This window comes from Salvia hispanica, chromosome 1 (assembly GCF_023119035.1).
Source record: "Salvia hispanica cultivar TCC Black 2014 chromosome 1, UniMelb_Shisp_WGS_1.0, whole genome shotgun sequence".
NCBI lineage: Eukaryota > Viridiplantae > Streptophyta > Magnoliopsida > Lamiales > Lamiaceae > Salvia > Salvia hispanica.
The window spans coordinates 7,992,765-8,131,780 of NC_062965.1; the positions used below are offsets into that span (position 1 = coordinate 7,992,765).

The 139,016-nt window shown below is 36.0% G+C and overlaps 18 protein-coding genes and 3 long non-coding RNA genes across 33 annotated transcripts; 12 read left to right on the forward strand and 9 right to left on the reverse strand.

Moving 5' to 3' along the window:
• The first annotated feature begins 827 nt into the window (after positions 1–827).
• Positions 828–2,718, forward strand: LOC125202295 (60S ribosomal protein L13a-4-like). The gene is made up of 4 exons (XM_048100673.1): positions 828–1,174; positions 1,860–1,976; positions 2,050–2,137; positions 2,402–2,718. The coding sequence occupies exons 1-4, from the start codon at positions 903–905 to the stop codon at positions 2,543–2,545; spliced, it is 621 nt and encodes a 206-aa protein (XP_047956630.1). The 5' UTR covers positions 828–902; the 3' UTR covers positions 2,546–2,718.
• Positions 2,719–8,437: 5,719 nt separating this feature from the next.
• On the reverse strand, positions 8,438–10,100 carry LOC125186375 (probable pectinesterase 29). The gene is made up of 5 exons (XM_048082737.1): positions 9,892–10,100; positions 9,654–9,813; positions 9,289–9,501; positions 8,962–9,206; positions 8,438–8,878 (listed from the first exon to the last, which is right to left on the reverse strand). Exons 1-5 carry the CDS (start codon positions 10,098–10,100, stop codon positions 8,704–8,706), a joined length of 1,002 nt encoding a protein of 333 aa, XP_047938694.1. The 3' UTR covers positions 8,438–8,703.
• A 1,351-nt stretch (positions 10,101–11,451) lies between these two features.
• Positions 11,452–13,141, reverse strand: LOC125217690. The gene is made up of 2 exons (XR_007175789.1): positions 11,921–13,141; positions 11,452–11,714 (listed from the first exon to the last, which is right to left on the reverse strand). It is a non-coding gene; the product is annotated as an uncharacterized LOC125217690 (long non-coding RNA).
• Positions 13,142–18,505: 5,364 nt separating this feature from the next.
• On the forward strand, positions 18,506–20,361 carry LOC125186388 (probable pectinesterase 29). The gene is made up of 5 exons (XM_048082743.1): positions 18,506–18,729; positions 18,820–18,979; positions 19,060–19,272; positions 19,836–20,080; positions 20,172–20,361. Exons 1-5 carry the CDS (start codon positions 18,506–18,508, stop codon positions 20,359–20,361), a joined length of 1,032 nt encoding a protein of 343 aa, XP_047938700.1.
• A 3,254-nt stretch (positions 20,362–23,615) lies between these two features.
• Positions 23,616–25,933, forward strand: LOC125202858 (ER lumen protein-retaining receptor-like). Its single transcript, XM_048101334.1, has 5 exons — positions 23,616–23,835; positions 24,600–24,874; positions 24,944–25,059; positions 25,263–25,336; positions 25,583–25,933. The coding sequence occupies exons 1-5, from the start codon at positions 23,745–23,747 to the stop codon at positions 25,597–25,599; spliced, it is 573 nt and encodes a 190-aa protein (XP_047957291.1). The 5' UTR covers positions 23,616–23,744; the 3' UTR covers positions 25,600–25,933.
• A 3,067-nt stretch (positions 25,934–29,000) lies between these two features.
• Positions 29,001–32,717, reverse strand: LOC125202178 (glutathione S-transferase 2-like). 2 transcript variants are annotated; one of them, XM_048100539.1, is made up of 11 exons: positions 32,559–32,717; positions 32,386–32,482; positions 32,243–32,299; positions 32,045–32,130; positions 31,889–31,960; positions 30,851–30,904; positions 30,657–30,732; positions 30,182–30,243; positions 29,828–29,887; positions 29,380–29,492; positions 29,001–29,191 (listed from the first exon to the last, which is right to left on the reverse strand). In XM_048100539.1, exons 1-10 carry the CDS (start codon positions 32,559–32,561, stop codon positions 29,382–29,384), a joined length of 678 nt encoding a protein of 225 aa, XP_047956496.1. In that variant the 5' UTR covers positions 32,562–32,717; the 3' UTR covers positions 29,001–29,191; positions 29,380–29,381. The 2 variants fall into 2 exon arrangements, with proteins under 2 accessions (XP_047956496.1, XP_047956495.1); XM_048100538.1 differs by having other exon boundaries at positions 29,001–29,194.
• Positions 32,718–33,381: 664 nt separating this feature from the next.
• LOC125206450 lies at positions 33,382–35,729 on the reverse strand. Its single transcript, XM_048105706.1, has 5 exons — positions 35,373–35,729; positions 34,884–35,047; positions 33,870–34,569; positions 33,718–33,809; positions 33,382–33,641 (listed from the first exon to the last, which is right to left on the reverse strand). Exons 1-5 carry the CDS (start codon positions 35,667–35,669, stop codon positions 33,509–33,511), a joined length of 1,386 nt encoding a protein of 461 aa, XP_047961663.1. The 5' UTR covers positions 35,670–35,729; the 3' UTR covers positions 33,382–33,508.
• Positions 35,730–39,005: 3,276 nt separating this feature from the next.
• LOC125217972 lies at positions 39,006–40,817 on the reverse strand. Its single transcript, XR_007175852.1, has 2 exons — positions 40,564–40,817; positions 39,006–39,265 (listed from the first exon to the last, which is right to left on the reverse strand). It is a non-coding gene; the product is annotated as an uncharacterized LOC125217972 (long non-coding RNA).
• Positions 39,610–42,737, forward strand: LOC125217964. 2 transcript variants are annotated; one of them, XR_007175851.1, is made up of 3 exons: positions 39,610–40,265; positions 40,661–40,803; positions 42,528–42,737. It is a non-coding gene; the product is annotated as an uncharacterized LOC125217964 (long non-coding RNA). The 2 variants fall into 2 exon arrangements; XR_007175849.1 differs by lacking the exon at positions 40,661–40,803.
• Positions 42,738–49,153: 6,416 nt separating this feature from the next.
• Positions 49,154–54,915, forward strand: LOC125202494 (UV radiation resistance-associated gene protein-like). Its single transcript, XM_048100895.1, has 6 exons — positions 49,154–49,569; positions 50,611–50,817; positions 52,045–52,225; positions 53,890–54,038; positions 54,276–54,503; positions 54,631–54,915. The coding sequence occupies exons 1-6, from the start codon at positions 49,375–49,377 to the stop codon at positions 54,745–54,747; spliced, it is 1,077 nt and encodes a 358-aa protein (XP_047956852.1). The 5' UTR covers positions 49,154–49,374; the 3' UTR covers positions 54,748–54,915.
• Positions 54,916–58,919: 4,004 nt separating this feature from the next.
• Positions 58,920–63,611, reverse strand: LOC125201055 (alkaline ceramidase-like). Of its 7 annotated transcripts, none has more exons than XR_007172833.1 (5): positions 63,389–63,611; positions 61,102–61,190; positions 59,990–60,459; positions 59,251–59,440; positions 58,920–59,206 (listed from the first exon to the last, which is right to left on the reverse strand). XR_007172833.1 is itself a non-coding variant. In XM_048098944.1 (4 exons), exons 2-4 carry the CDS (start codon positions 61,350–61,352, stop codon positions 59,313–59,315), a joined length of 849 nt encoding a protein of 282 aa, XP_047954901.1. In that variant the 5' UTR covers positions 61,353–61,423; positions 63,348–63,610; the 3' UTR covers positions 58,920–59,312. The 7 variants fall into 7 exon arrangements, 2 of the variants coding, with proteins under 2 accessions (XP_047954901.1, XP_047954902.1); XR_007172829.1 differs by having other exon boundaries at positions 61,102–61,423; XR_007172830.1 differs by having other exon boundaries at positions 63,348–63,611.
• A 4,096-nt stretch (positions 63,612–67,707) lies between these two features.
• Positions 67,708–69,591, forward strand: LOC125203608 (glycine-rich RNA-binding protein 2, mitochondrial-like). Of its 3 annotated transcripts, none has more exons than XM_048101998.1 (5): positions 67,708–67,836; positions 68,419–68,554; positions 68,646–68,714; positions 69,050–69,156; positions 69,274–69,591. In XM_048101998.1, exons 2-5 carry the CDS (start codon positions 68,431–68,433, stop codon positions 69,445–69,447), a joined length of 474 nt encoding a protein of 157 aa, XP_047957955.1. In that variant the 5' UTR covers positions 67,708–67,836; positions 68,419–68,430; the 3' UTR covers positions 69,448–69,591. The 3 variants fall into 3 exon arrangements, with proteins under 3 accessions (XP_047957955.1, XP_047957961.1, XP_047957966.1); XM_048102004.1 differs by having other exon boundaries at positions 67,745–67,836; positions 68,406–68,554; XM_048102009.1 differs by having other exon boundaries at positions 67,757–67,836; positions 68,379–68,554.
• Positions 69,592–70,651: 1,060 nt separating this feature from the next.
• On the forward strand, positions 70,652–71,305 carry LOC125203629 (glycine-rich protein 5). Its single transcript, XM_048102022.1, has one exon. The coding sequence runs from the start codon at positions 70,675–70,677 to the stop codon at positions 71,146–71,148; it is 474 nt and encodes a 157-aa protein (XP_047957979.1). The 5' UTR covers positions 70,652–70,674; the 3' UTR covers positions 71,149–71,305.
• A 10,133-nt stretch (positions 71,306–81,438) lies between these two features.
• On the reverse strand, positions 81,439–82,494 carry LOC125186403. Its single transcript, XM_048082765.1, has 2 exons — positions 82,043–82,494; positions 81,439–81,946 (listed from the first exon to the last, which is right to left on the reverse strand). Exons 1-2 carry the CDS (start codon positions 82,492–82,494, stop codon positions 81,439–81,441), a joined length of 960 nt encoding a protein of 319 aa, XP_047938722.1.
• A 4,559-nt stretch (positions 82,495–87,053) lies between these two features.
• On the forward strand, positions 87,054–87,656 carry LOC125202132 (protein RALF-like 24). The gene has a single exon (XM_048100475.1). It carries the CDS (start codon positions 87,123–87,125, stop codon positions 87,438–87,440), a length of 318 nt encoding a protein of 105 aa, XP_047956432.1. The 5' UTR covers positions 87,054–87,122; the 3' UTR covers positions 87,441–87,656.
• A 7,609-nt stretch (positions 87,657–95,265) lies between these two features.
• LOC125186413 (stearoyl-[acyl-carrier-protein] 9-desaturase, chloroplastic-like) lies at positions 95,266–96,333 on the forward strand. The gene is made up of 2 exons (XM_048082777.1): positions 95,266–95,425; positions 95,838–96,333. The coding sequence occupies exons 1-2, from the start codon at positions 95,298–95,300 to the stop codon at positions 96,331–96,333; spliced, it is 624 nt and encodes a 207-aa protein (XP_047938734.1). The 5' UTR covers positions 95,266–95,297.
• Positions 96,334–98,860: 2,527 nt separating this feature from the next.
• LOC125209005 (protein disulfide-isomerase 5-1) lies at positions 98,861–101,847 on the reverse strand. The gene is made up of 5 exons (XM_048108578.1): positions 101,588–101,847; positions 100,998–101,056; positions 100,706–100,881; positions 99,159–99,265; positions 98,861–99,072 (listed from the first exon to the last, which is right to left on the reverse strand). The coding sequence occupies exons 1-4, from the start codon at positions 101,723–101,725 to the stop codon at positions 99,171–99,173; spliced, it is 468 nt and encodes a 155-aa protein (XP_047964535.1). The 5' UTR covers positions 101,726–101,847; the 3' UTR covers positions 98,861–99,072; positions 99,159–99,170.
• A 2,195-nt stretch (positions 101,848–104,042) lies between these two features.
• Positions 104,043–106,135, forward strand: LOC125202843 (heat stress transcription factor A-5-like). Its single transcript, XM_048101320.1, has 2 exons — positions 104,043–104,411; positions 104,746–106,135. The coding sequence occupies exons 1-2, from the start codon at positions 104,190–104,192 to the stop codon at positions 105,961–105,963; spliced, it is 1,440 nt and encodes a 479-aa protein (XP_047957277.1). The 5' UTR covers positions 104,043–104,189; the 3' UTR covers positions 105,964–106,135.
• Positions 106,136–110,350: 4,215 nt separating this feature from the next.
• Positions 110,351–110,938, reverse strand: LOC125186422 (dirigent protein 1-like). Its single transcript, XM_048082784.1, has one exon. It carries the CDS (start codon positions 110,936–110,938, stop codon positions 110,351–110,353), a length of 588 nt encoding a protein of 195 aa, XP_047938741.1.
• A 9,934-nt stretch (positions 110,939–120,872) lies between these two features.
• On the forward strand, positions 120,873–123,957 carry LOC125214982 (selenium-binding protein 1-like). Its single transcript, XM_048116250.1, has 6 exons — positions 120,873–121,212; positions 121,708–121,903; positions 122,071–122,298; positions 122,459–122,690; positions 122,755–123,135; positions 123,428–123,957. The coding sequence occupies exons 1-6, from the start codon at positions 121,074–121,076 to the stop codon at positions 123,707–123,709; spliced, it is 1,458 nt and encodes a 485-aa protein (XP_047972207.1). The 5' UTR covers positions 120,873–121,073; the 3' UTR covers positions 123,710–123,957.
• Positions 123,958–130,295: 6,338 nt separating this feature from the next.
• On the forward strand, positions 130,296–135,737 carry LOC125214594 (selenium-binding protein 1-like). 3 transcript variants are annotated; one of them, XM_048115687.1, is made up of 7 exons: positions 130,296–130,443; positions 130,719–130,914; positions 131,206–131,433; positions 131,791–132,022; positions 132,092–132,472; positions 132,648–132,889; positions 135,460–135,737. In XM_048115687.1, exons 1-7 carry the CDS (start codon positions 130,317–130,319, stop codon positions 135,506–135,508), a joined length of 1,455 nt encoding a protein of 484 aa, XP_047971644.1. In that variant the 5' UTR covers positions 130,296–130,316; the 3' UTR covers positions 135,509–135,737. The 3 variants fall into 3 exon arrangements, with proteins under 3 accessions (XP_047971644.1, XP_047971662.1, XP_047971653.1); XM_048115705.1 differs by having other exon boundaries at positions 132,648–132,897; positions 135,460–135,521; XM_048115696.1 differs by lacking the exon at positions 135,460–135,737 and having other exon boundaries at positions 132,648–133,124.
• The last annotated feature ends 3,279 nt before the right edge of the window (positions 135,738–139,016 follow it).

The following is a 139,016-nucleotide window of genomic DNA, read 5'->3' on the forward strand; positions in this document are numbered from 1 at the left end:
CGCTGTTGTCGAGTCATATCTCACTCGCAATATGGATATATCGTTTTTGTGTTGTTATTGTGTGGTCGTCCTGTCATTATTGTATTGTGTTGTGTCGGGTTCATGTCGCTATTTTGTCGTGTTAAACAGAATGGGCTCATGTCGTTAACGGGTTAGCATCGTGTAAGGGCTTAAATGTGTCAGGGCTCGTGTTCAGGTTGACCGTTTCATTTATATATCATGTTCGGGTTTACTCTTAACAATTTAAGTTGTTGTCGGCTCAATTTAATTACAATCTAATCCACCTGATTTACAAGCCATACTTCAGAATTAAGATGATGTTCCCTATATCATCTACACCTAAAATTTCGTGGATCGATATTTCTAATTGGAAGGGAGAGAACCAGTGTTCAAAACTCAAAACATTTTTTTCCAAAAGAAATTTGCTCGTTAAAAATTGCAAACTATGAAAACTAAAAAACTACTCTTTTCTTATATGAAAATTGTGGCACTTAATATTTTTGGCGATATAATACATAAGATAAGACTGTCATGTTTTAGATGTTTATTTTGTACTATAACAAAATGAACAACCATTAATACAATATCAGTTCCATTAAAAATGAAATATTTTACTTTTTAATTGTCCCATTAAAAATAAACTATTTTTTATTTTAACATCGTCTCTATTTTTTTCATCTGTTTTATAACATTACATGAAATTTAATACTGAGATCCAAAAGGTTTATGTTTATTAATGGGAGAAAATGTGATGGACTTTGGCCCAAATCGGAAGCCTAGCTGAGAAACCACAAAACCCAATTGCATATAAAATTGAACCCTAACAAAACCCTATTTTCCGTTGATTTTCGCCGCTGCACTGCACCAGCCTTCCGAGAGAGAGAGAGAGAGAGTGTGTAGAGATGGTGTCAGGTTCGGGGATCTGCGCGAAGAGAGTTGTGGTTGATGCCAGGAACCACATGCTCGGCCGCTTGGCCTCCATTCTCGCCAAGGAGCTCTTGAACGGCCAGAGAGTGGTGGTCGTCCGATGCGAAGAAATCTGCCTCTCCGGCGGCCTTGTTCGCCAGAAGATGAAGTACTTGAGGTTCCTCCGCAAGCGTATGAACACTAAACCCTCGCATGGACCCATCCATTTCCGCGCCCCTTCAAAGATCCTCTGGAGAACCATCCGTGGGTATGTATGCTTTATGCTCCTTTCTACATTCATTCTCCCTCTTTTCATGTTTAATTTCCATATCTATCCTATCATCTCAAACTGTTTTGATTGATATAGATGTTTTTGTTAGATACTAATTTGTTGTTTTTTGAACTCAAAATTAATTATACTATTCATTACAGAATGTAGATATTCATTTAGCTAGCCTGTTGATCATATCATAGTACTCCCGCCGTCCCATATTACTCTCACTTCTCATTTTAGGTCATTAATTTGGCATTGATTTTTTAGTGTAATTAAATTAGTATTTTAAAGTGGTGTTTGGTTTCCTGGATAAAATTGTAGCAAGATATAATATAGGATATAATCTTGCAAACAACGTCCTGAGTATAGTGAGAGAGCACTTAATAATAGAATGCTTAATTAACTCTAATGTATTAATTAAATATCCTAATTCTTACATAAAATAGTTTGAGACGAGCTGAAATAGAGCATGTATAGTTTTCTTAGAATTAATCTTCTAATACTATGTGATTAGCGAAGCTGCTTGCTTTGTAGCTGCATTCTGATTTAGGTACAGTTTTTGTTATACTGGCGCTGGTAGATTTGAGTCTGTGTTGATAACTCTTCTAGGAACATATAGTAGTAAAACGTTCCTCTAGGAACGTATAGTAGTAATGTGGTTCGCGGCTTGTATTTTCAGGATGATTCCCCACAAGACTAAGAGAGGAGAAGCTGCCCTGGCACGCTTGAAAGTTTATGAGGGTGTCCCACCTCCATATGACAAAATCAAGAGAATGGTCATTCCTGATGCACTCAAGTGAGCCTGCAATCAATTATTCTTCAGTTTTGTTTCTATAAAAAATTTAATGTTTTAATTTCCTTTTCTGTAGGGTGTTGAGGCTTCAAGCTGGCCACAAATATTGTCTGTTGGGTAGACTCTCATCAGAAGTTGGGTGGAATCACTATGATACCATCAGGGTAAGTTTACTCATTTCTTGAATTTTTCATATAGTTTTATATCCAATTTGCAGTTGTGGCTTAGCGTGGATTGGCCACTACTTTCATTAACTCAAATATGAGGTTTTTTTTTTGAAATCTCAACCTTAAAGGCATTATTAAATTCTTTGTCTGAAGAAGTTGATATTGTTAATAACTCATTCATTACTGTATCTTAGCAAATTCATTATGAGGGCACAGCCGGATTGTGGAAATTATAAATACGTTGTTTTTTGTTTGTTTTAGGAGCTGGAGAAGAAGAGAAAGGACAGAGCCCAGGTAACCTATGAAAAGAGGAAGCAATTGAACAAGCTGAGAGCCAAGGCTGAGAAGGTTGCTATTGAGAAACTTGGCTCACAGCTTGATGTCATTGCTCCTATTAAGTACTAAAAATTGTGATATATAGCTGTCGAGTGATAACTTTGTTGGAGACTACGGAGTTAGATTCCTTTAATTATTAAATCTGTTTTGGCTGTCATTTTTCTTTTTGTCAAACTTACAATCGTTGCTGTAATTCTCAAATTTTACAAGTTTTAATAGACTATCCAATGTTGTTGCCATAACTCATGTCTTTCATTTACTCGATTGATTTCATCTCATTTGCGTGATTGTTTGAGAGTGGCACATACAGTTTTCAGTAATCCTATGGAGTTTCTCTGCATCATGTGAAGATAGATCATCTCATGATCCATTGTGTATATTTTCAGCAAATTAGAGTTAGTTTCGAGTCATTGCATTTGCCTATATGCTACTACTAATCCACGTGATATGATGACTTGGTATGTCCCACTAATAACTACGTGACATGTGGATATAGTAGGATTCTAGATATTTAATCTATATATGGTATTTAGTTTTTAAGAATGGAATAAAGTTTTATAATTTCAAAACTTTCTAAATTGTTAAATAGATGAAAAAGACATGTATGTATGTACGATGGAACCATTCTCTCTCTCTCTCTCTCTCTTTTTTCCTTTCTGGAATATATATACAAGAATATATGTAACTTTGTATGGACTATTATATAAATATAATGAAAAATCACAAGATGATGATAACTCAAATTTTTGAATTTTCATTTTTATTTATATCTGTAAAAGTTACAAATAAAAAATGTAATGATAAACTAAATCATAAATTAATCTTGCTAGCACTTATTAAACTGTACTACGACAAAATTAAAACTTTTAAAATTAATCTTGCCAGCACTATATGCACAAAATTTTAAACATTTATAAAGTATTGTTTTTGTTTTATTTGTAGTTTTATATATATAAATAAATAAGATAAAAATATAAAATTTTAATTAATTATCTTATGGTTATTTAATATATACTCCATAAAATAAAAATAATAGTAGAATAATCCCATTAAATCTTAAATCAATTACTTTTATGAATAGATGTTGAAAATAAATGATGTTAGTATCTGTAGGTGTATTTACCGCGTGTTTAACAATTTGGGAAGTTTTCAACTTATAAAACTTTATTCCATTCTTAAAAACTAAATACTATATATAGTTTAAATATCTAGAATCTTACTATATCCACATGTCACATAGTTATTAGTGGGACATACCAAGTCATCATGCCACTTAGTATGTCATGACCACCAAATTTTTACTCCTAATCCACACCTCAAAAACACTGAAGAAAAGAGATTTCCCTCCGTTCTCAAACATACTATATGTGGTGTTCTTTTAGTCAACCAGTGGCTGCAAGGTTTAGTTAACCGGTGGTTAATCATGAAATTGGAACAGATGGTTATGGTTCCGAACCGTAACTACGAAATTAAAATGGAACCAAAATTGTGACATTTTGAATCACGGGTTGGTTCATGTTAGAAAAATTCGAAACTGAAACCATGATGGAACTGCAGGTTTCAGGTGGTTCCGAATCGGAACTGCGAAAAAATGTCGGAAAACTGAACTGGAACCGTGAAAAATTGCCAAAATACTGTCTGTTTGGAGCTGAAACCGGAACTGGCAGTTTTTGAAATGGAATTGTAATTGTGAAATGCGTTCAAGATTTGGTTCTAGTTTGAGATTTTTCGGAACCCGAACAAGCGGTTCTGAACCTTAACCGGCGGTTCGTGAACTTTGTGTACATCTTGTTGCACCACAACATAGTCCCTCTAAAATCCATCACTGGTCGACTATGATCCATCGTAGAAAGGCCACTTCACAATGATCTAAGTCGCTATAGACACCGTCCTCCTCACATTTGCATATGCCTTGAAAAGGCCATGATATACAGGTGAAGAAACTAGGGGTGGACATTCGGGTTTCGATTCGGTTTTTTGCCCAAACCAAATCAAAACCTAAAAATCGAATTTAGTTCAAAATCCGAACCGAACCTGAAAAACTGAAACTGAAAAACTGAAAACTGAATTTCAAAAACCGAACTAAACCGAAATTATATGAAAAAAATCGAAAAACCGAACAAATCGAAAAAAACAAATATATACATGTATAATATATTTTATTTTATATATATATATATATAGAGAGAGAGGTGTATTCATATGCTTTTCCTATTTTATATGCTTTTTCCTTTTTAATCTCAACCATTCATTCTTAACATCTAATGGCCGAAATTAAGGCCTGATTATACATTTTTTATTAATTAAAAATATGGAAAAGGGCTTTTAAGGGAATGACAATATTGGTGGTTATGGAAAGTCCATAATTTTCTCCTCACCAAATATTGCATCGGTTTTTTTCTTCTTCTCCCAGATTTTTTTTTTCTCTTTCATCGTTCTTTCTTCTCTTTCATCTTTCAACGTTAGTTCTTCGGTAAAAATCCGGTGGTAAAATCGTGCATTATAAATTAATTTGTTTACATTATTTGTTTAGTTATATGCATTTTAGTGTGCACAATGTATAACATTAATTTGTTCTATGGTTTTTTATACATTATTCCCTGTATATTGTACATTATTAGGCAATAATTTATAATTATTAAGTTATCTGAAGCAATTACCAGTTTTGTGAAGCAAACATTTTGTACCTAAATATCCAAAACTTTCTAAAAACACCTAGTTCAGGAGTATCCAAAATATTTAGTACCAAGAAATCCAAAACATTCTAAGATATCCAAAGCATTCGAACCCACAAATTCAATGTCCATCGTGCATTCCCTGTATAGGTGGTCAACCTTTTTCCCTCGTGCCTTCCTCTTTTCCCCATCTTCATTAGATGAGCCTCTACTGTCTGTTGTTCCCTAAGTCTCTCCCTAAATTTGTGGGCAATTGCTAGAGGCAGAACATTTCCACAACCTCATCTATAGCCAATCTTGGATGTTTGGTCGCTGCAAAAACGAATAAGTAAACAATTTACATTAATGCATAATAATAACTGACTAATATACATAGCGGACTTTATAATAATGTTAATGACCAGTACAATAATGCAGAAATTGCTCTACAAAATCTCAAAAATACGTTTACAACTTCTACAAACATTAAATTAGCTATGGAATACAGTTGTAATGCCAAAAAACATCAAAAGAATGCACCAAGACTATGAAATAATGCATGAAACTTTTTTCTAGCAGCAATAAAGAACAATAATGATGAAATCCAAACAAATAATTCAAATTATGTATTGAATAATGCTTAAAGATTTGCAACCAACATCAATAATGTTGGTATCCAACCGAATAATGCAGATAAATATCTAATTAATGCAGAAAAAAGGAAAACGGCTTATAGCAACATTCACTGAGAGATGTAATACAGTTCCAAAATGTTATATAATGCAGAATTTACTGATAAAAAATGCACAATTCCATCCGAAATGCCCAGTAATACTGGATCCATAGCTCACTAATTGGTGAGATCAACAAAATAATGCACAACATGGTTTGAGTAATGTTAAAACAATGGACCCAAATTTTTGAACGAATAAAACAGATATGCAATAGACTTGTAATGCACAAATAAAGGCTAACAATGTTCAAATATTGATAATTAATGCATCAAATGGTATAAAACAAACATCCTAGTCCTTAAACCTCACTACTTAGTAGTGGACATCTCCATCCACATGATCAATACTACTACACACATATATCAGTAATGGTGCAGACCAACATAATAATGTAGCCTTTGAAATGACTAATGTATCACAAATGTACACCAATTTAAGCAATAATATAACAGAGTTGCACTGGACATATAACGCACAAATAAAGACTAACAATGTACAACTACTACTCAATAATGCATCATACTGGTATTTAAGTAACCCACTAGTTTGTAAAACTCACAAGTTATCAGTGGACACCTCCAAACACATGACCCCTTCTACTGAACGCATAAATCAATAATGTTCACTTCCAATCAAATTATGCATAAAAGTCACTGAATAATGTAACAGAACCGGTCATCACTGAGGCAAGCATAAGACGGAGAGACAATAGACTTGTAATGCATAATATAAAGTCAAAAAATGTATAGAAAACGTTCAATAATGAACAAAAATAAGGACAACCACATAATCAATTTCATACACATGGCACAGCGGTCTCACCTTCGGACTGCGTCGGCTGGCTTTTGAAGGGACGGCCTCTCTTCGACATCGCAAATCTAACATATACAACGACAACAGAAACCACACCAAATTAGTCTGCAGACCCAACAAAATTAATACCTTAGTTTCAGAGTCGTGGATTAAAAACAAGATCACCAATTTCATGTCGATTTCATCCCCAAAGGACGAGATTAAATTCGATTTTTTAATATGGACCCTCCACTGCTTTCATCCAATGGATGATATTTAAAAGGAAATAGTATCTAAAGGGGTGAAAGTAGTTTAATACTCCCCTATATATATATAATATAATTAATAGAAGATATATACAATACATTATTATATAGAATATATTAAAAGAATATAGTATATATTTATATAATAATACATTAAATTAATAGAATATATATAAAATATTATATTTTAAACATAATTCGGTTTTTCGGTTATTCAGTTTTTTTTCTTCCGAACCGAACTGAAAAACTAAAAAAGCGAACCAAATTTTTCGGTTTAATTCGATTCGGATAGGTTTCCGGTTTTTTTTGCTCACCCCTAGAAGAAACACATGTTTCTTGTCGATATAATCAATGAAAAATTAGTTTCATTTTTCTATGTTATCTTTTTATCACAAGCCCTTCATCTTCCTTGAAGGAGAAGGCAATAAAAACACATTCCAGATTAAGTTAGATGTTTCTATTTTGTCACATGAATGTAGATAGCGGTGGTGTTCAGTGAATTAAATTGTAAAGTAAATAATTAAATAGGAGAGATAATAAACTATGAAATAGAAAGTAAATACTACACAGTGGAATAAAGTAAAAATGATACTCCCTCTATCCACGAATAACAGTCCCGTTTTTTCATTTTTGTCCGTCCACGAATAAGAGTCCATGTTCATAATTACCATAAATGGTAAAAAGACCCCACATTCCACTAACTCATTCCACACACATATCATTTAAAACTAATATATACAAGTGAGACCCCTATTTTACTAACTTTCTTCCACCCACTTTTCTTAATATTTTTTAACACCCGCGCCATTTAGAAATGAGACTTTTAATCGTGGACGAAGTGAGTAATAAATTAAGAGATAAAGAAGATAAGAAGGGAGTTATATTATTGCTGAAAAAGAGAAATGCCTCAAAATTTCAGTTGGTTGATTATTTTTTGTTTGAATCATTTAGAGAGAAATGGGAAGTCAAATAGCAATGAATAAATTTCTGAATTTGGCTTTACAATGGAGGTTTAGATAGTGTTGACGTTGCTGGTTTCCTTTCTGTTTTCATTTCTCAAGTGGAAATACAATTATGTTAGCTTTGACTATCTATCCAAACACACAAACAGTTGGGAAGTGAACAACAACATGCGCGCGGTCAAATATTTTAATGTTGGGTCTTATTTGTTAGTGAATCATGTTCAAACAGAACCCAATTTATACATGCCTCTTTACACATCTACATTGTTCTATTGTGAATTTGTAAATGAAATTAAATTTGATTTCACAAGTTTAATTGTATCGTACGCCTTTCATCCCAATTTAATTGGAGCGTTTCTACTGGGCACGAAATTAATAAATTATAGTATTAAATAAAATAAATGAAGATAAAGTAATATAGAAGATAATTTATAGTAGAAGAGATAAGAGAGAATAAATTTGGACAGAAAATAAAGTATGAATGATTAGTTGTTTTATTTTTGATATAAAAGGAAATAACTCAATTAAATTGAACGAATGAAACAATATTTAATCTTGTTCCATTTATTGAATGATTTAAAAACTTTCTAACTTAAATAAAATATGAAAATAAAAACAAAAGAAATCCCATCCTTAATTGAGAAACAACATGTGAATGCTTTCTTGGTAAGGTTATGATTTATGAAGTGCAACAACTCAACTCAACTCGAGCACGCCCAGTCGGTTAGACACTTCTTCTTCGTCCAATAGGTTAGATGATCGAGTCTTCACGGGAGTAGACGAGAGGACTATTACATCTTTTATAAAAGAAAAAAACACTCAACGACGACCCATAATTTTGAAAGCCTTCTTCACCCAACCTTGATCATCAATAAACGAAATGTCGGTCAAACGGTTCGCCTCCATCACTTGAAGCTTTGGCTCCCACTTGACTCTCCCCGACGTATTCGCACCCGGGCCTCTACAATTGTACTCAGCCATCATCAACGTCGATCTGCATTTTTCGTTCACACATAATTTTTTCAAGTTTGATTAATAGTATATGTATGAATGTGAAGGAGAAGATGTGTTACGTACTCATAGCCGGTGCGGGACCAAGCATCCCAACCTAGAGGCTCTATGATGTCTGCCATGGCAGTGTTGTAAAATAGAACCCTAGCGTAATCCCTCCACGGCCTTCCTAGGAAGAATTTACCATTTCCAACTATGTTACAGTTTTTGAAGATGAAGCCGCTTGTATCTTGAGGATGGTTTTTTCCCTGAGATGTGATGTAGCCGGTTTTTCCGTTCAGAGCTGCAGCAACCGCTGAAATGGTGCAGCTCTGAATGAAATAAATAAAGACTTTTGTTATAATCCATTAAAGAAGATGAAGACGAAGATGAAGAATATTTATAATTAATTACCTCGTAAATGGATTGAGCGCTGCCAAAGATGAAGTCTACTGCGCCTTGGATGGTGCAGCTTCTGTACAAATGGCGGCCGTAAGCGTCCCACAAGGTGTCTTGCACCCCAAAGAATCTACAGCGGTAGAAGGCTGATTTATCGCCTTGGACCAGCGCCGCGACTGCAGGCTCTACTGGATTTCGAGTTCTTTCTGGAGGATAGTTGTATGAGTTCTACACCAGACAATGTAGTTGAGTCAGTATTCCTTTTTTGGCAATAAAACATCTCATCTGTCTTAGTTTATTCTCACTCAACACAGTTTTTTTAAATTCAGTGCCCAAAAGAAATGTCTCTACTGTAGAGGGACAGAAGGGGTATTACGTACAGTGAATGTAATGCCCCGGGCAAGTATGTTGTCAGCTTGAGCAACGAAAGTAGCGGTTTCATTGATGGGGCCATGGCCATTCCACACAATGAAGGTTTTCTTCCTTCCTGCTCCTTTGAGGTAGATGAATGGTTTGTCGTACGGAATAACAACTTGCTCCCTGTGACATAAACAACCAATTGTCAGAATAAATCAAATTTTACTGAACAAACAAGCGCATAAAGATTGATTGTTTGACCTATAAACGCCTTGTTTGATGTCGATTGTAGTCCACCTCCGGTTCTTGGAAGGAACAGAATTAACGGCGGCTTGGATGCTTCTGAAACCGTGTTTTCCCGACGGATCAACCACGATGTGAGAAGGTGTTCGATGTTTTCCGGCAGCAGTGATGGATGAGAAGAGAGCAAAGATTGATAATGTGCAAATGCACCATTTATAAGATAGCATTTCTTTTGTTGGTGTTTAAGAAAGATTTTTGTGTTGAGGCTTAGCTAGGATTTCACTAGAGGAAATGTTGGAAAATTTTATGTACTATTGAGAAGAGATATTTAGTGTAGTGCATAGATATAATTGGAAGTTTATATAATGGTGGAGAAGGAATGGGAAGAGAATTTTGCTGCAATCATATATGAGGATATATGAGTTAATGCAGTTTTATACATTTACAGAAATGGCATCATTTCATTATAAATGATTATAGAGATTAATTTGCTTCTAATTCAATTCACAAAAAGCCAGAGCATATCGAATCTATATACATCTGGAATATGAAACGTATATATCCATTGTTCCAGAATTTCATAATGTCCATTTGTTAATAAATCCTAGAGGATAGAAATTCAATAATAAACATATAAATAAAGTTTAATTTTATGTATATCCATAAAGTATTCCAAAGTCATTCTGGAATTCTTGCTTTCACCATTATCTCCATTGTTGTTTTCTTTCAACTATTTCATAATTTCAAATTCAGCTCCTGCAGTCTGAAGCGATATTGGTTTTGTAAGGGAGGGAGTAGATGGTTTCAAATATTTCATAAAAATTACTCTACAAACCGAAAAGTAAAAAATTATTGGATAAGATAGACCCCAGTTTATGGCGAGACAAATGAAGTACTCCCTCTCCGCTATTAGAATTTTCGGTTTATCATTTTAGTTTATCAGCCATTAGATGTTCCAGTTCATTTTTACTATAAATAGTAGGTAGACCTCATTTTTCACTAACTCATTCCACTCACATTTTGTTATAAAACTATAAAAATAAGTCTCACATTCCATTATCTTTTTTCACTTACTTTTCTTTATATTTTTTAAAATCCGTGCCGAACTCAAATGAGACTCATAATATTGGACAGATGGAGTATTACTTTATATTTTTCAAAATTCCACCTTATAAATGAAATATTCTAGAAAATTGGTACTCCCTCTGTACATAATAGATGTCACAATTTTCTTCTTAGTTTGTCCATAAAAGATGTCACATTTCTATTTTTTGAAAAAAATTCTCTCACACTAATAAAAATATAATATTTTCTCTCTCCACTTAACACACAAAACATCTGCTAAATCTTGTGTCATTGCCGTATCATCTATTTATGTGATGGATGGAGTACAATAAAATAGTAATATAAATGTGACGCCCCGGAATTTCGTTCCTTTCTTTCGAGATAAATCGGATTTAGTAGCTAATTAATTTCCCTTGAAAAAGTCGTGTAATCATAGTTTTTTGTTGTAGATTTCGACTTTTGGAACAAAACAAGCATTCTCGTTTGGGAGAGATAAAGTTCAAGGATAAAAGTAAAAAAAACTATGCTTTTATTTGATAGTTATTTGAGGAATAAAATACATGGATGATGGAAATAGTACATGCCTACAAGTGTGATAAAATCAACATGCACCTATTCTACACTATCTATCCTACTTCTTTAATTCTCAAGTTTGGAAGCAAACTAAATTGGGGATAGAACCAAATGAGCTCAAGAGCAACATCTTCTTTCTTTCCCTCTCATTCTTATTCTCGATTTTGCTCCCCTCCACAAGCTCCAAGAATGCCTCCATGTACCTACAAAGTTTACACCAAATTGGGGTTAGAAATTTACACACAAGTAAAGAGGGAGGGAAGCACAAGCTAAATAAGAGATGGAGCAAGTAGGTGAATAGTGCAGCTAGAAGAGCTACAAGATAGAGCATGAGGTAAGCCAATTTTTGTCACCACTTAACATCAAAAGAGATTGAAGACAAAGAAGGCATAGGAGAAAGAGCTCCTACACAAGCCCAAAGTAGAAGATGAGTCAAACTCTCATCTCCCCGTCGATCAAGGCCGAGAAATCAGCCAAGAAGATCAGCCACAATCACCAAAACGGCAAGAATCTCACAATCATCAAGCTCGAAAGAGAAAGAGCTAGCAACCCCAAAATAGGAGCCTTTGCCTCCAAGTTTCAAACATAGATTCCAATAGCTTAGCACTATATAGGAGCCATCTCCCTTCACCTCCGCCACCCCACTACTCGACACCGCCAACCACACACGACACCAAGCGCGGGGCGGCGAAGAGGAGAGGAAGGAGCGGCGAGCGGCGAGGGCGAAAACCGCCACCACCGATACAAGTTCAGCAAGTGAGGTAAACAACCTCAACACCAACCATCTCCATCGCATCATGTAGAACAACGAATAGCTAGCACAAGAACTTAGAGATTTCCATAGGATCCTCACACACAAGTAGCAAATCTTAAATATCGAGTTTGGAACTCAAGAGCCTAGAGCTTATACGAAATAGAGATAACCACATTGCTGCCCTCCCTATGAATTCAGTGGCATAGTATCATAAGCAAGAACTTAGCAAGATTTCAGTTTGAGCAACATAATAACAGTAAGCTTCACCAATGCTCCACCCCGAAAAACACAAATAAGCGACGGCCAAGAACAATAACAGTCTGCCCAAGATCAAAGCTTTAGTATTTCTAAACTAAAAAGGGGCTAAGGGATTGGGGACTTAGCTTTGGAGTGAGGAGTAGTCGGCAGAGCTGCCCGGCGATGGTCGAGCGGTGACGGAAACTCCGGAGAACCGAGAGGAGCGGCAGCTCTGCTCGTTGAGCAGCCGGGACGAGGTCGGCGTCGCTGGACGCCGAAAGGGAAGAGGGCGGCGTGCGTGGCGGACTTCGGCAGCCGCGATGACGTGCCTGCCGTCGCGAGTGGGAGGTGATGGAGGCGTGAGCGACGGACGACGTTGGTCGGAGGGATGAGACGCAGAGGAAAGCCGACCGGAACAGCAACGAGCACGAGAAGGAGACGCCGCTGGGTTCTTCGAGGTGATTTTAATTTAGGGATTTTGAGACTTGGACTAAATTAGGGTAAATGTGCAAAATTGGGAGAAGAGGCGGAGCCGGCGACGCCGCGGCGACGCAGAGAGGCCTCGATTCGCCGGAGAGACGGCGATTTTGCCAAGGAAGAGAGTAGAAAACCGCTGCTGCATGTTCTAAGATGGGGACCGATTTGTGAGAATGGGAGAAGGGAGAAGTCACGGTGGAAGGGGAGTATATAATTGAATGGACTCCCAATTTAATTAATTGTTGGGCCTAATGAATTGAGAGGGAATTGGGCTAAGCCCCATAGGAATTAATTAGAGAGTATATTTTTGTGATGGGCTATTTTTAGCTTGGGCCATATGAGTTAAATGAGGTGATGAGATATTTACATTTAATTAGTGGGCCAAGAGATTTAGTAAATTGGGCCAAGGATTTAATTATGAGAAGTTGGAATTAAGGATATTGAGATGGAGCTCGGAGGTCGAGGAATAAATTTCCAAATAATTTATTTAGATTCCGGGAAAAATAAAGTAGTAGAGTGGGAGACGCAAAAGCCGACCGGCGTCGCCCCGCGACGCCATGGGCGGCTTTAAGAAAAATCCGAAGAAAAGAATTTTAGAAGAGACTTTCCAAGAATTCCTATTCTATTAAATAAGTGCCCGAATATTTATTTTAGAGAAAATAGAATTTCTCCAAAGATAGTAAAGAGAATAAATAAACTCTGCAGAGTAGTGAAGCCGAGGTAGGATTAAGAAAAATCCTATAAGCCGAGACTGAGATATAGGTGCTATCCAATAGGATGCATGCATTCTTTCTAAAGAGAAATAATTCAAGTATTAATTAGCATGCTACGCTATTTATTTCAAGGGATAAATTGCTCGAGGGCGAGTGAGGCCAAAGCGAGTAATTGAGTTGAGACATAAGCATATCAGGTGGGCTTTCTTTTAATATCCAGCACTATAATGTGGATATAAAGCAAATACTTGTGAAATTATGAAAAATCATCTTTTCTCAAAATGAAGCAGTGATTATTTTAAAGTTGTTGTCATGCCATAAAATGTTTGTTTTGAGGCCTATCTGTTGGGGTTGTAGCCCGCGGGTTTTGGCGATGCCAACCCGAGTTTAACGAATTCGGTTCCCAATAGGACCGCAAATCCTGTTCGGAATAACGTGCACGCGAGCCGTGAGCCATCAGCTGTTGGCCGGCGATGTGTCCGCTGAAGGTGGCCACCTTCACGGTACACGATTCTCAGATAAGGCGAGGATCCAAAAGAACTTAGACTGATCAGTCAGACTTTTAGCTCACAAAGAATTTAGTATGCTCGGGCCTTTTAAGAAAAACCCCCGTGCGATACTGTGGATGGATGACAACTATATACTTGTATGTTTTGTTTTCGGCATGTGTCCACTGAGTACTCCTGTACTCAGCCCTGCATGTATTTATAAATGTGCAGGTTGAACGTCAAGAGGATGGAGAAATGATCGGAGTCGATGCTACTAAATAAGCCAGTGGATCTTTTCACGATTCGCGTCTTCATACACGAAGTCGTCTAGTATGGACTTATTCCGCTGCTCTTTTGTGAAGTGAGACATCTTAGAATCTCACCGTCGAACTCTGATTTATTGATGTAATGTTTATTCTAGTTCTAAGACCATGTAATGGTACAGTTGACTTCTATTCTATGATATGATCGACTTGTCCTTCGGGCATATTCACAAGTTCTTTCCCCTTTTCTTTCCTCGTTTCTTTAATCCCTCCCATTAGTCGCGTTTTACCCGCTTTCGCTATCCTTAGCAAAGTGCGGTCGTGACAATAAACATACTATTATTATTTAATAAATAATAGAGTAAAGGCTAAAACTGGTCCTGAACATATGACCATTTTACGATTTTGGTCCTAAACTTTATCTTTTGAATTTTTTGGTCCTGCACATTTCAAATTGGATCACAATTGGTCCTCCGTTTACAATTCCGTTAATTTTATAACGATCAACGGATTTAACTCAATTTTGACCAATTTAAGCATTTTAATTATTTAATAATCAAAATTATTTTCTGTTAAAAATAAATTGAATTTGGTGACAGGAGGGTAAATCCAAGTCCAACGACGGTGTAACGCCAACGCCGCCGAGCACGCCTTCTGGAGTCCTCAAGCGGAACACTTTCGAGAAGTGGCGGCCGCCTGTTGGTATGGCGGGAAGCGTGGGCAGCCCTACCCCAAAATCCGACGCTATAAAGGTGAAACTCCATAACCAAGCACAATTTGTTCATGCCGACGAGGTATCTACTCCCAATTCGGCTAAGCAACAGAAATCAGATAACGAACAGGATTTCCTTGCTGCCAGGGTCAGGCTGAGGAGTGTCAACAACAAAGAAAAACTAAATAATTGAATCCAATAGTTTAGGAATTACTAGGATTTTGTTTTTTTATTTTTCCTTTTGATTCAGCGTTCTTTTGATTCAGCGTTTTTTGGTTCTTGTAATTTCAATTCCTTTTTGCTGAATTCCAAATTGCGATTGAAGCACCATAAAAAAATGGAAATTGTACTTTTTTTTTGTGTGTAATTGAATTGTGAAATGTGAATGTGAAAAATCACACCGGGGCTCCGCCGCCTGCCTCAACTTCGCCGACTCCGTCTCGCGCCTTCGCGTCCCCTTGTCGAAAGACGCCAAGGACCTTAGGACGGCCGCCGCAGCCACCGCTGAGGCGTTCCAGCCGAGGGAGGGTTTTGCGGGGAAGTGCGCGGCGGAGTTCTCGGGGGTGTGCGAGGTGTTGGGAGTGGCGGGGCTGGCGGAGGCGGTTCTTATGTCGCCGCCGCCGTTGTTGGGGTGGCGATTCAGCTGGGATGAGGTGGAGAGAGATGCTTAGGAGTAATAAATTAGAATAATAATTAATGATATAATTATTGAGTTAAAATTTATAATTAAGAGCTTTAATCGGTCAAAATTGAGTTAAATCCTTTGACCGTTATAAAATTAACGGAATTGTAAATGGAGGACCAATTGTGATCCGATTTGAAATGTGCAGGACCAAAAAATCCAAAAGATAAAGTTTAGGACCAAAATTGTAAAATGACCATATGTTCAGGACCAGTTTTGACCATTACTCTAAATAATAATGTATTGATAAGGTTCGTTTCATGTATTGGTTTATGGGTAAATTCATGTGCTTATTGGGGGAGATAATGCACAAAATTTGAGTTTAAGCGTGCAGGTTGCGACTGGATCAAGTAGATCATGCAAACTAACCGAGCATACGCAAATTGAGCATAAATGGAGTGAAAATGCCAAAAAACCGCCTAATTGATCAAGGAGAATTATCAAAAGGAGCAGACAGTGCAAGGAGTAGGACAGATGAGAGAGAATTCGAAGATACCCTTTATTTTAAGGGTACAAATGTCAAATCATGGAAGGCATACCCTAGGGATTTGAGCCTCAAGCCGTCCTATAAATAGGGAGCAATATGAAGAATGAAGGCAGTCCCTTTGGAGCTCTCCGAGCTCACAACTTCACCATTCTACACACAGTCACATCCTTAGACAGAGTTCTCAGCTGAAATCCACTCCAACTCCAATTCAAACTCTCTGCCTCCTAGCTCAGAGGGGGAGGGGGAGAAATCTTTAGTTCCGAATGTTCTTAGTTTGTAATCGGTGTTCCACCGGTCAGAGGAGCAAAGATACAATTTTACATTCATGTTTAGCATCATTTGGTTTCGTTTCTCAAGTATTTCCAGTGTAAGAACATCTTAGCTTAAGAATTTCGTGATTGTTTCGTTGTTGGTTTCAGATATTATCGTTTGGAGTTTAAATCTGGTTTTATTTGAAGTTATGGAAGTTTTTGTTAGAGTTCATGTTGGATCTTACGTTTTGTTGAGCTTGTTTACATGTTATTGGATGCTTTTCGCAATTGGTAGTTGTTAGGATGTCTTAGATCTAACTTTTACATTTCTTGTTTTCTTGTTGGTTTTGGATATTATCGTTTGGAGTTTGAATCTTGTTTTATTTGAAGTTATGGAAGTTTTTGTTGGAGTTCTCGTTGGATCTTATGTTGAGCTTGCTTATGTTAGGTTTGGTATACTGAAAAGCATGTTTAAGCACGAATAGAATATTGCTTGTATACGAAAACCTCTACAATCCACGCTTAACCCGATTCAGTAATATTCGAGTAGTTTTGCACGAATAGAATCAGTATTATTATTACATTGTGTTTGCTTGTGGATTTATAAGATATTTTACAAACATTTAAATGCATAATTTTGCTTAGTAGATTAGTTGTGGGCATTGTCCACTTTAAGGTAACACAATCGATTCTATGCAATGCTTTGCAAAAGAGAAAGAAGAATTTCACAACCTAGATAGGCCTTGACTACCTATCGCGAAAGGTTACAATGTCAGTCCGATTATATCCAAGCCTAGAATTATGTAAGAATGTTGTTGATAATAATCATAGGTTCGTGGAAAAGTTAATTACTCCCTCCGTCCCCTATTAAGAGTCACACTTTTCCATTTCGGTCCGTCCCCAATTAAGAGTCACACTTCATTTTTACCATAAATGGTAAGTAGGTCTCACATTCCACTAACTCAATTCACTCACATTTTATTATAAAATCAATATAAAAAAATGGGTCCCACATTCCACTAACTTTTTCAAACCAACTTTTCTTTACATTTCTTAAAACCTGTGTCCGGTCAAAATGTGACTCTTAATGGAGGACGGATGGAGTAATTTGGATAATACTCATGCGGTTACACTCACAGTTAATCCGTTATAAAATTATTATATTGAAAATAGGTTTCACATTCATTTACTTTATCTATTTTATTTTTATTTACAATATCAAATAATTTCATAAAACTCAAGTTAAATAATTCTTTAAATGGTGGTTCGAGGAAGTACTAATCTTATACAGTTGACCGAATAATTTGTGTATATGATAAAAACTAGAAACATTTGTTGGGTAACAGCAAATAAATTTTCTGCAGTTTGCCAGATTTGGCTTCTTCATATTTTGTTTCAAGAAAAAAAATTCAATGTATATAACACTGACGATTATGGTTTAATCTGTATAATATGAATGTAACATCCAGTACATTATTTCGGATATTTAATTGTGTCAAAGTACAAATTTATTGTACATGCCTTCTATATGGTCAATACTAAATAAATATTTGAATTACAACATGAGAAATCCAGCCCAGTTAATTCTTGCTTATGGTCAATTAAACCCTTTTAATTAGCAAGTACTATTAAAAAGGACATGAAACTGAAAAATTGTGCAAAGAATTGATCAAACATTAATGTTAACTTAAATAATACTAGTACTACTATAACTTCCCTAATTGAGTGTCAACTGTTACACACTCATAAATCGTAGCCAAAGCCATGACACCATTTAATTACCCCTTAAAAAATGAAAGTGAAAAGGAGAATAATAAAAAGAAGCTATAGATAAAATCAGAAACTTTTTTCCCATTTTCCATCCAAATATCTTTATCTATATATATTCACATTGGTTACACAACAACCTAGTTTTATCGAAATAAAAAAAATGTTGAGTTATAAATGGTATATTTGCACATTCGTTGCTCTATTATCAGCAACTTCATCCATCACCGCCACACTTGAAGAGAAAAGGATAGTGCCTCATATTATCTTTGTTGATCAATGTGGGAATGGGAAAAACAGTTTCAGAAGCATCCAAGCAGCCATCAACTCCGTGCCTTCAAACAACAAAAGATGGATTCAAATAAACATCAAACGAGGCGTCTATAGGTAAAGGAGAGAAAGTGAAATGAAACCACAATTAATTGTTATCTTCCACTTCCATTTTTGGCTTAATTACATAGTATTATTTTGTTACAGAGAAAAGGTTACAATTCCTTCAGACAAGCCCTACATTTACCTTAAGGGGGCAGGAAAGAGACACACAGTGATCGTGTGGAATGGACATGGCTCCATCGATACGAGCCCTACATTCGATTCTCAAGCTGATCATATAGTCGCGAAGGGCATAAAATTTGTCGTAAGATGAAGCTCGAATGAGTGTTTAATTTATATATGTTTCATAAGATTTATATTATTGTGACATTGTTTAATGTGCAGAACTCGTACAACTCCCCACCTGATGCTAACTATAATCCAATGGAGAGGGCGGTGGCAGCTCGGATTCAAGGTGATAAATCGGCCTTTTACAAATGTGGATTCTTCGGATTGCAGGACACATTGTGGGATGCTGGAGGCAGGCATTACTACAAGAGATGCACCATTGGAGGCGCCGTAGATTTCATCTTTGGTGCTGCCCAATCCCTATACGAGGTAGTACTAAAAAGAATCATACTCTCTTAGTCCCGTTAAAAATAAACGTTTCCTAAAATAAAAATAATACTATGTCTACCTTTTTTTCTATCTGACTTTACTCTCTCACTTTACTCTTTCTTTATTAACTCACAATATAAAATTGCATAAAATCCTATGCTGGAAACCAAATGTTTTATATTTAATTGGGACAAAGGGAATACTCCATCCGTCCCACATTTATAGTCACATTTAGTTATGGCAACGGTTTTAAGGAATTGGTGGAGTGTGTAATAAATGAAGTGAGTTGGTTGAAGGTGAGTCCCTTTTGACTTTTTGGTTTTTTTTTTTATTTTTTTTTGGTCTATTTTAATGTAGATAATGACATTTGGGTGTAATTTTAGTGAATAATGGGGTAAAATTTTATGTCCAAATATGGAAAATTCTAAATGTGACTCTAAATGTGGGACGGACTTTTATGGCAAAATGTGACTATAAAACTGGGCCGGAGAGAGTATAATACAAGTAGTATTTCTTTAGTAATTAGGGTGAATTAAAGTTTGTGACATTTATAATAATTGTAGGGGTGCACAATATCGGTAGATGCTGGAGCTCTAAGGGGAAGCCAAGGCTACATAACAGCTCAAGGGAGGCAGAATCCGGGAGACACGAATGGTTTCGTGTTTAAACATTGTAACATAGTTGGTAGCGGACATGCCTTCCTCGGAAGGCCGTGGAGAAACTATGCTAGGGTTTTGTTCTACGACACACAAATGTCTGACGTCGTTGTCCCTCAAGGATGGTATATTTGGAACAGCGCAGGCCACGAGTATGATCATATGTAACCCTACATATATATATTTACATTGATTTTTATTATTATTTGCTTATTGAATTTTATTTTATTGTTTAAAATTTAGGGGGCAGTTGACGCTGTCGGAATATAAGTCTCACGGACCAGGAGCCAAGAGTGAAGAGAGAGTGAAGTGGGAAAAGAAGCTGAGTGAGGAAGAGGTGAAGAAGTTATCAAGCTTTTCATTCATTGATAAAGAGGGGAGCTGGATAAACCAAGCATTATTCACCATTTTGGATGCTCAATTAACTGACTAATCTCCTTTTAGCTTGCATACAAAGTTATAGTCGAGCATTCACCATTTCTCATGGTTGATTATAGTACATTTTTGTTACCCCTTTATACTAGTGATCATAGAGTTAATTTCATAAATTATTACCAGACTATGACACTTGTATCAAAGTAGTTGCCAAGTTTTGATAAGTTTCGTACAAGTACTTTATACTATTATTTTGAATTCATTTTCTACTTGGCAACCAATATTCTAAAATATGGTTTTCCTGTTAATCCTACTCAATAAAATATTTGTCATATCATATACTATACATATATAATAGTGAGGTAGGTTAGGTCGACGACTATCTGAAATAGATAATTGACAATTATGTGAACAACTTACATTATGAATGTCAATATAAAGACATTTGTATGTCAATTAAATGTAGATATTAACACCTAGAAGAGACAATAGTTGCACCTAGATCCAACTTAGCGTGTTTCGGGTCAACTCTCCTGAGATTACGGATTAATCGAGTCCATGTTAATCGAATTGTAATTTTTTCGCGTTAAAATTTACAATAATAATTCTGTGAATTCAACATGCTATTTTGAGTTGTCAATTGGGCTAGGCCAGCTCGGCCCAGGACCGTATGGGTGGTTCAGGCTCTACCCATTAGTGAAAGGAAGTGAGCCTGAGCAGGACTCATTGGTTTACGTGGGGTTCAATTGAGCCATTTGGTAAACCTAGGCATGGGCTGGGCCTATGCCCATTTGAAGCCCCGCCCAAACTCGGGACATGCCTAGGACCAGTCCAGTAGAGGTCCACCTTGAATAATTAGACTTTTTTTAAGGTAATAAAGTAATTAACCACTAATAATAATATTTCTCCGTGTCATCTTACGAATGAGTCATGTTAATATTATCTAGTCCCAATTTTATTGGATATTGCCGGAGGGACTCAATCACTATTAAGTGATTAGTCTAATATCTACAAAAATTCCCAACTAATGAATACAATACAACATCAATCTTGATAGCATCCAAAAAAATTTCATTTACTTTTTTTACAAAATATAAAAATGATGGTTGTAAAGTTTATCTTTAAGAATATTACTCATGTCCTTATATCCAAACCTCTATATTTAGTAAATAATTATAGGATTTTTTAAATATATTAATTAGTTCATATATACTTTTAGTTTTAAAAATACAACACAAACATTTATATCTAATAAATAATTATAAAATTTTTAAAAATTATTAGTTAGTTCACATATTTCTAGGTTTGAAAATTTAACATCTACTCATATGACATCTCTACTAACAAAAGTAACAATATTGCTTTTTCTTTTAATTTTACACTTCTATATAGAATAAAGAACATGAAAAATGATGTTAGTACAAAGTCAGTAAATGAACTTAAACGGTATTTAAGTTTGAATTTAGTGGAAATGAGACATAAATATAAGTTACACTATGTTTTATTTTTGTATATACTCCTTCCGTCCACCAAATGCTGCCCACTATGACTTGGCAGGGTTTTAAGACAATGTGAAGAAAAAAGTGTTGAAAAGTTACTAAAATATCACTTTTATAATGATAGTACAATAAGTTAGTGGAAATTTAAGACAATGTGAAGAAAAAAAGTGTTGAAAAAGTTACTAAAATCTCGCTTTTATAATGATAGTATAATAAGTCAGTGGAAAATATGATTCATTTACCAAAAATGAAAAAAATAAAAATAAAGTGCATAATATTTTGTGAACTGGATGGAATGGCAAATGTAGATGACATTTTGGTGGACGGGAGAGTAATATTTTTAGTTTCTCTTGATATACAAAAGAAAAAAATTTAAACAATATCCCACTCGACCAGTGAGTCTAGCCTGGGTCGGGCTTAGCAAAATTAATTACCTATCAGGGATTATAAGAATGAGAATATTGTGAAAGGTTAAGATGATTTAATTACCATGTAGTAATGAATATACCATATACAAAACAATATTTTTCACCCTATACAGCAATAACATGCAACATGATTCATACCAATTCCTTTACACTAGTGGCGGAGGCAGGTGGGGTCGAGTGGGGTCGGCCGACCCCACCGCCTTACCCGGAAAACCGCCGGAATACTCCTGCTACCGGCCTCCGACCCCTCGGGATCCGGAATTCTGCCCTACGGTTCATCCTCAAGATGGCAAGCAGCGCAGCTTTGCAACAAAACGTCATTGTTATCCTTAACTAAACTAATATTAATATGCACTGGACTAATTTGAATGTAGTCGGAGGATGATGGGCGGGAGGGCGACGGCAGAAGATGGGGTGATAGAGAAGATGAAGTTCCTATTTTGCAATTGGGCTTAGGGTTAGGCTTTTAGTTTATTACTGTAGTAAAAAGGAAGCAAGTATACTAGTTTTGAGATATAGCGAGCTGTTTTGCACAAGATTTTCTTTTAATCATGTTATATTTTGAGTTTTATTGGGTAGTAACAATAAAATTTTACCCTAATTTTGTATGTATACTAATACTTTATCCGTTCCATAAAATTTGTCCCATTTTACCATTCTTGTCCATCTCACTTGTAATTTCATAAAAAATAGTCATTAAATACACCTCCTAATCTTCTTAATATGGGATCCTTATTCCACTGCACACGTCCATTTAATACAAAGTCAAAATAGTTTCTTAAAACTTGCATCGGGTCAAGCTGGGACAAACTTTGTGGGACGGGGGTGTTAAGATAGAGATATTTCCTTTGTAATACTCCCCCATTTCATAGTAGTTGAGTCATTTTTTTTCATTTAGGCATTCCATAGTATAGAGATATCTCTTTTTAATTAAAAGTAACACATTTTCTAACTTTTAATTTTCCCTCTCTCTTACTTTATTTTTCTCTATATTTTTGCATTCTTCTACTTTATTATCTTTTTATTTAATATTCTCTCCGTCCCACAAGAATACGCTCTCTTTTCTTTGTAGTCTGTCCGTCCCACAAGAATATGCACTTTTTAATTTTGGAAACACTTATCTCTCTAATGAGGTGGAACTCATTCTTCACTATCAATAATTTATTTGTTTTTTCTGTTTACCTCTCTCTTACTTTAAAAAACTATATTTAGGTATTACTATTATATTTATGGTCCGTTTGTCCGACCGCACGATTTTTTATTTCTGGATCCGCGATTGCAGTCTAAACATATTCTCTACGCCATTAATCAACATGTAATAATTGGGAAGATGTTTCACAAACTCCTGTTTTTTTGTTTCTTTTCTTTTGATTTAATGAAACAAATCTGTTTTGACCTTATACTCAATTGCCAGAGAGAAGAAAAAAAAAACTGAAGACTGTTGAAATAAAAGCTGCCCTGCTGTGTTGTGGGCGCAAGCAAGGAGTGAAGAGAGCGAGAAGAAGGGAGTGAAGATGAATATATTCAGGCTAGTTGGCGATATCACACATTTGGCTAGTGTTCCTGTCTTACTCCTCAAGCTTCACACTATTAAATCTTGTGCAGGTCCGCATTTTTTTTCCAATTTCTTTTTCTTTTTGTAAAACGAGATTTGGCCTAATTGAGTGCTGAGAGAGAAATGGAAACATTTTACTGTTGTTTGTTTGTGTAATTTGGTGAAATAGTTTCATATTCTGATAGTGTATTATTGCTAAATTAAATTGTCAGTCTTGATCAAAGGTCTGAGTGTTTTGATGGTCCTTCACTCTTTCTATTTCAATATAGGAGGTTTTAATTGTATATATGCAAGGAAAGTCTATTGTTGAGAGATCAATGATTTAATTGATACTCCCTCCGTCCGCAAATAGGAGTCTCGTTTTTTCCATTTTAGTCCGTCCGTGAATAGGAGTCCTGATTCACTTTTACTATAAATGGTAATAGGAGGGACCTTCAACTCACATTTCATTTAAAACTAATATATATAAGTGGGATCCTTATCCCACTAACTTTTTTCCACCCATTTTTCTTAACATTTCTTAAAACTCGTGCCGCCAAGAAATGAGACTCCTAATGGCGGACAGAGGGAGTAGTTGATAATGGCGAACTACATGCTTCATTTCAACATGACAATGTATATCACTTGTATATTGGTTGTAAATCGATCGGATATGATATATGCGTTGTATATCAGATAGAGTAGATGGCGATTTACTTGTGCAGCCTACTACGTTCAAGTTGATAACGCACATGCATCTTGGTTTGATTGTGTTCCACACATGTGAATCACTGATAATCATTTTGTATGATGTTGGTTGTTTTTGCCTATGCAGACGTTTCTTTGAAGACTCAGGAGCTCTATGCTATCGTTTTCGCTACTCGCTACTTTGATTTATTTACACAATATGTGTCTCTCGACTCTCTCCATAGTACCCTGATGATATTAATATTTTTGGTGAGCTGTTTCTCAATTTTCTGGTATATGATGCTACACAATGTTGAGTACAGATCATACGACGAAGACCATGACAGTTTTCGCCACTACTTGTTAATTGTTCCGTGTTTGTTACTAGCCCTGGACATAAATGAGAAATTTGCATTTAAAGAGGTACTGTAAACTACTATATCTCCCAACATCTTTGTATGTTTAATATTTATGCTCTATACGATTGACTAGGTTATGTTGGCTTTTTCGTTGTACCTGGAAGCTGTTGCCATCCTTCCTCAACTGGTCTTGTTGCAGAGAACAAGAAATTTGGACAACTTGACAGGGAAATATGTTTTTCTTCTAGGGTAATTGATGATTCCCCATTTGTTTCTAAAAGCTAAGTTTACAAGGTTTTGGAATCTCCAGTCTCCATTGGTTTATGAATAAACAACTTCTGCAATTGTATGGCATAGCCAAGTGATGACAAATAAATTTGCTTTCAACGTGACCATTTTCGTGTAAGTAGATTTTGTTTTAACATTTTGTGTATCTTGGTTCCTTCTTGCAGTGCTTACAGATCGTTCTACGTTTTGAACTGGATTTACCGTCACTTCACTCGGTCACACTTTGTCCACTGGATATGTATAGCCTTCTCTCTCTTTCTGTGTGTGTTTTGGTTTATAATCTTATAGTATATCATATCTCTGCTGAAGATAGAAAATTTAGCTTAACTTTACATATTCTGTATTGAGGAGAAGCTGACCAAAATTGATACTGAATTTATGTGCTTCTTTCTTTTACTACTATTTCCAAAGGTAAACTACATTTAGTTCTTCCAAAGTTTTAGTTTGCTTTGTACTGATTTATTTTCTGGTTTTATTTTCTCAGCTGGAAGAATAATGTAAAGCTTGAATTAACTGCTTGAGATCATATCTGCACAAAATATTCGAGGCCGAGATTTTCAGGCAGCACGCACAAGAGATGTACTTGGCATGTGGTTTTGTTATGCCTATCTTGATTTGGACAAGAGATGAGATCCCATTAGGCGTTTATCAGATGTGTCTGCCCTGTTGTTAAGTGACTTAAACTATAATGCTGAGGGAAATAGTTATAGACTAATAGCAGAACATATATATGCCCAACTTTCTCCCTATACAGATATAACTTACCATTTTCTTTTACCTAAACGGAAAAATGAACAAACAATGTTTTCTTATAAAATAGTTGATTTAGTTAGTATTTTACCAATATGTTTTGTTAGGCAGCGTTCAGTTCGTTAGATAGGATAATAATGAGATACAATATGAGATAAGTCAAAATTGAGTTTATCTAGAATAAAATTATTCATAGGGGTGAGGATGTGATGAATAATCATAAGATATATTGTCATGGGCTGAGCTTTTGAGGGAAAGACAACGAAATAAGAGATATGGCATGAGTTTTGATGTAAAATTGGTAAAGTAAGAGAGAAATGGAAAGAAAAAGTAATTGGACTTTTGTTAATGGAAAAACAGGGCACACCTCACATGAAAGAAAAATTTGATAGAAATTAAGTGGACTAATTTTATGAGACGTACCAAAATAAAAAAAGAAAACATTTTTTTTATGGGAATGAGTTATGTACGTATGACAAGAAAAGAGTTATGTATATATGAAGTTGAAATAATTGAATGGTTAGACTTGTCTTGATTGGTGGAAAATTTGCAGATAGATTTTTATGCGATGGTTTGGTTTCTATTCCATATAATTATTTTTTTAACGTACAAAAGGGTTCTCCAGCGAAGTTCCAACAAATTAAAAATGGTCATAAGCACAATTTTGGTTTTGTTCTAGCCAGTGCCAAGATATTAATATTTGGGGTCAAGCACTATTAATAGCTGTGGGCTACTCCCTCCGTCCCAACGTCCAAGGAAGAAGACCCATATTTTTGGACAACACGAGATTTTATACAGTTTTATTTTGGACAGCACGAGGAAAAAAATAAAGTAAAGACGGAGAAAAGTAGAGAAAAAATATTTCTAATTTTAGTAATGGGTCGTTTTGGGTAGAACAAACTAAAAAAGAAAGTGGTTCATATTCGATGGGACGGAGGGAGTATTTTTTATTATCATATCGCCGGAAGTAGCTATGATGTATGATGATTGTCATTAAAAGCAGCATCGGCAACGTCGGGCAAACAACAGTGGCGTCATCGTAACCACTACACAGAAACAAGTCATGTGTATTGCATTTTTGTCCATCAACCAAAATTAATCTCTATCTATTTATAGATAGTTTATTTGTATAAAGGGTGAGTGAGTCATATTTTTACTAATAATACTTCTAGCTATTATTTTAAAATTCATATCGCTGACTACTAATACTATTTCGGGGGATGGTATTAATAACACTATTCCTTGGCTATTAAGCGTCATAACAGCATAACATAATACTAATATATTTCTTTGTTTTCCACTTATATCCATAATGATTGACAATTCAAAATCTTTCGATAAATATTTTAGGCATCTTTAATCAAATAAACTCCACGATGAAGAATATAGTTCTTTAGAATAAAAAACATAGTTTTACATAAAATTTATCAAATATTATATGATGTATATACAAATTTAATATTATCAGTCCATTACTATTTATACAATCAAATTACGCATATTCATTTTTATTAATATATTCAAAAACAACAAAGTGAACTGTCATGAATAGACGATGGAACGCAACTCAATTGATAGAATAGAATACTTCTACTCCAATCAAGAGATCAGAGATTCAAGTTATCACGGGGAAGGTTAGATCCCCTTAAAAACAACTAGCACAAGTAATGAGTAATATTGGAAAATAAGTTAATTGTTGGGTGTGTAAAAAAAACAAAATCTTATGAATAATAAAAATTGTAAGGAGAACTTAACGACATTAAACTTTTTGCAAAAACCTGAAAAGTAAGGAAAATAACTTCGACTCAGTTTAAATCTTTGTTTATAGTTTAGTCTGTTTTACAATTTGGTGCTCCGTCGCAAAATCTGAACTTGTAATTTATAATGTACATTTATAATTATGTATGTTACGAATAGGAGTTTGTTTATTATTGAAACGCTGTAATTTAAAAATATGCTATATTATTCAATCAATATCAATATAACTATTTTTCATTTACTTATATTTTAATTTTTAACTTTTATATTTTATTTTTGAGTGAAGTGCAAATTTAGACTCCAAACTATATATGGCAGTTGCAAATATGTGATCACTGAAAAAAATTAGTCAAATTTGTTTTCCCTAAACTAAGTTATAACATCATGTGAAGCCATATTTTTTACTTTTTCCTAAACAAATTTGTTTATTTTGTTCTTCTTTTTGGCACACTTCTCTCTTTTTCACCTTTTTCCCCCCATTGAGCGAATTCGAAGGTCTTTAGCCTAGGGTGGAAGAAGAAGGCTGGAATGAACGAATAATGATATTATAATGGGTAAAGCCAAAAAAATCCTAAAATTTGATCAAATTCTGGTCTATTCCGCAATTTTAAAAAATAATCAATTATATCATAACTTTGACATAGTTTATGATTTGGGCAAAATTATGCATGCTTTTGGCAAACGAAAATTATCAGGCGAACAAAACATTCGACTATTTAAACGACGTCATTAATACATTTAGTCAATTATGTCTTTAATTTTTACATATGTACGAATTACATGGATAAATTCAGAGACGTGGCATGATAATACCTTTTGCTATGGGACAATTGAGAAAATGGTCAAAGCTATGATATAATTGGCCGTTTTTTAAAGTTGCGGGATAGACCAGAATTTAACCAAACTTTATGATTTTTTGGCCATTTAACCTATTATAATTATGAAGGATATTTAGTTAATGTTGAGAAAAATAGACGCATTTGACCAAACTTCATGATTTTTTGGCCATTTACCCTATTATAATTATGAAGTGGCCATTTACCCTATTATAATTATGAAGGATAGTATTTAGTTAATGTTGAGAAAAATAAATCATCGTCTTCAAAGTTGATGACAATTTATAGAAATTATCAAAGGCAAATAATAGGGCAATCGTATATATGCATTCAATGTTACAAAGTATTAATGTTCCTTTAAGAACTTAATTTACCAAATAAATTCTAATTGGATACACATTTCAAACTTATTAATTACGTGAAATTTCATGAGAATTCTACATTTAAATGAATTTCAATGAGATTGTATATGTTTCAAGGTTTCAAGTGAATTAAAGAGATTAAGGTTTCAAAGTTGTTGACAATTTCAAATGAGTATTTATCAATCGTTCATACTACTATTTGAAATTGTGCTCTTATTCCTTGCAAGTGATTTCTCCTATTGTACAGCGCACACAAACAGATATACAAGATACGGTTAGTAATCTAAAACAGAGCTCCTTTCACTAATGATTCCACAACCATTGAATTAGATCACAGAACTCTGCTTGGGCATGAAAGCATACATCATCAGTCGAATTTGAATCTGACTGCTGCAAGAAATAAATATAAGACATGTTAATGGGCATAAAGAGAATTCTTAAGTACGGGAAGCTGAGAATTGGTAGCGGGTTGCACAATGAAATAGTCTTACTTCGTATTTGAATAGAAGTATAAGATGCTATGTGATTTTTTAAGGAATAAGCATACATGAGGTTTCTTCTTAAAGATTTCGTACCTTCAGTCCCTCGCCTCAGGTGGTGTATCAATCTGCTTCCCAGGCATTGCATCTTGAAAAGCGGGGAGTTGTTTGTATGCCTCATTGAACTTTGATAAAAGAGGGAACTCGTTCTGCCCACATTCAAAACCAAAGTCATAATGAGAAGGTTTTAGGTTCATCAACATGACAAATGTACAGGAATAAATTTATATGGAAAATGGGAGTCTGTATTCTGAATTCTGAAGCTAAATTGTGAACAAGATCTTTACAATAACGCCTCCAACAAAACTTCGAAGCTCAAGTATTAAGCTATTTTCATAATAAATCATAATTTTTCTGGAAGTTTGTTTATTTATATATAGTACTATGAAACACTGAAAATGGATTTCTAAGTTACTGAATCAATAAATTGATAGAAGAAGAAACAATGAACTAATTACAAGATCGAGTTTCAGTGAAGACCTACCATATCAACACTGAACCTTTTGACAGCACCATCAATCTGAGGTGCCAAATACAAATCAGCCTGCAAAATTCGTATAATATATCAATGCTTTTTTTAATGTTATGAGGACAGAAGTGAGCTGAACTGGATTTAACGAAAGTTTTTATGAATGTTATCATCTAGGAACAGATCATATTTTACAATTCTTCTGAAAAAATATACAATATCATGCAAATGATATGGTGTTGTTTGATGATCCAAAATTAGTATTGTTTTATAACATCAAGTTACTACTTAAACTACTAGACTTCGTTTTCCAAGAGTGGCAACAGTGAATCTGGCTAGCAAAAAATGTCAGTAACTGAAGCAACTAACCAAGAAAACTTCATCTCCTGTTGCATATTTTCCAGCAAATTTCTCCAAAAGCTTCTCCAGAGCTGCACTCAATTAGGAAAAATAATTAGGTTTTGCTCTGCAAACCAGAAATGCTGTTAAAGCTGCCGGATGCTGCTGAGATTGTCAAATACTGCTAAATCTAGACATTTATATACTATTTCGGATACTATTATCATAAAAAGATTCAAACTCTAGCATTTGTTGTCATTAGCATAGGACATTTGGATCACGAAAATAAGAAACTGAAAACCCCTAGAATGGTATTACAATGGGATATTCACCACAGTTTTTACCAATACTTTCTTCAAAGCAAAAACATAACCTGAGTCTCTTTAATGTATACCAAGCTTGTGTGGCTTTTTTGGTATTGGAGAGAGTTTCAAGACCACTAAATTTTGTACACGAGTAGTTAAAGCCAAATTTTCTAAAATTACACATAAATGTCAAAGCTTACCAGAAAACCCATGTTTAATATGATGCTGAACCCAAGAAAGCATCTCATCAGCTCCAAGTTTATCTTTAACATACCTCTGTTTTATTAAAAATAATCAGGTGGATATCTTCTTTGTTCATATAATACAACAATCACATGTACATGTTATTGCTGATTTCCACTCTTTTAAATTGAAAGGGTTATTAAATGCTTACAATGATGGGTATATTCTGGTAAGGTTGTATGCTTGCAAAAACAATATTTGCCGCCTATAATGAGTAAGCAACAGGGATAGTTAGAACCAAGAACAGATATAGCAACAATTTCAAATAATGATTAAAGTAAAGAAGTTAGTTCATTTAACGAAAAGCACATAGGTTGGTGAATACTTAAAGCAGCAGCATACCACCAATAGGATTCGATTGCATTCCACAGATAAATACAATCTGTTCATCGCGCGCATATCACCGTATGGTAGTAAATACTCTTTCTATTTTTGGTTAATAGACGTATACAATCAATCTTTGTTGGATGATTTTCTGATATTTACTTCTACTGTATATTTGTTCTCTAGATTGAGATAAGCGCACTCAATTGGTTATGAGGAGTGATCAGCTGCTTTAGAAAAAATTGGGAACATCAGTACCATTCAGATAGCTTTAAAATAACTACTATAATTTAAATCTATAATTCTATAAGCATTTCTTTCAAGCTAAGAAGGCAACTGATTTATTGGCTATTGCATTTAGTTTGTAAATAGGTCTCAGCGAAGTTATCCTTGTCCTTGTTCCAGCAGTAACTCTCAAGCTAAGAAGGCAACTGATTTATTGCATTTAGTATATCTAACTTCAAGCAGTCGTGAATTATAACTCTCACACACACATACTTTCATAACTGTAGCTGTGTAGCAACCTTCAATCATTCAATTGGGTGGTTATATTTCATCCCAAACTGAACAGACTCTGTAGCAGCCCAGTTTTCCTATGTAGATGAGAACTTTTTTTCTCTTCCTCTTACTTTCTACCCCACCTATCCTCACAGTCTTAGCAACCAGTGTAGACGAAGTTTTTGCATTTGACATAGAAATACAAAACGAAGTCGCATATTAAGTTATCCTATGAGACAAGTCTTTGCAGGGTATTGAAATGCAAAATAATTTTTCTCAGAAACAAACAATCTTCCGATGTTGATCCTATTCAAGTACTAATGATAATTCAAAAGATAAAGGATCATATTTGGAAAACATTTATCACCTGGTAATTCAGGGCCTTCAGCTCCAGATCCCGGGGTAACAACGGACGTTGAGGATACCTCTCCTCCAGATACTGCATATCAGATAATACAAACAATTAATCGACATAGAAGGCATAGTAAGCGCTGCTAGTGTAATCTTAAACCGAGAAACTTGCCAATAAAATTGCAAGGGAGTCTGAAACAACAGTATCTCCATCGACAAGCACAGGCACCAATCCAAGCGGATTAAGCTTCAAAAACTCTAATAAGTTCAAACAAAATATATGTCATAGTATTTTGCATCCTAAAATCCATGGAAATGTGAAATTAGAGCAAACATTAACATAGCAAGTGAAAAGCAAACACTAACTAACCAGGAGACTTCTGTTCTCCTTTGAGCAAGTTAATCGCTATGTACTCGTAGTCCAGCCCTGTTAATTTGTCAAGACACCAATAATTAATCATATATTGATAAATTAGGTGAAAATTTTGAGTAACTACTGGATGAATGAATTACCCTTGAGATTGAGAGCAATTCGAACACGGCAGGAGCAAGAGCTCCGCCAATAAGAGAAAAGCTTCAGCTTGTTCGGCTCAGCAATGGCGTGGGTAGCCTGGTTAACAGTGATTGTGTACAAAACATCAAAGAATATACATAGGTTTTCTGATTAATAAAAAGAGCATCTTTACCATGGTCGCACTGAATATCGACGATGAAAAATTCTTAGCTTCACTCAATTTGAAATTGCCGAAGAAGAAGATTAGATAATGCCGACTGCCGACTGCCGATAACTACTACTACTACTCTTTTGTCGTTTTAAAATTCTATTTGATTCTATTAGAAAAATGTTGAAAAAAGTTTAAGAGATATACTTCTATTTATCAATTTATTAAAAATAAAATAAAAAAGTAAATCAATTTCAAATCATGAATGTTTATTTTTCGGCGCTAGGAATTTTAAAAAATATCACCACACTTTTAAGAAAAATAAAAGCTATAATCACAAAAATGTTTTATTTTGACTCTTAATAATCTATTAAAGACATGGTATTTTTTTTTCTCTACTATTTTAGATTTAAGATTAATAAATTCTAGTTTTCAAAAATGAAGAAATTTTAAATTATTCCATAATTAATCAATATGTCACTTAAATTTGAATAATTTTCTTTCAAATTAATTCTATACTTGTGTGTTAGGTGACTTATGGATGATCTTACATTCAAAATTACGTTTTTTTTTTGAAAGATTGAAATCTATGAAAATTGCAAACAATGAAGTACTATGTGAATTAAAAATCATGTGAAAATCATATAACATAAATATTATTATAAAATATCTTTTAAATTATATTTTTTTTCCGTTAATACTTCAGATTTTTCTGCTTATTTGCATTTCATTTTCATTCGCTCATTCGCTTCTGTCAGTGTATAGAAAAGATAAATAAGTGGGTATGAGTTTCTTTGATAATCTATTCTTTTAGAAACAAATGATAATATATTTTCAAATTGGGAGCTTCAACACAAAAACATACACTATCACACTTGAATATAACAAGGGATGATTACATTCACATTGACTATTTGGCTAGAAAATTATAAAAATAAATAAGTAGGGCACACAAATTTGACACTAATAACAAGCTACGGCGACACCTGATATTTTCCTTTTCTTGCCTTACCGATCATATTTGCTGCAGTGATCAGTTTATAGCTAGAATGTCCCATTTCACTTAGCTTACCAAATCTTTCTTCATAGAAATCCCAAATTTCTGACCTGATAAAAATGGAAGTTCCCAAAAAAATTTAGATCTCCAGCTAAATGGGACAATGTGCAAGTTGAAACAACATACCAGAAAGCTAGGAACTGAAATGGTGCATATTTTCCATAGATGTTTTCAAGATCTTGTTGAATTGTTTTAGCCGAGGAGCTCTTTGCATGGACCTGTTTAGAACAATTAAAAGATTGCATGTATAACAAAAAGAATTAAAAATATAGATATACCTGTTTCAAATGCCTCATAGTTTCTGAATCTGCTGGAATTACATGGTAGAAGCCCATGCACATTAGAACATTAGCACATGTGAATGGCCCGAAACCATCAATCTCTCTCAGCTTCTCGGCCAACTTATCATATTCAGACAAGCTCAATGTACCACCCTCACATTCTAGTTCTCTCAATTGAATTCTGCCTTCAACGACACCCTGAGCAAGCTTTATCACACGGCCTGCCCTGTAACCGAGACCACATCGCTTAGCCAAAAAGTTCTCATCCAATCTAGACAATTCTCTGGGGCTCGGAAAGTTCCCAACCGCGGAACTGCTATCATTTTCTGTCACTTCTGTACTCTTAAGAGAATCGTCAACTGAAGTCGTGGAAGGTTTACATTGCCCAAGGAAGTCGCCCCCTGTCTCCTCCGACACGAAGATTGGACTTTCCAATAGTACAGCTGTACTAATTTTCATCTCAGATTCTTCATCTCCTAATATTTTGGCATATTTTTTTGCTAATTTTTGTAGGCACTTGCGAGGCTTTCTCTTTGATTCTTTTCCACAAGGTGTTTCTGGAGCAAAAGACTTAATATTGTTTGATTGACAGCTCGAAATTATTCCATTTTCCGTATTTGATGCTCCAGGTGACTGATGCTGCAATTCTGCTTGAAGGTCGCATAGTGCTTGGGCCATGCTCAGAGTTCTCGGCCACCTGAAAAGGTAATGAAGAATACAGTTACCATTGGCTAAAACACCGACACCAACCAAAAGATAGAACTTTAAGAACCAAAACGATGATACTGAAGAGAGATGCTTATTTTTCAGTAATAGAAACACGCCAATTGCTTCGTGTGACTGAAAATATCTGAAAAGTCATCACACATGAGTTCAGCCTTCAGATTGAAGTAGTCCACTTGTCTTGTTATTGCATTTTTACTCAAAAATTCTCTCTGCTTCTACTATTTCTACTAGTAATTCATGCATATATACACATACATCATTAAAAAGAAAAGTTGGTTCACTCACTGGCAATTGCACAGGAGAATACACTTGACCATGTCCTCAAACAATGTAGGCGATCGGAACACTCTCCCGAATCCACTCCCTTTTGCTTGCTCATGCATATTATGGAACTCAATCACCCTCTTATGTTCTTCATCTGATAATCTCAGCATCCTTCTAACTTGACTCTACAACATACAAGCAAACTCGTAAAATGAAATCAAATCAAAATGTTACAGCTGAGTTAACAACAAACATGACGAAACAGAAATAACAATCAAGTTGCACAAAAGCAAAGGCTTGAATTGAATTGATCAAGTTGCTCAAAAGCAAAGGCTTGCACAATACACACAACACAAAATTGAATTTATTAAAGTTTTAATTTGACAATAACCGCTTTACTTTACACATTTAGTAAACTAAATTAATCAAATATTCATTCCTCAAATTCGAAGTTTGTAAAAGAGTAGCAATTAAATAGATAAGATGATAATAAAAGAGAAGAGGAATCACCATTAACGATTGCTGCTGGTGAAGGGTGAGGGTGTCGGTTCCGAAAACGCGGAGATGAAGCGCGTGGGGCGAGTGGGGAGGGTGGGAAACGTGAACCGTGACGGAGGTTTGGTCGTCGTCGTCGTCGTCGAGATTAAGGCGGAGTGGGCGTGTGAGGGTTTTGGAAAGAGGGTCCCAGTGGTTGGGCGCCATCATGAATAGGCCATGGCTACACACAGCTTTTTCTAGGATGAAATTCCACGCTGCGTCACCGAGCTCAAGCTCCACCAACACGCCGCCATCATCTCCCCCTTTCATTTTACGGCAATAAACGCAGAAAAAAGTTAAGATGATGCAGTATTGGAAAATTACTTCTTAAAGAGATGATGTTTTTAATAATAGTACAATAATATACAGTATACTCTGTTATATGGAAATAGACTAATTAAAAATTACACAAGTTTTAATAAGGAATAATTAATAAAATAAGATAGAAAAGGAAAAATTAGTTAAATAATCTAATGGATAGTGGAACCTAGAAATAAAATGGTAATAGTAAAAGAAAAGGAGAAAAAGTTTTTATAAAAAAAACTATTTTTATGGAATAGAAGAAATAGAAAATTCGACCTATTTCTATGAAACGGAAGGAATAAGATAGTACTAGTTGATTAGTGTGGTATGCATTTGAATTTTGGTACTATATGTTAGGTGAAAATGTGAATCGTGATCTAGGACATCTTGAACCCAAAAAAAATGGTCAAATTGAACATGCTTTTGTTGATAATTATGATATGTATCTGATATTTTGTAAATGTATTTGGTAAACGTATGTAATACGATCATGAATGATGTACATCAGATTCCAAGTTTATTTAGGGGATGTTATTTTGTTTGATATGGGTAGCTGAGAATTAAATATAGACAAAACTTAGTACTATCGAGTCATGATATATGCTGATGGTTTATGATATTCATTGTTGTCCAAATAAATCAAGAAATGGAACGATCAATTTTTTTTAATATTTTTATTGAATTAGTCAAGTGTGTTGTATGACCATAATACCCCCATTTGAGCCTCATTTATTGGGGGAACACCAATATCAGAGGGTAAAATTAGGAATGTGAGCCTCATTTCTTGACACACTACTCAATGCGAAATAAGAACCACCCAAAGACTGAGATTTGTTTTAGGGGTATTCCACCACTAAATGCCTAGTTTTACAACTCGGGCTCCTCATAAATTAGTCTTGAAACCTGAACACTCATTAAACCCAAGAATTAGCCCAATTTCTTAAGGACTTGAGTCGGCAGACACAGATGACTGCCGTGATCATGGCTTGCATGATATGTGATAGTCGTGCTTATTCGAAGCTTCGCAATGGCAGATGAGACCCAAAATTTGAAGATGGAGCTCGGAGTTCAGATAAAGCATTCAGGCCAAGATAACAACTTAAGGGGACTTTATCAAGCAGTGTGACATCATGCCATATAGAATTCTAAAGTTCTCATTAGTCAAACATACATGAAAACAAGGATGAAACTCTACGCCAAAGATTTGTAGCTCAATAATAGCCTATTGTAACGTATTTTGCCTAATTCGGTGATTGACTTCAAACAAGTTTCAACACCACTAAGTATGGCAAGTTATTTGCTGATCAGAGGCTACAGTCTGATCATAAAAGAAATAAGATGTCTAAAATTTCATGTGCTAACATTGTGGGTAATAGTATGTACAAAGTCTGATTTGGCCCATGCAATCAATTTGACTAGTAGATATATGGTTGATCGTGGAAAAGAACATTGGCAAGCAATGAAATAGACTTTGAGGTATTTGGTGGAAACTCAGAGCCATGATCTATTGTTCTCAAAATAAGAAGTTACTGAGGAAGATGAATGTGAATCGATCGGATGAACAACAATAACCAAGATGCAAGAAAAGTAAAGCACACAAGCAATTACGTGGTTTGGATGAATCCTACGTCCACGGGAAACTCAAGCTCCGATTTATTCAATGTCGATACAGATACAAGATGGAAACATTCAAGCAAGAATCACTACAATTACAACACTCCACAATCTAGCTCAAAAACGCGATTGAACTATCACAAACTAACCGAACATCCGCGGCTATTCCACCTCTGATCTCGATTGCACAGATTCAAGAACCCTAGATTACTTCTGCCTTCTTCTTGTATCTACCGAGAGTGAGAGAGAGTTTTTGAGAGAGTGTAATTTTTGTTACTCACTTTCATCAGCTCACATAAGAGCTATTTATACTTGGGCTCAGTCAACCACATATAAAACCATCCGGCCCTTTTACCCAAAGCCCAAACAGAATTATTTGAATATTTGTGGACCATAACCCAACAAATCTCCACCTTGGTCCCAACATCTTCAAAACCAGCCTTCATTGTCTCCACCCGCAACCTTTACCTCCTCTGCACCTTCACCAACTCCAAGCAATAAGCAAACTTGCTAGCTGGTAAGGCCTTTATCAACGCATCAGCAGGATTGTGCTCTGTCCCAATCTTCTTCACCTCTACTTCCCCTTTGCTCACTTCATCTCTGACAAAATGAAGTTTCACATCCATATGTTTGCTCATGTTGTGGAAGGTTTGGTGCTTTGTTAAGCATATAGCACTGCTGCTATCACAGTGAATGACAACTTTCTTCTGAGTTGCACCAAAATCACTCAGCAATCCCTTGAGCCAATAACTCTCTTTCACTGCATCTGCTAAGGCATTATATTCTGCCTATGTTGTAGACAAGGCCACCACAAATTGTAGATTGGACTTCCAACTTATGGCTGACCCAAACAATGTGAACACATACCCTGTTTGTGACTTCTTATTGTCAACATTAGCTGCAAAATCCGAGTCACAAAATCCCTCCAAAACATCTTTAGTTTGATCCTGATCTGCAGAGAACAAAATTCCATAGTCACTAGAACCCCTTAGGTACCTTAGTATCCACTTCAAAGCTTGCCAGTGTACTCTCTCAGGATCACTCATATACCTACTGGCTATGTCTGGCCTAGTACAAACCATTGTAATTCCCAGTCATACCTTGCAGTCAAAACCAACAACATTCTTATTGAATTGTGCTTGACCACAGGAGAAAAGACCTCATTATAGTCAATTCCCCCTCTCTGATTGTAGCCTTTAGCTACTAATCTAGCCTTGTATCTGACTCTATCATTATCTGATGTCTCAATCTTTCTCTTGTAGATCCACTTACACCCAATAATTTTCTGCATTACTGACTTCGTGACCAAAATGCAGGTCTTGTTCTTGATGAGTGAATCAATCTCTTCTTGCATTGCTTTGATCCATCTTTTCTTCTCTTTGCTTTTCATAGCCTTCTTTGTAAGTGCTTGGCTCTGAGGACTCCACCTCTTCAGCAACACAGAAAGCATAATGAACCAAGCTAGCATTACTATATCTAGCTGGCCTCTTGACATTTTCTCTTCTCTGTCTGTCTCTAGCCAACAAGTAATCAGATAAATCTTCACCATTATCAATGTCATCAACTGCTGGCTTCATTCTGACTTTGTCACGACCGCGCCTTGCTAAGGATAGCATCGCTCGGTATATCGTGACTAGGGGAGGGAATTAAGAAGAGGGAATAGAAAGTGGACGAAAGAATTAACAATAAGACACACAAGTACTTTTTCATAAGATAAGAGAGGTTCGCAAGACAACGAAGGATCATAAAATCAAGAATGTTTATCAAAGGTCACTCGATACTAGACATTGTTCTTACGACCCATACATTACAAAATACTACTATCATGCACAGCGGAAGGAGTTGTAACCACATGGTCATATGTATGAAGACACATGCCACGAAAATCCTACAAAAGAGATGAGACGACCACCAACTCCACTCAGCCACCATTTCATCACTTGCTCAACCTGCACATTTAGAAATACATGCAGGGCTGAGTACGGGGTACTCAGTGAACACATTGCCGAAAGATACACATATATTAGAAAAAGTTATTATCATGCCATCACAGTAACACACGGGGGTTTTTCTTAAAAGGCCCGAGCTTACTAAGTTCATTTTTATAAAGTTCGCTTGATCAAGCTAAGTTCATTCCAGCAATCCGCCATATCTGATGGTTCATTGTGTGTCGGGAAGGTGGCCACCTTCCACGATCACATTGACCGGCCAACCCTTACGATGACTCACGGTCCATTCCTTTAAATAATTAGTAAACCCTACCACTTCAATCAAAAAGAAAGGGAAGGGGGGGCCTCCTTTCTCCCACATCTAACTCTCTCTCTCTGACTAAATCTCCCCCTCTCTCTCTCCGCCGAAGTTCGGCCACGGCGTCACCGGCGAGGATGCCGGCAGCTGGGGCGTCTCCCTCCCTCTTCGTCCTCTCTCTCCCGGTCTCTCCTTCTCTCTCGGTCTCTCTCTGTTTCTCGACCGACGGAGCTCGGCTGCCTCCGGAGAGGAGCCTCCGTTGCCGGCGTCCGCCCGTCACTCGATCTCTGCCGCCTCGTCCATTTTCAAGTACGTTTCTTTATCACAAACCACTCCATACCTTAACACACACACAAACTCATCTCCTCCTTCATTCATGGTCAAAAACTAGTGTCGGGGTGCGGTCGGCTCGCCGGTGTGCGCGAGACCAGCCGCCGTTGACTTGCGGGCGTTGGGCAGTGGCGGAAGTGGCGAAGAAGAAAGCTGAGGGGCAGCAGCGGTGGCTGCCACCGTGTGACAGCAGCGGCGTCGGCGTGTACGGCTGCCAAACGGAGCAGCTGTGTGCGTGTGGCTGTCGAGAGTGCAGCAAGGTGTGCGTGGCTGCCTTGTGACTGCAGCAGCGGCTGCCCGGCAGAGGCAGCAGCGGCATCGTCCGGCAGGGGCATCGGCTTTATTAATTCTAAGCTATACTCTCATCTTGAGGTTTCAAACTTAACACCTTCTTGTCTATAATGTCTTATGCCTTGTTAACTTTAGAAGAGAAGCATGTAATGGCTTTAATTCATTAGATTAATTGTCATGAAAGGGGTATTGCAATAGTATTGACTAAGAGTCCTACGTTCAAAGTCTAAGTTGAGCGTGAAATTGTGAGAAAAGTCGGTCTATTGATGTTGATAAAGATGAGAATCATTGGAAGAATTCTACTAACATGGTGTGATGGAAAAAGAATAGTAAATGTGATGCAAAGCTTAGGAAATCAAAATGGTTTAGAGGTGGATACCTTGAGGAAAATATGGAAGCAAGGTAGTGTGTAGAAACTTGACTTCCTTCTTCAAGCACTTACTTGCATCCTCACCATGAGATAAATTTTTGTTTAGGGATTTTGTGGAAGAACAAAAGAATTAAGGGTAGAGATGGTGTGGTATTTATAGTGGAAAATGATACATGGAAAAACATGGTCAATTCCCTAACCCATGGAAGCAAACTATTACACAAGAGATAATGACTTTTGCTAAAAGGGGTAAGTTGGCAAATCAATCATTCTTAATACCATAAATGGCAAGAATATTACATCTTGTCGCTTAAAAAGACGTGAGCCGTCGTTGTTGGGGTTTGTATACTAAAAGATGCTTCGAGCGTACATGCCTTTGTACAGTCAGCTTGTGCATGTATACGAGAAACGCCACGTCCACTTGTTTACCTAATTATGAGAATAAATAATATAATATAATGATTTATTATTGAAATATGATAAACAAGTCTAAGGCTTTTTACTAAGAAGGTCAAGTAGGGAAATTCGATGAATCTCCTCATGAGTTTTCCAGTAGGGGACTTGGCCAGATCTTGTAAGAAGAAAAACGTATTCACAACCTAGATAGGCTTTGGCTACCTATTGGTACGGTTGCGGTGTTTGTGATAATTCTCTCTTACCTAAGACGAGATTAGTAACACCGGTGTGGTAAAGCACTGAAAGGATCTAATATGAAATGTATTCTTTATTGCTATCTACTGTAAGAATATATTTCAGAAAGTTTAGTATTTTCTAGTCTATGATATTAATATCAATATTGTTTATTCAATCAAACGCCACTTTGACTTATCAATGTGAGAGTTTGTACGTAACTCAAGTTCATGATATCTTGGGTGGTAGTAATTGAATAACATGAAGGTATTGGAATATTATTTCATAGAATTCGCGTGCCCAGTGTGGTATGATTAAATCCCTAAAAGGGTGATCCCCAATGAGGTGTTTGAAAGAGGAATTTATTATTCAGAAATCTGCGCAGTTGGAATTTATTCCACGAATAATAAATAAAGTTTCAAACTAGAAAAACTCTTTGGAGAACTAATTTAATTCTAGTCACATAGCAGACAAAAGAATTAAATTGACGGATCAAGATAATCTTAAACGCGAGAAATATTATAAAATAAAATGGACCCAAGTTATTTGTAATTTGGTGATTTAAGTGGGAGTGCAATATTATTCTTTAGTGGAACAAAATACTATTCCATTGATAATATATTAAATCATGGGTCATTTGATTTAATTAGTTAATTATCTAATGGGTGAGCCCAACACTTAAGTCATTCCATGGATCCCCTTACTAGCCCATTAAGTCCACTATAAATATTGAAGAGATGTGGAAACCCTAATATACAATTCAAGACAACACTAAACCCTAACCCTAGCCGCCAAAATCGGCGCCTCTCTCTCTCTCCCTCTTGGTCTCGAATTTCGTGCCTAGCACGTGGGAGAATTAGGGTTTTGATTATTGTTCTTGATCTATCCTAATTCATAGGATTAGATCTAGACAATTTCGTGTTTGTATTGGTTTTTCCTAGATCCATTCAAAGTTATTTAATTGATTATCTAAGATCCGCCCACACGGATGGATGATCAAGGACAAGGGAATAGTACGGAAGATTTGTGGTCGATAAACCAAGGATCTCCGGGTGGTGCAGCTAGCAACGTCAATCCAATGATGGATCAAGAGGTAATAATCGAATCTACATCGAATATGCATGATTATGTGTTTATTTGATGTTATATCTATAGATCTATGTTTATTGCATGAAATTGGAGTCGAATGCATAATCACCTAAATAGATCCGTTAAGGACCTGTTTGTTTTCCGTGTCTTCCGCTGTGGTAGTTCCAACAGTCGTTTGATAAGCGTGCTTGATGTGATATGATTTCGTCGATCGTCTTGTCTTGATTTAACATGCTTCTTATCCTTTCGTGTAGGTATCGGGGTTCAAGGCGTGACTATTAAGCAAGATCTGGAGGGCATGAAGAGTATTTTTATTTTTATTTTTACTCTAATGTTGAACGTGATGTAGAACGTGTACAAACTTTTATTTGAAGCTCGGTCTTCATGGACTTTAAGAATCTTAAATATTGTAATAACACTATTTTCATTTACTTATTCAAAAATTACTTCGCAACGATTAATCATAACAAGGAGTAAAAGAATTATGCGCAAAACTTTATATATATATATATATATATATATAAATAAATAGGTCGGTTTTCTAAAATTCTTAGGGTAATTAAAAGGCGGGATGTTACACATTTATTGATCAACACAACTGCAGTACATGCAGCCTCACCCCAGAATCTTTGAGGCATACCAGAAGAAATCAGCATACATCTCACTCTCTCAAGGATGGTTTTGTTGGCTCTCTCAACCACACCATTCTGCTGGGGATTATAAGGAACCGTTCTATGCCTTTTTATTCCTTTTAATTTGCAGAAATCATCAAACTGATGTGACAAGAACTCAAGTCCATTGTCAGTTCTAAGACACTTTAGTGATAGGTTCTTCTCTACTTCAGCCTCTTTACACCATATTCTGAATTTATCAAAGGCCTCTGACTTCTCCTTCATAACATAAACCCACAATTTCCTAGAGAAGTCATCAATGATAGAGATGAAGTACCTTCCTCCACCTATTGTAGGGACTGAAGCCGGTCCCCAAACATCACTGTGTGCATATTGCATAGGCTGAGTAGAAATGTGTTTCCATGTTGGATATGAGTTCTTCTTGCTCTTTCCCAACACACAAATGTCGCACTCTGTGGAGCTCATATCAACAGCTTCTTGGATGACTCCTTGCTTCACTAGCTGCTTGATTCCACCTTGAGATACATGCTCAAGTCTGAGATGCCACAGACTGATTTCTTCACAGCATTGATCTCACCAGTAACTACCTCAGCCTGAAGGTGATACAAGCTATGCTTTCTTATGGCCTCCATAACCAACCTTGATCCCTTGAGAATCTTCATTTTTCCATCTACTGACAAGAATGAGTAACCTTTCTTCTCAAGTGAACCCAATGAAATGAGATTTCTCTTTATATCTGGAATGTACCTGACCTCTGTAATGATCTTTATTGAGCCATCAAGAAGTTTGAACTTCACACTCCCTATTCCCTTCACCTTGCAAGCTTGATTATTCCCTAGCAACACTGATCCATCTGCTTCTTGTAAATTCTGAAACCACTCTAACTTTGGGCAGAGATGAAAGCTACATGCACTGTCCATTATCCAGGAATCACTGATATCATTCTCAATAATATTCATTACTTCAGTTGTTTCCACCTCTTGTGCCAAGTCTGCTGTGTTCTGATTCTTATCAGCTTCCTCTTGCTTTCTTTTCCACACATAACAGTTTTTCTTCAAGTGCCCAGGCTTTTTACAGTAGTGGCAAGATATGGTTTCCTTCTCTTCTTTCTCTTTCCCAGATTTCCACTTCTTCTGGTTCTTCTTCTTGAACCCTTTCTTATCAGCAGTCTTGATGTTCATTGCTTCTGCTACTGGATCCACAGGCTTTACCACAACTCCTTTCTGGACTCTTTCAGCTTCAAGGCGGAGTGGACTTCTCCATAGGTGATCTTAGAATCCCTTCCAAGAAGTATAACATCTTTGAACTGATCATAGCTTTTGGGCAATGAGTTGAGAAACATTAATGCCTTGTCTTCATCCTTGATAACCTCATCGATATTTTCAAGATCATCAATACATTTAGCAAACTCCTCAAGCTGCTCTCCTATACTTCTTGAATCAGAAAATTTGAAGGTAAATAGCTTCTGTTTGAGATGCAGCCTGTTGGTGAGGGATTTGGTCATGTATATTGACTCAAGCTTTGCCCACACCTCAGCTGTTGTCTCTAGCTTAGAAACTTCCCTCAATACCCGATCACTTAGATTCAGAATCAATGTGTTGTAGGCTTTATCATGGAGATTTGATTTCTTGATATCAGTTTTCTCCTCTGCTTCTTCTTTTCCCCCTTTCAAAACATCCCATAAACCCTGCTGCATCATTACAGCCTTCATCTTGAGCCTCCACAACCCAAAATCATTGTTGCCATTAAACTTCTCTATGTCGAACTTAGCCGTAGCCATCGCAATTGATTCCCCCAAATTATTTCCCACAGACAGCGCCAATTTGTGAATCGATCGAATGAACAACAATAACCAAGATGCAAGAAAAGTAAAGCACACAAGCAATTACGTGGTTTGGATGAATCCTACGTCCACGGGAAACTCAAGCTCCGATTTATTCAATGTCGATACAGATACAAGATGGAAACATTCAAGCAAGAATCACTACAATTACAACACTCCACAATCTAGCTCCAAAACACGATTGAACTATCACAAACTAACCGAACATTCGCAGCTATTCCACCTCTGATCTCGATTGCACAGATTCAAGAACCCCAGATTACTTCTGCCTTCTTCTTGTATCTACCGAGAGTGAGAGAGAGTTTTTGGGAGAGTGTAATTTTTGTTACTTACTTTCATCAGCTCACATAAGAGCTATTTATACTTTGGCTCAGTCAACCACAAATAAAACCATCCGGCCCAGATCATTTTACCCAAAGCCCAATCAGAATTATTTGAATATTTGTGGACCATAACCCAATAATGAACTCATTGGTTACTGTGATTCTGAAACTCTATGGGAGTGCTATTAGTTGGAAGTCGAATCATGTGGTTGCTCTTTCAACACGAAGCAGAGTATATTAGCAGATGAATAAAGGAAACAATATGGATCAAGGGTATACTTGAAGACTTTAGGGCGGATTAGAACTCAGTTCTATTTTCTATGACAATAACAATTAGGCCTATCAAAATGGATAGCGGGTATTGGATACCCGATATCCAAACCCGAAAGTCGGGATCAGGTATTGAGAAATTTGGATTTTTGGGTATCGGATTTCCCGATACCCGATCGGGTATACCCGAATTATCCGATTTTTTTTAAAAATTAATAAAATAGTGTATATATTCTAATTAGGCCGATTTCTTACAAACCCAAATACCCAATTACCCAACTGTTCATATTCTAATCTCTAACTTCTCATATTAATTTTAATATTTAAAAATTTAAGTAATTAAAATATTAAGGCTTTTAATGAGTTACTGTCGCAGACAGCAACACGCCTCCCTCACCTCTCATACTCTCTCGCCTGCCTGCGCCTCCCACCGCCGCCGATGGCGGAGAGAGACTCGTCTGTTGCTTCGATCGGAAAGCTTATTGATTTGTGGAATTCTTGATTAAGTTTACTTTGGGGTTAAATCTCTACATCTTTCTAATAAGTGGAGATTGGATGTAGGTTTTGTTGGAATTCGAATTATTTGCATGTATGACTTGATTTGACGAAGACAAATTGTAGTTAATAATTAAAAAAAATCAAAGTTGAAATTGAAATCGGGATTGGATACCCGATTGTTTGGGACTGGATACCCGAGTCGGGTATCCGGGTACCCGAAATCAAAATCGGATCAGGTATCGGGTATTGGATTTTGAGAAATTCGGAATTGGGTACCCGAAATTTTCGGATCGGGTATCCGCGGATACCTGATTTGACAGGCCTAATAACAATGTTAGTTTGGTCAGGCATCAAGTATTTCATGAAAATGGCAAACACATTGATGTCAAGCTCCATTTTGTGAGAGATGAAATAGGAAATGGGAAAGTAACGGTCAAGAAGGTGCATCATACTACAGAGAATACTGCACATATGCTTATAAAAGCACTATCAAGTTCTAAGTTTGAACATTGCTTAGACTTATAGCCTGATGATATGAAGAATTGATAGAAATAAAGGTGTTTGATCAATACAATCAAGGTGGAGATTTGAAATGAAGTGGCTAAATTATATCAAGCCCAAAAATACCCATGCCCAGGCCCGCATGTGAAGTCTCCCAACAGCTAGTTTGAGTCGGAGTCAGTTAGTTACTTTGTTTCCAACGACTAGTTATGGTCGTTTCTCTTGTACCATTGAGAAATAAAGAAATAGAATGAGCGATACACATACACAATCCATGTAGCTATTCAATAGGTTTTAGGTAGAGCGATTGCATTGTATTGTATTGAGGCTTCTTGGTTGTATATATAATAAATAGCTCCCGCTTCATCTATGGATGTAGATCTCGCACGGGATCGAACCGTGTTAGTTTTGTGTGTTGATTTGTATAACAGTAGGATCGATTTGGAGGCAATTAATTGATTCAGACTGAGGACTGCTGAGCTGCTACAGGTGGCGTGAGGGTGCAGGCACAATGGGTCTTGTGCTGCCATATGGAGAAGCAAGGGCGGGATGGTTCCGAGTGAGAGAGAAGTTGCTGGGAGAAAAAAGATTTGTGATTTGTGAACGGTAAGCCATAAGTGACATAACCCACATAGAAAGATGAAATATACTCTGAACCAGCTGGACCAATTCGTGGTTTCTGGCTCAACTTACAGTTCCTCAGTTCAAAATGGTCTTATTGAGTAGCGGTTTTGTGAGGTGGATTAGATTGGACAAGTCATCCGTTCGCAGCTGAATAAGTCTAGTCTGATATTTAAAATATTGACTCCACCTATTATGGAGAAAAAACCTCCTAAATAGAAAATTAATTTTAAAAAATGAATTAAAATAAAAATGGTCTCTAAATTTTTTATTTTAAAAAATGAATTAAAATGACTCCACAATGGCGGCTAGCGCACCGGCTAGCCGATTTGTGTCACTAGTCGGTCGGCTAGCCGAACCATTGGAACCGGCCAGCGGCATATCGACGAAAAAACAGGTGAGCGCACGCCGATTTTCAGGCGCTGGCCGATGCGCTGCACGCCATTGTGGCGGCTGATCGGCGAGTGATCGGTCAGCGTAATTTTTTATTTTTTTATTTTTTGAAATTTTTTGAAACACTATATATACGCGATTTTAGTTTCATTTTCATTTGCACCACTTGTTTTAACGAGATTTCTCTCTCTCTAAATTTTTGTACAAGAGCAACATAGAGCGATGAGTAACGCGGGTGGTAGCAGTGGTGGTAGTGGTGGGGATGCTGATGAGTACGAATGGCGGATGATAGAGGCTATGGGGGCCTACATGAACCGCGAGATAGAGCGGTACATGCAAAGGGTCGAACAGCAAGCGGTACCTCGCCCTCGACCCGTTGTCCACCGCCGAACAGTGATTGATCGGGATCACGTAGCTGCACATCAGCGGCTATATGACGACTACTTCGCACCGGACCCGCGGTTTAACGCAAACATGTTTAGGCAGCGTTTTAGAATGCGCAAGGAGTTGTTTATGCATATCGTTGACGCTTTGGAGCGTCGATATCTGTATTTCCGCCTCAGGCACGATACGGCGCGGGTGACCCGGCCACACCCCTATTCAAAAGTGCACGGCGGCAATCGGGCGGTTGGCCTACGGAGGCGCGACAGACATGTGGGATGAGTACCTCCACATCGGTGAGACGGACGCTGCTGGAATGTACGAAGTTTTTCCGCAGGGCGTGATTCAAATTTTCGGTGATCGGTATCTTCGAAGCCCTACCCCCCAGATTGTCAGGATCTGATGCAGATGCACGGGGAGCAGCATGGGTTCTCCGGGATGTTAGGCAGCATAGATTGTATGCATTGGAAGTGGAAGAACTGTCCAACTGCCTGGCACGACCGGCTACAAGGGAAAGAATCCCACGATGATCCTCGGGGCCGTAGCTGATTACCGGCTGTGGATCTGGCATGCGTATTTTGGGGTAGCCGGGTCGAACAACGACCTCAACGTCTCAACTCGTCGCCCCTCTTCAACGAGAAAAAGTGTCAGGGCATTGGTCCGGCCGTCTCATTTGTGGCCAACGGCAACCGGCATGATATGGGCTACTACTTGGCGGATGGGATATACCCTAGGTGGCCTGTCTTTGTGAAGACGATCGACATGCGCAAATGATGACAGGAAGGCCTACTTTGCGAAACGGTAGGAGTCGGCGCGCAAGGACGTGGAGCATGCATTTGATGTGCTCCTGTCTCGATGAGTGGCAATTAAAGGTCCAATGCGTTTGTGGGATGTCAACTGCATTGCTGATATAATGTACGCCTGCATTATCATGCACAACATGATCATCGAAGACGAAGGCGTACAACTGACTAATTGAGCCAATGACGATACTGATGAAGGGGGTACCTCACGATGAAGCCGACCGTCTCCGGCACATGCCGACATGCGCCAAGTTGATGCTCATATTCAACTCCAAAAGGATATAATTGAAGAGTTGTTTTAAATGAAATTAATGAATTTTCCCGTATATGTCTCGTAAATTTAATTCCGTAATTTATCGTAAATTTAATTCCGTAAATGTAATTGTTTTTGGATTATTTTTATTGCGACTAGCCTGTGACTGGCCTTAGGCTAGCCTATTTGATTAAAATGATGATGTGGCATGTGGATTTTTAGTGCTAATGATATGGCAGGGAGAAAAGCTGGCCTATAGCTGACCTATTGCCATTGTGGATGCTTAAATGTTTTTTAATTTAAGCACCACACCCTCCCAGCCACCTGCGTCAGATATAAGAATAAAAATATATGTGAACAAAAAATAAAACAGAAACATTGCACTTTCCTTTCTTCGATTTCTCCCATTTTCCCAAAATTGAAAGAGTTATAGCTATGAGGGCACGGTCATCTAAACCCTAGATTTCATCCTGAAAGTTAATCGTAGTACTATGGTGAAGAGGAGCTACGGCGATGGATATCATATTTCTCCGTTGAAATCGAAGAGATTTTCTGGAAACAATTCAGCGATCGTGACTTGTGAATGGCGTCGTCTAAAAAGCCAATTGTGAAGGTACAAGAGGAAAACCGGGTAGCACAGGAGGATCATCCAGCAAAGGTCATCGAATGGGAGGATTACGAGCAGGAGCTCGCTCGTTTATACAGTTTGACCTCCGCACTTGAGGAAGCCAAGACTAAGAAATTGGTACTTGAAGAGAAGCTTCAGTCGTGGATACAAGTAAATATTTAATCCGAGTAATTAATTGTGATAGCTTCTATGGATAAATGGGATCACTTTTGCACTAACTGACCCAATGATTATTCTCCATTTGAATATTATGTCTTTTCATACGGTGTAGTTTGTGTTTAAGTGATCTGGAATGCGCTTTGCTAGTTCCTTGAATCAGATACTATCAAATTTGGAAATTTGTTTTTGACTCAATGATTATTCTCCATTTCCTGAGTTTTGTTTTTTACTTGAAAATTGACTATTTGAAGTTTCTGATGTTAATGGCTTCAACTGAGAATCGGGAGTTTGGTTATTGAAAAGAAAAGCCTATGAGATTTGGTTCAAAGTAAAGATATGATTATTGGCTAACCATCATGTGGTGGTTGTTTAAGAAACTCAGGTTCATGATGAATTTGTCTTATTAGCTAAATTGCTTCAATAATATTGATGTTCTTTGTGACTATTCGAACTATGTAACTATGATACATACATCAATCGCCTGATACCAATAAAAAATGATAAGTCATCATGTTATTAATTTGAATATTTTGTGAGGATTCTTTCGATAGCTCCTGTCAGTCCTCAACAGCTGTGTTCACTTCATATTACTTTTTCATTTTTCACTGGCATTATTTGGATTCCCTGCATCAGGATCTTTATGTGTTTGGTAATCATGACTAGGGGGTCGGCTATATTTGTAAAAGCACCGATTCCCGTTATTCTCTTTTTCATTGATTGGTTGTGTTTGATAATCTCAAGTTAAGTTATGTCCCGAAGACAGTAAGCAGCAAGAAATATCTCCTAGATAGGCTTCTCTATAGTCAGGATATATTACTTTATTACATGCGGTAGTAAGAGTAGTTGTTATTGTTGCTTTCTCTGCTCTTGTGTCTCTCATGCAATTAACTCTTATGTGTTTGGTTCTGTGTGTGAAAGAGATTATGCGATACCTGCTAAATGAATGAGACAACCTTTTATGGTGCTTTTCTATTCTTTTCCATCCAACTTAACTGCAGCAATTCACCAATGCATTGGTGGTTCTATGGGCAGATAGAATCTGAGTCATTAAGTAGGTCGAATGAGCTTGATCAGATGCGTGAGAAATTGGAACATCGTAAGTTGTTGATGGGGAAGATGTCTATGCGTTCCAAGGTTGTAAAAGAGAAGGTCAGAAAGCAGGAGGAACGACTTAGTGGTGAAATTAGATCTCTTTTGATCGGTGGAAGTTCTATTTCTGTGGCTAACAAACGCATGCAGGTAATGTTTGACTATGTTATTTGGCTTTCTTCCCTAGTTTTCTTAACTGAAATGAATTTATGATTATTCTCAATTATTATTATTATTATCTGTCTGACTTGCATATACTTCTATTACAAGTAAACATGCTATAAAATATGCTTGTATGGTCATCTATATACCTGCAATATATGATGTAGACCAATTAGATACCCTAATCAAATGATAATAAATCATTATAAGCAAAATCCCTCTAAAATATAAATCATTCTGTCAAGGGCTCAGTATTTTATACTCCCTCCGGCCCTTAAAGATAGCAAGTTTTGAAATGGCACGGGTATTAACGCGCAATTGGTAAAGTAAGAGAGAGAAAGAGAAAAAGTTTGGGAAGTAGTCTTACTTGATTGTGGGGTCTACATTATTAGTAGTGTTTATTTATGTACGGTTAGTGGATAGTTCCACAAAATATTAAATTGTTAATTCTAATGGATAAGTTGCAAATAACATTATGTATAGGGTCAATATGTTGTTCAAAAGTTTCCTGAATTAGAATTGCATAATTTTAAGGGATGGACCAAAATGGAAATACTTGCTATTTTTGAGGGACATAGGGAGTATAGTTTTAGCTACCATTTTACTATCTCCAGATCATTTTCCTTATTTTCCTTTCCAAATATTTGATGTGATCATCTGAAAGACATTGTTCAGCTAATTCAGTGTAATGACCAATATCTGAAGAGTACTTCTGTAGATGTCTTCTTGAGTTGGTTGATGGATATTTACTTGCCTGAAAATAATGAGCAATGTGCAAATTGTAAGTGGCCAAAAATCCAGATCCCCAATGGAAATAATTGATGCAGAGTCTTCTAGAGTCTCATGAAGACAAAAGATTTTCATTTCAGAGAAAATTTTTATAAACACTCTTGAGATCAAATAACTTTTTGACTCTTTTTGACATAAAGCAATTTTGGACTTAAGCCATTTTTATAAGCGCATATATGAATGCTTAATGTGTTGACGCTCACTATGACTACACACAGTATTTTTTTTCTTCTGTTTGACAGGTGAACACATTGTTTCTCAATTTCTAGCCATTATTTGAATTTTTGTGTAGCTAAGAGCCTAAAATGATATTGCTCTTCATTCTTCATTCTATATTTCCTTATTTTCTTTAACTTGTGGAATGGATTAGATATATATTTATGAGGTATAATTACTTATCTAAAATGTAAATTTGTTCTGGCGCAGGACTCAAGTAGATTACTTGCTGGAGAAAAAGGTTATGGTCATTTGAAAAATTTGCAGAAATCATTGAGATTGAGGCAGCAGTATATGGTCACACAGGTCACCTTGCTATATCCAGTAAAAGTTGTGGTCAGAAAATCATCTGAGCAAGAACTTGAATCATTTCGTAGTAGTATTAAGTCAGGTAATTGTTGATAAGAAATGAGGATATTTAATTAAATGTAAAGTGATTATGTTTTTTAAATTAAAGGTAATTGATCTCAAATTTATTCAGTGAGTTGAAATATCAGTCAGTAATTTACTCTGAATCTCTGATAGTATACTTTCAGATGACAAGAATGTAAAACTGCAGATGAACAATTACTTTATGCTGTAAAATCATGAATCGGTGACTTAGTTAGAGAGTTGAAATCAAGTCAAATATAATTTTGTGTTTAGAGTCTGAGATAGACAGAATGTATAAGCCACAGCTTCATTCACTTCTGAACTTGTTAGAACTTAGAAGCAAGTTATTGATTCATAATTTTGACCTCAAATATGTATTAGAAAAAGAAATAAGCCAATGAAATTATAACAACCAATTTGCTGTATTATAATTTGTCATGTTTCTATAACAATCTTCTTTCGTGGGTCCTGTGCTTATTATGCTATATAAATAACTAAGATAACAAAGCTCACCTGTCAAGATCATCAGCAGGGTCAGACACCTGATATTAATCCCCTAAAGTATGTGTATTCCACTATTCCTTATTATTTATCATGTTAAACTAAGCAAGCATCATTACAAAATTGTAGACCCTTATCTGCAGATCTAGTACCTTATATCTAGAAATAATGAAGTATACTTTTTTGACATTCTTGGATCTTCCTATTAATAATTGCATATCCAACAATTATTTGTTCTGGGTCATATAAGCTAGTCCATGCTGCATGGTTTTTAGATTTGGTAAACTAGTTTGTAGTAAATGTTGCCTGTTGTCTGGGCATAATTGTTTCACATTTGTTAGTAAAATACCAAAAGATTTAACACAGCAGTAATGAAGCTATTTGTAGTATGGTATGGTGCTGCTGAAGAGGATCTATTACAGTTGTAAATGTTAATGATTGTTCTGGTTGTTGATAGTTTGCTTCTCGTCATTTCTTATCTCTTAAAAATACAAAAAAGAGTCAATGGAGTAGAGGGCAGATCAGGCTGGAATAATTTGTATTATAGGTTTACTTTCTGTATGAAAGTAGCAGTAGTTGAAGACACAGATGAGATGTGACTAGGGGCTATCGTTGAAATTATCAGCCGGGGTTAGGTTAAATGGAGAAATTGGCATATATATGGCAGTAACAGTAATGGCATCTTGTGTTTTTTTTTGGTTGTTTCCAACCTTGTTTGTGAGGTCCAACAGTGTATTTGCTTCACTGCTCATGCCTTGTACATCTATATATTTTTCTTTTGTTTTCTTACCTCTGTGCTATTTCTCACTCCCATAAACCTTTAAATGATCCACCTAAAAAATAAGGCCGTTGTTGGGTTAAAACATTGGACTGTACTTTTTTGTTATGTAAATATTGCCATGTGTAACACAGTTGTATGAACATATTTGCAGAAACATTATAATCATATTGTTGTTTTGCAAGGATGATTTACTTGTTTTTGTTTTATATTGACTTTCAGTATAGATGTTCTGAAGTTACTGGTTGCATATGCACATAATATATATAGTAGATGTTGTAAACTATTATAATGCAATTGATGATAACTTGAAGTTATTAGGAGTTACTTCTTGATGCTTCATGTGAAGCATCTTGAGTTTTCTGTTCGTAATATGTTTTGCTGTTTTATTCTTCTCCCAACAGGTGTCCCTGATGGATCAAAACCTCTCGACCAGGGCACATTGACTATCTCAGGACTGCACCTCACTGTGGTCTCTTTTACGAAGATGAGTTTTTTTACCGACAAGAAGGAGGTTCAGCGATCATCAACTGCTCTTGGATATGTAGCTCATGTATGTACATTCCCTTTCTAGAAAAATGAATTTTGGTTACAATTTGCTGAACTGTTGTTCTACTGTATATAACAATAGGCAGTTATATTATTTAATTATTTATCCATTTGTGCATCTCTGGGGTTGATTTCAGAGTGGCAAGCTTTATATAGTTTATGCATATCTGTTGCTGTCAATCTGCGAGTACACTTACTACGATTTGTTATATCGTGATCAAAATGGCCTGTTCCTATGCAGGCCGTGTCTCTGATTGCTTCTTATTTGCAAGTCCCTCTGCGCTATCCATTACGCTTAGGAGGTTCTCGATCATTTATACGTGACTATTCCCCTTCAGTTGAACTTTCAGCTTCCAGTACGTCTCTTGATACAGTAATATCCACAAGCTCAAAGCCCGTAGAATTTCCTTTATTCATTGAAGGTCAAGACTCAACAAGGGCAGCTTACGCTGTATTCCTGCTAAACAAGGTGTGTTCATTTCTGGATTCTTGCGCTAGTCATACTTCACTTGAAAAATAATTGGACACGTGAGTGGTTTATTTTGTGCACGATACGAGAATGGTGTCATATTACTCATTTGTAAATTTAATTGCAGGATTTAGAGCAACTCTTGAATTTTATCGGTGTTAAGAGCGTAGGACCTCGACATATATTAGCAAATCTAAAGGAGCTTACACTAACAGTTCTTTCCCCAGAGTACATAGATATGTGAAAGTTTCTGTAAATGGATTGATTACTTGTATTCTAGATTAGAAGGGTGCTGTTTTTGGCCGAGCACCTTAAATTCTTGGTCTATTTTCCAAATCAGTGCCAATTATATTTGATGTTAACTTGCATAGTTTGTATTCAGCCTTTTCTTATCTTAAATTTTTTTTGTTTAGTTCATGGGCAATGATACTGGAAAATAGACCATCTGGATGATAGTATATTTTTGAACAATCATTTTTATCATTTTATGAAATAATTTTCATTTAATTATATACGACGATTTTGAAATTTTCTCTACCATGCTTCCCATTTTCCCTCTCATTTTTCATTTTTTCTCTGCTTCTTTCTCAATCTCGTCCATGTCTGAGCTCCATATAAACCCTAGTTGGCACCTCCTCCTTCCATCTCACTGTTGCTGTCATCCACTGTGACCACGCTCGTTACTGCCACCTGTCTCATCTCAAGGCCTAGTTCGTCATTCGCCCAATTTCAGCCACAAGCAGCAATCGTAGCAGCGCTCGACTCCACCATAATTAGCCGTCCTGTGCCTTGATTCTGCCAAGTCCTAAGCATGTCCTCGTCCCCGCTGCCACACTTTCTCCAATGTGTCCCAAGTGTGTCCTGACTCCTGTAGCACTATAGCAGTCTCGGCGCTCCCACTTGAAGTTGCCTCCCTCCATTTCGCTGCTGCTGGTAATCTAAAACACCACACCTCTCTTTTCATTTGAATTTCCTCACAATCGATCGTTTACAAAATTTCATTTGTTTCGTTCCAATATTTTCCTAAGGAATAATAGTTGAATTTCGAAGTTTTGTCAAATTATGGTTTGTCCTATGCAGTTTAAAAACATAAAACTAAGTTCAATTTTTTTAACTGTTCCATCTGTATAAAAAAATGCCATCTTTTTACGATGTTCGAAATGTTGTTATTTCATTGAAATATGTATACTAATGGAACAATTGAAAAATATTAAAACTTTATGATATAATATTTAAATTTCAAACTTAATGAGACCAAAATTAATGACTGAAAGGGCTCTTATCACTTTTCATAAAGGTTCCAACTTGCAACTCAGAGGAGAAGAGTTTGTCATGTAAAGGTGAATTTTTTGTTGCTTTTTAAATTTTTTCATTGTGATTTGTGAAGCAAGCATTTTGGGTGAAAGAGAAATCAGCGAATAGGTTTGCATTGTTTTTCTATATCAATATCTATTCGGCTTTGCCCCTTTGTTGTATGCTACTCTTGGCATTATTGTTTGGTTTTAACATCAAAATTGGGGAACATTATCATGACACAAGTAGTATTTTTCACACCATGTTTATTACTCCCTTCGTCCCATATAATGTTTATGCACAGGTCGTTGGGTGTATTTTGTATTTTACTAATTGTACTAGAATAGACCTACTTGAGTCGTGAACAAGTTGAGTTATTACACGAGCAATGCAAGCAAGAAGCATTGGAAATCTCTTGTAAGAGTTTTCAGGTACTTGAAGTATACTCAAAATCATGGGCTAAGTCAGTAAACTGCTATAGGATGGGCAAACAATGGCTTGTACAATGGTAAGTCTCAACAGATTCGTCGACGACATAATACCGTGAGACATTTGATCACAACAGAGGTGATTACATTTGACTATGAGAAGTCAATAAATAATCTAGCGGATCGGCTAACCAAATGGTTAAACCGTGATCAAATGAATAAACTGCTAGAGGGAATGAGTTTGAAATCCACAAACTAAAGAATTATCATAGTGATAACTCAACCATGATGACTAGAGATCCCAAGAACTTGGTTCAATGGGAAAACTAAGCTATGAGAGTTCGTGTGAAACACTCATCTATATCTATTCCCTAGGGAGCAATAGAGTGTTGAAAAACTTGTCTAGTGGTGAGCTTAAGTCTATGACTTTTAATGATTCCTAAAGGATCTCGAGGAGATTGAGTTCTCATAGGAGATCGAGTATGGCAAGATACTCGACTGGGAATCACCTATGTAAGTGTGAAGTGTGGCCTCTTCAAATTACACACTTATGAATCCGAAGTGGTGTCCAAGGCCGTAAAAGACACAAAACATGGGAACGGATGAGGTTGAGTTGTTTAAATGTTAACACCATTATCTCGGTGCACGCCATGGAGGACTAGTTCAAAGCATCGCGCTACTAGGCCGCCTGTGTATCCGATGGTGTTGACTATGGATGGTTCAAAGACAAAAACTATCTATCCTTATGCTTACATACCTCTTGAGGGTTGAGCTTGTGTCTGCATATATTGGCAATTTTCACTCATGCGGGGGATTGTTGGAATCGTGTTTGGTCAATGGACTTTGACCAATATAAATGTGACGAGACATTTAATTTTGTAAAATTAAATGCAATAGCGACGATCTAATTTCGGAGTAGATTTCCGTGGTATATTCATTTTCTCTAAACTGATTCCCGGTGAGTGAGAAATTATGAATTAAAGTTTGTCACAATGGTGAGCTATAAAGGAGCTACTCCCTCCGTCCACAAACAATAGATCTATTGTTGTTCGGCACGGGTTTTAATGTAGAATTGGTAAAGTAAGAGAGATGAGGAGAAAAAGTAGGTAAAGTAAGAGAGATAGGGAGAAAAAGTGAGTAAAGTATGAGAGAGGGAAGAAAAAGTGGGAAAAGTATAAGAGATAAACTTTTCATTTTTAGAAAGTGATCTATTTTTTGTGGACGTCCCAAAATGGCAAAAGTGATCTATTTTTTGTGGACGGAGGGAGTATGAGATAAAACCAAGGGATTAATTAAAAGAGTTAATTATCCCACATTGGTGGAGAGAACCTTAATAAACATTGATTTAATAAGATGAATTATTACGTGTAATAATTATATTGGACCCAAGTGCACAACGGGTGCTAAAAGGTCCACGACAGACCCCGACGTATAGCGGGTCCCAAGCGGTCCACAACGGACCCCGATGCATAGCGGGTGACAAAAGGTCCCCGATGGACCTCGACGTATCGTGTGACCAAAAGGTTCACGATGAACTCCGTCGTGTAGCGTGTCTAGATGCATCAGTCTCCTCTAGCTCCCGTAACGGCTAGTAACCCCCGGCGGTTACAGTCAAAGCCATCATGGCACACATAATGGCCGTTGACTCCATCAATGCCCATGAGTGGACTTGGCCTATAAATAGGCATGCATCCATTGCATTCTCTACTCAACACTAGACACAAAAGATTGCATATCATTTGCATAGCTCTCTCCCTCTCTTTGCATAGTCTTCCATCGAAGCTCTGCCCTCGCCATCATCCAATTCGCCGGAGCGGTGCTGCAACAAACAAGTCGAAGCCGTTTTATCTTTAGGGACGACACGTTAATCCGAGAGCACTACCAGGGCGTATCTCGTCTTGCGGAAAGAGGACTCCTCGACTCGGCTTATATCTTTACAGTTTATAGTTTTGATTATTGTTTTTGTTATTTCAATTCATTTATTGTACTTTTATATCCGTTCTTCATTTGGGTTGTATTACGCCCGGTTAGTGTATCTTTATATCACAGAATTATTCAAAGAAAAACCAACAGGTTCTCTATCCAAAATCATGAACTCTTGTCCTATTGGATGGCAGAGAAATATCTTAGTCACTTCATCGTCAAATTAGTGTTGCGGTTGTGATTTTGTAGATTCCGATATTATTTTTCGAGTAAGGGTCAAATGTGGCCCTAAACATATGACGTTTTTACGATTTTAGTCTCAGACATTACATTTTGAATTATTGCATCTCACACATTTGAACTCGAGTCGGAATCAGTCCATTTTGGACGACTCCGTCTAAAGTAACGGTCAATGGCTGTTTAAGCTGATTTTGACCAAATTAAGCATTTTTATTAGATTTTTTAATTATTTCAAAAATAAAAATTATTACTTCCTCCGTCCACGAAAAATAGGGCACTTTGTGAATGACACAGATTTTAATGTAAAATTGGTAAAGTACGAAATAAGAGAAAAAGGTAAGAGAAAGAGCAGTGTTAGTGGAATGTGAGGTCCATATATTATTAGTAAGAGAAAAAGGAAAAACGTAATAGAGAAGTATTGTTAGTGGAATGTGGGGTCCATAATATTTGAATGTGTCCTATTTTTCGTGGACAACAAAAAATAACAAATGTGCCCTATTTTTTGTGGAGAGACGGAGTATTAAAAAAAAAGTTAAATAAAAAAATCAAAATCTCTATCCCACCGCAGTTGTTACATAGAATGTACATTAGCTAAGAAAAAAAAATTGAACAAACAATGTTAAAATTAAATCTCCCAATGCTTAATAATGCTGCAAGACCGAAGTCCGAAGAAGACATGCTCAAAGCTGCCACCTCATCAGCGGGTGGAAGTTGATCAGCTCCTGGTTGGAAAATCCGAAGCCTTAGAAACAGAGAATAATAACCGGACTGAAGTGGTTCCCTCGCATAACCGCTGCAATTTGCATTGGCGGATTTGGCCTGCGCCATCAGCCAATCGATGGCCTTGCTGGGGCGGTCGCAGCCGAGCCGGTCCTGCAAGTCGTAGAAGAGAATGGCGGTTTTGGGGGAGAGCCGCACACGGTGGTCACGGGTCGAGACTTTGCTGTCGGGGTCCTTTCTGCCGGTGGGTCGGACGAGGCGCCCTCGCTTTGTTGGCCGAGGCCCCTGACATCAACTTGCCCCTTTTAGCCGAGCCTCCATAGCCTTGGAACCCTGAGGTGTGCGACATTCTTTCAGGTTTTAATAAGTCCAAAGTATTTAGAGTGGAACATTCAAAAAAAGAAAAACGCATCACTTAAAAAATGTGACAATAAAGTATTTAGTTCAAAGTTTAGCGTAAAGTAACAGAAAATTATCCTGGTGAATTGTAATCAATCCAAGTCTGAAGATAAAAATAAAGGGTGCCAAGATGATCACATATCCCACGAACAGTATTCATTCCATGATTCAAACGAGTGAAATAGTCGTCAAACATGACATATCGAAAACATTGACAACTCAATGATAAATGACATCTACTTGGTGGTGGCTAGAGTGGGAAGTCTAAAAATTTTCTACCTCACAAAATTCTAATTTTACAGTCAAAATTCAAATACCAACCAACTAAGTTACTCCCAGCTATCATTTACATACATGTTTCAGAACAAAAGGAGCGAAAAAATGGATCTCAGTTTTGCCAACCAGCACGTTACATGTTCGCACTTGTAATATTCATCTGCTACTGGGCTTTTGGTTTTTGAATCTTCACGTAAGGGAGCATACCCAAAATGCGCTCTACTTTTGGATCCCACCCTCGTTGTTGAGCTCGGCAGAACATCAAAAATGTGTTGGCAAAGTATGAGTTGAAACCCATTAAAACATGCCACAAGGCATGACCCTGTGGATTGAAGTGCCACAGCGAAATATTCTTGCATAAGAGACGGTCGACTAGCCAGCAGATAGTTGCCATCACAAGAGTGGCCACGTACAGCTTTGCCAACTGCTTAGCAGCTTTTTCTTCTGTGTGAATGTAATACTTGTACATCCTGGGAATGCAAAGGGGACAAAGCAATGCGTAGTGCACCTTGAAACCAATGTCGAAGCGAACTTGTGAGTGTGCAACTGCAAATACTGCGCCATAGAGAAACAAAAATGTGGGCATTGTACTTCGATAATGCCAGTCGGGAGAGTAGAGAATGTAGATGTAAAGGAGCATTTCCCACACCATGGGTGTTTCATCCCCTTGCTGCTGCCTGAATGAATTGAAAAATAATAGAAGAGCAGTGGTTATAATAAAATAGTGCCAGATATATCAATACTAGACGCAGCTCAATAAACTAATTAATAGAAACTGCCTGACTTACATAAGTTCATAAGATATATCCTATATTTTGACAAGAAGAACCAATAGATACTCTATCATCTTAACCTCAAGATACTGTCTTAGCCCCTCTATATGAGACCAGTTTGAAGCAAGGCAAGGAACATAGTCAACCAGCCAAAATCATATATAGACCAATTCAGAAACAATCACAATGATCATCAAGCTCCTTTGATGGCTGATAACAATCTGAAGCCCACTTAAACTAAAAGACATGTTACACTAAACGGCTGTTATACGAGATCTCTTTCTCTAAAATCTCAACCAAGTGACCAACAAGCCAAATTTCTAACATCTGAAATTTGAAACTTCCAATACCAGGTTTCCTTAGTTATTTGGTGTACCCTAACAAACAAGTAATACTAGACTCTACTATTATACAAAACGTAGAGACCGACAAGAAGCAGTATTTCCACTAAATGTCACATGTTTAAAGATGAAAGTAACACGGAACAGAATCGATCTGATTTTAAATAACAAAGCAGATAGGCAAGCACACAAAATAAGAACTTACAGTCGCTGCAGTGTGGCATGATAGAGCATGCTGCCAATGGCAAGTATCATATTTGATAAGTGAAGGACGCTGAACCTTTTCTCAAATCGCTGTCTCAGTGCAGTAACAAGACCAATGAGTGCTAGAATGATGCATGGGACATTAGATATGGTGTTGAAAAATTCAGCAATATAGGAAGAGTGGGCGTAATTCAGTTCACACCACTCATGTGTGGATGTCACAGGGCCCCAAAAACTTGACAGATCTTCCATTTCTCAGCACTTAAGATTTACTGTTATCAGCCTTTCTTAAGGCGCACTGGGATGTGACTATTTCCAGAATCCTACAGATAAAATTTAATTTATAATCTGAATAAGTGCACAGACCAGATACGAGGCAACTTAGAAAGTAAAACAATTAGAATAACTGTCATGATCAACTGTAATACTCCCTCCAATCACGAAGAATAGCCTCATTTGTGGATGGCACGGGTTTTAATGTGCAATTGATAAAGTTGGTGGGACAAAGAGAAAAATGGTAAGAAAGATTCCATCAATAGAAAAGGGACTAATTTTGGTGGAAGAACCAAAAATGGAAAAATACGACTATTTTCGCATAGACGGGGGTGGGAGGGGGGTAATAAATCAATATGATGTACTGATGGAAAAGCTGCTTCAAGGAGATCAGGGGAGAGGGCCATTTCATTAACAAGACCAAGTATTATAAACCATATACTTCAACCATCTCAACAACATGCCAAATACAATTGATGAATATCCGATGAAAACCTTTGATTTTGTTAAAGTGAACAACCTCAATATAATTTCAGAACTACATTAGCCTGCAGAAAATAGAATTCTATAACAATTTGAACAAATCCAAAATACTGGAAAGAAGCATGAACCAAATAACAAGGTGCCTTCATTTGTGTATGTTGAATGAACACATACCAGCAACAGACCATCTAATGAGATCTCAAGCCTTAACACATTTAAGTAAACAACATTACACCAGTATAGTATGAGCTTAGGATCTGCAGCAATATAGCAGAGCACGGGAGCACAATGAAGTGTGTTTTTTATATTGGGATTTATCTAAAGCAATGATATGCTTTCTCCATGCAATCTTAATATTAACACTTGAACTGCACATACTCCTTCCTACAACCTTTCTTTTTCTTAAAGTTCTTACAATTAAGATGGGATAATCTCTACTCAGTCCATTGCAGCATTTTTCCCATTTCATATATAAAACTTCACTCGGCTAATTGGCTTGATAAATTTATTGCACAGCTTCTTCAATAGAGAATAAAGTAAAATTTGACCGAATAAGCATGCTGCACACAGGAGAGGTAATCATAGATCCAGTTGACACATAGAATCAAAAGAAAACTTGAAATCTCTTGTCACTAGTCTATTTTATTGCTTTGGTGATTGAAGCTAAGGACCGACCAACAGAAATAATATTTGAAGAAAGCAGGCTCCAAGATATTGATATCATAATCGGAGTCTCAATCGCCAGGAAAAAAGGCTACCGAATAGATCAAACAAACAAAATGCAACCATAGGTTAAACAATAATATTAGAAAATAGTTTAGAAATTGATGATTTATGTATAGTTATAAAGTTGAGGAAAGTGGCTCAAGTGAAAGTCACACATGGAACTGAAACTCTACAAAATGTCAGAGCACGGGGTGGTATTGGTCATCTACATCACAAGGAACTACACGCTGAAATCTCAAGTTTGATTCTCATCCAAAAAGTGATCTATGGTTGCAGTTAGTAAGTACTCCATTAAACTGATCAATCTCCCCAATCAATATCAAATAAGCAGTTAGTAAGTACTCCATTAAACTGATCAACCACCTATATTTTTCAAAATTGTTGAAATTTAATAACATGAATCAACCTCCACAATCAATATCAAATGGAGTTAATTAATACTTCTACACATGAAACAATGGACATGAACAAACATAAAGCAACAGATTAGCAGACAGAAAAAGCGAACGCATTAATAGTGCTAAAGGAACATCCACCAAACCGATCTCCAAATCAAATATTCAACAAAACGCAATCATTAGACACAAAAATCCCAAACGAAGCACCAATCGTTCCACTCAACCCATCCGGAAAACAACTCTCCTATCCGTATCCAATAAATCACTAAAAATATCATAATTAGCATCCTCGATGAATCAAACACCAGCAAAGCTTAATTTTCCGCATTACTTTGATAAAAACCGTGGATTCACAAAGCAAACTGACCTAATAAAAACTCAGATCTGCGAGGCGGCCGCTGCACTCACCCGTCGAAATTCGGCAGAAATAATACAGATATATCAGCGCTGTGTAGTCGTATCTATATGTGTTCGTGCAGGCGAATGGAAGAACATGGCCGGATTCCCTTGAATTAAATTCGCAATTGGGAAATTATTTAATCGAAACAGAGATTATACCGATTTGATGTAGGTGATGGAATCCAGTGAGTTTTGATTTTTGAAAGAATTTTAAACTCACTAATTGGGGTGCGTGGAGCTACGCGTTAGGGCACGTAATTCACCGATTCACGACTGTGCGATTTTCTTTTTTATTTTATTTTTGGAATACTCTTTTGATTCAATGTCGATTGCACATTTCGCATTCGATTAGTTTGAAAGAATTCATAAAGCAAAAACATAATCATTATTATATTTTATCAAAATTTACCAATATTTATCAACAGTTAATTATATCATGCATAGTTTTGTCATTTGTGGTAGTTTTGCAGAATTAAATTCATTAAAGACTTTTCCTAGGACAGTGAATATCAAGCTCTCTTATAAGTCTCGTAGCGATTAGGTACTAAAATATATATTTGGTACTACTTATATAGTGAAACTTCATTTCTAAGCATTTACGAGAATAAATTTATTTATCCAGATTTCTTACTCAATAACCGAAAAAAAGAAAATAAATAATTTAAGAGAGAGAAAATAATAGTAATTAAAAACGAGAGAGGGATAAAAATTAAAAAATTTACAAAAATAGCCTTTAATGGCTAAATCACATTTTAAAAAGCCCTAAAAATGCAAAAGTCCTTCCAACAATATCATATCAAAATGGGTAAACTACATAAATGGTACCTGATCTCGCACTTTTGCAAATAAATGGTACTTGATCTTTATTTTATATCGTTTTTGGTACCTTGTGACAAAAATAACCTCAGGTACCAAAGATGTGATTTTTTTGTTATAGAAGATATTTTTGGAAATTTCAATTAAATAGTACCAAATGTGTGACTATTTTTTCTTCCTTTCTTATTTCTATTTTAGTTTCTTGTTCATTCTTTTTTCTTCATTTTCTTCCTTTTTTAGTATTTTATCTTTCTTTCTTCTCTCTTTTTTTCTCCTTAGTTTATATTTCTTCTTCTTTCTTTTTTTTTTATCTTCTTTTTCTTCTTTCCTTTTGATTTTTTATATACACATCAATTGCATTCATAATATAAATCAAGAACAAAATATCTAATTAATTAATTATTTAAAATAATTAAATTAATTGAATATTTTTTATTAAATTACTTTATCCTCATTTTAAGATTGAAACATCTAACTAAAAATATTCAACTCTTTATATCATTACGAATACAATTCACAATTATTATTACATAATATTATATGATTCATAATTTATATAATTATACTATAATTATTTATTAATTACTGCTAGTTTTAGTATTATAACAATAATATTTTTATAATAATTAAATATAATTATAACTATAATTATAATTAACTATATTTGAATGATATTAAAAATACATTAATTATTAATTTATAACATCAAAATAATAATATTAATATTGATTAATAATAATAGTATAAAGAGTGAGGAGAATGAGAGAAGGTGGTATCACTTTTGGTACTAATTTTATGTATACCTAAAATATTCTTTATGATATAAATGAGAAGATGTATTTGTTTAGAGGGCATTTTGGGAAGAAAATTGCATCAGGTACCAAAATGTGATTTATAGGTACCAAAAACGATATAAAATAAAAATCAGGTACCATTTACGTGCGAAAGTGAAAGATCAGATACTATTTATGTAGTTAATTCTATTAAAATTTAGAGACATATATGGATATTGATAAGTATGAGGACCAAAAATGTGCAAATGGCAAACTATAGGAGGGGCCACTATAGGAACTAAATTCGCATATCTATCTTTCACAAAATCTAAAATAAGAGAATGATATTAAAAATACATTAATTATTAATTTATAACATCAAAATAATAATATTAATATTGATTAATAATAATAGTATAAAGAGTGAGGAGAATGAGAGAAGGTGGTATCACTTTTGGTACTAATTTTATGTATACCTAAAATATTCTTTATGATATAAATGAGAAGATGTATTTGTTTAGAGGGCATTTTGGGAAGAAAATTGCATCAGGTACCAAAATGTGATTTATAGGTACCAAAAACGATATAAAATAAAAATCAGGTACCATTTACGTGCGAAAGTGAAAGATCAGATACTATTTATGTAGTTAATTCTATTAAAATTTAGAGACATATATGGATATTGATAAGTATGAGGACCAAAAATGTGCAAATGGCAAACTATAGGAGGGGCCACTATAGGAACTAAATTCGCATATCTATCTTTCACAAAATCTAAAATAAGAAGGAATAAGTATAGAATAGAGATCATGCTCATAGTATAGGGAAGGAATGGTTATTCTCATTGAAAATGAAATGACTATTCTTAAGAAAAAAATATATAAGCAAAAGAATAGAATGGAGATACAATTCACTATTTTGTTCCCTTCTTCGTTCCATCATAATCATAAATGGTCTTAAGGGAAATAAAACCCATCATTCAATCTTCAAAATTCATTAAATGTGTGGCTTTTAATGTACATAGGCGGCGCACTTTGGAGAAGAAGCTATTGTCTGGATTCGTGCATGCTATGCCGCTTCTCCTCAAAATTTACAACACTATAAATAAACATTTAAACACTTTTAATTATTTTTTTTTTATTGAAATAAATTCAAAACTTCTAACTTTTCAAAACTAGGGTTTCAGCCCAAAAACCTTAACTCTTTCAATTGTGCCGCCACCGCCTTCGATACCTTTGGTCACGACCTTCATCGTAGTTGATAGTCGACATCCATTCACCAATAGGAGGTTGTCATCATGGCCAACCATGAGAAGAAATGTCATTGCATGTTCGAATTTAGGCGCTAGCTTCAACTTCGAAATCATTGGATGAAGAACTATAAAACCCTAATGTTTTTGTCACCCTTCACTAGCAATATCGATCAACATAAAGCATACCCACTTGGTCCCATAAAAATAAAGAATATCATTTTAAAATTTTTAGTATAAAGACCAATGAAACAAAAATTTGTAGAAGCACCTAAAGAAACAGAGTGTATTAATACAAGGACCTCAATCCTGAGAGTTGTACACAATTAGAGGACATCATTGAAATGATAGATGCAGACCTGATTTGTAAATTGTAACCTCACTAGTCATATAGTCGCCGATCCTAACTCTCCGATTAAATTGTCCAATGGAACTTCTAGTATTGAACTTAAGCTCCCTTTAGTCAATGTATTGCAGAGTAATATGCGAAGACTGATGAAGATCCGTACTATTTCCTAAATGAGTTTACCCACATGTGTAGCATCTGAAAGAGGTCGCAAGGGCTAATAGAGGTCACATTCCGTTTGTTTGTCCTTCCATAATTACATAATAAATAAAATACTAAATCTTTTGAAGTTAAATTATTCTAATAAAGTTTAAGCTATTTCTGAAAAACCAAAAAGGAAAAAATATAATCCAATTGATAAATTATTTGTAAATCCTATATAAATAGTACTAATATACATTCAAGAAAAATGCAGTTATTTTTAAAGCAAATTTTTTTTTTATCATAACTATATGCTAATTCAAAGTCTCATGTTGATAATAATATAATACTAATTTTCAAAATAAATTGAAATATAATAACTACACTAAAATAGAAAGTAGAATATTAAATGCAAGTGAAAAAGAAGATAGGAAGCGAGTCATTTTCTTTTATAGGAAAAAATAAAATATCTAATCACTCTTACTTGATTCTCTCTCATACTCTAATTTACTGTCCTACTCTATTCTCTCTTCTATTTTATTTTATCTTCATTTAACCCATTTAACTAAATTTCTTAATATTTGTGCATAAAAGAAATGCCTCAACTTAGTTGGCACGGATGAGGTAGTTATTAATTTTTGAAAATTATGTGTTAGTATTAAATTTGTGTCAATTGAATTGCATGAATGCATGAGTTTTCTTTCGTTGCAAGTTTGTGGTTGAGTTTGTTGCTTTATTTGTTTATCGAGCGACGAACAACGAAGAATGCTCGAATTTATTCAACATCGCGCTCGGAACAAAATTTGGTTTACCCAACACCCATATCCATTTTACAACCCTAATAAATAATAAATAATAAATAAATAATTTACATAACCCCTTAAAATGAAATAAAATAAAATAAACATAATTCACCCCTCAAAATAAAATATAGCAGTAATAAAATAAAATAAACATAACCTAACAAATTGTAGGAAAAATAACTGCAGTGGAGATATTTTCGTAGTAGGATCTCGCTTGCCATAAATATAAAACTATAAAACCCTTCACTTTCAGTGACCTAGCTAGAGCACTTTTCTAGCCGCTTCATATAATTTCCTTCTCTTCCAAAACTCAATCCCTTCTCCAAGAGGTATATCTTTCTTCTTAATTCTCCAATAATTTTTACTTCCAGTGAGTTTTCTTAGATATGTTCCTCTCTGCATGTGTTGTAGTCGAAATGCGTTAATCTTTGCTTGTATTTGCAATTCAGAATAAAATCTAGATTTTTTTTAAAATTTATTTTGGAAATCTGTCATTTTCCCCTCTTTTAAGGTGCGGTTTATGTATTTTGTGTGGTGCGATGATATTATTATTATGCCTACAGCATATAATTTTCACCGGATGTTGTTTGTTTCTGATACGGTGACAACAGAAGGAAGAGGTGAAATATAGTTTTTCCTTAGTTAGTGATCCGTGCTTTTATAGGAATTTATTTCTTGTTTTTGACATAATGGTGCTGAATTAGTCACTTTCTTAACCATAATTGGTTGGCAGGATGGAGTAATTGGATTGTTATGGCTTCTTAATTGATTACAGTCTTATTTAGAGGATCTAATGTACCTGTTTGTTTCCATCTGATGTTTAAATGTGATGTGAAACTTTTGGTTGTTGATATGTGTGGTTTTCTTGTAGTTCTTTGATTAAGATTTGATTATATAGTTGTTTCATTCAGCTTCTCACGAGTATGGCATGCTTTAACAAAGTTGGAACAATGCTAAGGCAAAACATATCTGCCTCTAGTGCAATTAGTGGGCAATCCTCGATGTTTAATGCTATCCGCTGCATGTCCACCAAGCTTTTCATTGGAGGTTTTTTCTTTCTTGGATTTTACCATTCTTACTTTGTTTGTGTGTGGTAGTTGCTTTATGACCTGATGTGCATGTTATGTCCTTTTGCTAGGGCTTTCTTACGGAACTGACGAACAGTCTCTCAGAGATGCCTTTTCTAGCTTCGGTGATGTTGACTCAGGTTAGTGAGTGTGTGGAAATGCTTGTTGCAACACAAAGTATCTTGATGTGCATATGCTCACAAAAATTTGTTCAACCAGAATCTTATAAATTAGTCCTATTAGTTTTGGTACTGTCCACGCGTTTGTGCTGAACGCACAGGCTGTGTAATGCCTACATTTCACTCATACTGAAATGAATTCAGTCTTAAATGCTTTGGACCGATGAAGGCCACCCTCTCTGTTGATTGCATTAGAGCCTTGGACAAAGAGTTTAATGGACTAAAACATAGTGTTGTTAATGTTTGGTTGAAGTAGTTGCTTCCTTCTATCTATTAACTTAGCTATTTGTATGCAGCAAAAGTTGTAGTCGACAGAGATTCTGGAAGATCAAGAGGGTTTGGTTTTGTGTGTTTCACTAGCGAAGAGGCTGCTAACTCGGCTCTATCAGCAATGGATGGACAGGTCAGAGTCTGAGTACTAATATTAACTGCGCAAAGCAATGATGGTTTTACAGCATAATAACTTTCTTCGACATGCCTCTAGCATTGTTTGATTCACATATTTGTCACCTCTCTGCAGGAACTGAATGGTAGGAACATCCGCGTGAGCCAGGCCACGGAGAGACCTCCTCGCAATAGCTATGGTGGTGGGGGTGGTGGGAGTTATGGAGGCAATAGCTATGGCCGTGGTGGTGGTGGCGGCGGCGGCGGCGGTTATGGAGGCGGGTACGGCAACAGAGATGATAGTTACTAGTCTACATATTTTGCTTGCTTGCTTAGTTGTTTTTGGCTCTACTAGTTTAACATTGTAGGACACAAAGTAGCAGTCTTGCATTGTTTTCCCTTTAACAGTGTTCCTTTTCATTTAGTTGTAATAAATAGAGGATGATTTCGAGTTTGCTCTGCTTCAATCCAAGTCTCATAAAACTGCAGTGTTCTACTTTCTACGTCTATAATTTATTGCTCAATAAAAATTTCTGAGCCACACTGGCTGGTGCATTTTTCTTAATAATAATAAAGTATATGAGTCTTAATTACTGTTTATAGTAGTAATTGAAAATAATGACAATGATGATAGTTTAAATTAGTCACCTATATTCACAATGAGCTGCTAGCCGAGGATGATGATTGAATTACTTAGCAAATTAATAAGTAACTTTAATTTGTCAAAACAAATACTTAACTCTATATTTTATGTAGTAGTATAATTTAAGGTTATATTCTATTTTAATTATTTTATTCTAAAAAATTATAATCTCATAATAATTTGAATTAACTTGGAGTAATAAACTGTATAATTACCACATCATTTTTTATTTTAAAAAAAAAACATAATATCATCTTATTATATCTTACTAAAATGGTTACTAAAAATAAATTAATAATAAAAGAAAATAAATCCGATGAATTTATGAACTATAATAATTAAAAATATTTAAAGTATGCAACTAAACGTATATACATATATATTATCAAATTACCTGATTATTATATCTTATTCAATTTTAAATAAAACCTCATCGTATTTCATATACTCCATATTATCAAAGTACTCCTACATTAATTATAGTAAAGTAGTCATCAATTATTGATTGATTTTAGTAGTTTGTCTCGAGACATGTATATAGGCTAAAAACAATGAGTAGACCAAAATTCGTTTTGCATATTGCTGCATTTATGGTTATTTGGCCTACAAACGATATAGACAGACGTTTAGAGATGAAAAGTCTTCAATATAGTTAGAGACATGAATCAATTAATTAAGATGAAAAAGTCAGCCTATATGATCTTCTTTCAAAAGTAATCGGGTGGTTGCAACTTGCATTAAGATTGCATTAATGCATTAATTATCATTTGGTTTAGTGGTTTATGGATGAGGATATGGTCTCATTAATTATAAGATTTCACTTCCTATATAAATCCCTTTTTAGTGGTCGATCAATCAACAAATCCAGATTTTAATTTGTTACTACTAAACAACATGGTTACGAAGCTTCTTCTTGTTTTGTTTCTGAGTGGCCTAGTTTTCTGCGCCACCAATGCGGGCATGCTTGCCGATGAATCCGAGGCTTCTTACAATGATGAGAAGTTCCTTGGTGGTGGCTCGGGTGGCGGGTTTGGCGGAGGTGGAGGCTCGGGTGGAGGATTTGGTGGAGGTTCGGGAGGAGGAGGAGGCCTTGGCGGAGGTGGAGGCTCGGGTGGAGGATTTGGTGGAGGTTCGGGAGGAGGAGGCGGTCTTGGCGGAGGTGGAGGCTCGGGTGGAGGGTTTGGCGGAGGTTCGGGTGGAGGAGGCGGTTTTGGAGGGGGTGGAGGCTCGGGTGGCGGGTTTGGTGGAGGAGGAGGCTCGGGTGGAGGGTTTGGTGGAGGTTCGGGTGGAGGAGGTGGCCTTGGCGGTGGTGGTGGTTCTGGCGGCGGTTTTGGTGGAGGTTCAGGCGGAGGAGGTGGATTTCCATGAAAAGCTACGTCGACCAGCATTCCACTTAATTACTAAATCATCTACTACTGTCCAATAAATATAAAAGTTTGGTGTGGAAATATTGTCATGCTTTTGTACGTAGTTGCATGCCCATGAGGAAGTGCTATAAGAAATAGGCAATGTTTTACAAATCAAACCCGTGAGTGTACCGATAAAGCAACTACTTAAATGCATTTTATAATAGAATATGAGTGAAATGAGAAAATGAGTTAGTGGAAAGTGAAGTATATCTACCCTTTATAGTAAAAGTTAACCGAGATTCCTAATGGCGATCGGGCTAAAATAGTAAAGCGGGACTCCTAATGGCGGACTGAGGGAGTAACAGTCAAGACTGATCAAAATAAAAAACATCCAACTTTTTAAAAAATAATTTCGAAACAAAATATGAATCCAATTTTTGGAAACAACGGCTGTACAATCGGAATAATCCTGATTAAAGATTTACTAAGAATATTTAAATTAGAAAATAAACATTTAATATGAAATTTTACATTTATTATTGCGGAGTTTGCAATTCTAGCAGGGGCGAAACGACGCCTCAAATAGAACCAGATCATGCTCGCTCCTCAACAACAACATCGAGGTTTCAGGGAACACACATAAGTTGTTTGATTATGCCTATGAGATGTATCAGCGTCTACAATGACATTGATTTAGCTATAGCATTGTTTCTTAGTTTTTTGACAACAATTTCTCCAATTTTTCCCTTTGTTGGCAATCCAAACGCCTGTTGGATATTGGAATCAATAAGTGCCGCGTCACTTTTATATTTGGAGAGAATATGGATATAGATATATTTCACCAAATAGTGAATATGATATTTTTTATTGGATGATTCTTTTGAATGAATAAAATGGTGGAGATTACTATGATATTTATAGATACATACATTACTCTTCACTAAGGGAACATGACTTTTTACTAAGGTACATAACTCTTTACTAAAGTACATGACTCTTCATCAAAGTATATGACTCTTCAAGAAGGTAGATGTCTCTTCATTGAGAACCATGACTACAAATTACTTTTTCAACACCCCCTCTTAATTTGCAATCTTGAACATATCACGGGTCTTCTCAAATTTCTCTACTAGAACTGCTTTAGTAAGGAAATCCGCAAGCTGCTCTTTTGTTCCAACATATTCCAAACTGATTTCTTCTTTGTTCACCATATCTTGGATGAAATGATGACGCAACTCAATATACTTTGATCTTGAATGGAACACTTTCTGTAATTTATCACTTGTTGTCATAGGAGAGAAAACTGGATTGCAGTTCTCCATGTGAAATTTCTTCAAACGATCTTCAATGTAGTTTTCTTGTGATATGAGTATTTTTCCTCCAGATTGCTTTACTCGGATTCCAAGAAAATACTTCATGATTCCCAAATCTGTCATTTTGAATTCCTCCATCATTCTTTTCTTGAAATCTTCTATCATATGTATGTTAGTACCCACATAGATAAGATCATCTACATAGATGCAAACAATCATCATATCATGATTCTCTTTTTTCACATATAAAGAAGGCTCTTGGAGCTTGTTTGAGGCCATATAGAGCTTTCTTCAATATGTACACCTTGGCTTCTTCTCCTTCAACACAAAAACCTTGAGGTTGTTCAGCAAACACCTCTTCCTCTAGCTCTCTGTTTAGAAAAGCTGACTTGACATCGACTTGAAATACTTGAAGCTCAAGTTGTGCTGCAGGTGCAAGTACAACACGAATAGTATCCATTCTCACAATTGGTGCAAAAGTTTCTGTGAAGTCAATTCCCGGCTGTTGCGAGTACTCTTTCGCCACAAGTCTGGCTTTATGCTTTTGAATGCTTCCATCTTCTTGATATTTTGTTTTATAGATCCATTTCAATACAATGACATCTTTATGTATTGGTCTATTGACTCCCAAGTTCTGGCTCACTAGTATAAAGAGCAAATTCGGATACCTCATATATTTCTCGTAATGAACGAACCTATCTTATTAGAGATTCTGGACTTGAATCTGCAACTTGATTAGGAGGACTTTGTGGAGTAGAATTTGGACTTTGAGGAGAAGGAACGACATGATCTTCTTCATCGTCTACATTTGATAATTCATAATCATCTAGAGATAGATGCTCGACTGATTTTTCTTTCCACCAGTTCCATGATGTTGTTTCATCAAAGATCATATTTTTTCTCATGTGACTGCTGCAATTGCTATCCATGTACAGTGCTTCTTATGATTGATGTTCAGGAATCATAAAGGAGAAGAGTTGTTCACCTTCATCTTTGGAAAAATGTGCTACATTTTGCTTCCCTTCTTTCTTTTGATGGTAGCAATCCCTTTGCGAATAATTTGAATTCTTGCAATTTTTGCACTTGAAATAACACTCGTTTGTGTTAAAATTAGCCTTTTTGCAAATTTTGCAATAAAGACTTGAATTTCTTGATTGATCTTGATACTAACTCACGTGGCGGACCCACGACGAGGGCCATGACGAGGCGGCTTCGAGATGGACTTGCTACATTCATTCAAAAGTCCATGCGGGAGGAGCCTAGGACGACAGAGGAGCCGACGGTGAGGATCGTGCTGAAAAACGAGGGTCAACCGGAGGGACAGGAAGAACGCCCGACCGGGCGAAATACCGGCGGACTCCAGAACGAAAACCCGGGTGGATTTTTTGCATCCTGCAATTTACCCGACCGGGTGAAACGTCCGATACTTAGATTTTGTGGGTCAAATTTCTATTTTTGGACCCTTAGTATAAATACCTTTAGATGTCATTTCTTTTGATGGATTTTTGCTGAATTAAAGTTTCTACCCTAAAGAGTTTCCTCTTTGAGGATTGTATCCAATTCCTTTCTTGAAGGTTGCTTGTTTCCATCATTCATTGATTTAAGTAGAGGTATGCATCAATGGGGTGTATTCATTGAGAAGTGGAGCCAAGGGGTGATAGAGCTATTGAAAGTTGCCTAGGGTTGTTTCCATTGTTTTGGTCAAGGTCCTATGATTATAACTCTTTTATCTCATCATTATACACATGTTTTCCATTCCTAATCTTCCATCAATTCTTATTTAGATTCAATTTTTGTTGGTTGGATCTTTTATTATCTTTTGCTTTGTGTTGAGAAATTGAAAATAGCCTCACAAAAAAATACCTAGATCAAGCATCATCAATGGATAAATTCTTGGGAAATGGATCATAATATACATGGATCCTTATCAGATCTCATCCTCTTCCTTGAAAAGATATGCCATTATTTTGAAATGTTTGTCCTCAAAATTTCCCTTTGCTTTGTTGTTGTTTTGAGTTCGAAAAATTTATCGACCCAAATGCTTCATCTAGGGGATGATTTCAAGACCTTTCAATTCGTTCTTCATGCGCTTGAAGGGAGCATGTAAGATCATGTAGAGTATAAGTTGATAAATCCTTAGACTCTTCGATAGCGGCCACAATGTAATCATATTTTGGTGGAAGACTCCAAAGGACCTTTTGAACAATTTTCTTTTATTTAATTACTTCTCCAAGACTTCTAATTTGATTCACGATCTCGGCGACTCGGGTAAGATAGATTTGCATTGTTTTACCATTTTTCTTTCACAAATTATCAAACTCTCTCCAAAGAGATTGTAGTTTGATAGAAGTTACCTTGTCATTGCCGTGAAATCCTTCCTTTAATATATTCCAAGCTTCTTTGGATCATTTGATACCATGAATTCTTGGATATATGAATTTGCCCGGCCCTTGTTGAATAAATCTCAAGGCGCTTGCATCTCTCTTCATATTTTTCTTGAAAGTCATTTTGTTGATTTTGGCTCCATGCCTCTCCATTAATTTGTTGTTGTCGTGGTTCTTGAAATCCATCTTCCACATTATCCCATAGATCTTGAGACAAAATATAGTCTCCATTTGATTACTCCAATAAGCGAAGTGCTCTCCTTCGAAGATAGGAACTTGATTTGGAGTATAAGAAAACATGGAAATGCATGATGCCATGTTAAAGATCAAGGCTCTGATATCACTTTGTTGGATATTGGAATCAATAAGTATTGCAGCACTTTTATATTTAGAGAGAATATGGTTATAGATATATTTCAAGGAAGGAATTGGATACATTCCTCAAAGAGGAAAAACTCACAAAAGAGATATCTTAATCACAATCTTATCTTAATCTCGAATGAAAAATGACACCAAAAATGTATTTATACTAGGAGCCCAAAATGTGAAAAAGGCCCACAAAAACTAAGTCTCGGGTGAATTGTGCGGTCCAAAACGGTGTTTCTTCTGGAATCTGGAAATGCTTCACAACACTTTCACCCGGTCGGGTGATTTTCATGGTGAAAACACCCGCCCGGGTGTTCCTTCTGGAGCTCCCTGCCTGTTCTGCGCGGCTTTAGTAAATCGTCCATAACTCTCTCCTCCGAACTCCGATTGGGGCGTGTAAGATACCCACGCGAAGATCTCTCAAAGACGAAGATAATTGTGGCAGTTTCAAAGCATTTGGAAGTCATCTTGATGGGCATAATACTGATTGAAGACAGATGCAGGTACAAGCTTTGGTGTACGGCTTCCATGGCCGTATCATCCTCCCCTTCTTGGAAAGGATTTGTCCTCAAATCTGAGCCTTCCCTCTTCCTCGCTTCCCTGGCCATCCCTCGAGCTGTATTGGGTATGTGGCATGACCTCCCTCTTATCCTCCATGGCTCACGCCGAGAGGGACACTCTTGACGTCTGGCAACCGTGGTCATATATAATGATGAGATAAAAGAGTTATGACCATAGGACCTTGACCAAAAGAATGGAAACAACCCTAGGCAACTTTTAATAGCTCTATCACCCCTTGGCTCCACTACTCAATGGATACACCCCATTGATGCATACCTCTACTTGAATCAACCTATGAAATTGAGACAAGCAACCTTCAAGGAAGGAATTGGATACATTCCTCAAAGAGGAAAAACTCACAAAAGAGATATCTTAATCACAATCTTATCTTAATCTCGAATGAAAAATGACACCAAAAATGTATTTATACTAAGAGCCCAAAATGTGAAAAAGGCCCACAAAAACTAAGTCTCGGGTGAATTGTGCGGTCCAAAACACCCGCCCGGGTGTTTCTTCTGGAATCTGGAAATGCTTCACAACACTTTCACCCGGTCGGGTGATTTTCATGGTGAAAACACCCGCCCGGGTGTTCCTTCTGGAGCTCCCTGCCTGTTCTGCGCGGCTTTAGTAAATCGTCCATAACTCTCTCCTCCGAACTCCGATTGGGGCGTGTAAGATACCCACGCGAAGATCTCTCAAAGACGAAGATAATTGTGGCAGTTTCAAAGCATTTGGAAGTCATCTTGATGGGCATAATACTGATTGAAGACAGATGCAGGTACAAGCTTTGGTGTACGGCTTCCATGGTCGTATCATCCTCCCCTTCTTGGAAAGGATTTGTCCTCAAATCTGAGCCTTCCCTCTTCCTCGCTTCCCTGGCCATCCCTCGAGCTGTATTGGGTATGTGGCATGACCTCCCTCTTATCCTCCATGGCTCACAAGGTAGCTGGAAACAAACCATTGCATATTGATGCGGAAGACGTCCGTGTGACGCTTGGATTTCCAAAAGGTTCTATGCCAATCAGATGGAAGGAAATGCGTGAGAGTCATCCGTACGCCGATGGGATTGCAGATCATATTGGCAAAGATAAAAATCACCTTCTAGACACTGATGTTGAGAATGAGATGTTTGCAGACATGGAGGGAGGGATAGACTTCAAAAAATGTTTCATAATCTTAATGGAAACTGCTTTGATTGAAACACCCGGGGACGGCTACTTGAAGCCAAAGATTATGAGCTTCGTAGATGGCGTGTCTAACGTAAGCCAATACAATTGGTGTGCGTACACTATTTCTACGATGTTTATTACTCGCAAGAATTGGGAAATCAGGAAAGGCAAACACTTTAGTGGTCCTATCATTTTATTATTGGTACGAGTTTATAGATTTTTATGCAATCTTTTCTATATGTTACGCAACTATTGAGTAACCTTATGCTATGTGTCTTAGCTTTGCTATGTGGACCGCATGGTACATTGCACAAGGATAGTGGAACGACGTTTTCCGACCTTCTTAGGTTGGAATGCTGAAAATTTGAAGAAGCGACAGAAGGATGAGACGATAACCGGAGGATTTGGAAAATCATACATCACTGAAACATTAAGCAATGATGTACTACGCAGCCAGAAAGACATCTTTTCTAAAGAAGAAGAAAAAATTTGTGCTGAGGGCAACAACAATCCACATTACCCACCGAGTAATAAGGATGGCAAGGAATCCAATATTCACAAAACGTATTACCGTGAATTGGTGTTGGCTGGGAAAAAAATTGCTGATGCAATTGCTGCTTTCGTGGCTAAGCTAGCAGGAGGACCAGAAGATTTCCGCGATAAGGAATGCTTCAGGATGGCAGCTTACTTTGGCAGGACACTCATTGGTTTGTCAGAGAAGCCGGATGGCACTGCTGAAGAAACTGTTGTAAACTTCACACGGGCTATGGAAGACGAGGATTTGAATGATCCATAATTCTTAGAAGCACTAGAAGCCATGATGAAAGCCATAGACACAAGGTTGGAATTTGAGAACTTTGTTCCAAACTTCAACTTATTCAATACTCAGGTAATTGAGGCATTTGAGTTTAGTTCATATGCATTTTAATAGCAACCTAAAGCTTAATGTGTCTTATAAGTTGCTATATAAGTAATTGTTTTGTTTTTAATAGGACTCTGAATTTTAGAATATGGATGATCCTGTTGGTGACAATGATATAGATAACAATATACCCATGTACGACGAGATTGGGTAATATTGATCCAAACACAACAGTCAACGGTGTTGTCGCTAGGTCAGACCGTATTGTTGAGCAGCACAACAAGCAGGCTAATATTAACCCTAGCGGTGTGGCACCTGAAAACTCAAATTCTAAAGATCCCTGTGACAACGGTAAAGTTTTTGAAAATAAGGTAACCACAACAATGAATCAGCGGAAAACAGTGCATTCACATTTTGAGTTATTATTGACTGTCCATTTAACCAGATGAGATGAACTTAATTCTGTTTTTTTTTTGGCTTAATTTGATGTTAAATTTGGTTAATTTGTTTGAATTGTTGGGTATTTTGAAGTTATGCATAAGCTGTTTGATAGATTGCTTACTTTGTGATGAACTATGCTTATTGCGTACTCTGCACAGTGCGATGCATTGCTTAATTCAGAAACTTGCTTATTGTTTTTATATGTGATACGCTGAAATGTAGCAACAACACAACCACCATGGTGCTTCCAATTCGCCTGCAACTTCAAAGAATGTTTCTGAGAAGGAGAAACAAGAGAATGTCGTAAAAATAAAACACATCAGCGGTAAAGTTTGTGAAAATAAGGTAACCACTTCAGCGGAAAACAATGCATTCAACATTTTGAGTTATTATTGACTGTCCATTCAACCAGATGAGATTAACTTAATTTTATTTTTTTTGTTGGCTTAATTTGATGTTAAATTTGGTTATTTGGTTTGAAATATTGTGTATTCTGAAGATACGCATAAGCAATTTGATAGATTGCTTACTTTGTGATTAACTATGCTTATTGCATACTCTGCACAATCAGATGCATTGCTTAATTCAGAAACTTGCTTATAGTTTTTATATGTGACGCGCTGAAATGTAGCAACAGGACAGCCACCATGGTGCTTCCAATTCTCCTGCAACTTCAAAGAATGTTTCTGAGAAGGAGAAACATGAGAAGGTTGTAAAAGCAAAACAAGTTGCATTGAAAATACCGGCAGCTGATAACGAGAACATGAACAACTCCGTATGAAGTCCAGCAATTGATTAGCAAACAAAACATTCACCTTCTGAGTTTTATGCAGTGACCTTAATCATTGAACTTCTTGTTTCAGGTTGGTGGATGGCGAAAGGAGTTTCAACCAAATGCCAATAACAAAAAAGGCAAAAAAATCGAAGTTTATGTGTCAAAAGGAAAAGGGAAAGAAGTTGTTGAGGTACATCTATTTAGGACCACTGATGTCATGTTTATTTATTGCAATGCAAAATCTGTATAGATTTATGCAAAATTCAAGGAAACAATGCAAAATTTGTATTGATTTATGCAACATTCGAGGAAGTAAATATTTCTTATGTAATTTTATGTGGAATAAAATTCAAAGTAAATAACAAACTATGCAACTGTGCAGGACACGAGTAAACCAAGCTTGAGAAACCGGGCGAAACTGGCAGCACCGGAATCATTGCGCTCACCGTTCAATGAAAGATGTATCAAGATGTCTTACCATCTCAACGCCGAAGAGAAGGAGGTTTACTATTGGATCCTAGCAACGAGGGATGAAGCAACGTAAGTGTTTGTCCATTGTGTTTTGTACTAGGAATGCAACAACACATCATTATCAGTTCTAATCCAGTTTGTTTCTCAGAGATGAGATCGTGTGCAACTACTATGACATTATTGTCACACACGAAGACATTGCATCTTTGGTTCCTTACTGCAAAATTATCAAGGGTGTAATTGATGGATGGAGCTGTCTGAACGAGATGGAGGGTTTTAAAGGACCAGCTTCACCTTCTAGGCTTTTCCTAACTAGTAATCCATGCGTATGAACCTACAAATATCTTCTCTTTATATTTGTAGCTCAACTTGAGCGTGACACTTGTTTATTTTTCATACTTGTAGTTTTATAACATTGTCCAACAGCCCACACACTGGGATGAAATGAAGGCAACAACTAAGTTCAAACACTCCGTATTGGATGAAGTGAAACAAATTGGAGACTTCCAGTGGTTTGACTACAACCTGGTTAGTTTTATTATTTTGTTAAATTATTCTAATGTTTACTCAAATTAGTAATACAGTTGATACTTAATGTTTTTATGTAAGCAGATCTTCTTTCCAATTCTCCAAAGTGATCACTGGTATCTTGTGTGTTTTAACTTATTGAAGCATGCAATCAGTATAATTGACAATGCCAAACTAGCCAGGAAGGATTATGTAATTGGAAAATATGGAGACATCCCTGCAAAATTGGTATGCATTAACTCAGCTTACTCTGTGTAATGCAAAATATGTTTGAAATACCATGACTCATTCACCTTGAATCATTGTCGTAAATGCAGAAGAAATACTTTCTACATATGTTGGACTCATGTGGTTATACGAAACAAGTTGCTGCTTTGAGAAAAGATGAACCAACAGTGCTGCCAATAGAGTGGACGACTGCAACAAACAAGGTCGACAGTGGAGTGTACGTAATGAGGCACATGGAGACATACATGGGCCAAAAAGCAAATGAATGAAAGTGCGGACTTACTCCTAGAAGCGTTTTGTCATTGCAATACTTGAGAGCCAAAATAAGCAAAGAGCTGCTATTTGGGGATTCAAACGCAGTGACGTATCAAGTCATGCAACTTACCAAACAGTGCAATGAGGAAGGGAAGATGAAAGGGCCAATTGATGTTGAGAAAATGATTGCAGAGTACTCTAAATAGTGACGCACAAGAGTTTGTGAAGCAGATTTTTAACGTATAATGCAATTGATATTTATTGAACATGCTATTAAGTTTTTGTTTTAAGTTTGTGATGGAAACAGTGGTTTATGACTAGTGGTTTATGACTGTTAGTTGATATTTAATTTTTGACTTGGAGATGCCTTACTCTAGTTGAATTGTGAATAAATTTTTTTGGCATCAATGCGAACGTCTATTAATTGTGATGCAATTATTTATCTATTTTATGCAGCCAAATCTTATATATTTAGGATGCCATTATCTGGCAGGTGTTTTCCTGTCGTTTTTTTAAATGTCTTTATTTTTCTTAATGCAATTTTGTAATGACATTTATGCAACTTTGAATGTACAAGAATGCATTTTTTGTGAGCAATGCGAATGTCTATTAATACTTATGCAATTATTTGTCTATTTTAAGCAGCCAAATCATACTATATGTTTACGGTGCTATTATTTTATGTAGGTGTTATGTTCGATTTTTTTTATATCTTTAACCGTGTTAATGCAACTTTATAATGATATTACTGCATAACTTGGCATTGACAATAACTAGATTTTTTACTGTTAGGAATATGATCAACTCAAGCTGATATAAAAACTTTCACCAATCCCAATTCAAATAGAATTGCACTGTAAAAACTTGAAAGAGTCATTGGTACGATATAATTCTGTTTGAAAATGAATAATTAAAACAACGTATGCAAGTTAAATGAAATAAAGCAACCGTGTTCTTCAAACTTTCTCCTTCCCCTTGCCCTCGCTCTGTCTACCACAATTTCTCGAGTCGTGGTAGCCGATTTCATTGGATTTTCCACATCTTCGTTTAGGTTTACTAGCATTCAGGATGGCTGCCTCTTTTTTGGACTTCTTTTGACTGCATGAACCCTTTGTCCTAACAACTTTAGGAGGATGAACATCAATTTCAATTGGTCTTGGATGACCATAGAATTCTTCAATCATGCTCTTCTTCTCAACTAGTGAGAGGACTGGAAAATCTGATTCAATGCTTTTCCCTAGCTCTTCAACGCCCTCTGTGAATGCAAATACAGTTTCAATTTTGGCTTCAAACTTTCTACCAAATCCCAAGAGTACTTCGTACATTTTGTTCACGGCAAGCTGCTTTGGATTGGCTGCAACCATCAAATCAAAGTCAATGTCCACTTGTCCATGCACTACTTTGGCTAAAGAAGACTTCAACCAGCGCCCATTGAAGTGAACTTCAGGGATCAACTTCACGTCTCTATTCTTAAGTACAACGAAAATGTGATAGCAAAACAAACCCTCCCTAGTGAACAACTTGCAGCCACAATCATATGAATCACGTTCTTTGTCTTACGTCATTGTCCACATCTTTCCATATAGGTCCTTCAAAGTGAAAGTCTCAAAGAATTTATCTTTGACAATAGCATCAATAGGACAGTGAAAACAAGCATCAACTATCTCTTTCTGCACTCTTCTAAAAATATGGTTAGTGTACATTATGGATGCTTGTTTCTCAAATGACAATTCAGTCGCCATAATAGGAATACCAATTGAGTCCAAATAATCCAACTTGGAGCTGGCATTCCTTTGAGATTCCAGAGCATGATCGAAGCTCATTATAAATTCTACAAGATTTGATCGTGGCTTCGTGAATGTCTTATAGAAACTATTCTCACTTTCAGAGACGGAAGTAGTCCTTATTAGAGAACCCATTGGAAAATCCCTAAAGTAAGCTGGAACCCAACGCGCTCTTTGATCAAACATGGTTTTAAACCAATCCACTTCTTCCATTCCATATCGTTCCATTATTCCCAACCACGTTTCCTCAAACTCTTGAGGTTCAATCGTCTCAGACTAGACACACGATTTTATCCCTTTCTTCAGTTCATCGCTGTCAAGCATCTTCTTTGGAACTTTATCAGAAAGCTTAAGAATGATGTGCCACATGCACCATCTATGTCTGGTTCCAACAAAAAACCTTCTCGATAGCAGCTTTCATCCCCTTATCCTGGTCTGTAACAATCATCCTTGGGTACTTGCCCATTGATTCTACAAAATGTTTGAATAACCAGGAATACATTTCTGTCCCTTCGCTAGACAACAATGCAGCTCCGAATGTCACAGGCCTTCCGTGATTGTCTTTCCCAGTGAAAGGGGAAAAAATCATGCAGTACCTGCAACGCGTCCGTCATACATTGTGTGACAATACTTGTAAGAGCATCTCCAATGTCGGCTAGCCAACCGGCTAGCCGATTCGCGTCGCTAGGTTGTCGGCTAGCCGAACCAATGGAGTAGGCCAGCGGGAAATCGGCCAAAATTTCGGCGTGGGCTAGCCGATGGCGTGGCGCTGGCCGCCATTGTGGCTTGCCGATCGGCCAGCGATCGGCCAGCGCCGTATTTTCGATATTTTTTTTGAAAACCTATATAAACGCGATTTTAGTTTCATTTTCATTTGCACCACTTGTTTTAACGAGTTTTATCTCTCTCTACATTTCTATACAAGAGCATTATCGAGCGATGGATCACAACAACGAGTCCAGTCCAACGACGAGTGGATCTTGGGACTCGCACTGGCATCCATGGATCTGGATGGGGCCAGATGGGCGGGCAGATGGGGCCAGGGTTTAATGTCCCTTGGAATCAGCTGATGGGGATGATGGCCGGAGCGCAGGGGGTGGGAACCAGGGGGGATGCTGTGGGGTATGCCGGGCGGCGGACAGGCCAGCAGCGGGCAGGGGGTGGGGAGGTATGCCTCAGCATGCAACAGCCAGATGATGCAGCCAGGGATGATGGGTATGCATCCCGGGATGCAGGGGTCACCGGGGGAGGGGGACACCTGGGTCTATCGTCCCTCTCTCCGGGATTTTTTGACGGCTTCGTCTCACACGCCGACCCCTGTGTGGAGACGCAGTTCACCGGACGATGACCTTTGGTCATCGCATGACATGGGGACCGATCTCCGGGATCCGACACTCCCGTTCCAGCCGGTCGGGCCGCGCGAAGAAGAAGAAGACGAAGGAAGGCCAAGGCGGTCGGCGAGTCGCAGCAGCCTCGCTGTTGACGACACCCCCTGCCCGGAGGAAGTGGACGGAGGATGAGTACGCCGGCCGGGTGGCCAAGGGGTGGTTGGAGGTGTGCGACGATCCGCCGGTTGCGAACAACCAGCGGGTCGTCAACATGTGGGCGAAGATTAGAGCTGCCTACAGGAGGAACTACCCGGGTAGGAAGGACTTCAGCGGGGAGGAGGTCCGGAAGGGGTGGGGAGCGCATCAGGGCCGCAGTCGGCCGTTTTTCGGCGTTGTACGCCAACGCCCTACGTCAGCTCACTAGTAGGCAGAATGAGGAGGACGGTCGGAGGATATCCGAGAGTCAGTTCCCCTTGGCGGGGAAGTACAAGGATTTCCACTTCTGGGAATGCTATTAGTTGTTGAAGGACTCCAAGAAGTTTCGGGCGGGGTGCGACGCCTCGGGTGGCCGAAGAAGCAGAGATTGAACTATTCCGGCGACTAGAGCGACAGCAGCGGCGGATCCCACGACCTCCCTCCGGATGCTGAGGAGTTTCCGGCCCCTCCATCCTATGCTCGTCGCCCTCGACCGGTTGGACAAAAGAAGGCACAACGGGCAGCGAGGGGAGGATCCCCCCTATCGCCCCAGGAGGTCGATGTACAAGGTCTTCCAAGATTGGAGGACCGCCACTGACCCCACGGAGAAGATGTTTCTTCACTCGATGCTCGAGAGCATGCGAGTTGATTTGGATGCCGCGAGGGCACAGATGGGGGGTTCCGACGTGGGCTCAGATACCCCGGGCGGCGACGGCGAGGACGACGGCGATGAGGAGTAGAGAGGGCTCGTGTGTGGAAGCCCTTTCTTTAAAAAAAAAATCATGTATTTTTTTTAATCTTTGTACTTTTTTTTAATGAAATGAATTAATTTTTCCGTATCTGTGTCGTAAATTTAATTCCGTAAATGTAGTATTTTTTGAATTATTTATATCGCGGCTGGCCTATGGCTGGCCTAAATCTGATGTGACAGGTGGATTTTTAGTGCTGTTACGTGGCAGGGAGAGAGGGTGGCTGGTCTATGGCTGGCCTATTTACATTGGAGATGCTCTAAATGCAACATTCGACATGGTGGTATGCAATATCGTAGACAAAGTATGCAACTAAAGCATCAAGCAATTTGCGGTAAAGATAAGCGAATTCTCGACCAAAACAAGCAAATTTTAGAAAAACAAATAAGCATATGAATATTTAACTTGAGCACACTTTGTTGTATAATTAACAACATTTAATAATTACATAAGTAAGCAAAAGACATTACCTATTTGTGTTGTATGTTGAATCAAATGCAACCACATCACCATACATGTGGTAATTACGTTTGCATACCGCATCACACCAGAAAAGACATTTCAAAGAATTGTCCTTTTCGAGCTCGTAGTGAAATGAGAAAGCATCTGACGATGCCTTCTTTCTACGCATCTCATCCAACAACATCTGTGCGTCGGTCCCTTCCACGTAAGCTTTCATTCCAGTAACAACATTCCTAAGATCCGTCACCGTTATCCCCACGGTATCATATCCACCCAAAAACTCCTTCAAGAATTTGAAGGTCATTGTCGGACCTATGTTAGCTTTCGTGCAGTCCCAAATGAACTTCTTATGAAGTTCAGTCAGTTTTCTATTCAAGTTCATGTAGCGTCTATGAGGCATTATAATCATGACATGGTTGTGCTCCTCTACAAACTCATTAACAACATATAGCTTGAACAACCACCATCTGAAAAAAATTTCAAAGTTACTTTGGCCAAACAATCACACCTCTTTGACAAACGACGGCGCTTATGTACGAAATCCTCCCTTGCATTCATTTGGTCTGTGTAGTCCACCTTTCTCACTCTCTGTCGGTTGCATACCAAATACTGTCAAGTAACATGTTCGCGATAAGCCTTATTCCCTTGCTTACGCGTATCAAATCCAGCCACACGCGCGTAAGCATTATAAAATGAAATCCCATCCTCTAAAGTTCTGAATTTCTTTCCTACAACGGGCTTCAACTCATCCGGACACTCAGGTACGCACTGGACTGAAACATAAACATAATTCACAGTACATCAACACAACATGATATCAAACGCGTAATACCTACGAAATCTTGCATCGAAATTCGTATATATTGCATTATACATGCTTGTGATTTTCCGAAATGTTTGCTTACAAATGCGTTCATATTGAATTTATATACAATCAAAAAAGTCAAATGAACAACATAAAAAATGGACTTTAAATTCAATCACAGAAGTACAACAACAACTGAAAGTGAATCACCAAAATAAAAAAGCTGACCTTCGCATGAATTGTCTAATTCCATTGATGCTATTCTTTGGTGAGTTTATATTTCGGTAGTGTAGAGATTTTATTTTACTACAAAGATTGAATAAATATTCTTCAAGTGTGGAAAAGATGAAATCTTGGTGAAGAATGATTGAATTAACCGTAAATAAAGTATATATAGTAGTAGGTCATATTGGTATAAGTTGTAAATAAATTAATATATATAGGTAATGAGTTGGATTTAACATTTTTCATAAATGAAAATGCTTATATTTTTATGAGACAGATGAGAATCGTACACATATTTTTATGGGATGAAGGACATATATTGATTTTGAAATAAGGAAATGGAAATGCATGGGGATAAATTACACCGAGAAGGTGGCTGCTCTCCACCTCGGGAAGCTTGTCGCCAAGCTGACGAAGGATCAGGCGGACTACATCAGTGTGCCGGTTGAGGGGCCTTACAAGCCTCCGCACTACAGGTGCTAAGGGAAAACATCTGAGAGAAAAAAAGGTCACTATGATCAATCATTGTCGTTTCTAATTGTGCGTTAGCTTTGTAGTAGTTTCAGTTTTTGTTAAGGTATTTGTTGCTGGAGCAGTTACCATTTACCATGTTGGAATTGCATTTAATGGCCAAAATAACTCCAGGATGTTTTTTCCCTTAATTATTTCCTTATCCCTCCTGGATGTGCATTTAAATCAAATAGGTAATTAGTAACAACCAGATCTTATAAAAGTCATACTATTATCATGAAACACAAAATTTAAAATCTGAACAAACTCCTATACAAAGAAGGCTAAAATCAATTGGAGGAGGTTGTGTTAGTATTTTATGCAAATAATTTTTTTATATTTTATGTGATTTAATCATAATTTGGCTACTTTCCTGAATTAAGGGTAAGTCCAATTGTGACAAAACTCCACAACCAATAGACTTTTGGTTTCCCCTTGAAGTTGGTGGGTCACTCTCATGCTCAGAATAGTAGGTGTACACTCATTAATGACTCTCCAAATCAAATCAATTTCACTATTTTCAATTTTCAGTTTTCACACCGTCAACAAATATCCTCTCAAATCTCAATCCTGATCCACAAAATGCCCAAACCTCAGCTGTGCGCCCTTCTCTTCCTGCATTTCCTAATCTGCGGAGGGATCTCACTTTCGGATCTCAATTCCAGCGAATTGGCGGGGAAGATCAGCGAGTGCGCGGCGGGGGAGGAGCTCGTGGATTCGGAGAGCAATCGGAGGGCGCTTCTGATGCGGCGGAGATACATCAGCTACGACACGCTGAGAAGAGATTTGGTGCCGTGCGATCGCCCCGGAGCTTCGTATTACAACTGCAAGGCCGCCGGCGTCGCCAATTCCTACAGCAGAGGTTGCGAGATGATCACGAGATGCGCCAGGGGAGACTGATGGATCATGGAACTATGTCTATGGTAATTTTTTTGACCTTCAATTTTTTTATTTTATTTTTATTTTTATAATATAGCAAGGTTATCGTCACTCTTTGTATATTTGTTGTAATGCATAATCTTGCTATTTTGTGATGGATTTAGTTGTTGAATATCCCCGTATAAAATGTAATTTGACTTCATTATTTTGTCCAATGCGAAAATGAGGATTTTGTAATTGTGTCACACTTGTTCCAACTGTGGCGGTTGGATTCATTGTAAGAGTTTGGAAGAGTGCTTGGACATGTAGAAATTAGAATTGAAGGTGAGGGTGGTAGTCGGTGGTATGATCAACTCTCAGATATTTAAAATAATCTTCTAGTTAGATTTTGGGCTGTTGTTTAGAAAGATCGTAGAATTTGAAGAGAATACATAGATAATTTGAAGAAAATTTGGAGAGGAAGAGAATGAAGTGAGAAATTAGGGTAGTTAGAGCATTCACAATGGAAGGGCCGATCAAGAGGTCTTGCGATCGGTCCTCCATTGCAAAAATTGACCGATCAAAGCCCCACCCCATATGGCCGATATATCGGCTTCGGCTGTTCCACAATGAGCGATGATCGGCCACCCATTGTGGGGATTGGGTAGATCATTGGCCCTATCCTTTTTTTTTACTATTGTTTTTATTCTATTTATCTACTATAAATATCCAATCTCATTCTTTACATTTCCCACACCAACATCTTCATCTTCTTTTTCCAATATTGTAATACAACGACGATTTGCGTATTAAAATTTTGCATATAAATTTATTTAATTTGATAACATGTTAAATATAGAAGTGAAAAAAATAAAACAAAATAGTGATATTGTGGATTGTGGAAATGAAATAGAAGTGGGATAGACCCTTTGAAAGGGTCCTGCCATTGCACGAAGATAAGCCCTGCGGGAAGATGTTGACGTGGAATGAAAGGGTCCTCTGGGAGGGCCCTTCATTGTGAATGCTAGAGAAAAACTAAGTATTAAATAGGAAAATAATCCTCACGTAGGAGGCCAATCCTAACGCAGGAGGTCGCGGTCTAAATACCATTCTATCTCTGATCTTTTTCTCTCATTCTTAAGTGCTATTTATAATAATACTATATCCCTAAAATATCAAATCAAATCAAATCTTAACTAATTAAGTAAATAAAATCTAATCAAATCCTAACTAATTATGCAATAATCTCTCTATTAGGGGTAGCGAAATGGGTTACCTATGGGTACCCGCACCCGACAAGTCGGGCACCCGTACCCGATTTCAGCCAAATTTGTTGTCCCAATACCCGCCTCGTAACATATCGGGATTACCCGATACCCGTGTCGAGTATCCCGTACCCGACATTGCGGGTATCCATAACCGATCTGAAACCCATATGTTGAGTATGACCCTTCAATCGTGCAGAAAGTGCTTCAAACCAAAGGTTGAGTTCATGAAACCAATTATTACTTCCGTCCCTGAAAATTTGTCCCATTTTTTCATTTCCGTCCGCCCCCAAAAATTTGTCTCATTTCACTTTTTACCATTTTTGGTAATATTCCACTAACTCATTCCTACTCACATTTTATTACTCCCTCCGTTCCCGATTAAGAGTCACACTTTGATCGGGCATGAGTTTTAAGAAATGTAATGAAAAGTTGGTTGACAAAGTTAGCGGAATGTGGGACCTACTTACTATTTATGGTAAAAATGAAGTGTGACTCTTAATTGGGGACGAACCGAAATGGAAAAGTGTGAATCTTAATCGGGGAAGGAGGGAGTATAAAACTAATATATAAAAGTGAGATCCACAATCCACTAACTTTTTCAACTCACTTTCCACTACATTTCTTAAACCTGTGCTGGGTCAAAGTAGGACAAATTTTGCGGGACGGAGGTAGTAATATTTATGTTTTGAGTTTTTTTATACTAGTACTTATCATCAATGCCAGTCATCTACTGTTGTATTTTATACAAGTCTGTAATGCCAGAATGAATTTTGAGATTGGTGGCGCACTATGATTTCAGATTTTTGTTTTTTAATTTTCTCTTCAGTCTTTGTGCAAAAATTCCAACTATCAACTGTGCACATATGTGGTGATTTATAGTCTCACTTACTGAAAATAATCAAAATATGATCAGAGTATGTATGCACGTCATATTTGTATATTTTAATATATAATTTGCACATTTCCAAATTTCAAATTCAAAAATTACGATGCAAATCGAAATTTACTTAATTAATTTTGATTGTAAGCTTTGAATAGATTGAGAATAAAAGTAAAGAGATACTCTATTGCTAGTTCTGGTGAGTTTTCAAATGTACGTTGATGAGGCTCGTTTCACGCATGTGTTTTGCCATAAAACTGTACTCAAATATGTGATCTAACATCCAATTTTGAGCCAGGTGTGTGTGAAAATCCGTCATATTCAATGAATGAACAGATCAGTTGGGCGGACGAACAGATCAAGGAATGAAGCCAAAAACTGCAGCGCTGAGTTGATCAAGTCAGAATTAAGTAGAGCGAGCAGGAGTTTCCGCATGGAAGATAGAGTTTAAAGACCACATCACAAAGTGAAGGGCAAGAATGACATTTCGGAGAGGATGGTACCCTAGGGATCAAAACCCTACGCCCTCTCTATATAAAGGAAGCCCAACACGAAAGGATAGAGGTCTGACGGTCATCACACAAACATCTTTAGGATTTCAGCTCTCTTCTAGGGCTGAAATCGGAGCTCATTTTACTTCATCTTCCTGATTTCCGTTTGGTTCCCGATCTAGTTTAGTTTAGTCGTAGTTTGGTGCTGGTTTTAGCACTTAAATCGATTTGGTTCTGTAATACCGCTTCGAGAAGGAGCGATGAAACAATTCATGTTTCCGTGTGTTTATTTTCAGTTTACTTTTGATGTTGCCGACTCTTGATGTTTTTGATTTAGTAAATTTAGAGTTATGGTTTCGGTTCCAGTTGATATGTTCTGTTTTCATGCATGATATCTCTGATCTGCTTTCAGTTTCTATTTTATGATGCATATCTTAGCTCAAGTGTTTGGATGTGGTTTGATCTGGTTAGATCTGAGTTTTAGACTTATGATTTGTCTAGTTGCGAAGAAAATTATGGATGAAGCTGGTTAGGATGTTTAGATATACTAGTTGATGTTTTATTTCTGCATGAGTATGAGTTAATTTCTTATTTATGAAGACATAGATTAGATTTTAGGAGTAGATTTGAGTTTACAAGTTATTATGATGTTTTATTGTTCAGATATGCTTTTACTCTGCTTTCTATATTGATACTGTGAAGAAGATGAAGTTGTTAGAAAATTTTTACTTTACTGTACGCTTTGCAGGAGACTAACAATCGTGTTTTATTCTGTTTGTCCAATTTAGGAAAGTTTCAATATGAGTTGATCAATTTGCTAGTTTAATTTTCCAAGTCCAGTAGTTTTAACTTAACCCACCCCTAAAAAGCGTGGCCGCAACCATTCCCATTTCGTGTCCGCAAGCAAATGTAAAACACCTCATCTATGTGGTATCAATCATTACTTCCCTAAACTAGTTAATAGTATTGTAGATTAAGGTTTTGAAAGCACGCTTCTGAACTCTTCTTTTCATCTCACTCGAGTAGGATTAAGTTGAGTTGATCAGTCTGAGCTTCCACTGGATCCACTCACCTGTGTTCACAGGTAGAAGGCGTATAATTGACCAACCGGATCAGTTTGACAATCCAACTTGAGCAAGTCACGACGATAAACAAAAAGAGCATGAAGAGAAGCATCAAATCGCAGCGAACTTTCATACGTTCGTTGGAATATAAAAATATTTCAAAAATACTCTTGGAACTTTTAGATTCTATAAAGTATTAATAGATTGTATATAGCTACTACTAATAATATCAGGTATTATCGGGACAATCGGGTATGCCTGCGCAAGTAGCGGGTATACCCGTTACCCACAAAACTCTAAAACACACTACCTGATCCCGCCCCATTACCCGTTATCGTCGGGTAGCGGGTACCCAAAACCCGGCGGGTATCGGGTCGAAATGGGAATAACCCATTACCCGCTACCCATTTTTTCCACCCCTACATTTAACCACTTATTCTCAATCCAATTAAAATATGCATCTCTCTTTCTCTCTGTTTTAATAATTACACTCATCTTTTCTCTCTTCAACTAAACAGATTAATCAATAACTTCTAAAATCTCGTGTTGGCCAAGAAATGTCATCATGGCCGGGATGGAGGGAATACTACTATCAGTGAGTAGAATCCATTTATCAAATATAATAAAATTTAATAGGAAAATTAAAGAGGACCAAATAAAAATAGCAAAAAGAGACAAGAAACTTAAGAAAGTACTTGAGTATAATTTCTTCATCTTTATCCCATGCAAAATTGGAGCAGAAAATCTTCAACAGAATGCTGAATGCTCACCGGATTCGTTGGATGGCCAATATAGTATTGTCAAATATTTTTAAAAAAATTCCGTTCAGAATGCTAAATATAAAATGCACAATTATTGTCGATCTTGCGGTGATTGATAATATTGATTATTGAATAACTAATTTAAATTAAAGATTGGAGATATAATATCTCTATGCCATAATACATGCGTATATTTTGATATAATACATTGACTAATTTACCCTAATGCTATTTTAACGTCAAATCAATTATCCTTGTCCAAATTCTTACTCTTCTACGCATGATTATGACATCAAATTAGGAAAATTAATTAAGTATCCTCAAACTTTCTCTCGTTTTGTGGATAAGTGATTGAAATTAATTTTAGTTATTTTTTTTAATACTAGTGATGTTTATATAATATTTATTTATGGACATAATTTGTGATATATATCGAGTTCTTTTTTTTTATAACACTAGCTAAAAATCTTCCACACTTTGATAATTGGTTGAATATTTGATTTGATTAGCGATATCTCCAAGAGGGAATTATATGAGTATTAATGACTTAATATTTTAAATAAAATATCAATCCAATTATTTATTTATTTAATATTTTAATTTATTTCATGATATATTAAAAAGTTATGCAGTTAAAATTTTCTCATTTTCTTTACAAAAATTAGACCTCATTAACTCAATCCACTATATATGCAACAAATTAATAAAGTAGGAGTATATTTTAAATTATTCTACTACTAATTTATTTCATGATATGGTGAATGCTTTAGAAAAAAATACTACTACTAAGCATTAATTATACAGATTTAAAATATTAAATGAATGAGCTAAATATATGTAATTAACCAATTTTTTTTTATTGAAGTTCGACGTAAGTTCTAAAAAAATAGTAAAGTTTGAAATATAAGAAACTAAAATAAAATATTGAAATGCTTAAAATGAAAATCATAAACTCAATTAGTACTATGATATCATATTCTTTATCGAATTTAAGTTTGTAACATGATATACTTTATTGAGTTAAGAATTCTAATATTTATTAATATAAAGATAAAATATTAAATATATTGTCCTAAAATACTGAATAGATAATTTAAAAACATGTGATTATTTTTTACTATGGTTCGATTGTACCGTTTCATAAATTAAGAATTCAATGGAATTAATATTTTAAAGGATAAATAATTAAAATCAAAATTTTAAAATTTGAAAAATCAATATCGTAAACTTATTTATTATCAATATACTCCATCTGTCCCATGTTATTCGCTCTTTTTTTAGCCCGTTCATAACTATTTGCACTATTCCTATTTCAAGCTAGAATTATCATAGTATTTAATTAAAATATTATAGTTAATTAAATATCCCTTATTGGTGTTCCCCTGTTGCACTTTAATTATTAATTTAATTACACTGATTATTCAATTCTTAATTTACGATCCAAAAGGAAAAATGTGCGAATAGCATAAGATGGAGGGAGTATTATATATCAAATTTTAAGTTGTTGCATAATTGAACCGAGAACTTAAATATTGTATAAATAAAAGAGAATATAAACAATATAATTTTATAATAATAAATATATGAATTAACAGTATGTGATAATTTTTTTTATTAAGGTTTCAGGTAACATTCCAAACACTTAAAAAGAAAATAAAATTTTGAAAAGTAAGTCATTAAAATGAAAATCATAAAATTCTTAAAATGAAATGGTAGACTCAATTAATATCAGTATTAATATCGTATGCAACAAATTTTAAGTTGTTGCATAGGAACTCTAACATCGTAGAAAAAAGGAGAAAATATTAACTTTAATCTTTATAAAAAATTAAGTAGATGAGTTAAAAACATGTGTTTATTTATTTTTTATATCAAGATTCTAAGAAATATTCCAAAAATTTGGAATTAAAAAATTAAAATTTTCTAAAGTAAAGAATTAAAATTAAAATTATGAAATTCTTAAAATCAAAGCTGTAAACTCAATTAGTATTATTACATCATATATCAAATTTTGATTTGTTGCACAATATGCAGGATTGAACTAAAAATTCCAATATTTTATGAATAAAAAGATAAAATATTAAATTCTAAGTAACATATGATTGTTTTTTTTATCAAGGTTTGATCGACGGAGGGAGTATGTTTTTATTATTTTTTCGTTTTAAAATAAATTGATGAAAGTGATGAAACTTTTTTTATGCTTTTCATTCTTTTACTACTTTTTAAAGCACATTGCAAAAATATTTAAGTAATTACGAAAAAAGGTGATAAATCTGTGGGACAAATATGGTCCAGCCTCTCTAACCTTCCATAAATTTCACATATAATTTCCATAATCAAAGTCATCATTGTTTAAGAAGTTGGAGTAATTAATACTCGTACATATTCAATTCTACACATGATTGATTACACAAAAGGGTAACAAGGTATTTGTACAAAATATAAATTAATTATAAATAAAATGTTATATAAATTACTAATTAGATCCATTATGGCATTGTCATTACGTCTCTAAAACATTTTTCTAAATTTAAAATACACCGATATGTATATGTACGTGAGAATATATATCCATCAGCATAATTAATTTGCTAAAAATATTATATTTATTATTTGGTAATAAGCCACTTCATCAATGAAGAGTGGATGAGATCTATCGATAAATTAATACTATTAAACGGCAAGTAATTATAGCAAATATTGCCAAACTATTTAATAATCAACTGACGAGATCCTAGAGCTACGGTATCCCCATGTGGATAGTTTGATTTATATATAGCTATTATTATGTGGAATATTAGATTAGATCCTCATTTCTTGAATAATATTCTCATTAATCCATAATTGATATCATACTTTTATTTTTAATTTGTCCATAAGAAGATATCATATTTCTTTTTGTGAAAAAAATTATCTCTCACAATAGTAAAAATATAATATTACATTTTTCTTCCCCAATTAACACATAAAACAAAAATTTCTAAAGTTTCGTGTCATTATGAACGGACCGAATACAATATTATAAAGACTATAGTATCAAGCTTAACGTTAATAGAACAAAGTCGGAAAATTTAGATATATATATATTTAGGAATAAAAATGAACTTTACTCATAAAAATATATACATGAGAAATTGGTTTTGGTTTCTTATTTATTTTAATTTATATTTACAAGAACAAAATTTTTTCTGCTTCAGAGAAAAATAATAACAAACCAAACTCTCCCGTTAAAGGGGAGAACGTGTATTTATTAAGATTAATAATCCTAGAATACATGTGCATAAAGGGCAATTTGGTCATTTACTCACACATTTTACACGCAACACACGTAAACATGAGAATAAAATGATCACAAAATGTAGTGAAACAACAAACAAGCCCAGTACGAAATCTCTCTCTCCACGCAATATTCTGTTTGCAAAGGAAGGAGAATTAATGGCAATGAAGGTGAATGTACTTAACTTTGAATCAAGAAAATGCCTCTCTTTCGCTCTTCCTTCCTCCGCCAGCAGCTGCAGATATCCTAAATTGTTCGTGGTTTCCGCTCTTCCTTCTCGTTCAAAGTAAGTTGTGATTTTTTTTTTCAAATATAAAACACGGGTTAGTGTTATAGTTTCTACTCCCTCCGTCCGAGAGTAGGAATCCATTTTCGTTATTTCAGTCCGTCCACCAATAAGAGTTAACATTTCACTTTTACCGTCCATGGAAAATAATCTTGTTTTTCAATTTAGAGTAAGTTTCTTTTTACTGAGATAACTGATACTCCCTCTATCCACCAATAAAGGGGAGTTTTGACCCGCACAGATTTTAAGAAATATAGTTGAAAGTTGGTTAAAAAGGTTAGTGGAATGTGAGATCAACTTTTATATATTAGTTGTATATAAAAATGTGGGTGAGATAAAGTTAGTGGTATGTAGGGTCCATTACGAAGTACTCTCCTTCTGTCCCATTAAAAATGAAACATTTGCTTTTCAGACCAGCTAGTGAGGCACGTGTTCAAGTCACACACTCGATGCCCCCTCACAAGATCGAGATCCTCAAATCCATAGAAGGCTGGGCTCATGACAATATCCTGGTTCACCTAAAACCTGTGGAGAAGTGTTGGCAGCCTCAGGATTTCTTGCCTGATCCTTCCTCCGATGGATTCCATGACCAGGTGAAGGAACTGAGAGAGAGAGTTAAGGAGATTCCCGCCGATTATTTTGTTGTTCTAGTCGGGAATATGATCACTGAGGAAGCCCTCCCGACTTACCTGGCAATGCTGAACACCATGGATGGGATGAGGGATGAGACGGGGACGGACGCAACTCCTTGGGCAATCTGGGCGAGGGCGTGGACTGCGGAGGAGAATAGACACGGAGACCTTTTGAATAAGTATCTTTACCTTTCCGGGAGAGTTGACATGAAGCAAGTGGAGAAGACTATCCAGCATCTGATCGGGTCGGGGATGGTAACTAGTACATTACTGTAACAATTTCCTTTACAAGCATCCAAAACATAACCAAACAATGATTCAAGCACGCCTACAATCTCGGACATTTTTGGCATACATATCTTGGCAACTTCATATGCTTCTTCGAGAGGGTATTTACCCTCTAATCTGCATATAAACTAACTAGGTTTAGAGATGTAACTGAACCACATTAGGTGTAGAGTAGAGCTGCTGGTGTAATTAAGCACGTGTGCATTTATGTTGGGCCCAATAAAATAGTAGTAGTAAATTAAAAGCATCAGATTTGGGCCAACACAATGTAAACTCAGCAGTCCAATAGAAATAACCCTGCCTAAACCCGCGAACCGGAAACAAAAATGAATTTATCAAACATTTGATATACAACCAGCTAAAACCACAAACAAAATAAATATAACATCAAAATTAAATCATTAAAAACATGAATTTCTCAATTTTTCCATAATATAATATTACTATGATTTTCTATATATAATATGTTGTTAATTTGGTAGAGACATATTGTTTTAGATTGATAACATGATTAAGTTAATAAAAGAATGTTTTATGATAACATAAAACAAGGCCATAAATAATGTTACCTGTTGTTTTGTGGTTCGTCTATGGTTTTTCCATCACCTTTTAGAGTACTCTGTTCCAAGGTGACCTTTTCTTCCCCTTTCAACCAAAGCCTGCTTTCAGATCCAGTCAGCAGCCCTACTCGAATATTAGAATCTCACCGAGTCTAGCTATTCTCTTGTCATACTTGTCTTTTGTATCATTAGAGCTGTGGTTCCCTCAAACAATTTACAACTTCATGTTTTAATGTTCATTTTTAAGTATTCTCTTCGTCCCTCAATATGACCTGGCACAGATTCTAAGAGATGTAAAGGAAAGAGAGTTGAAAAAGTTTAGGGTTTAGTAATTAAATAGTTCCTACAAACAATAGAACGAGATTATATGAATCAATTGGACATTCAAGGTGGAACTAGAGTTGCTTGACAAAATATAAATCTAAATATCATAAAAAAACATGCTCTTGCAAGTAGTGATATGAGGTTTTTGCATCTAGACAGAGTGAATGTAGACAACGGCACCTCAAGAAAAATGAGCAGTAATCCTCATAGCAATTCCTCACTACTTTCAAATTGCTAAAAAAAATTATGTGGGAAGATGATGTAAGTGTTACAGCTGCGAATTGAGATTTGTAGAGAGAAGGTCGGAAAGCTTTGTGATGATCCATGAATAGGCAAGAGTGCCTAATATTTAATCTCAAATGGGGTAATTTGGTTATTTATATATTTTATGAGAGGAAAATAATATGAAAAAGAGACAAAAAGCTAAAACCGCATCTTCTGACAAAATTGCATGCCTCGATCCTATATTTCGAAAGGTCAACGAATTTAATTTTAAATTTCGAACGGTTAGTGAATTGAGACCATATTATGAATTTTCTCCACTATAGCTAACCAATGGGATCCTTTCCACTGGAGTGTTATCTTTTTCATTTTCTTGTCCAAACTTGTTTTTGCTTCTTCTCTTTGAAATTTAGCATTTAGCCCAGAAATGACATCAAAATAAATCTATTCTTCACCATAAAAGTGTATAAAATAAATTCCAAATAACACTATAATTTGATTCACATCCGTTAAGGGCATCCACAATGGGGCGGAGGATAGCCCGGACTAAACCCCGCCCTATGCTCCGCCACATCATCATTCTATCCTCCTACCACTCTACCTGCAATGGGGCGGACTATAACCCGCCATATAATTTTAACTCTTATTTTGTATTTGTTTTTTATTTTTTATTTTTGCAAATATATCAATTAGCAAGAATAAAAATAAAAAAAAACACCACAAATTAAATGCATATTCTATTGTCAGTACTTATTTTTTATTTTTTTTATATTTTATGCTTGCAAATATGAAAATCTTCGGAATTCATTATTGAATTTAGAAAGAAATTGAGATGGGGAAGAGAGTGGAGTGAAATGTGTGAAATGAAGTAAAAAAAAAATAGTGATATATATAGAAGAAAATACAAAAAAATAAAAATAAAAATAAAATAAAAAAATGTGTGCATCGTCCGGTCCATCCTCCATGGTGCTGCAGTGGCAGACTATAGGGCGGAGGATGCATTGTCCGGGCTATCCTCTTCCCCATGTGGATGCCTAACAAGGTTCTAGTTTATAAAATCAATTCCAAATAAAACGATTCACATCAGTTAAAAAGGTTGTTTCCCAGAAGGGAGCAAGTAAATACTGAACCCATTTTCAGCCTTAATTTTGATCACATCCTTTTTTGGTTTCATATTTTGCAGCTTCCGGTGCTTATTTTCCTTTTTTTTTTTTTGAAATAAGTCGTTTTGTCACGTCTTATGAGGGTAGTGAATGACTATGCAAATTTAGTTTCGAGTACAGACTTAATTTAACAATGTAAAGTTACTTTACATCTCTGCTCTCGTTTTTTTATTTTCCATCTTTGAGTCGTTATATTTATTTATTTTTTAGCAAAGTTGGGTGTGCTAATTAATCAGCAAAGCACCATGACAACATAACTCACATTTGTCTCCTAATAGTTTTCTCATGAAGCAAAATTTTGCTTAACAAATGATCTAATAATAAAAGGTCTGTAAGGGAAATCTATTTCTAAACAAAAAGAGTAACTGAATAATCTGTTTCGAACAAAAGGTAAGAAAGCTGCTGTTGTAAAACCGCAAGGATAGTGGCCAAGGACACATGCGGCTATCTGTCTTGACCTGCACGAGTGAAGATTCGGTAAGAAGAATGTATAACGCATGGTGGTACTCATCAGTGGTAGAAAATAAATGGAAGTCATGGCTACCTGAGGGGTAAGTTATAACTCAGCATCATCACTGAGTTGTGCTTTTGTAGCTGCTTGAAGTGTTTCTTCTAGAGCAAATCTTTTGAGTGACTCAACATCCCTAGTTCCTGTGACATTCATTTTGCAAAGGTTAATCTAGTGCAAGCTATGATACTGCAGACAGATCACATTCGACAAAATAGTCCCACAGACTGTTGATACATTTTGATTGTATCGGTCTGAATTATCACATATGGACAAGGAAACTTCCGAAGAGTCACAAATGGACAGAGTATATACTATATAGTATTCCAAATAAACACCTATGAACCTTATAATATCTGTCTGTCAAATATTTGCATCAGCGGTGAATGAAAACATCACTATAGAAAGTAAAATTTATAGAGAAGACAAGGGGATGCCAGGGTAATCCAGTAACATATAGTAGCAGGTTTATGCTCTCCAAGCACAAGGCTTTTCATACTTTAAATCCCAGAAATAAAATTATACTTGGAACTTTATATACACATTGGAAGTACTTTGAAACTCTTCCCCCACTGGGTAGGGGTGTAGAGAAAAGAGAGAGAGGGAGAGACTTGTTTGTCATATTGGATCACCTAGGTAATTCTTTTAGCATCACAAATTCACAATATTTCACAAATATTCATCAATAAGAATAAGATATTATCCAACTAAGTTCCTTGCCCAATTTTCTTATTGTTATACAAGCATTTCCTGGTCAAGCTAAAATTTCATAAAAGAGCATAAAAACCATTAACAAAAGTAAGTGACTAACAAAGTCTCAGTACTTAGTCTTTACTTAACTGCTTGGAAGGAATCTAACAATGTCATCCATGCGTCACTATCAACATCTCAGCTCTTGCGGTAAGTCTTCTTACGCAACCCCAAATTAGTTTTAACTTTAAGTGGTGTGACCATCTACCCTTAACTAAACCCATCGATATCAGGTAAATTATATACATCCTAGTCCTAGGGAAAAGCTCTACCATTTTAACTTCTGTTATTAATTTAATTTAGCATCACTTCCAGCACGACATGTATTAAACTGAAATTACAGACTTGAGATTTTTATTCCTTTGAAGTTACAGGTAATCTATATTCTACTAATTCTTAAAGGTTTAGAACATGACCAAGATCAGAATCGAAATAGATGCGTACTAGGGATTTTAACATTGAAAATTTAGGCTTAGGGGTGGAACAAAAAAGATTTTCCTCCATACTATTCCATTAACCAGTTAGAGCTCTTGCCTCTTTTTACAACATTAGGTGAGCTTCTGTTAACTAGTTTTGAGGTTCTGTCTCTTTTTACAATATCAGGTAAGAATCCAAGAAACAGCACATCAACAACTTACTGGCCATTTCAAATCAATAAGTTGACTGACTTTTGCACCAAAGACCAGTTAACAACGCCACAGGATGATGAAATGTTAAGCAATGACTCACATAAAAAAAATTAGTAACAAATCACTAAAGGGCTAAGCCAATATAGTTAGGAGGAAAGAATAAAAGAACCAAGCATTGACTTCTTATAAAAAGTATAGTCTCACCTTGGTATTTTGCAACTTCTTCTCCATTATAAAACAACTTGAAGGTGGGATATGAATGAATATCCACCTTAGAACACACTGGTTTATCTGTGCCACAATCAACCTCTCCGATCTCAATTTCATCTTCACCTTCCATCTCCTTCCCCAAATCCTCCCATAGTGTCCCTAAGTTCTTGCTGGAAACAACTTTAGAATATCACTAAGCTAACAATAATTTGGGTCCAAGTTCACACATGATGCTTGGATAAGAAAGAAAAAGAAGGCCACCAAGGCACTAACAGATAAAGTTTACCAGTGCTTGCACCAAGGGACACAGAACTTGACGAACCATGCAGTATCTTTCTCCTGCATCTGAACAAACCATATACCAGCTCAAAATCTTGAACGAAACACAACAAAACCAAGGCTACTCAGATCACCATTTCTTTGCTCATCAAACATTCACATAATTTCTTGCAAGGATGTCTACCACACGAAGTTATCTGCTGTAATTTACTACGCTGCTAAAATATGTGTATAATATATGCAGAAGAGAACTTATGTAAGAACCTGCTCCAATGAAACACAAATACAACTATGATTTGCTAATTGCTAGGATCAAACAAGAATGCCTAATCCTCAGAAGCAGATTTCATACTAATATATTAGAAATTAAACACACAACCCAACCCTAGAGCTACAAATTATTAGGTAAAGGAAGATAGTGAGTGTGTATCTAAACTTATATGTTGATTCCTAATAATATCTAAGTTGATTTAGCACAAACAGGCTGAAATCAGTATTTTAAAGTAGAAAACATAACGACAAACAACCGTGGGCGTGATCTAAGAGCTAATCAGAAAACGGAATCCATTGCTGAAGGTGAAGTGCAATAAAGCATACCTTGTCATTAAAAATTTCGGAATTAAGGGTTATGACTTCAGCATTTACAGACGGATTGCTGATCGAGCTGAAGATGAAAATGGAGCAACAAAATAATAATATGACAGAAATTGAGAGATTGGGCAACCGACGCCGCATCGCGATCGAACTCAGATCGCGGAGTGGATGAAGTCGCCGGTTAGAACACTGATGATGACTCGGAGAGCTCGAGAAGAAGAAGAGCCCTAAATTCTTAGATCGAAATGCCCAATTATTAATGTGAACTTACGTTTTTCAAGTTTTTTTAAAAAATCCACCTAAAGCCTTTTTCAATATTTACCCAATTTCATATTCAAATTTATTTGTCAAATCATTCTTTAGAAATAGTGCTATATTTTCACAATAACTTTTTAATATTGTCAGGTGTATATCATACTCTATAGACTATAGTACAAAACAAATATTTTTTCTTATTTTGTATTATAATATAATTAAAATTTATTTACTTAATAACTAAAGATTATAGATTGAAGGGATTTTAATTGTTCAATGACTTGCATATATTGTAGTAATAAACGTTGTATAAATATTTTATTTTAAATACGCAGTATACTTTGTTATTAGAAATATACTAATATACAGTATAAAATTTGTTAATAGGTACGATTAAACAAGTTTGCTTTACTTATAAGGCCATTCACAATGGCGCAGAAGATGCGGCGGATGATGCATCGTCCGCCAATGTGGCATCGCGGACGATGGCTTCTCCATCGTCAGCGGACGATGCGCGTCCTCCGCCCTTACGTCCGTTGCATCGTCCGCCACGTCCTCCACTGTTGGAGACGTGGACGATGCGACGCAGTTTTCAATTTTCACACACTATATATACATCGCATTTTTCACTCCATTTCCATTCCTTTCACACTCTATTTTCAACATTTCAAACAAAATGAATCCCGATTACCCAAATCTGGATAGTCCGATGTTCGGTGGTGCACGGTGGCCGGGTACAGAGCCCAGTGAATACCGGCCCTTCGACACCACCGAGTACGATCCTGATTTCGGCACGGACTCGTATGGGCTGTCAGACATGGAGCCTTCTCCAACCCGCACACCCGCTGCCGCCTCGGGTTCCGCCACCAAGAAGAAGCGGACCAAGGCAAGAGCCAGAAGTTTCCGCAAACGGCGGTGAATGAAGAGTTCGCCCCGGGAAGGACGAACTACCAGGTGGAATAATCCATCGTCTTGACGAGATGTTGGATTAATATTTCAGAGGATCCGGTGTTCGCCAACAACCAGAAGGTTACTGCGTATTAGGAGCGCATAGTCGAAAAATATAACAAGGCCAAGCCGCCGACCGCTTTCAAGCGCCATAGGGAGCAGCTCCTCAAGCACTAGGATCAAATAAAGAAGCAGGTCCATTTGTTCTCGGGGGAGTACGAGAAGTGCGAGAGAGAGCAGGGCAGCGGCGAGAGTCTCGCGGATGTGCGTGACAAAGCGGTGCCGTCGTACACGTCATTGTACGACGATTTCAAGCACTACCAGTCCTGGGCGCTGTTGAAGGAGAAGTAGATGTTTGTTGGAGGTGTGCTGCCCCAATCGACGTCGGCGAAGAAGAGGGCGAAGCGCACCCTCATCGGTGATTATACGAGCAGCAACAGCGGCACAACTCCAATGGACCTCAACCATCCGGTGTTCTAGGATGAGATTCCGGCACACCGATGTCCACCCGACGTCCCCCTGGCATCTAGGCTGCCAAGGGCAAAGGCAAGGTGACCTCCTCCGCCGTGGCGCCGCCTAACCAGACCCCGAGCCCGACCCCGAGCGCGACCACGGCCCCAACTTTGGATGCGGCACATGCCTACACGGACTTGGTGGCCTCCTCCGACTATAGGACGTTGTTGGACACGCACAACGCCCTCATGCATGCGACCAACCCAGCTCAAATCGCATCCCTCCAGCGGATGATCGATGGCCCCAGTCGCAGGCTGGGATTACTAGACTAGCCTCTTTTTATATGCATTGCACATTTTTTTATTTCTAATTTTGTAACTTTTGTTAAAAAATTAAGTAAATGTAGGATTTGTCATCTAATTGTGTTCCTTTTTTAAAATTATTTATTTAGCTTGATATATTTGCAAACATAAATTAAAAACAAAATATAAGAAAAAATTATAGGACAGGACTTAGGGCGGGTTATAGTCCGCCCCATTATGGATGAAAGGAGCGGAGAATAAAATACTGATGTGGCGGTATATAGGGCGAAACTTAAGACGTCATATAGTCCGCCTACCCGTGGATGCCCTACTAAAACTTTAATGTATATGTAAGCTTCTTTCGAATATGATTCTCGATAAGCATTTGTTTTTTCATTTTTACATAACTGAAAACGCTTTTTATTTTTAAGATATTCGGTTTGGTGCATATCTAGGACCTTCTTGTTGCGATGGATCCACCGAAGAGAAAACTTTATTTGGGAAAGAATAATTAATTAGTGCTTACTTTGTTTGTAGATTAACGCGTAATCCATAGTTTCTAAAATCTAAACAACTCCAATTCCGTATCCTTCAAAAATCCAGTCAACTAAATAGTTTATCAGAAATTCCCCAATTCTTGCCTCTAAATGGACGGAGGAGCTTCCGGCGGCGGCGGCGGCGGTCCGGCGCCTTTCCTGCTGAAGACGTATGAAATGGTGGACGACTCCTCGACCGATGCGATCGTATCATGGAGCGGGAGCAGGAAGAGCTTCGTCGTTTGGAATCCACCGGAATTCGCCCGCCTCCTTCTCCCTTCTTACTTCAAGCACAACAATTTCTCCAGCTTCATTCGCCAGCTCAACACCTACGTATGTCTCGTCTCCATCAATTTAACTCTTATGTCATCCGTTTTCCGCTGAATTGTTCAATTAGGGTTCTGTATTGAACGCTTACTGTTTTACCCGATTTATTTCAATTTCGATGATCATGATTGTGCTGTGTTTGATTCTAGTTGTTGACATCGTTTTCCTAGTAGCTTCATAGGGAATTTGTGCATTGTTGCTGAAAACTTCCTTGTTTGCTTCTCTTTTAGATTTCCCTTTTGGATGTAGGAAATTCGTGAAATCAACTGGACTCTTGATTTTCCAATAATTGGACTTAACCACGGTTGCTAACGTGTAAAAGGCACATTTTTGGTTGTAGGGATTCAGGAAGATTGATCCGGAGAGATGGGAGTTTGCTAACGATGATTTCGTCAAGGATCAGAAGCATCTTCTTAAGAATATACATCGTCGAAAGCCTATCCACAGCCATAGTCAGCCTCAAGGTTCAGTTGATCCTGAAAGAGCGACATATGAGGAAGAAATTGATAAGTTGTCGCGCGAGAAGGCTGCTCTTGAAGGAAACTTATTGGGATTCAAGGAGCAGCACTCTGCAGCTAAGGTGCATTTGGAAGACTTAACGCAGCATATAGGTAGCATGGAGCAGAGACAGGAAAAACTACTAAGCTACCTGAATAAGTCGCTTCGAAATCCTGAGTTTGTTGAACGACTTGCTCAGAAGCTTGAGTCGATGGATTTTTCAGCGTATAATAAGAAGAGGAGGCTCCCCCAGTCCGATGATGTGCAATCGATCCAGGAGACTGTTTCAGTGGACAATGAGAGCAGCTGCAGGCCCGAGTTCGATTGTACAGAACAAGACCGAGACTTCTGCAATACGCTCAGGCTAGAGTTATCGACAGCTATTTCTGATGTCAACCTGCTTTCACATAGCACACAGAGCTCAAACGAAGATGGGATAAGTCCTCAAGGGAGAATCGAGGGATGGCCAAGAGACATGCATACGAGAACAGAGGGTTTCATATGCCCCCCTGAAACGTTGGAGCTATCAGATACCGGGGCTTCTTTAGATCTACACATGGATTCGTCTTTGTCATGCACAGTGGGACCCAAAAGCCCGAAACTGCACTCATTGCATAATAGCTCAACTTCAAATGATCAGGGTGATGCTCACCTGTCCTGCCTGTTGAACCTCTCTCTTGCTTCGTCTCATCTGGAGCTCAATAAGAGCCAGAACTCCACCGTGATGCCTCAATCAAGTTCGGATATGTGTACCTCCTCACGGCCAAACAGCGATAATATTGATGTTGGCCATCAGACTTCTACATCTGATATAACATGTCTGGATGAGGCTCGGGCCTTGTCTTCCTCACCCGATGCTGAAAAGCATGCACCAGCAACGGAGCAGAAACGTGTGAATGATGTGTTCTGGGAACAATTCTTGACCGAAAGACCTGGCTGCTCGGATACTGAAGAGGCCAGTTCTTCTTTTAGGGCTAACCCTTACGACGAACAAGAAGAGAAGAAACCGGTCAAAGGCGTGGCAAGGAACACCAAAGGTATGGAACATCTTACACTCTAAAATTAACTTCATTGCTTTGTTTGGATCTGTTGTGATTCATGGAAATTCATATGTTAGTTTTTTTTTGGTATTTTTATCTGCCTCATATGATCATCGGCTCATGCATAAACCTTGTAATCTTATGAGGCTAGTGGTTATTTTATAAGAAAAAATTCACCATTTAATCATGTGATTATGATTGTGAATAAGCTTATGAACAACTCGGTTGACTTCAAAAGTGTGTTTAATTTCAGCTGTTCTCAATCAATGCTTGCTTTTTGTTGAAAAGATTACAAGTTATACTCCTTCTGTCCCAAAAGAATATGCACTTTTGATTAGACATGAGTTTTAATGAACAATTGGTAAAGTAATTGGTAAAGTAAGAGAGAAGTAGAAATAAAAAGTAATTAAATTATTGTTAGTGGAGAATGAGTCTCACCTTATTAGATATGAAAGAGTTTTCAAAATTAGAAAGTGAATCTTCTTGTGGGATGGACTAAAAAGGAAAGAATGCGTTATGGGATGGAGGGACTAAGTAATTGGAGTTAAACGAGAGTGTGTAGAACTTATTGATACATTGGAACATAATTTGAAATTTTGAATTAAGAAATGATTTTGTGGCCATGATAAGCCAAGGCTGTAGTGCAAGGCTTTCATTCCTTCTCTTGGTTGTTGTTTGTTTGTTTGTTTTCTTTTTCTTTGGTCATTTCATTATCGAACGTGGGAAACAATAAGACTAATGTCGTGTGTATTTCAATGTAATAACAAAATATAGTACTATTAATTAGTCACCTTCCATTAATTTTGAACTCCCTCGGTCACATAATGTGGGCCTGAGTTTTGTGAAATGTTATGACTAATGGATTGAAAAATGTTAGTGGAATATGAGTTAAGTGAGTTAATGGAACATGAGATCATCTATCATTTATGGTAAAAGTAAAATGTGACTCTTATTGTAGGACAGAGGGGAGTATATGACATATATTCGTTTAAGTCGCTCAAACATGAATACATGATTATAAGATGGAGGGGAGTATGTGACATATATGCAATTAAGTCTCTCAAACATAAAATAATCACAAGCTTTGAATTACCGACCACTTAAAATCAAGCAAGGAAATTTAGATTAACTTAAAAAAATTTAAAGCAATCAGCTTTTTATCCAGCAACATATCCATGCATTAATGGTATCGACATTTGAGCAGGGCATATATTTATTCTCAACAAACAAGCTAGTTTTGGTACTCACCTCCGTTCCAACATTTTATTTTCTGCACTCGTTTTGAAAAAACAATATTAAATAGTTAAAGTGAAATAATAATGTAGAGAAGAATCTTATCTATAATATTTTCTCTCTTACTTTATTTTTTCTCCACTTTAACTATTTATAATTATTTTTTAAAATGAGTGCGCAAAATGAAATGTCTCTATTACTACGGAACGGACGGAGTACAATTTATAACTAAGCGAACCCAATTATTCTAGTTACAAAAGATGGAAGAGAAAATTGCAAAAAAGTAATTGAAGTGAAAAGAAGGATATAAATCAGGAAAAAAAAAGGTGATAGAATTCATAGCCCCCAATAGATGGTTGGCTCTACTTTGGTGCAGTTTTTGCACGAAGAGTGGTCCAATTTTACTAACTTAATCAAATGTTAAAGACCTTCGGTTCGAGTCTATTGCCCTGCCATGCGATCTTTAAATATATGTTGAATGACCTATAAAAAAGAATAATTATTCACTGCATATATTAATACATTTTTATAATTTAATTTGTTTAATTCTCTCTTCTAAACTATTGAATTAATAATAAAGGCCTAAGTTTGAAGCATTATTTTTTAGTTATACAACTACTAACAAGTATACTAGGTAGTGCAGTATAGCTAATGGTAAGCATAAAGATATCGAACATAGGGAATGCTATCACAGATTAACTATCTAAGACTAGACTTCTACTATTTGCCCACACGATTGTGGGTTGGTTTGAATGCTGTGAAAAATACTCTCTCAATCCCCCAAAAGTATGAAATTTGGGTTCGGCACGGGTTTTAATGCATTATTAGTAAAATAAGAGAGAGATAGATAGAGAAAGTTTTATTAGTATTTTTAGTGGAGAATGGGTCCCACCTCTTTAGAGGGAAGGAAGTTTCTAAAATTGGAATGTTCATACTCTTTGGGGACGGATGAAAGGAAATATTGCATACTCTTTATAGACGAAGGGAGTAGTAAATAAACAGAAAGCAAGTAAACAATTGCAATAAAACACAGAGATAAAAGGGATGAGACAAGGGAATTTCAGGGATGTGCTTTTACAGTTATGGTTTATACAAGTTCCAACTCCAACACTCTAGCAAAATTCAAAGCTTTAATAGCATGCAAATCCTCCATGCGACACAAAGTAGGTTTCACACTAAGGTCGTCAATCTTAGATTAGGAACTCTCAAAAGCACGTAAGAGTCTTATTGTTCTCACTCTCAATTAAAAGTACCATTTTAAGGAGATTAATTGTAGTGTTAACTAAGTTCTTCTAGCATGCAAATCCTCTCTCAATTACTTTGAAAGCTAATAGATCATCACAAAAATGTGTCACGCAAACATGATGCATTATCCTCAAACGGATATTATATAAATAGAAACTGTATAAATCAAAGTCGTTTCTAACACATCCCTAGAATTCTACAGATTTAGCTACTCATAGACAAATAATCTCCCATATTTGTAAGGAGAACATTGAAAATATAAAAACTAAGATGATAGCTTCAAACTCCTTGAATGATGAAAACAATGATGAACGGTAGAATGAACTCTTAAATATTATTCTCTAGTATATTAAGCAGCAAAAGGTTTCTTTGATGAAGCTTGAGGGGGTGTTTAAAGCCTTAGGGTCGTGCATCATGATATGCTAAATCTTCTATCCTAGTTTGAAAAGTCTTGGAGAGGAATTAGGTAAACTGTTGCACCGCGTTTTCTTAGTGGGCCACTGGGCAATTCCCAACGATCGCTGCTGAGACAGGCCGCTATTCACAATCCAAAGGTCGCTGGATGTGTTCTTCTTTCAAGCACAAATTTTCGAACGGGCCGCTGCAGGGTCAGCAGGAGATGGTCGCTAGCGGCCGCTAAGTAATGTCCAGCGGACCGCTGGCTGCCTCGAATGCTCCAGACTTCAAACTTCGAATTTTAGCTATCTTTTTAGGCTTTTTTTTGCACATTTCTTACAAAACATGTCAAAATACCAAAATAGATAAAATGTATAAATAATGGAAATGAATTGCAACTTTGACATTGAAAACAGACTTATTAAAACAGTGCAAATGAACTGAAAACAGACCAAATAATAACTTTAAAACAGTGCAAATGAAATGCATCTGATGAACCTTATATTCATCGATCGAACAAAGATTCAGAGTTACACACATATTCTAGAGTTTTACTAATACAATAAGCCGAAAACAATCAACAATACCAAATTAAATCAATAGAAATTACTCTGTTCTAAAAAAAATAGAAACATTTGAAACGACACGAAACAAATCAACAATACCAAATTATATCTTGACTATATACTACCTCTGTCTTCAAAAAAATAGAAACATTTGAAACGATACAAGTTTTAACGCATAATTAGTAAAATAAAAAAGAGAAAAAATAATAGAAGTAATGTTTGGGAATAATGGAACCACTTACTAAAATAGAAAGATTCAAAAGTTTCTATTTTTACAAATTAAAAATAATTTCTTATTTTAAGAATTCAAATATAGTAAGTAATAGTACCATAATAAAAAAATAAACTCAGAATAAAAACTATAGCCCAATACTTCTCCGCCTAATAAGTTTCTTCAGCCCAACTTGTAATGAACCCATAAAAATATAGTACTACTAGCAAACAGATGACACCATAATAATCCATGAACACCCCAAAGTTATTTTTAAGGTATCTTTGAGGTCAGAGTCAGAGGTGATGACTTGGATGTTGAATTCAAACACCTCCACGTCATTCCTAAACAATAATAAGTCGTCTGAATTGCATATGAGCAAACCGGTAAATCGCTGTCGACGTTCATCTCCCCGACGGTTGATTCCCGCATTTATTATTTTATTGAAATTTAAACAAGGAAAAGGTAACCTTATAAATGTAAAAATTCAATAGTCTGAACACATTGCTACATGGTGTATCCAGTCGATCATGGTTGTCGAAAGGGAGAAAAATGAAGTAAAGAAATATTATTTATACAATTATGATTGGCGGGAGAAATTACGTGACAATATATTCAAACCACTGAATTCTTAGAAGATTATATACCTTAATTTAATAAAGTAGTAGTAGTAGTAATCAATCTTATTGAAAAGGGAATTAAAATGAAACATGGAATAGAACATCTCGAGCTCCAAAACTGAAACACATGATGTAGCTAGGGACAATAAGTGGAATAGATTGTGTATTCAATAACGGTATACAGGCTGGAATCCTCTCCCACGGCGGTCGAGTAAGTGCCTTGAACCACGTAGCCACGCGCGAACCGGAAAACCCCCGTGCCCCCAACGACAGCCAGCCGGCGTCTCTCTTCTGCCACCTCGTTCCGGCCGGCAACGCTGAGGCTGCTACCGTTGTACTCCCCCGATGTGAAGGCAATGTTGTAGCTCATCGCCATCGCTACATTCGCCATGTCGGCTGAGCTGATGATGCCCTGCGCCTTGCCCAGCGCCTCTGTGTCGGGGCTGGGCCCGGCGGTGATTATGTCGTCGATGACGAACACTTTCCCGAAGGATAGAAGCGCGTCTGTGGAGACGGCGGCGCGTGCGACCTCGTGAACGGTTGCATTCGGGCCGCCCAACACGTCTTGGGCGTAGAATTGAATTTTGGCCAACTTTTCATTTTTGAGGCATAAATGATTTAGCTCAAGTTCATCTATTTCATCACCTATTTTCCGACTATTTATTTGTGTCGCACTGAATAAATAGAGAACAATCAAAATGGCATAAATATTAAGCTTCGCCATAGATATTTGGGGGAAATTCTTGTTAAGTGATGTGGTTTGGATGGGTTTATAATTATATAGTGAGTTGATGAAATTGCTGATTACGCAATTAACAACAATTGGGTATTTTTAATCAGGTTTTATATGATCAATTAGTAATAGTTTTGACTTTCTTATACATGACTATTGACTTAGTACGCCTATGAATAAATGTCAATATTTGAATTGAACAGATTTTAAGTAATTTCAATCAGGTTTTATATAACTAATTAGTTATAAAAGACGGTTGACTTAGTACGCCTTTGAATACAAATTAATTTTTGATTTTAACAAATTTTAAATAATGTAAAAAGAATAAAGGGTGTTTAGCAAAGGACTATAAATCTTAGTCGCGGTTTGATTTGTTTTAATTGAGGGATGACTAATTCTCATATGATTATTCATGCATCTAAGACCGAGTTATGAGATTCAATCTCATGAACCAAACACAATATATATTTAATTCGAAGATATAATTTTGCAAATTAAACAATCACTTGCTGTATTATACAATTTTTTTTGAGAATAAGTTAATTGAATATGAAGTCAAATTTACTAAAATAATAAAATTAAAATAGATATTTTAAAATGCCAATATGATATATTTAATGGCAAACAAATGCAGTGTGATTTTCATTCGGAGATATTTTAATTGTATTAGTCAAAGAGTGTTTTCTTCGTATAATTTTCTTGTTTTTTTTTTCTAAATTTCTCTTAAATTCCAATTGAGATTGATTGAGACTATTGAAATTTCTTTCAAACTAAAAGGGCCTGCCTATAGGATACGAACCAGGTGTCATGTGAAAATAAATACTTATATTCAATTGAATTTTGTATTATTTGTTTTCGTCAATATCGTGTTCCATGCGCAAGAGATCTTCGTCTTCCATGCGTAAGAGATCTTCTATGTTATTTAATTTCCTATCCAAATTTACTTCAATATTAAAAAACGGATTTATGCAGAAAAAGTTACTGTACATAAATAGTCCTGAACAATTAATATTGTTTTTGCACGTGTTACAATTTTAATGCTCAACAAATGAAGGGCATTTTATATTTAAATCCCAAATAAATCATATACTATCAAGTTTTCAAATATATACTCCACTAAATAGATATTTATTATACAAAATAAAAAAAATATTTATTCTTGAGTGTGTTTATGTATATATTGTCATTCAAATTTACAAGCTAAATAAACACATTAAAATGCAAAAAGATAATAATCCCTAGAGTTATTAATGATCACATACAAGAAGTTTAGATTGCGGCATGATGACCGCGATTAATATCGCCATTGTTCACCTCCCGGTTGAATATAATTAGTATAGTTTTTTATTTACAGGGTAGAATTTTGATTTTTTGTTTTATCTTATGGAGTAGTATGTTCTTTAAAAACTCTCTAATTGTATTTAGTCAAACAATTTTTACTGTTAAACGATTGAAATATAATGATAATATAGACATGGTCAAAAGAATATTTATTAAAACAAAGTGAATTTGAATCTGGAGACCCGTTCTAGATGATTTTTTTTTATATATAAAATCAATACCCCAACAGTTAATCTATATAGTATTTTAATCTACCTCTTAAAAATAGAAACGTTTCATTTTAAAAAATCCTACAATACCCTAGCACAGTATTTACTTTGATAGGACGAGTTACCTAGCTTATGCTCATGTGATGCAAACGTTGATTACTAGCATTAGGGTTGTCAATCCTAATACGTAACTCCAAAAAGCTCCTAAGACCCTTGAAAAGTCCTCACTCTAAATTAACAGTGCCGTTTTAAAGGAAGCTAATTGTAGTGTCTACTAAGTGGACCTAACTCGGCTAGAACTCTCTCACAGTTATTAAGCAAGTTATATTTGATCATGCACGATTATGTCACTCAATCATGAAGCTTCCAACACAACTTAGTTGTTGGGATTTGTTGACATTTGATATTCTCGGTATTAAAATGTGAATTATAAGTGTTATTTTTTAGTTGTTGACATTTTAATACGATTTGTTGACATTTGATATTCTCGGTATTGGATATGTGAATTATAAGTGTTATTTTTTAGTTGTTGACATTTTAATACGAGCTGTTGACATTTGATATTCTGGCTATTGAAATGAAATGACGATAATACCCCTAGTTGACATAATCTACTTGCAGTTGACTTCGGCCACTACACTTAGCTAGAGTTCTCTCTCGAAAAAATCATTTTCCTTCGGCATTGTCCACATCTTTTCGTTCCTCGCCACAACAATGGTCACCTAAAGTTCCAACGTCCACCGGAGAACCACCGTCCATCATTCCAGCCAGTCTGTTCCGTACTAGTAGCAGTTTCATCGCCCGGAGTGGCAAAACAATCTTTAATCGCTTTCTTAGTTTAAATCTTTACCTGCTTTCTTTCGTTGGATCTGTTGCAAACTTAAATCTTGTTATCATTTGAAGTATTTTGTTGAGATCCAAACGCTTTTAGTAATGGAGTTGGTTTTATGCATCTCTTTTGGTTCGAATCTGTTTCATTCTGCCTAGGTAGCTTAGATCTAATTATTGCGTTTATTTTCTAAGTGTTTAAGCATGTTTTCGTTTGAGTAGGCTAGATCTGAGTTTGTTAACTGGAATTTCGAGTTTCTTTGTTTCAGTTTAAGGTTTTATGCATGAGTTTTCTATTTTACGTTACTGTTGCCACCTTGCATGTGAGTCAGTCGGAGTAATCTGGAGTTATTAGCCGTTAATCTTTGAGTTTAAGCTTTTTAATTTATGGGTCTTATGTTTGAAGCTATGAATCTGAGTTCATCCATGGAGTTTGTATTCATCTAAATTCTATGCATACTTGTTGAAGAAGAAAACATCACAATCCACTTTTTCTTGGACCACTTTTACTTTTTTCTTTTGTCCTTTCCTTTTAAGTTGGTACCCTACAGACCTGTCAGAGTAGCCACCCAACCACCACATATCCTCTGTTATTCCAGATTTCCTTATTTAGTAATTGTTTTACTTTTCACATGCCTCTGAAATACCTTGTCCCCTATTTTCACGTACACAGCCACATATCGATCACTTTCACGCCTACCAGTCAATAGAGTACCACATTTAATTTTTGTATAGGTAGAACCTCAACCTGATTCACTTGGATTTTACATGGTTTTAGAGGGTAGTTTTACTTGGATTTGATCGTATATTGTGTATTTTGAGACATGGTTATAGCTACTTCTCTATGATATTGGTATTTTGGCCATTTTGTGAAGTATGTGTAGAAAAAGGGTCAAAAATGAGCTTAAATGGCGAAAGGAGGCATCCAGGATCAACAAGGACGAAAACGCAGTACGAAGCTGGCGACTCGCCAGCTTCGCCCATTACCAATCTGGCGACTCGCCTGGACAACCGCCCAAAATCGCCAAGAGCAGCTGGCGATCCGCTAGCTTCACCATACAACGAACCTGGCGACCCGCCAGGTTCGGCCGACAGTTCAAAACAAGGAAATTTCGAGCCCTATTTAACCTAATATGCATGAGACGACTCCTACACCATTCTACACGCCTCCTACCCAAAAATACCACTTTTTCACCTAGGAAGAAGAGAAGAACGAGCAGAGGACGAGTATTTATCGCAAGATCAAAGACGAGACCTCCAATCCGCCCAATCTGATTCTAGGAGTTCATCTTTTAGTTTTATTCTTGTTCAAACAATGTTTTTGAATATTTCTTTGAATATTTTTTGACTTTTGTGATGAACATGAGTAGCTAAATCCTTCGTAGAGTTCTACGGGGGAGATACAATGATTCTTATGTTTAATTGATTTCCTTTTTCTATGTCTTGGCTCATGTGGTTATTTTGACTTCTCTTGTGCTTATATATTTATTTGATTGATCACCTTATAAATGCATGTGGATTTTACTACAATACTCGGGAGATGATTAGTTTAATTTGAAAGAAGAGAAGTTGACATCTTTTCCAATATAATCGATAGATTTGAGCCTTTGAATGAAGCTAAGTGTCTTAGGAGCTTTTAGGAGTTGTTACCTTAGTTCTAGGAAGGAATCTTTGCTTACTATTTGCTACATTAGCCCCGTACATTTGCGGGTTTACTTGTGTTAAAAATAAGTTGAGTCAAGTTTTTGGCGCCGTTACTTGTGTTAAAAATAAGTTGAGTTAAGTTGGTGCCCTACAGACCTGTCATAGTAGCCACCCAACCACCACATATCCTCTGTTATTCCAGATTTCCTTATTTAGTAACTGTTTTACTTTTCACGTGCCTCTGAAATACCTTGTCCCCTATTTTCACGTACACAGCCACATGTCGATCACTTTCACGCCCACTAGTCGGTAGAGTACCACATTCAATTTTTGTCCAGGTAGAACCTCAACCAAAGCGTGGTAGCTAACCAAAACCTTCCATATTATCACTACAATTGTCCTAACGTGTCAATCTCTGTGGGATTCGACCCTTATCTCCACTATACTAGCCAGTAGAAGTGAGTTGAGGAATTTTATTGATACCAGGTTTAGGTTGTCGTGCCAACGACTCAGCTAGGTTGGGATTTTCATCCTGATCAGTTGGATACGCATCCGCATCCGCATATAACACAACACCGAAAACCTGCACTTTCATTGACATTTCGAAATGAATGGCTGAAAATGGATCTCAGTTCTCAATTAAGCTAAAAAAAATCTCAACCTAACAGGACCCTATATATATATATATATATCTCATCCACTAGATTGAGGGAATGGATGGACTAGATTAAATTGAGTAAACTGATCCCGTGTTGCATTATTTGTACTAATATGTGCATTATAAGGGTATAAGAGTAAAAACATATTGGCTGTAAAAGCAAAAAGCATCGTAGGTCGCCGATTCAGAGGTTTGAAGTACTGATTTCTAGTTTCGGGCACGACAATTGATTGTCTGACCGATTTTCGTTTCTAAACGTGGGTTTTTAAAGTTCCGATTTTTGGGTAAAAACACTTGTTAGCGTCGGTTTTTGACAATTTCTGGACCGTAGTCATCGATTGACTTCGTTCTTCGAATAATGCACGAATTTTATGGATCAATTTTTCTGGAAAAAAAATGAAATCGTATGCGTGTGAACTAGGGTTCGGTCAATTAGTTAATTTTATAGTTTATTGCTGACTTGTTTGTGGTAAATGCCCGATTATGTTTGTTTTGGTTTCTGGATATTGTCAAGTTTGTTCGGTTTTGTTTGGTTTCTGGCAATTTTCGAATTTTTGTTCAGTGTGTGGTCGATTCTTTCCATTATTGACGATTTGGTTGATTGTTGTGTAATATCTCTGATTTTGGTCTAACTGGATGTAGGAATTCAACTGATTTCGTTGTTGTGTACTAGAAAACATCAATGACGAAGCGAGGAAGACCATTCAAGAGTCAACCAACACAGTCAGAAGGTTTCATAATTGTTTCCCATGTTCTGATGCATTTTTCGTTGTGTTTGCTACATTATTGATGAGAAATCGTGCATTGTAACTCTGTATCCATGGATAAAAGGATGCATTATTGTTACTGTTGTGTGTTTCATGAATTGGTGTGCATATGAAACGATTGGTGCACAATGAGAGGAAGCATTATTTGTTGGCTGTGTGTAATCTAAATGGATGATTTAATTGAATTGATGCATTATTTCTTCATTCTATATACAGATTAGTACAATAGGAGATGGACAGCATCAAGTATTTACATTATTTGAATACTGTGCAGTATTCAGTTTAAAATGGACATTATTAAGTAATGGTTGTTATGGTTTGAAGTAAAACCTAATCTGTACTGGTTTTAAGTTTGAATCTTTGCATTATTTACCAAATTTGTATCATTATATGTTTACATTATTAGTCGCTTAACATGCATTATTATGATGATATTATGCATTACAAAGTACAAATTTTACATTTTTGAGAATACTCATGTGATACATGTCTCTGTCTTATTTTGGTCAGCAAGTAAGCAGCGTCGAGTTGATTTTGAGGAAGCAGTAGATGATGTTATTCCAATTGCATTAGCCTAGAAGCTTTGGCATAGATTAGCCGAGGACAAAGCAGAGACCAGTACATCTCGTGAAGATGTTGAGCCCCGGAAAACTAAAGGAAAAAAGGCAGACCATCTGTATTGTTGTCGCACCACAACGGAGTTTCTGAATGCTTTACAAAGTCTGACTCCTAGGCAGAAAGAAGCTGTAAAGGAATTGGAAGTGAAAATATCGAACTTGTTGCTTAGCTAGTGGTGAACAATATCAAGTGTTATGAATTGGTAGAAATCGGGTCTATTTTCGTATTATGTGATTATAGGATGATCTTACATCTACATAATGGATGAAAATTAACTTATAATGTATGATTTGGCATTAATAATGTATTATAAGAATAACATAATGTAAAAATGAACAAATTTGGTGATTATGCGAATGACATTAATCAACATAATTTGATCATCAAGTATCCAACATAATGGCTAAAAATGAAATAAATATGTATGATATGTAAATAGTAATGTATAAAATTTAATGAATAATGCACTTTATAGTACTACTCGCATTTTATTGTATGTAATGTGATCATAATGCCCTTAACAGTACTAATTGCGTACATTAAGTTATGTGATTCGTTTAATATAATGTACAATTGTACTAATGATAATGGACAAAAACATAGTAATAATGTAATATATGTAAAGAATAATGTATATAGATACTATTGCGTAAGATGTTGAGCCCCGGAAAACTAAAGGAAAAAGGCAGACCATCTGTATTGTTGTCGCACCACAACGGAGTTTCTGAATGCTTTACAAAGTCTGACTCCTAGGCAGAAAGAAGCTGTAAAGGAATTGGAAGTGAAAATACCGAACTTGTTACTTAGCTAGTTGTGAACAATATCAAGTGTTATGAATTGGTAGAAATCGGGCGTCTATTTTCGTATTATGTGATTATAGGATGATCTTACATCTACATAATGGATGAAAATTAACTTATAATGTATGATTTGGCATTAATAATGTATTATAAGAATAACATAATGTAAAAATGAACAAATTTGGTGATTATGCGAATGACATTAATCAACATAATTTGATCATCAAGTATCCAACATAATGGCTAAAAATGAAATAATTATGTATGAAATGTAAATAGTAATGTATAAAATTTAATGAATAATGCACTTTATAGTACTACTCGCATTTTATTGTATGTAATGTGATCATAATGCCCTTAACAGTACTAATTGCGTACATTAAGTTATGTGATTCGTTTAATATAACGTACAATTGTACTAATGATAATGGACAAAAACATAGTAATAATGTAATATATGTAAAGAATAATGTATATAGATACTATTGCGTAAAACAATAAGTTATTGTAGCTAATAATGCAAAAAAAACAGAACAATAATGCATTGTTATTGTGCATATAATGTACCAAAATGTACGACTGATGAGAATAAGTTAATGGATTAATGACAAAGTCGAATACGAAGAACAATAAAAAAAAGGGGGAATGAGCTTCGTGAGCATCAACAAATCGTCAACATTTCCTCTTGCCCTTGCGCAACGCATTCTCTTTCTCCATCTCTTTAAGCATTGTACAATTCCTAGAGTCGTGATGGCTCATCTCGTATCAAAACCAACAGCCCGGGCATACACGTCGTAAAAGGCGAAACCAAAATCTAGTGTTTGGAACTTCTGACCGACGACCGGCTTCAGTTCCGGAGAACATTCAGGTATAACGAACACTATATATAAAATCATAACAAAAAACATATGAGAAAATCTGTTAATTATAGGACATATATCGTACATTACTGATTAGAAAGAATGCATTATACCTTAATATTTGTACATTAGATTTTCTGCAAACTCGTCGACTTAACCTAATACTACACCCTAGCCCCAATGATTGCTAAACCCTTGGGGAATAAATTAAACTCGGCCAATACATTCAAACACGACAAATCTAAACACCAAACCCTGAAATTGAATAACACAAATAAATCAAAACGCTCATAAAACCTCAATGCAATGAACGACAACTCCACCAAAACGATATTTACATAAACAAATCAGTTTTGTAATCATCATACGAAATACTTAAATTACCTTCTTCCATTGGTAAAGATAATGAAAATTAATATATATATTGCGTTGATTGATGAAAGAAAGTGACAAGGATGATGTGTTATATTGTGCTATATGTGTTATTTATATGAGATTCACAGAAGATATATGTGCCTAAAAATGATCCAAAGTGGAGTGATTATCTCAAAACTATATATTGTGTTGATTGGTATATAAAGTGAAAAGTTGTCTGAATGATATGTTATATTTGTGCTATAGTTGCGACATGTATTATTTTGATTAACATATGGCATATCATTATTGAAAGTAAGTCGTTCTTTATAAATGAATCTATTAGTTGTTTGATCCGATGGAATTTTTGGGGGTTGAAACTGTTATCTATTTGAAATTGATGCATGTGCTTAAAAGGCTATGGTGTCTCAAACTATATATATTGTGTTGGTTGATGAAATAAAATGATAAAGTTGTTAGAATAAATTGCTATATGTACACTATATTGGGATAAGATTATTTTGGTTGACAAGTATCATTTGTAGATATGTATAGTTGATAGTGTTCTTTGTTGTAGCAGGTTGCTAACTATGTAATGTGTGTCTGTGTCATGTTAAAAAAAAGTACACAGTTGAAAGACTTATTCGTAATAAGAGGTTGAGCGTATCGAAATGTGACACCAATTATATGGTTTAATAAATCGAGTAAAGAGTGTTATAATACCTCCCAACAAAATTTCCCGCGATATAATTTTTAACACCATCTATGTCTTGAAAACCATCTCCATAGTAAAAATAATAACAAATTCATCAATGCAAATAAGAAAGTGGAACAAAATTGCATCATAATTAGTAAACACTTTCATTTAAAATAAATTGTCCATGTGTTTGCTTGGCGTGTGTTTGGAGTACCATTATTTAGAAAATACTAGCAAGTAATAATAAAATCCTTTTTAGGCCTATTATCAAATATGTAGAGGGTAAGCATCCCTAACAAAAGAATGAAAATCACTAAATCCTACCATAAACATAGTTTGATATTGATCACATAACTTACCTATGCCACATTTCTCCATAACATTTGGATGACTTGGGACCACCAACAACTTTATCAACCATTTAAAAAATCACTGTCGCGTCTAAAGAGAGAGAAATACTGAGAGACGTAATGGAAAAAAGGGTGAGAAAGGTGAAAGGGTGAAAACGATGGTAAAGAGATGAAAAATGACAATGGTTTTCTTTTTATCCATGTTAAATTTTCTTTATTCTCATTTTTTGCCATATTTTTATTGGAATAAAAGTCCATATATTTACTGACAAATAACCTAAAAAGTAAATAATACTCAACTACATTGAACAAATAAAAAAGGAGTACAATCTTAAGAGGGGTAATTACACCTTACATACAAAATGTTTCAATTGGGTACAAAATGTTTTAAGTTAACAAATATTATATAAAAAGCTTGATTAGTGTTTCAAATTAGTACATTCCGTCTAAAAATCACTAACATCGTTACTTTTTCTTATTTGTAATCCTTTCGACACTAAAAGTAGCTACAAATATTAGCTGAAAGTTAAATATGCATTCATTGCTTGATAAAATGCTCATATGACAATGCATAAGGTATTATTTAGAGAAATAATATCATTTTTTTAGGGCATAATTTTGGAGAAAAATAAGAAAAAGTAACAGTGGTAGTGATTTTAGATGGAATGTACTAATTCATAACATTAATAAAACTTTTTGTATGATATTTATTAACTTAAAATATTTTGTACTCAATTGTAATATTTGTGAAACATTTTATATGTACATTGTAATTACCCCACTTTAGGACCGGAGCGGATCTCCTACACCACTTTCCCTACTCCCCCGAGGACCGGACAGAGGGAGTATTTATTTAAAAATTCTGGGTGGACATGAAATACTCCATAAGGTGTATATGTAGATTGTTTATGCTAAGTGGTATAGTGGGAGAGGGGTTTGGAGTGGTTTAGGATTTGGGCGTTGGTTTATTTCAGCAGCAACTAGACTTAGAGTGAGAAGGATGGCAACCGATATGGTTGTTTTACAGCATGCAGAGGTGGAAAATGGGTGCTGTAATAAAGGACCAGGTTATGCTTCTCCGCTTCAAGCCATGTCTGGCCCTAACGAAGCCTTAATCTATGTTACTTGTATATATACTGGTAATATTTCCACTTTCTTCTTCGATTCGATTTATTGGATTCAATTTCTTGATCTTTAGTTTGATGTGCAATTTTTTTGGACTTTTTCTTTTTTGCCTGTGGAGTGGAGTGTTTGTTTTTTTTGTGATTGAATTTGAGGGAAATTGAAGGAAATAATTTCTTGCTGGAACAGATTAATAGTTTCTTATCTATCACCAATTAAGAGGAAATTGTAGTGTTCTGTTACTACCAAATTTTGTTAATGTGGAATGCTACAATTAATTTTGAACAAACGGTATGCTGATTACTATATTTATACAAGTAGATAATTAGCTGGAATTAAAAAGGAAAATGCATCAGTGGCGTTTATGTTTAGGTATTCAAGGGGTTTATCAGTTGAAACACTGTAAAAGAGTTTAGTAGAAAATGGGATACTGCTTGTTATGTAGCTAATGATGCTGGTTTTTGGAAACTTTGCTGCTTTTTTTTTTTTTTTTTTTTTTTTGACTTTAATAGGAACTGGAAAAGAGAAGCCAGATTACCTTGCTACTGTGGATACTGATCCGAATTCGCCAACGTATTCCAAAGTCATTCATAGGCTGTCCATGCCTTACCTTGGAGACGAACTGCACCACTCTGGATGGAATGCTTGCAGCTCTTGCCATGGCGATCCATCAGCTGTGAGACGCTTTCTTGTCCTGCCTTCCCTACTGTAAGTAGGCCTTATTTTTCTACGCTTCCCTTGCCTCGTTGTGCTAATCATGTACTATTACAAATGGATTGTTTAAGTTGTTTATTTACAGCAACATTTCAGTTCTTTGTAGTCTTACAAATGTCTTATTATTTCTGTGCTCGCTTACATTGTTCTCTATTTCTCAGGTCTGGGCGCATATATGCCGTTGATACTCAAAAGGATCCGAGGGCTCCATCTTTGCATAAGGTCGTTGATCCCAAGGATATAATAGAGAAGACGGGGCTGGCATATCCTCACACAGCTCACTGTCTCGCGTCTGGTGAAATCATGGTGTCATGTCTTGGAGATAAAGATGGGAATGCTGAAGGAAATGGATTTCTACTACTGGATTCTGACTTTAATGTCAAAGGAAGGTAGACGTCTGCTCATGGATTATTAACAAATATTGTAATCCGTTGAATTTGTGATTGTTGAACTCATGTCATGCGACTTTACCTTACCTCTGGAACGTGACTAGTCATGTGTTTCAATTTTGTTTTGAGAAGACATTATGAAATGTGAATGCTCGGACAGGTGGGAGAAACCGGGGCACAGCCCCCTTTATGGCTATGATTTCTGGTACCAGCCTCGACACAAGACCATGATCAGCACATCGATGGGAGCTCCTTCCACTTTTATCAAAGGTTTCAACCTTCAGCATGTTTCTGATGGTTTATATGGGAGACATTTGCACGTCTACAGCTGGCCAGGAGGAGAGCTGAAACAGACGTTGGATCTTGGAAATAATGGCCTCGTACCTTTGGAGGTTAGTACTAGTATGCTACATTATCATTCTCCTATAAACGATGATCTATTCAATTTATCCACAGATAAGATTCTTGCATGATCCAGCCAAAGATACAGGCTTCGTGGGATGTGCTATGGCAAGCACTATGGTAAGGTTTTTCAAGAAGGCAGATGAGACTTGGGGTCATGAGGTAGCAATATCAGTGAAGCCACTCAAGGTGCAGAACTGGATTCTACCCGAGATGCCTGGTCTTATAACTGACTTCTTGATATCCCTTGATGATCGTTTCCTCTACCTTGCCAACTGGTTTCATGGCGACATCAGACAGTATAACGTTGAAGATCCTGCAAATCCGCGTTTGGTAGGCCAGGTTTGGGTGGGAGGCTCAATCCAGAGAGGAAGTCCTGTTGTGGCAGAGGCGGAAGATGGCACAACATACCAGACCCAACTACCTCAAGTCCAAGTATGCCTCTTTTTCTTCTCAACGAAGTGTGCTCAAGCTCGATTCGTTTACTATCATGTCCAACTCGATTAGTTAATTCAACTGAGCTTATTCGAGCCAATTATTCATTATTTCATTATAATAAATGAAGTTAATTAGTAATAACATTTGATAGTGTTATTACTAATTAAAATGTAAAAGAACCAAGTTCACTGAACGAGCTTTTATCGAGTTGAGACCCAAACAACTCACATCAAAACTTTTGTAGTGTCATCTCCTAGGCTCATCATTTTCAATAATGTATCGACTTTAGGGGCACCAACTAAGAGGTGGGCCGCAGATGATACAACTGAGCTTGGACGGGAAGCGCCTGTATGTTACAAACTCACTGCTCAGTGCTTGGGACTGTCAGTTTTATCCGGAGATGGTGGAGAAAGGCAGTCACATGCTCCAGATTGATGTCGACACGGAGAGGGGAGGTCTAGAGATCAACCCTAGGTTCTTCGTGGACTTTGGAGCTGAGCCAGATGGCCCGTCCCTCGCCCACGAGATGAGGTATCCTGGTGGAGATTGCACTTCAGACATCTGGATGTAAAATTTCTTTTCTGGACATGGTTTTAGTAATGGTTGCAGCAGCCAAACTTGATTTGGATTATATATAGATCATAAAGTGCAACCATATATATAGTACGAGTATGTTATTCTATGAAACTTTATTTAGTTATACAGTGTACTTTGATCATCTTCATGGTTTGTAACAGAAAATTGTCAGACATGTGACATTAATAGTAATATTAGTGTAAGAAATATTATAGTAATACTTCAGACATATTGCACTTCAGACATCTGGCTGTAAATCTTATTGTATTTTCTTTTCCAGATGGATTATATCTAGAAAATAAAATGCAACCATATTTGTGATTCTATGTAAATTGATGTAATTACAAAGTGTATTTTGATCATCTTCAAGGTTTGTAACAACATGTTTTCGACATGGGACATTATATATACTAGTTTTAGGAAAAATCAGGGTCCTTACTTATACTATTGTCTTTTGTTTTGATTAGATTTGTATACTATTTTTATGTTTTAATAAGTTCTTTCTTTTTTATTTTTTTTATTTTAATCAATCCTTATATTTAACATTAGTTTACTTTTATGTTACTAGATAATATTCAGTGGATCATTTCTTTTCAGCACAAGACTAAGAAAGAGATGTTTAGTGTTTTAAGTGGGTATGTTAATAAAGTACATACCAAATCTGAAAATTAAAATAGGATCTGAGTTTCTAAAATTCATTCGCATTCATTTCAGTCATTAAGAAAACCAATCTGAAAACTAAAATATATATGGGATGAGGGTCCGACTAACCCTCCATCTTGAATAGGGGTGGTGAAACGGGTTACCTGCAGATATCCATACACAAATTTAGCCAAATTTGTTGTCCCAATATCCGCCCTGCGATATATCGGGATTACCTGATACCCGTGTCAGGTAACCCGTACCGACATTGCGGGTACTCGTACCCGACCCAAAATCCTATTTAAATATTTGAAAACCATAGTAGCTGTCAATGTTCCCTAATTTACTTTATTAATATCGATGGTAAGCTTTGAATGAGAATAAAAGTGAGGGACACTCTGTAGCTAGTTCCAGTTAGTTTTCAACTATGTTCGTTGAAATATAAAAATGTTTCAAAAGAACTCTTAGATTATATAAAGTAATCCCATTGTTCCGCCTTATTAGAGGCGTTTCATTTTTTCACTCATTTTGGAAATATAATAATATACTCCGTACATACTTTTCTCTACATTATTATCTCTCTTACTTTACTTTTTCTCCATTAATTTTAACTATTTATATTTAATTTTCAAAATGAGTGCATATATGGCGATTATTATTTAACTATTTATTTTTTTTCTCCACTTTAATTATTTGAAAAGCATCTATTAATATGGAATGGATGGAGTACTAAAAGATGGTATATGGCTAATACAAATAATAACGGGTATTATCGGGATTAACGGGTATCAGATACCCGATATCCGGCGGGTAGCGGGTCGAAACAAGAATTACCCATTACCCGCTACCCATTTTGCCTCCCTAATCTCGAGGGTGTTTGATTAAAAATTTAAAAAATTCTCATAAAATAAACATGCTTTAAAGTACTACAAAATTAGTCTGTTATTTGAACGCAAATTGACAGACATGCATTAGTTCATACCATGGATTTGATTACAACTTAGTTCATGGACTATCCATTTAAAGTTCAGGAATCATTTGCGTAGTTCATGAAATAAAAGAATTAAAAAATATCGATTACCGTATTTTTGTAGATGATAGTTTGATACTCCCATTACTACACCAACATAATATACTCCCTCCATCCACAAAAAATAGACTAGTTTTACTATTTTGGGGTATCCATCAAAATTAGACTAAATCTAAAAATAATAACTTTTCAACCAATACTAACTATACACATCATTCTAAATATAGACCCCACAATCCACACTCACTCATTTCTCTACCTTTTCCTAATACTTAACTAATACAATCCACTAATACTTAACCAATACCACAAGATCATTGTCACATAACACACTTAGAGCATCTCGAAGGGGAGAGGTAAATGGAGAGGCAAAGTCACATAACTACCATATTTAATTTTTTTCATGAAAAATCGTTCTTCAAGTGGGAGAGCTATTTGATAAGGTATTATATATTTTCCAATTTTGAAGAGGTATATTATGGAGAGATAAAGTCTTATAACTACCATATTTGCTTTCTTTTCGTAAAAAATCATTCTCCAATGGTGAATGTATTCGAGAAGATATTACGTTGTATGTTTATTAATGTATTTTGTACTATTATTTTATCTTTTAAAAAATATATTACCTTTTTATATATCTTTTCGCTTTGGCATGTGGTACTTTTTCGAAGAATATATTTCACTTTTTAAGAAGATAAATATAATACTTTTTGACCTTTTCTATATATATTTCCTCCTTGAAGATGCTCTTATATTATCTCTGTGCCAAGCATTGGGAAATGCTCTTATAATATCTCTGTGCCAAGCATTGGGCACGAGACTTAGGAAATTGATGTTTAAAGGTTAAGTAAAAAGAGAATAGAGCGGAAAGAAAAAAAGTAAGAGAGATCGTAAAGGAATAGAGTAGATAAAGTTTTGCCAAAAACAAAATGGAGTAAGTAACTTGGGACTATCCAAAAAGGAATATAGTGTAAGTAGCTTGAGACGGAGGAATACTATATAGGAAGGAAAAATCATTGAAATCTCGTACTTTCTATTAACTTTTTGTGGCACACAAGTGCATCTGTCAACCAAGATATGTAGCGACTAAGATCGATATTGTAACTTTTTACAATAGATTGTTCAAGTCCATTAAGGTTGTGAATCCTCAAACATAGATTATCTGCAATGGCACTTCAAACCCAAAAATGGAGTAGGAAAATAGCTTCAATGGTACTACAAAACCCCCATTTTAGATTTTGAACAAAATATACTTTCTTCTACCCAAGATAAGCGAGTCATATTCATTTTTGAGATGTTCCATTATAAGGGACTTCTTGGTATGATGGAATGGAATGAGAAGAGAATGGAATGATGATGGGAATGAGAATGGAATGACAATCTATTCTTGTGCTTGGTAAGCACAAGGAGTGCAAAATGATTCAAATTGTTATTCCTTGATTGATTCCATTTCTATGTTTGATAACAACAAATTAATATAGAAATGGAATGGAATGAAATATGAATAATTAATACGTTGATTCTACCAAAAAAAATATATATTTAAGGGTGCGTTCGGTACCATGGAATTGAGGGCTTGGAATTGGAATTGGAGTTTCCAATTCCAAATCTGTTGTTCGGTATCACAAAAATATTTGAATTTGGAATTGAATTGCAATTTCAAATATTCCAATTCATTCCACGTTTTGAATACCATATCAAAAGTAGAAAATTGTAATTCCAAAATCTAAATAGTCATAAGTTTTCACTATAGACACACTTCACACACTACACACACTATTCACATTTCACACATTTCACACGCTACATACATTTCATACATTTCACACACTACACACACTTCACACACCACATGTTTAACACACTACGCACACTACACATTTTACACACTAAACATTTCACACACTACACACTTCACACACTACACAATTAACACACTACAAACACTTCTCACATTTCAGACATTTCAAGCATCCTATTTTTGAATTTTTTTAGCTTATAGATTTTTTTTTCCGATTCAAACCGAACAGAATTGAATAAGTGAAATTTTTCAAAAGTTTAAAATGAATCAAAATGAAAAACTAAACTAAATTTAAAATTTTAGTTTGTGTGTAGTTGTGTATTTAGTGTAAATTTTGTAAGTTTGTGTAATGTGTAGACAATGTGTATATTTTGTGTATAGTGTATGTAGTGTGTTTATTTTATGTGCAATGTGTGCATTTTTTGTGTGTATAGTGTGTGAAGTGCGTGCAGTGTGTGAAATGTATGTAGTATATGTATTGCGTGTAGTGTGTGAAATGTGTGAAGTGTGTGTGTGTGTGTAGTGTGTGTGTCTGTGGATTTTTCAATTATTAAAAATATTTAAAATTTTCATTTTATTACTACCTCCGTCCCACATTAAGTGTCACATTTAGTGTGGGCACGAGTTTTAAGAAATGTAAAGAAAAGTGGGTTGAATAAGTTAGTGGATTATAAGTCCCACTTATATATATAATAGTTTTATAATAAAATGTAAGTAGAATTGGTTGGTGGAATGTGCGGTCAAAGTGAAATGTGACTCTTATTGTGGGACGGAACGAAATGGCAAAATGTGACACTTATTGTGGGACGGAGGTAGTATAAACTTGTGATGATATTAAATTTAAATATAATATAAAATATAATTTATATAATTTTGTTAAAATTTAAAATAAAAAGAAAGGAAAATGAAATGGAATGGAATGACCATTCCTTAGCTAAATGGATGGAATGACTATTCCCAAGTGGAATGGAATGGGCATTACAAATGGAAAGGTGATTCCTAAGAAAAAATTTTTTACCAAGCAAATGAATGAAATAGAATGGAGATAGGAATGTCATTCCATTTCATCATACCAAGTAGGGCCTAAGTAAGTCATTTCCATTTTAGCAAAAAATCTCTCTTACTTTATTCTCCACCTATTTATTCTCTTTTATTTCTCTATTTTTCTCTCTCTCATACTTTACTCTCTCTACTTAACTCTTTAAATATTAATTCCTTAAATCTCATGCCCAAAAGAATTGCTTCACTTATCTTGGGACGGAGTGGAGTATCTTTTTTCATTTACATTAAAACCATACCAAATTACTACCTTCGTCCTACCATAAGTGTCACATTTTGTCATTTCGGTCCGTTCCACAATAAGAGTCACATTTCACTTTTACCATTAATGGTAAGTAGATTCCACATTCCACCAACTAATTCTACTCACATTTTATTATAAAACTAATATATATAAGTGAGACTCATAATCCACTAACTTTTTCAACACACTTTTCCTTACATTTCTTAAAACCCGTGTCCACACTCTATCTAAATGTGACACTTAATATGGGACGGAGGTAGTACTTTTTAAAATTATGTATTATTGTATCACGTTCTAAATCGTTCTATATTTAACAAAATTAGTATTACCTCCGTGCGGTGCACGAAGATTTTAAATTGCTTATGAATGCACGGAAATTTTAAATAAGAAATATTTTATTTATTTTGTTCTATCTCGTACACGAGTATAATGTCAAGTAATTCATATTTCTTTTAAATGGAAGGTATATCTTGTAAAATTCGAGGTAAAATAAGAAATATAAGACGACGTAAAAATATATTCAGGCAGTAATAGAGAGATAGAAGAGAAATAAATATTCAAGAAGAAAAGCATGAACAAAACTTGCAGAATAGAAAAACACGAACGATAATTAATGGAGAGAAAGAAAAAGATGTGGAGTAAATAATAACCTAATTAATCTATTAATAGTATTAGGTTAGTTTGTAGGTTAGCCCAATTTAACTAGTGGGCTATTATAGATTGGCCCATAATAATGTATATATATATATTTATATGTTGGGATTTTTTAGGCTAATTGAGAATTGAGATGCATTATGTGTCACTTATTTTTATTATATGAGTGGTCCAGAATTTGCGAAAATATTTTTAGATTAATTAATTATGAAAGGACAGAATGGTAATTTTCATGGTACATTTTATTCAATAAATATTTTTTTTATTTTAAGTTTTTTTTTTAAAATTTTTTAAATTTTTTAAAAAATAATTTGATTTTTTTTTAATTTTTTAATTTTTTTCGTCAACTACGCACATATAATGTCATCTACATACACAATTCATGTCAACTACACATATATAATGTCAACTATGTGTACAATCCATGTCAACTACATATACAATTTATGTTAACTACACACATATAATGTCAACTACATATATAATTAATGTCAACTGTATACATATAATGTCAACTATAAGTTGTTGACATTTGATGTGCATGTTATTGACGATAATACCCCCGAGTTGACATAATCTACTTGCAGTTGGCATTTCGAAAATGTTGTGGATGAGTGGCTGAAAATGCATCTCAATTCTCAATTAAGCTAAAAAATCTTAACCTAACATGATCCTATGTTCAACCACGAATATCATTAAATCAAGGCACAAGATCATTCAACCACGAATATCAATACACTATACAAAAAATATCAATTAGGGTAATTAAGGTCAATTAATAACAAATCAGTTATAACTAACTTTTAAAAAATATCTCAAAAGTTTAAATATATATAACTATCTCGATTTAATTATTTTTTCATGCAACATATATCAAATTAAAAATAATTTTATAAGGATTCCTACTTTCATATGTTTCAATGTCAAAACTTTGACAATATTTTCGTGAATTTGCGTCATGTTTTTAGTAACTAACTAATCTATCATTAGACTGATTTAGTAACTAACTAATCTACTACTTATGTCCATGCCTAGGTTAGTAGGTTAGGATTGTTGTAGCGTGCCAACGTGCCATAACACAACTCATGAGAAACATAAGACGCTATAAATATATCATTTAGAATCTCATTTCTGCAGCAAGAGCAAGAGAGGTTAGACTTAGACCGAGAAGGATGGCAACGGGTATGCTTGCAGAGGTAGAAAATGAGTGCTGTAAGAAAGGACCAGGCTATGCTACTCCGCTTCAAGCCATGTCTGGACCCAAGGAAACTTTGATCTATGTTACTTGTACACATAATGGTAATATTTTTAGTTTATTTTCCATTCAATTTCTTCATCTGTAGTTTGTTGCTGCCCGTTTTTGCTTTTTGCTGGTGGACTGGAGTGTTTTTCGATTGAGGGCAAGAAAGATAACATACAAAATTGCTATGGGAAAATGGCGTTTATACTTGGGTTTTCAAGGGATTAATTATCAGTTGAAACTCTGTAGAAGAGTTACTCCTAGTATATAATTCTTGTTATGTAGTTAATGAGGCTGGTTTTTGGACTTTTTGCTGTTTTTTTACTTTTATCAGGAACTGGAAAAGAGAAGCCAGATTACCTTGCTACTGTGGATACTGATCCGAATTCGCCAACGTATTCTAAAGTCATTCATCGACTACCCATGCCTTACCTTGGAGACGAACTGCACCACTCTGGATGGAATGCTTGCAGCTCTTGCCATGGAGATCCATCAGCTGTTAGACGCTTTCTTGTCCTCACTGCGCTACTGTAAGTAGACCCTATGCTATCATGTACTTCCTTTGTCCCATTAAAAATGAAACGTTTTTCCTTTTGGGTTGTCCAATAAAAATGAAATGTTTCTTAAAATGGAAATAACACCATCTCTACTTTTTCCTCTCTCTTCATTAACTCATAAAACAACACTACATAAAATCTCGTGCAGAACACCAAATGTTTCACATATAGAAACATTTCAAAGTCTTACAAACTGTCTATGATCCTTAGAGGAAATTATATGATGCAATTATTAGCATCTTAATTTGTTCTCCCATTTCTCAGGTCTGGGCGAATATATGTCGTCGATACTCAAAAGGATCTGAGGGCTCCATCTTTACATAAGGTCGTTGATCACAAGGATGTATTAGAGAAGACAGGGCTGGCGTATCCTCACACACCTCACTGTCTCGCGTCTGGCGAAATCATGGTGACGTGTCTTGGAGATAAAGATGGAAATGCTCAAGGAAATGGATTTCTACTCCTGGACTCCGACTTTAATGTTAAAGGAAGGTAGACATCTGTTTGTGGATTATTAAGAAGTATTGTTATATTCCGTTGTTTGCCCTATCAAGTCATGTCACTCATGTGACCTTACCATACCTCAGGAACGTGACTAGTTGTGTGGTTCAATTTTGGGGTTTCGATCCCCTGCTATGGCTCCAAGCACAACATGGCCGCTGTTCCATACATCCCATATTTTAAATTAAAAAATGGATATTTTTTATATAATATTTTAATATTAAATTTTATAATTAAATTATTGTTATATGGAACAGCCGCCCTTGCTGTGCTTGGAGCCACAACTGGGTATCCAAACCATCAATTTTATTGTTAAGAAGGCTATATTAAATGTGAATGCTCGGACAGGTGGGAGAAACCCGGGCACAGCCCCCTTTATGGCTATGATTTATGGTACCAGCCTCGACACAAGACCATGATCAGCACATCATTTGGCGCTCCTGCTGCTTTTACCAAAGGTTTCAACCTTGAGCATGTTACTGATGGTTTATACGGGAGACATTTGCACGTCTACAGCTGGCCAGGAGGAGAGCTTAAACAAATCATGGATCTTGGAAATACCGGTCTCCTACCTTTGGAGGTAAGTATTAGTTGTACGTAGTACTAATTTTTTTAAACAATATACGTGTTTCTGATGATCTATCCACAGATACGATTCCTGCATGATCCAGCCAAAGATACGGGCTTTGTGGGGTGTGCTTTGGCTAGCAATATAGTAAGGTTTTTCAAGAAGCCGGATGAGACATGGGGTCATGAGGTAGCAATATCAGTGAAGCCACTCAAGGTGCAGAACTGGATTCTACCTGAGTTGCCTGGCCTTATAGCTTACATCTTGATATCCCTTGATGATCGTTTCCTCTACCTTGTCAACTGGTTTCATGGCGACATTAGACAGTATAACATTGAAGATCCTGCCAATCCGCGATTGGTAGGCCAGGTTTGGGTTGGAGGCATAATCAAGAAAGGAAGTCCTGTGGTGGTGGAGGCGGAAGATGGCACAACATACCAAACCCAGCTACCTCAAGTCCAGGTATGCCTCTTTTGCTTATCAACAAAATGGGTCAATGAATTATAGGGTAATAGAACTAAGTTCATAACTTAACCGAAAGAGCTTTAATCGACCAAGTAACTCACAACAAAACTTGTAGTGTCATCTAATTGTAAGCACTCATACTCAAGATTTTTCAACCATGTATCGACTTTAGGGGCACCAACTAAGAGGTGGGCCGGTGATGTTAGAGCTGAGCTTGGACGGGAAGCGCCTGTATGTAACAAACTCACTCTTCAGTACTTGGGACCGTCAGTTTTATCCGGAGATGGTGGAGAAAGGCAGTCACATGCTCCAGATTGATGTTGACACAGAGACGGGAGGTCTAGAGATCAACCCTAGGTTCTTTGTGGACTTTGGAGCTGAGCCGGATGGTCCGTCCCTCGCCCACGAAATGAGGTATCCTGGTGGGGATTGCACTTCCGACATCTGGCTATAAATTTTACTATATTTTCTTTTCATGGCATACTTAATAATGGTTGCAGCAGCCGTGATTTGGATTGTGTCTAGAAAATAAAGTGCAACCATATTTGTGATTCGATTAAACTTGATATAATTACATAGTGTAATTTGATCATCTTCATGGTTTGTAAACAACAAATTACATAGTAATAGTACAAGTAATATTATAAAATTGTGTAGGGGAAAATGTATGTGTGTTTCTTATATTATTAATGTTTTTGTATTTCTTTCGGACACAAGGTTTAAGAAATTGATTTGTTAAAGGTTGAAGTGAAAAGAGTAAAAGTAAAAAGGAAAATAAAGTAAAAGAGAGGAAAATAAATTATGAGAGAGGATAAAGATTTTGCGCAAAAAAAAGAATACGTACTCAACTATCATGTAACGTATAGTAGGGAGTACTATTTTTATATATTATAAATCATTTGATATTTATTTTTTATTTCAATTAATCCTTATTTAACACTAGAGTTAATTTTTATGTTATTTAGATAAAGTTTTTCAGTTTCTACATGCATACTAGTTGACCAGTTTACTTCATTTTCGTCCAGATAGTTTAGATCTATTTTACAGTTTTCGTTAGTTTAAACTCTTAATCTGATATTGTAACATCCCGAAATTTAGAACCCTAATTTTAGAGCCCTAGAATTAATTGTCGATGACGTGGAATCGAGAATGCATTTATTTCATGAGTTGATATGGTCGAATTGAGTTTAGGGTTTGTGTTGAAAGTTTGAAAAGTCAAACTTATTGATTTAATGATGTGGCATGTGAGTTATTAATTTGTGAGATTATGTGGCAAATTATTTGTTTAAGGGTGAGTGAGAATATTAGAGAAAATTTTCATAAATACTTGTCACCCATTTCTTGAAATTTTCGAACCCTAGCCCCTTTTATAGAGAATTTTATTTTTCCGGATTTAATTTAATTCTTGGGATATTTATCCGAATTAAATCCAAGACCCAATTATTTCCTTATTTTAAAGAGGAAAAATCGAGCCCCCTTGTGCCTTAGTGATTTTCGAAAATCATCTATTGTGGGAAGGAAGAAATTATTTTTTTTAGTTAATCCCTTATTTGATTTCCTTCCATACCTAGAATTTAATTATTCTACCAAATCTTTCCATACTTCAAGAGATCTTGCCTTACCTTATTTTAGGCAATATTTGAAAATCCATGCCTTATTTAAAAGGCATAGGAGGCGCCACTTTTCACTCCAAATAGGGAGAATTCTTATTTTTATTTTGCTCCGTGATATTTTATTCTACTCCGTAAAATATATTCAAGACAAAATCTTGGCTAAATAAATAGCCTAATTTTCGAAAACTATGGGATTTTGCCCTAGGATCTATTTTTGTTAATCCTTCTTCCCTACTTCACAATATTTATTTATTTAATTGTGGAGAATGAGATCTTACCAAATATTCTATTCTAATTACCTAAAGATCTTGTTGAGCTCTATAAATAAGAACCAAAACCCCAACCCTAGCCCCATATTTTCGGCCCCCACCATCCCATACACTCTCTCAAATTTTCTTCTTCTACTCTCCAATATTTTGCTATCTTTTGGAGAAGAATTGAAGTTTAATCCAAGAACTTTGAAGAATCAAGGCTAATACTTGTTTTCTACCGATCGTTTTTCTCAAAAAGGTATTTTTGTTTAAGAGTTATGCTTGTTCTCCTTCTACTTCTTCTTTTTCTTCTTCTAACCGATTAATCGGTCTTCTTGAACCCTCATGCATCTTGGTTGAGTGAAAGAGGGATAAAAAGGGATGTGGGAACATGTATGTGTGTGTGTGCCGTGTGTGTGTGTGTTGTTGTGTTGTGTAGTGTGTGTTTGATGGCTAAATAATCTTGTGTGATAAACATGATCTTGATTAATTAATAATGATAAGATAAATCGTTGGGAAGAGGGAAAAGTAATGAAACATGCATGAGTAAGAGTAGTATTGAACCTAATTTGTGATATGTGCCTATGTGATTAAAAGGTGAAACTTTGGTTGTGAAGCCGGATAACGGAAAAGCGAAACTACTTGAAAACTAAGCAGTCGAGGTGGGCTTTACTCTAAAAACTCTCTTTTATTTTATCAAAATGTTGTTTGGTGTTATAAGGGTGGTTTAACTGTTATGCCATGCCTATGTTTGTTTTTAATGTGATACTTGATATGCTTATACGAATTCGGGTCTGAGTATGGGCCGCAAGCCCTACCAGGTTGTGTACACGATGGGATCGGGAGCCGTCCTTGCTAGTCGGCCGGTCTCGTGGGCGAAAAGTGTGGCCACACTTTCGTCTCACCATGGAATGATTGTTATTTTGATGAGAAAATGGGGGATTACTTTGACTGGCCAGTCTATGAAAATATATTTTGTGATACTCGTGATATATCTTTTATAACTGCTTAAAACTCGAGATCACTTGGTAAGAGTGGCATAACTTATAAAATGTTTTGGCAATGAGCTCACTGAGTATTTCAAAATACTTAGCCCTGCATGTGTTTTCCTTATGTGCAGGTTGAATGATGACGAGCGGTGGCGGGTGTTGAGCAGATTAATTAATTAATATGGATATGTTGAACTTCAAGCATAGTTGTGTCTCCATACATAGCTATACTTTCTTTTGGTCGTTTTCCGCTGAATCTTGATACTCTTTAGAATTTCTTTTGGAATATTTGCATCTCGCCTTCGGTTTGAGGCCTTAGTCTTTTCTTGTGACTTTGTTTGGGATACTATGACGTACTCTTAAGATTTTTTATCGTCATTTATGATATCTTTCTTCCTTTAAGCTTCTAGGTTAAGTTGTTGCATTAAATACTCTGATATTACTTCCCATTCTTTTGGTCAGTACTCTTTAAATGAAACCCTAGCCTATGTTTACTTCTTTTGAGTTGGTTTTGGGTAGCAGCCGCCGCATTTATTGTACCCTAGGAGGGCGGGCTGTTACAGATATACTCTCATCCATGGTTGTCATGGTTGCACTTTCTAAGGATAGAAAACTCGGTTTATCGTAACTAATGGGGATTAAAAAAGGCGGTGAAGAAAGGGGAAATAATTCTTTGGGCACGAAACATAGTTCTAAACTTGGTATTTAGTGAAGCAAATCAGAGTATCTATCTCAGTAGTTCAACAATGAAGAAGATAATATTCAATGACATAGCGGCATAAAATGAATAATGTCTCAATGGAAGCATTCGAGAGAATAATAATATTATATATGAAGGCATAACATATTCGGAACATTTTATTTAACATCTTTGCATTCATGCTCGGCATCCATCGCCCCGTCCCTGATCAACCTGCACGTTCATAAAACACATGCAGGGTTGAGTACTTGATGCACTAAGTGAACTTATGCCGAAAGAAGAATACTCTATGATATAAGGCATAAAATGAACAATGTCTCAATGGATGCATTCGAGAGAAAAATAGTATATTATGTATGAAGACATAACATATTTGGAACATTTTATTTAACATCTTCGCATTCTTGCACAATAGCCTCCGCCTCATCCTTGACTAACCCGCACGTTCATAAAACATATGTAGTGTTGATTACTTGATGCACTAAATGAACTTAAGCCGAAAATATTTTCATAAAATAAAGTCATGTTATGCCATCTTTGAGCGAACTCGGGTTTTACATTAAATTACATAGAAACACAAAAGACATGCCATCGTAAAATATGGTTGTGCAGCACATCATCCATCATCCATCATCATCATCATACCATATCTGAACCTCATCGATGAAACGAGAATGTGGCCACATCGTCGATCACTGAACCGACCAACTTGAAAGATGGGGCACGATCCCTGGACCAGCCAACTCGAAAGATGGCGCACGATCCCCATTGTAAACTAGCTTGAGTAAGGGCTCACCTCCTAGTCAGACCCGAATTCATTAACCATCAAAGTCTAGCGGGACTTACTCCTTACTCCTAGTAGACGATCAAATAGGCAGCTCATCAAAAACCAATACACGACAAGACATAACGTATTTGGAAAGTAACCACATCATTCATCATTTGATAAAATACTTCAAATATTTTACAAGAAAGCTCACACAATAACGTAGGATGGAAAAGCCCAACTCGATAGCTTAATTTTCTGAACTTTAATATCTTACTTCGACTTTTATTTTTCCCGCGAAGATCGCCATACTCTTGATTTAATTATCCCGGAGTAAAAATGCCGTCTTTATTGATCAACACCTCTTCCCACTCTCCTTCGATCTTTCACGGCAGGCCGTTCGCGATCCCAAACTGGCCGACTTCAATATTAATCATAGTAGTCCATCCTTCCCGCTTCTCCTTAATTAATCCGACCGAGGTAACTTAATAAAAGCAGCCCAATAATACTAAATTCTCCTTATTCTTTCTGGTCCATCAGCCCAAATAGGTAGAAATCTTATCCCATCACATAGAATAAAACAAGCTAGCCCAAAGCAAATAATTTCCTCTTTGATAGCATATTTAGTTTGATATTAGTATATTAGTTTAAAACTAATGATTCTGTTAATTTATAAACTAAAATAAACAATTCTTAATATTGAAAATTAAAAGCTATCCAATTATGTACGTGTAGTATTATGATTATTAATAATTTAACTTGAAAGGTATCTTCGTCATCTTACCCTCTAAACATGATTCAAAAGTTAAGAATTGATCTATTTCTAGATCCTTAGGTATATCTTAATCTGTCAACGTTTGTTTCCTTCAATGGTTGGCATGTCCAAGTCGAAGGTGTCTGACAGAGGGCCTGGGAAAGGCGTGAAGTTAGCCGCTCCCCCTTCTCTCGTAAAAAAATATTTATAATTTGTTTCCACTGCACCGATATCTAAAGAATAGTACGTGGTAAGTTCGGATGTCGATCCCATGAGGAATGATAATTCGAATGTTTAGATGATTTCACACGCTCGAGAAGGTGTGGTTGGCCATGCAGCCACGCTCTAGCTTAGGGTTGAGAAACTAATCTACTTGCATAAATAAACTAATCTAACTAGTGGGAACCTGGGAACTAAGAAAACTGAAATGTAAATAGACAACTTAAGCAAGTAACGTAAACTGAGTAAGCAACTTAAAGTGCATAAAGCATGCAAGAACAAAATAAACACTCACGCATAGAGGTAAGCATTCGGGTTTCGGTTCGGTTTTTTTGCCTAAACCGAACCAAAACTGAAAAATCAAATTTAGTTCAAAACTCAAACCGAACTCACCCGAAAAATCAAAAAACCGAAAAAACCAAAATTAATTTAAAAAACGAAAAATCAAAAAAAACAATACATGTAATAATATATGGTAGTGATAAAATGCAAACTTATATATTGTACAAACTCAAAACTCCTCAACCTTCAACACAGTTTCAATACAATATCAACAGTGTAAAATTTCAAGATTTTAATGTCAACACAATATCAACACATCATCAATCATTGACTACCGTTGAAATTTTGTTGAGATTTTTCTGTTGATGTTTTTGTTGTGATCTGTTGACATTTTTCAATGGTCCAGATTATAGTTTTGAGTTTGTACAATATTTAGAGTTTTCATTTGATCACATCCCTATTAAAATATGTACATAATATATTTTATTTATATATATACCATTAATAAAAATATATTTTATAAAATATAAATTAATAGAATATACTACGTATAATACATATTATATAAAATATATTAAATAATATTTTATATATATAATTTATTAAATTAATAGAATATATAATAATTCGGTTTTTCAGTTTTTAATTTTGCCCGAACCGAAAAATCGAAATTTTTATATTTTTCAAACCGAACCGAATTGAAAAACCGAAATAATCGAACCGAATTTCAAAATTTCGATTTGGTTAGGTTCTGTTCGGATATTCGGTTTTCGATTTTTTGCTCACTCCCAGATGAAAAGACTAAAGAAAATCAGATCTACTTCATGCAAAGCTGCATATGAATAAGATCTAAATAAATAAATAAATTTATTTTAAATCCAATTAAGATATGGATATAATATTCAAACATATCCTAATAAGATTAGGAAGACAATTAGTTATTTAGTAATAAACCACACCAGTGTTG

What these genes read in the sequence shown, in the direction of transcription:
- LOC125202295 (XM_048100673.1), top strand. Translation starts at nt 903, where the DNA reads ATGGTGTCAGGTTCGGGGATCTGCGCGAAGAGAGTTGTGGTTGATGCC. An exon ending in CTCTGGAGAACCATCCGTGG is followed by an intron (nt 1,175 to 1,859) that starts GTATGTATGCTT and finishes TTGTATTTTCAG; the next exon opens with GATGATTCCCCACAAGACTA. An exon ending in ATCACTATGATACCATCAGG is followed by an intron (nt 2,138 to 2,401) that starts GTAAGTTTACTC and finishes TGTTTGTTTTAG; the next exon opens with GAGCTGGAGAAGAAGAGAAA.
- LOC125186375 (XM_048082737.1), bottom strand. Translation starts at nt 10,100, where the DNA reads ATGCTATCTTATAAATGGTGCATTTGCACATTATCAATCTTTGCTCTC. An exon ending in CCCGGGGCATTACATTCACT is followed by an intron (nt 9,502 to 9,653) that starts GTACGTAATACC and finishes TGTCTGGTGTAG; the next exon opens with AACTCATACAACTATCCTCC. An exon ending in GCGCTCAATCCATTTACGAG is followed by an intron (nt 9,207 to 9,288) that starts GTAATTAATTAT and finishes TATTTCATTCAG; the next exon opens with AGCTGCACCATTTCAGCGGT.
- LOC125186388 (XM_048082743.1), top strand. Translation starts at nt 18,506, where the DNA reads ATGTTGAGTTATAAATGGTATATTTGCACATTCGTTGCTCTATTATCA. An exon ending in CTGCCCAATCCCTATACGAG is followed by an intron (nt 19,273 to 19,835) that starts GTAGTACTAAAA and finishes TAATAATTGTAG; the next exon opens with GGGTGCACAATATCGGTAGA. An exon ending in TGGAACAGCGCAGGCCACGA is followed by an intron (nt 20,081 to 20,171) that starts GTATGATCATAT and finishes TTTAAAATTTAG; the next exon opens with GGGGCAGTTGACGCTGTCGG.
- LOC125202858 (XM_048101334.1), top strand. Translation starts at nt 23,745, where the DNA reads ATGAATATATTCAGGCTAGTTGGCGATATCACACATTTGGCTAGTGTT. An exon ending in CACTATTAAATCTTGTGCAG is followed by an intron (nt 23,836 to 24,599) that starts GTCCGCATTTTT and finishes TTGCCTATGCAG; the next exon opens with ACGTTTCTTTGAAGACTCAG. An exon ending in AAATATGTTTTTCTTCTAGG is followed by an intron (nt 25,060 to 25,262) that starts GTAATTGATGAT and finishes TCCTTCTTGCAG; the next exon opens with TGCTTACAGATCGTTCTACG.
- LOC125202178 (XM_048100539.1), bottom strand. An exon ending in ACCAGAATATACCCATCATT is followed by an intron (nt 30,733 to 30,850) that starts GTAAGCATTTAA and finishes TTAATAAAACAG; the next exon opens with AGGTATGTTAAAGATAAACT. An exon ending in TATTAAACATGGGTTTTCTG is followed by an intron (nt 30,244 to 30,656) that starts GTAAGCTTTGAC and finishes AATTGAGTGCAG; the next exon opens with CTCTGGAGAAGCTTTTGGAG.
- LOC125206450 (XM_048105706.1), bottom strand. Translation starts at nt 35,669, where the DNA reads ATGAAAGGGGGAGATGATGGCGGCGTGTTGGTGGAGCTTGAGCTCGGT. An exon ending in ATTCTCCTGTGCAATTGCCA is followed by an intron (nt 34,570 to 34,883) that starts GTGAGTGAACCA and finishes TTACCTTTTCAG; the next exon opens with GTGGCCGAGAACTCTGAGCA. An exon ending in CTATGAGGCATTTGAAACAG is followed by an intron (nt 33,810 to 33,869) that starts GTATATCTATAT and finishes TGTTCTAAACAG; the next exon opens with GTCCATGCAAAGAGCTCCTC.
- LOC125202494 (XM_048100895.1), top strand. Translation starts at nt 49,375, where the DNA reads ATGGCGTCGTCTAAAAAGCCAATTGTGAAGGTACAAGAGGAAAACCGG. An exon ending in TGGCTAACAAACGCATGCAG is followed by an intron (nt 50,818 to 52,044) that starts GTAATGTTTGAC and finishes GTTCTGGCGCAG; the next exon opens with GACTCAAGTAGATTACTTGC. An exon ending in TCGTAGTAGTATTAAGTCAG is followed by an intron (nt 52,226 to 53,889) that starts GTAATTGTTGAT and finishes TTCTCCCAACAG; the next exon opens with GTGTCCCTGATGGATCAAAA.
- LOC125201055 (XM_048098944.1), bottom strand. Translation starts at nt 61,352, where the DNA reads ATGGAAGATCTGTCAAGTTTTTGGGGCCCTGTGACATCCACACATGAG. An exon ending in CATGCCACACTGCAGCGACT is followed by an intron (nt 60,460 to 61,101) that starts GTAAGTTCTTAT and finishes CAATTCATTCAG; the next exon opens with GCAGCAGCAAGGGGATGAAA. An exon ending in AAAAGTAGAGCGCATTTTGG is followed by an intron (nt 59,441 to 59,989) that starts GTATGCTCCCTT and finishes CGCACACCTCAG; the next exon opens with GGTTCCAAGGCTATGGAGGC.
- LOC125203608 (XM_048101998.1), top strand. Translation starts at nt 68,431, where the DNA reads ATGGCATGCTTTAACAAAGTTGGAACAATGCTAAGGCAAAACATATCT. An exon ending in CACCAAGCTTTTCATTGGAG is followed by an intron (nt 68,555 to 68,645) that starts GTTTTTTCTTTC and finishes TCCTTTTGCTAG; the next exon opens with GGCTTTCTTACGGAACTGAC. An exon ending in TATCAGCAATGGATGGACAG is followed by an intron (nt 69,157 to 69,273) that starts GTCAGAGTCTGA and finishes ACCTCTCTGCAG; the next exon opens with GAACTGAATGGTAGGAACAT.
- LOC125203629 (XM_048102022.1), top strand. Translation starts at nt 70,675, where the DNA reads ATGGTTACGAAGCTTCTTCTTGTTTTGTTTCTGAGTGGCCTAGTTTTC.
- LOC125186403 (XM_048082765.1), bottom strand. Translation starts at nt 82,494, where the DNA reads ATGGAACGATATGGAATGGAAGAAGTGGATTGGTTTAAAACCATGTTT. An exon ending in GGAAAGATGTGGACAATGAC is followed by an intron (nt 81,947 to 82,042) that starts GTAAGACAAAGA and finishes ACTTAAGAATAG; the next exon opens with AGACGTGAAGTTGATCCCTG.
- LOC125202132 (XM_048100475.1), top strand. Translation starts at nt 87,123, where the DNA reads ATGCCCAAACCTCAGCTGTGCGCCCTTCTCTTCCTGCATTTCCTAATC.
- LOC125186413 (XM_048082777.1), top strand. Translation starts at nt 95,298, where the DNA reads ATGGCAATGAAGGTGAATGTACTTAACTTTGAATCAAGAAAATGCCTC. An exon ending in GCTCTTCCTTCTCGTTCAAA is followed by an intron (nt 95,426 to 95,837) that starts GTAAGTTGTGAT and finishes TTTGCTTTTCAG; the next exon opens with ACCAGCTAGTGAGGCACGTG.
- LOC125209005 (XM_048108578.1), bottom strand. Translation starts at nt 101,725, where the DNA reads ATGCGGCGTCGGTTGCCCAATCTCTCAATTTCTGTCATATTATTATTT. An exon ending in CCGAAATTTTTAATGACAAG is followed by an intron (nt 101,057 to 101,587) that starts GTATGCTTTATT and finishes TGGTTTGTTCAG; the next exon opens with ATGCAGGAGAAAGATACTGC. An exon ending in GTCCCTTGGTGCAAGCACTG is followed by an intron (nt 100,882 to 100,997) that starts GTAAACTTTATC and finishes AGTTGTTTCCAG; the next exon opens with CAAGAACTTAGGGACACTAT.
- LOC125202843 (XM_048101320.1), top strand. Translation starts at nt 104,190, where the DNA reads ATGGACGGAGGAGCTTCCGGCGGCGGCGGCGGCGGTCCGGCGCCTTTC. An exon ending in TTCGCCAGCTCAACACCTAC is followed by an intron (nt 104,412 to 104,745) that starts GTATGTCTCGTC and finishes TTTTGGTTGTAG; the next exon opens with GGATTCAGGAAGATTGATCC.
- LOC125186422 (XM_048082784.1), bottom strand. Translation starts at nt 110,938, where the DNA reads ATGGCGAAGCTTAATATTTATGCCATTTTGATTGTTCTCTATTTATTC.
- LOC125214982 (XM_048116250.1), top strand. Translation starts at nt 121,074, where the DNA reads ATGGCAACCGATATGGTTGTTTTACAGCATGCAGAGGTGGAAAATGGG. An exon ending in CTTGTCCTGCCTTCCCTACT is followed by an intron (nt 121,904 to 122,070) that starts GTAAGTAGGCCT and finishes TCTATTTCTCAG; the next exon opens with GTCTGGGCGCATATATGCCG. An exon ending in GACTTTAATGTCAAAGGAAG is followed by an intron (nt 122,299 to 122,458) that starts GTAGACGTCTGC and finishes ATGCTCGGACAG; the next exon opens with GTGGGAGAAACCGGGGCACA.
- LOC125214594 (XM_048115687.1), top strand. Translation starts at nt 130,317, where the DNA reads ATGGCAACGGGTATGCTTGCAGAGGTAGAAAATGAGTGCTGTAAGAAA. An exon ending in CTTGTCCTCACTGCGCTACT is followed by an intron (nt 130,915 to 131,205) that starts GTAAGTAGACCC and finishes CCCATTTCTCAG; the next exon opens with GTCTGGGCGAATATATGTCG. An exon ending in CCCAGCTACCTCAAGTCCAG is followed by an intron (nt 132,473 to 132,647) that starts GTATGCCTCTTT and finishes TATCGACTTTAG; the next exon opens with GGGCACCAACTAAGAGGTGG.